The 144179-nt window shown below is 48.8% G+C and overlaps 1 protein-coding gene across 1 annotated transcript; it reads right to left on the reverse strand.

The window, feature by feature from the left end:
• Positions 1–37746: 37746 nt before the first annotated feature.
• On the reverse strand, positions 37747–113611 carry WNT7A (Wnt family member 7A). The gene is made up of 4 exons (XM_003409734.3): positions 113541–113611; positions 108485–108711; positions 86786–87057; positions 37747–38326 (listed from the first exon to the last, which is right to left on the reverse strand). The coding sequence occupies exons 1-4, from the start codon at positions 113609–113611 to the stop codon at positions 37847–37849; spliced, it is 1050 nt and encodes a 349-aa protein (XP_003409782.2). The 3' UTR covers positions 37747–37846.
• Positions 113612–144179: the final 30568 nt, after the last annotated feature.

A 144179-nucleotide genomic window follows, 5' to 3' on the forward strand; every position in this document is an offset into this window, starting at 1 on the left:
TGTGGCTCCAGCTGCCCTAATGATTTCCAAGAACGGTTCCCCCCTGCTGCCGGACCCCGTGCCTCACCTTCCCTGGCTGACTTCCCTTAACCCTGCCTGCACCCCTTTATTAATTACCCATCTGACTGGTTCACCAGGCATGGCACTTCCTGGCGCTGAGTCTTAAAAAAAAAAAATTTTTTTTTGAGTCTCAGTTTCTGTAAAATGGGAATAACACAGATTAAATGCGAGAATCCACTGAGCTCCATACCCTGCACCTGCTCAGTGCTGAGCAAATAGTTGTGACTTTAACCATGCCGTGGGGGGTCTTGGTTCAGAGCAGGGACTCTGGGGTCAGGCTGGATTCAAACGCCAGCTCTGCCATATAACAGCTGTGTGCTGTGAGACAAGTTATTCAGCCTCCCTGTGCCTCAGCCTCCCTCCCTGTAAAATGAGGTGGTAGTTATTATAATACCTACCACACGGGGTTGTTATGAGCGTTAAACACGTTAACAATTGCCAAAGCTGGCACATAGCAAATGTTTGTTAAATAAGCTATCAGTTTTCAGCAATGCTCAGTCACTGCCGTTACCTGTCTGGTTGTTGCAGAGTCCATTCTGACTCATGGTGACCCCATGTGTGTCAGGGTAGAACTGTGCTGCGTAGGGTTTTTAATGGCTGAGTTTTCAGAAGGAGATCGTCAGGCTTTCTAACATGGCACCTCTGGATGAACCTGAACTACCAACCTGTCAGTTAGCAGCCGAGTTTATTAACCATTTGCAACAACTGTCATTACCCAGAGGTGGCAAAACCCCCACGTGTCCTGTGGAAAGTTACATTTCAGTGGTGTACCACAGCACACTCCTACTGGCCTGTGACAGCTGATTGTTAAATATTCAGGAAGTCTGTAAACTCGTTGTTAAACCATTGGTAGCTTGAAATTAGCCAGGATAACAGCATTTACACGATGGAAATTGGCAGCATTACAAATTGGGCTTTTTTCTCTTCCCCTGAGCTTAACCACTAACTGAAAAGTTGGAGGTTCAGATTCACCCATAGGCACCTCTGAAGAAAGGCCTGGCAATCTGCTTTCAGAAGGCCCCCACCTTGAAAACCCTATGGCCATAGCACAGTTCTATTCTGACACACATGGGGTCACCATGAGTTGGAATCCACTCGACAGCAGCTGGTACGGGAGAGCTGGTTTACCTGCACATACCTGAAAGTTGCTGCATGCTCACCTCCATCCATCCTTCAAGAAAGGTTTAATTTCCCCACATTCTTCTAGACTTCCTCTTCCATGTGGTCAGGTGATGTAGTCTAGAAGTCCCTGGGAGCAGTTGTCCTGTCTTCTTGCCGAGTACGTGATCTCGCACCTGGGGGTTTTAAGGTGGCCTCTGGGACAGCTGGGTAAGGCCCCCAGGGGGTGCCCCTCCTGGCATCCTCAGGCCTCATGTTTCTCACCCTTCCACCCTGGGATAGGCCACCTTGCCTCACCTGCCACAGGCGGCTGGGGCCTTCGGGTGGGACAGCAGCTTCCCGGCTGCACGCCCGCCTCGCCTGCCTGGAGTGTAACTGGAGCTGCAGACGGTGCAGCCGAGTCCCGGTGGCCAGATCGCACAGGTATCAGCTGACCGCCTGTGTCCCGCTTTCCTTCACACAGGGCACAGTTAACAATGGCTGACAGTCCTCACTGGGGGCCTGGGCCCCCCCCAGGGAGAGGCCCAGCCCGATATCGAGCCACACGATCTTGCCCCTTAAAAGGCTTGCTCTCCCTGCTGACATCTCACACAAATGGGGCCTTCACTCGCTGCCAGTGACCGTCTGCCGTCTGGGGAGTGCGGGCCGGAACCCGGCCCCTTTGCCAACCAGGCTCGCACAGCTCGCTCCTTCCTTCCATGTGAACCTGCTTCCCGATACACCTGACCATTCTTCTCCCCTCGGCCTGGATTACGCACCCGTGAAAGCCCTTTGTTCCTCAGCCCTGGGAGAAACTGGGCCTGGCACTGCCGGGGCTGCCTTGCCACTGCCAAGTAGCCATCTGTCTGTGGGATGCCACTCCAGGCCCAAGAACCAGTTTTGGGGGGGTGGGTGAGTTCTGAGGGCTGCTAGTGCCCCGGGTAGACCTGGCTTTGTCTCCTTCCTACCCCAAGATTCTGGGCTCCTTTGCTCTGGAAAAGTCTCTGCGATGGCCCACGGGGGGACTGAGTTTGCCCCTGCTCTCCTGGATGAACTGGCGAAGGTCCTGTCCCTTGATAAGCCTCTGTCTTCCTCCTCTGTCAGTTGTGGATCATGGCACCTCCCTCCCAGGGCTGTTGAGGGTAAATGTGCCACACTCAGCATGCCGGGGGCCCTCTATTAGTACTGGCAAAGGTGGTGGCAGGCCTGACAGGCTGCCTGAGTGTGGCACTGTTGGGGAGGAGGGTTTCAGTGACCGGCCTCTCTTTTCCCACCCACTAATTTACATGGGACTGGGGAAAGGGCTGATGTCAGCTCCTAAAATTGGGATTGAGACATTTCTAAACATACCTACCAGATAAGAGGGAGGGGAGGCTGAAAAGAGACCCAATTTCAGGTGGAGATTTGGGGCCCTTGAGAGAGAATTCAGCCTAACCTAAGGCTGGACCCCAAAACAGGATCTGAGTCTGTAGGAGAGCCCAGGTCCTGGGTGGGATTTATCACTGCTCTGTCCCATATGGTAGTTTAAATTTAAATAAAATTTAGTCCCTCCGTTGCACTGGGCATATGTCAGGTTCTCTGTAGGCACACGCGGCTGGTGGCTTCCATGTTGGGCAGCACAGCTACAGACCATCTCCGTCATCACAGAACTTCCCCCCACTCAGCGCTGTTCCAGAGCCCGGTGGGTGGACTAGTGTCAGTCCAGGGACAGATTACCCAATAAGCAAGGTACACACGGGCTTACTTGTGCTTACTAATCTGTAGCGTGCAATTTTACCTGTTTTTCACCATATCAAAGGTGTGGTGAAGCCCATGAATACCTTGCTTGTTGGTTAATCCGCCTGAGATTCACACAGCCTTGCTGAGCACCTATGATGTGCTAGGCCTAGAGGGGTCAACCCATGACTCTTTCAGCTATCGGTACCCTCTGAGTTTCCGATGCTCATTCGTCCCACAAACATTTATTAAGCACCTGCTGTGAGATGGTGCTAGAGGGAGGGGCACAAGAGCGCCACCCTCAGCAAGCTCGCACTCCAGCAGTGGGGTTTAGTCAAGGACACAACACACAATGAAGCAAACCTCAGTGTGCTAAGTCCCCTGCAAGGGGTGCAGGCCAAGTGCTGTGGCTTGGTGGGGAAGAGGGACCCTGGTTGGAGCCAGAGGTGCCTCCATTCCTCCATTTGGAAATGCATGGATTAGGCTAAGAGTTTGTCCACGTCCTAGTCCCTGGAGCTTGTACCTCATATGGTAAAAGGGTCTTTGCAAATGTGATTAAGTTAAGGACCTTGAGATGGAGAGATGATCCTGGATTATCCAGGTGGGCTTCTTGTAACCACAAGAGTCTTTATAAGAGAGACAGGAGGGTCAGGGTCAGAGAAGAAGATGATGTGATGATGAAGGAAGCTGAGATTGGAGTGATGCATTTCGAAGATACAGGAAGGGGCCACAAGCCAAGGAAGACAGGCGGCCTCCAGGAGCTGAAAAGGGCAAGGAAACAGATTCCTCCTCAAAGCCTCCAGAAGGAACATGGTCCTGCCCACACCTTGACTTCAAGCCCAGCAAAACCGATTTGGATTTGTGACCTCCAGAATGGTAAAAGAATAAATTCATGTTGTTTCAAGCCACTGAAATTGTGAGAATTTTTTGTAGCAGCTAGAAGAAACTAATACGCTAGCTCAGTGGCTGTCATGAATTGAATTGTGTCCTCAAAAAATATGTGTCAACTTGACTAGGCCATGATTCCCAGTATTGTGTGATTGTCCATTTTGTCATCTGATGTGATTTTCCTATGTATGGTAAATCCTACCTCTATGATGTCAATGACGCGGGATTACATAATGGGGCAGGACTCAATCTACAAGATTAGGTTGTGTCTTAAGTCAATCTCCTTTGAGATATAACAGAGAGAAGTGAGCAGAGAAACAGAGGGACCTCATACCACCAGGAAAGTAGAGCCAGGAGTGGAGCGTGTCCTTTGGACCCGGGGTCCCTGTGCTGAGAAGCTCCTAGACCAGGGGAAGAATGATGGCAAGGACCTTCTCCCAGAGGCAACAGAGAGAGAAAGCCTTCCCCTGGAGCTGGCACCCTGAATTAGGACTTATAGCCTCCTAGACTGTGAGAGAATAAATTTCTCTTTGTTAATACCATCCACTTGTATTTCTGTTTATAGCAGCACTAGATAACTCAGATAGTGGTTAAAGTCACGGGCTTTGGCCCAACTAGGTGTGAATCCCAGATAATCCGTTTTCTAACTGGATAATCTCAGGCAAGTGGTTTCATTTCTCTGTGCCTCAGTTTATCTTATCTAAAAGATGGAGCTCATAATAATACCCACCTCATAGGGTAGTTATGGGACTTGAAAGGAATAATGCAAGCAAATTGCTTAGAAAATGTTCCCTGCTGGCATCATTATTATCCCTTGAAAGGCAGTATGTGGTTTCTTAATAGTGTAGTGCCTGGAGGTAGGCCATCTGGCCTCGAATCCTGCCTGTAAAATTACTCAGTCTCTCTGCCTCAGTTTCTTTATCTGGAAAACGAGGATAATGACAGAGGGTGTTATGAGAATTAAATGAAATAATCTGCATACGGCACTAAGAATAGTGCCTGGCACCGGGTAAGCATTTAGTAAACACTAATTATTGCTGCTGTTATTGTTATTTTAGTCCCAGCCTCGGCACCCCATCCCAGGGCCCCATGTAGACTGGTCTCCCCAGACAGCAGGCCCTGGGTTAGAGCTGGGCACGTGGCCAGGATGGCTGCGTACTCATGCCCCACAGAGGACGTGGTCAGGATGGAGGTGTGGCCTGGGCTGTGCTGGCCTGGCTGGGCCTGGCTCTCTGCCCCCGCGCCCCTCAAGCTGTCCAAACACAGGCCGGGTGCCCGAGGAGGACTCCCAAGGAATAACCCTGGGAAACGCTAGCTGTCCACAGCGTGTGGCTAGAGGAAGTGGCCCTTGTTTGCTTTCCCGAAGCCCTGGGAGCTTCCTTCCCTCCAAGTGTTTGCTTTGCTTTCTAGCAGCTGCCTGCTGTGGAGGGCTGGCCACCCGTAAACTGGGCCCCGGAGCCCCGCATGCTTTCAGGCCCAGAGGTGCTTCTTAGAACAGCAGCTCAGTACCGGCCCTTGCTCTCAGAATTGACAGACTCATCACATTGAAACTATAAGGAAAACAAGGAAAGCTATTATTTGTTGTCACCTCTTGTGTGCCAGGCAATGTTCTCAGTGACCTGTGATATTTGTTCATTGAACTGTCCCAAAGACACTATGAGCCCATAAAATTTTCTCCCCATTTCACAGCCCAGGAAACTGAGGCATGGCACCGTCAGGTAATGTGCTCAAGGTCTCACAGCTAGTAAGAGTTGGATTTGGTTTGCAGCAGCCTGACTCCAGAGCCTCCTGCTCTGTCTGGCCTCCCCAGAGCTTTAGCAGTGAGCCAGAGGCTCAGAATCATGAGATCAGAACATTTCAAAACAAAATCATAGAATCCAGAATCTGATTGTAGAAATTCTCAACAGTGTACAGGATCTTGAGGTAAAATTATAGACTCTTAGATTCTTAGGCTCATTGTACCCCGTTGCCAGAAGAGACCCTAAATGCTTGATGGTCCCTCCCCCTGATCAATCCCTTCCACCAATGCATTTCCTTGCTTACCTCCAATACCAGGGCCCTCACTACCTCCCTGGCCTCTCCATCTACCAGCACCAGTGGTTAGAGGTGTTGTTCTATGGTCAGACCCAGCTGGGCAGCTTCCCTCTCATCCTTCCGTCCCGCCCTGCTCCACTCATCTCTGTCCTTCCCACTTGCCTGCATAAATTAGCACCCCTGCCTCTCAACATCGGGAACAAAGAGTGACACTGGTTCTAAAATGCTGTGTGTTTCTTGTGTGGGTTTCACAGGGCCATCCCAGGGGGAGGAAGGGGAAGTTGCATCCTCAGGCTGGTTGTTCAGCTCGAGGTTGAGCCAGTTTTCCCCCAGCAGGCTCCTGGGAGAGGGGGCTGCAGATTATTGCTATGAAGAAACCTCAAGCAGTTCTTAGCTAAGGTCAGCCCCCAAAAGATTCGTACAAAAATAAAATCTGCTAGTGGGAACACATGACAGGTTACCCAGACCAATGCAGTGCTAGACGGAGGAAGCCGCTCTGCAGCACCCTGATGGGTGGTTGTTCAAAGCCCTTGCATTCTCCCAGCAAAGGAAGCCCCACTGCCTCCCAAGGCTCTGTGTGGCTCATCCAGGTCCAACCTGCTGTGTGAGCAGAGCGTTAACGGGGGCAGCTCTTTGATGGCACCTTTGACATGTCTATCAAAAATTTAAAAGTCACCACTCTTTGAGCCAGGAACTCCACTTCCAGGAGACAGTCTTACAGCAATGCTCACGCTGTGCAGAGAGAGAAATGTTCAAGGATCTCGCTGCAGTGTTGTTTGGGATGGTGGGAAAACAAATAGGACCCTCTTCAGTGTCTATCCATAGGGAATTGGTAAAATAAATTTGGGTACCTTCATGCAATGGAGTACACCCTGGCTATTAAAAAGAATGAGGCCCATCTGCCACTGCCACTGCCGTCGAGTCGATTCCGACTCATAGCGACCATATAACTTATATGCATATTGCAAAGGTCGGAAAATAACTTGCAAAACAAGACACATAGTGGGAATTTATGCATACACATCTATATCCATATATATGTAAGAATTAAAAAAAAATTGCGTCCGACTCATGACTACCCATGGGTATCAGTGTAGACCTGTGGTCCATAGGGTTTGCAGTGGCCAATTTATCAAAAGTATATCACCAGGCCTTCCTTTCAAGACACCTCTGGGTGGATTCAAACCTCTAATCTTTCAGTTAGCAGCTGAGCACGTTAACCATTTGCACCACTCATAAACAAGGTATGGGTATAATGGTTACCTCTGGGGACTAAGACTTTGGAGGAGATGTATTTTCACCTTTTACTTTATATATATGTACATATATGTATTTAACTAGGGGGCATGTATTACTTTTGTTATTAAAAAATATAAAGAACCAAACAAATGTAAGATGTTAATAACAGGAGAAATTGTGTGGCAGGGAGAAGGAGACACATGAGAACTCCGTACTTTCTGCACATTTTTTCTGTAAACCTGAAACTGCTCTAAAAAAGTAAAATTTTATTTTAAAAAAAGTTGATGAGAAAACAAGTAAAGACAAATAATGCCCTTTCTTACAGAGTCCATCTGGCATATGACAGCACGGAACAAGGAAGGGTTGGCCCTATTAGTCCCGTGTATTGACTCCCACGTGTCTGTCAGTTTGTCATACTGTGGGGGCTTGTATGTTGCTGTGATGCTAGAAGCTATGCCACCGGTGTTCAGATACCAGCAGGATCACCCTTGGAGGACAGATTTCAGCTGAGCTTCCAGACTAAGACAGACTAGGAAGAAGGACCCGACAGTCTACTTCTGAAAAGCATTAGCCAGTGAAAACCTTATGAATAGCAGCGGAACATTGTCTGATATAGTGCTGGAAGATGAGCCCCCCAGGTTGGAAGGCACTCAAAAGATGACTGGGGAAGAGCTGCCTCCTCAAAGTAGAGTTGATCTTAATGACATGGATGGAGTAAAGCTTTCGGGACCTTCATTTGCTGATGTGGCATGACTCAAAATGAGAAGAAACAGTTGCAAACATCCATTAATAATCAGAACCTGGAATGTACAAAGTATGAATCTAGGAAAACTGGAAATCATCAAAAATGAAATGGAACGCATAAACATTGATATCCTAGGCATTAGTGAGCTGAAATGGACTGGTATTGGCCATTTTGAATTGGACAATCATATAGTTTACTATGCTGAGAATGACAACTCGAAGAGGAATGGTGTTGCATTCATCGTCAAAAAGAACGTTTCAAGATCTATCCTGAAGTACAACGTGGTCAGTGATAGGATAATATCCATACGCGTACAAGGAAGACCAGTTAATACAACTATTATTCAAATTTATGCACCAACCACTAGGGCCAAAGATGAAGAAATAAAAGATTGTTATCAGCTGCTGCAGTCTGAAATTGATCGAACATGCAATCAAGATGCATTGATAATTATTGGCGATTGGAATGCAAAAGTTGGAAACAAAGAAGAAGGATCAGTAGTTGGAAAATATGGCCTTGGTGATAGAAACAATGCCGGAGATCGAATGATAGGATTTTGCAAGACCAATGACTTCTTCATTGCAAATACCTTCTTTCACCAACATAAACAGCGACTGTACATATGGACCTCACCAGATGGAACACACAGAAATCAAATTGACTACATCTGTGGAAAGAGATGATGGACAAGCTCAATATCATCAGTCAGAACAAGGCCAGAGGCTGACTGTGGAACAGAGCATCACTTGCTCATATGCAAGTTCAAGCTGAAACTGAAGAAAATCAGAGCAAGTCCACCAGAGCCAAAATATGAGCTTGAGTATATCCCACCTGAATCTAGAGACCATCTCAAGAATAGATTTGACACATTGGACAGTAGTGACCGAAGACCAGACGAGTTGTGGAATGACATCAAGGACATCATCCATGAAGAAAGCAAGAGGTCACTGAAAAGACAGGAAAGAAAGAAAAGACCAAGATGGATGTCAGAGGAGACTCTGAAACTTGCTCTTGAGCGTCGAGCAGCTAAAGCAAAAAGAAGAATTGTTAGAGTAAAAGAACTGAAGATTTCAAAGGGCCTCTTGAGAAGAAAAAATAAAGTATTATAATAACATGTGCAAAGAGCTGGAAATGGAAAACAAAAAGGGAAGAACACGCTCGGCATTTCTCAAGCCGAAAGAACTGGAGAAAAAATTCAAGCATCGAGTTGCAATAGTGAAGGATTCCATGGGGAAAATATTAAACGACGCAGGAAGCATCAAAAGAAGATGGAAGGAATACACAGAGTCATTATACCAAAAAGCATTAGCCAACATTCAACCATTTCAAGAGGTGGCATATGATCAGGAACCGATGGTACTGAAGGAAGAAGTCCAAGCTGCTCTGAAGGCATTGGCGAAAAACAAGGCTCCAGGAACTGATGGAATATCAATTGAGATGTTTCAACAAACAGATGCAGCGCTGGAGGTGCTTACTCATCTATGCCTAGAAATATGGAAGACAGCTTCCTGGCCAACTGACTGGAAGAGATCCATATTTATGCCTATTCCCCAGAAAGGTGATCCAACCGAATGTGGAAATTATAGAACAATATCATTAATATCACACGCAAGCAAAATTTTGCTGAAGATCATTCAAAAACAGCTGCAGCAGTATATCGACAGGGAATTGCCAGAAATTCAGGCCGGTTTCAGAAGAGGACATGGAACCAGGGATATCATTGCTGATGTCAGATGGATCCTGGCTGAAAGCAGAGAATACCAGAAGGCTGTTTACCTGTGTTTTACTGACTATGCAAAGGCATTCGACTGCGTGGATCATAACAAACTATGGATAACACTGCGAAGAATGGGAATTCCAGAACACTTAATTGTGCTCATGAGGAATCTTTACATAGATCTAGAGGCAGTTGTTCGGACAGAACAAGGGGATACTGATTAGATTAAAGTCAGGAAAGGTGTGCGTCAGGGTTGTATTCTTTCACCATACCTGTTTAATCTGTATGCTGAACAAATAATCCGAGAAGCTGGACTATATGAAGAAGAACAGGGCATGAGGATTGGAGGAAGACTCATTAACAACCTGCGTTATGCAGATGACACAACCTTGCTTGCTGAAAGTGAGAGGACTTGAAGCACTTACTAATGAAGATCAAAGACCACAGCCTTCAGTATGGATTGCACCTCAACATAAAGAAAACAAAAATCCTCACAACTGGACCAATGAGCAACGTCATGATAAACGGAGAAAAGATTGAAGTTGTCAAGGATTTCATTTTATTTGGATCCACGATCAACAGCCATGGAAGCAGCAGTCAAGAAATCAAAAGATGCATTGCATTGGGCAAATCTGCTGCAAAGGACTGCTTCGAAGTGTTGAAGAGCAAAGATGTCACCCTGAAGAATAAGGTGCGCCTCACCCAACCCATGGTATTTTCAATCACATCGTATGCATGTGAAAGCTGGACAATGAATAAGGAAGACCGAAGAAAAGTTGACACCTTTGAATTGTGGTGTTGGCGAAGAATATTGAATATACCACGGGCTGCCAAAAGAACGAACAAATCTGTCTTGGAAGAAGCGCACTCAGAATGCTCCTTAGAGGCAAGGATGATGAGTCTGCATCTTATATACTTTGGACATGTTGTCAGGAGGGATGAGTCCCTGGAGAAGGACATAACTGAGACTTTGGGTCAAACATTCTCCTTTGATGCCCACCTCTGGCCAAATGATGTGGACCTGGCCCCAATCCTGCTGTTTTAGTTAGTAATTCTGATGTTGTTTTTTGTCACCTGCTGAGTTGGCCCCTGACTCATAGCTAACCTAGACATCTCAGTGGCTTAATGCAACAGAGGTTGGTTTCTTGAGTGCTCAGCAGTCTGGACTGGGTGTTCGCTAGGATGTCTTCCTCAGGGTGATCAGGGGCCCAGGCTCCTGCCGCCTGTGGCTCCTCTATTTCCACTGGTGGCTTTAGGGTGTCTGTGGAGGAAAAGAGAGATGAGAAAGGCCCACCTGCTTCTTCCCTGCATAGGTTTCTGGGTGTGACGCGTACCTCCTCCTGCTCATGCTTCATGGGTGAGAACCAGCCCTGCAGCCTCGCCTAGATGCAGGGGGTGCGGAACTTACAGTGAACGGCCAGACAGCTGAGTCTAGGAACAGCTCATCTTTAAGGAACTGAGCCCAGGTGCTGTGGACACTCTGGGATGTTCAGCCTCACATCAGCACCTTTTCTTGTGCTAAATCACTGTCATGGATTGAATTGTGTCCCCCCAAAATATCTGTCAACTTGGCTAGGTCATGATTCCCTTATATGACTGTCTACCATTTTATCTTCTGATGTGATTTCCCTATATGTGGTAAATCCTATCACTATAATATAATAAGATGGATTCATGGCAGTTATATTGATGAGGCCTACAAGATTAGGTAATGTCTTAAGCCAGTCTCTTTTGAGATATAAAAGAGAGAAGCGAGCAGACAGACATGGGGACCTCATACCACCAAGAAAGCAGCGATGGGAGCAGAGCACATCCTTTGGACCTGAGGTTGCTGAGCTGAGTTGCCCCCAGACCAAGGGAAGCCTGATGCGTCACAAGGACCTTCCTGCAGAGCCAACACAGAGAGAGAAAGCCTTCCCCTGGCGCCGGCGCCCTGAATTCGGATGTCTAACTGATTGGACTGTGAGAGAGTAAACTTCTCTTTGTTAGAGCCATCCACTTGTGATATTTCTATTATAGCAGCACTAGATGACAAAGACAGTCATCATGACTTAGAACCAGCCAGTGGGACTCATGGAGTCTCATACATATTGGGATGGGCCTGAGTTAAAGCTGCTGTAGGAAATACTTCAGGGGGCAGTGGAGGTTCAGTGGTAGAATTCTCACGCATGCAGGAGACTCGGGTTCAATTCCTGGCCAATGCATTCACGTGTAGCCACCACCCATCTGTCAGTGGAGGCTCGCGTGTTGCTGTGATGCTGAACAGGTTCGCCAGAGCTTCTAGACGAAGACAGACTAGGAAGAAAGGCCTGGTGATCTGCTTCTGATAATCAGCCAGTGAAAACCCTATTGGTCTCAAGGGCCCAATCTCCAACTGATCATGGGGATGGTGCAGGACTGATCGCATTTTGTCCGGTTATGCATGGGGTTGCCATGAGTTGGGGGGCTGATCAATGGCACCTAACAACGACAACAAAGATACACTTCAGTGTGGTGATGGGGAGGCCCTCGAAATATGCACTGGGCCCTAGTCCAGAGGCTGTTCCATGCTTGCTATCCACTTGGCTTCCTCAGTTTTTTCATTTCTGCAAATCACCAAACAAAAACCTGTATAACCTGACCAAGAGTACTGTAAGTGCCAGGAAGAAACATAAAGTTGGTGAGGGGTAGCATGCGGGCAGATAGCAGTGGTGGTATTTTAGGCAGGGAGGTCAGGGAAGGCCTCTGTGAGGAGGTGACTTCTGAACAAAGATCTGAAGGAAGGAGGGAGCCATGGGAAGTGGCAAGGGCACAGAAGGCAAGAGTCCACTAGAGGGACAGCCCATGACGCTTCCTTCCACCAGTAAGCGAGGATACAGAGAGCAGTGGAGGTCGGCAGGACCAGGTCGTGGGGCCTTCAGGCTATAGTCAGGGGTTTGCATTTTGTTCCTGTTGTGACAGGAAACCAGCAAAGAACGGTGTTATGGATTGAATTATGTCCCCCTCCCCCTGCAAAATATGTGTTGTACATCCTAACATCTATGCCTGTGGTTATAATCTCATTTGGGAATGGGTTGTCTTTGTTATGTTAATAAGGCAGGATTACCATATTTTTACCCAAATACCACTTGTGTTATACTTTTTTTTTTTGGGGAGCCTCCCTCCCCCCGCTATTTTTGGAAGCGTGCTGTGTCATGTGTTTTATTGGTGGGTACATATATTTATGTGGGCACATTAATTGTACAAAATATGGTAGTGTACGTTAGGTATATCTTGAGTCAATCTCTTTTGAGATATAAAAGAGATTAAACAAGCAGTGAGCAGAAGCAGAGGTGGGGTAAGAGAGATGCCAAGACACATGGAGATCTCCAAGGAACCAGGAAGCAGAAGCTGAAGAGACAAGGACCTTCCCCCAGAGCGGACAGAGAGAATGCCTTCCCCTCGAGCTGACACCCTGAATTTGGACTTCTAGCCTCCTGAACTGTGAGAAAATAAATTTCTGTTTGTTAAAGCCACCTACCTGTGGTACTTCTGTTATAGCAGCACTAGATAACTCAGACAAATGGATAAGGCAGAAACTCAGCAGATATCAAGGCAATGTGGCCTGGGCAGTGTGGCCGAGGGAGTGAAGAGCAAGGCATTGGGCATCCAGGGAGCTCTGGGGATGTGTGACCAGGTAGAGTCTAGAAGAGCTTTTTCAGGTAGTGTCCCAGTGAGAAAATGGGCCAAAGATGTGACCAGGCAGTTTACAGAGTGGGAGAGTGAAAAGGCCAAGAAGCACATGAAGAGATGGACAAACTCATTAGTAACCATAGAAACATAAAATGACAACGAGGTATCACTTTACGTTGGCTAGACTGGCAAGAATCAGAAAGCTGGGTGTCTGCGTTTCTCAGTGCTGCCGTCACAGAAATACCACAAGTGAATGGCTTTAAAGAACAGAAATTTGTGTTCTCACAGTTCTGGAGATTAAAAGTCCAAATCGGGGTCTTGGCCGTGTTGATTCCTTCTGTGAGCCTTTCTCCTTGTTTCTGCCGGTGATCCTTGGCATTCCTTGGTGTTCCTGTGTGTGTCTCTGTGTCTATTCTGCTTGTTTTCTAACTCAGAAGTACTAAGGTTTAGGACCCATTCTACATCGCTATGGGCTCATTAACCTAACAAAAGAAAATCCTACTTCTAAACAGGATCACATCCGCAGGGTAGGGGTTAGGATTTCAACATGTATTTTGGGGAACGCACAATTCAGTTCGTAACTCTGGGCAATGCTAAGTGATGGTCAGGACATGGGCCCGTGGGCCCTGGTGAAAGCAGAGACTGGTAGAGCCAATCCAGAAAACCACCTCCCGTTCTTGTCCAAATTAATTTATACCTGCCCTGTGCCTCAGCAGGAAGCACTGGTGGCATAGCGGTTAACTGCTAGGGCTGCTAACCAAAGGGTCAGCAGTTCAAATCTGCCAGGCGCTCCTTGGAAGCTCTATGAGGCAGTTCTACTCTGTCCTATAGGGTCGCTAGGAGTCGGAATCGACTCAATGGCACTGGGTTTGGTTTTGGGTTTTGGTGCCTCACCAATGCTGCTTTTGCATGTTTACCCCCAGGCTATCTCACCCAGGTCCCTTTAGGCAATCTGCAAAGGTAAGGATGTGCCCTGCAGCCTTATTTGGGCAGTGGGTGTGGCAGGCAGCCTGGGTGCCCATTCTCAGGGCGTAGATGGACGTGTGCTGAGCACCGACTGCTTGCAAAGCTGAGGGCAATGTGCTTGACCTGCTTGTTTTATCTGAGAAGTGCATCCATTATTATCTTCATTTTACTGCTGGGGAGACTAAGGCTCAGCAGGTGGGAGCCCTGGCTCAAGTCACACAAAGAGGCAGTGGCAAAGGTCTATGGGACTCTGCCTCCCTCAAAGCCAGCTGAGGTCCCGGAGGAGAGCCTGTCCTTGCCAGTTCTACTTGGTGACATACTAAAGGGACAGCCCTGCTGCAACAATGGCCGCGAGTCTGGGAGGATTGTGTTGGACATTCCCTGGCTCTCCTCAGGGGACCAGGTGTGAATCCTAGCCCTGCCCCTGAGCAGCCCCTGACTTCAGGCATGTTCCCTGTTGCTATTCCACATCCTCTGGGTTCCTGCCTGTGGAATGGTTACAATGAGAGAGACCTGCCCCAAGGCTTTATGGAGCTTCTTATGCCAACCTCCTGGCACAACAAATAATTTTCCCTTCTCCTTTCTACCCACCCTCCAGGTTCAGCGGAAATCACCCATCCCCGCCCAAAATTTCACTAAAGAAGGCTTCTCAGAGGGGGTGTGTCTCATTATGGAAACTGGTTTTGCAAAAGCTAAATCCAGGCCAACTGCCTGAGCTCTCATCCCAGCTAAGCACCTGGCTAAGCACCAGCCCTTCTGGGCCTCCGTTTTCCCAATTTTTTAATGCAGTGGCTGGAAGCGCTGGTCCAGGTGAGCGTTTTCTGACCTGACCAGGGACCAGGAAATCTGGGTGCTCATTATGAAAGAGCCCAAGGGTGGAGGGAGGCAGGAGGGGGTCAAAGCAGTGCTGAGGGGTTCTAGGAGCCCAGCGCTGTGTCCTGGTGACCTTCAGACCTCCGTGCCCTCCAGCTCCCCAGGCCCTCCAGACCCCCAGGTCTTGCCAACCTGAGCAGACCCTCTCCCACCTAATGACCTGAGCAAAGACGGCGGGAACCTGGCATTCCTGTCCCCAGTGTGGACCCAAAAGAACAATTAGGAAAGCATGGCCTTGAGCTGCCAGTCCCCTCATGCAGCAAGCCAGCACCTGGGATGTGGGTGGTGGGATCTGACTGGTGGTGAGAGACAGAGACACAGAGCTGCCAGCAGTGCAGCTCACTTGTTCAGAGTGCCGCTTTGGCGCTAGGCTGCCTGACTTCCAGGCCTGCCTCTGCTCCTCACAGTTGTTCCCCTGGGCAGGGGATCTCACCCTTCTATCTCTCAAACGGAACCAGAGCAGCATCTAGATAGACACTGGACTGTTGTAAGGATGAAACGGGGGTGGTGGATGAGATACATGCCAAACCGTGGTCGACGGCCAGGGACGCAGTGAGTACACAACGCTGACAAGCCATCGTTGGCATTATTCTTGCAGGCCTACTCTCTCCTAGGGCCAAGGGAAAGAGCCTGGGGTGTGCCCTCAGGGTCACACACAGACAAGGGCTGTAGATTTGTAGATTTGTCAGGACCAAAGAGCTCATCCCACTGGCATCAGTCAAGAGAGGCTCAGTTATGCTGCATTAACAAAAGACCCAAATCCCAGAATACAACGACGTTTATTCTCACTCATACTGCACTTCCCAAATGGGTCAGCAGTGGCTTTGCTCTGTGTCATCATCACTCTGGGAGTCAGACTGATGGAGTAGCCACCATCAGGAACGCTGCTGTCCCTGAGGCCAAGGGGAAATGAGAGTGGTGAGTTGTACACTGGCGTTTAAAGTGTCCTCCAGGAAGTGAGATGCATCACTTTCTCTCCATTGAATTGGCCAATGCAAGTCCATAGCTAACCCCAAGGGAGCAAGAAGCACAATCCTACGATGTGCCTGGAAGATGGCAAGACAGAATGATTGTGAGCAGTGATCATGACTACCATACCACCAGCTCAATACACAAGTGTGGATGTGATGACATTAATGGAAACCAGTTGATTTAAAGATAATCATTTATTATTATTATTTTAAAGATGGGCGTGCTGGAGATCAAGGAGTCAGTCCCAGACCACAGAGTAGTCGGGGCAGAGCAAGGGCCATTCCTTCATCCAGTAAGTGTTCATTGTACAGCTGCTATGTGCCAGGCATAACAAAATCACACAAAACAAAGCAGTCAAAAAGCTCTGCCTTCAAAGAACTTTCATCCTACTGGTGGTGGTGAGACAGACAATAAATAATAAACACGATAAATGTTGTTGTTGTTGTTGTTAGGTGTTGTCTAGTCGGTTCCAACTAATAGCGACTGTATGTACAACAGAACAAAAACGCTGCATGGTCCTGAGCCATGCTCACGATGGTTGTTACGCTTGAATGTATTGTTGCAATCACTGTGTCAGTCCATCTTGTTGAGGATCTTCGTCTTTTCCGCTGACCCTGTACTTTACCAAGCATGACGTCCTTCTCCAGGGACTGATCCCTCCTGAAAACACATCCAAAGTATTTAAGATGCAGTCTTGCCATCCTTGCTTCTAAGGAGCATTCCAGCTGCACTTCTTCCAAGACAGATTTGTTCATTCTTTTGGCAGTCCATGGTATATTCAATATTCTTCGCCAACACCACAATTCAAAGGCATCAATTCTTCTTTGGTCTTCCTTATTCATTGTCCAGCTTTCACATGCTTATGATGCGATTGAAAATATCATTACTTGGGTCAGGCGCACCTTAGTCTTCAAGGTGACATCTTTGTTCTTCAACACTTTAAAGAGGTCTTTTGCAGCAGATTTGCCCAATGCAATGTGTTGTTTGATTTCTTGACTGCTGCTTCCATGGGTGTTGATTGTGGATCCAAGTAAAATGAAATTCTTGACAACTTCAAAATATTTTCTCCGTTTATCATGATATTGCTTATTGGTCCAGTTGTGAGGATTTTTGTTTTCTTTATGTTGAGGTGTAATCCATACTGAAGGCTGTGGTCTTTGATCTTTATTAGTAAGTGTTTGAAGTCCTCTTCACTTCCAGCAAGCTGGGTTGTGCCATCTGCATCTTGCAGGCTGTTAATGAGTCTTCCTCCAATCCTGATGCTCCGTTCTTCATACAGTCCAGCTTCTCGGATTATTTGCTTAGCATACAGATTGAATAGGTATAGTGAAAGGATACAACCCCATGTGTCTGTCAGTTTGTCATGCTGTGTGGGCTTGTGTGTTGCTGTGACGCTGGAAGCTATGCCACTGGTGTTCAGATATCAGCAGGGCCACCCATGGTGGACAGGTTTCAGCTGAGCTTCCAGACTAAGACAGACTAGGAAGAAGGACCAGGCAGTCTACTTCTGAAGAGAATTACCCAGTGAAAACTTTATGAATAGCAGCGGAACATTGTCTGATACAGTGCTGGAAGTTGAGCCCCCCAGGTTGGAAGGCACTCAAAAGGCTGGGGAAGAGCTGTCTCCTCAAAGTAGAGTCGACCTTAATGAAGTGGATGGAGCCAAACTTTCAGAACCTTCTTTTGCTGATATGGCACTACTCAAAATGAAAAGAAACAGCTGCAAACACCCATTAAATATTTGGAACCTGGAATGTACAAAATACGAATCTAGGAAAATTGGAAGTCATCAAAAATGAAATGGAACGCATAAACATCGACATCCTAGGCACTAGTGAGCTAAAAGGAACTGGTACTGGCCATTTTGCATTGGATAAATACATGGTCTACCATGCTGGGCATGACAACTTGAAGAGGAATGGTGTTGCATTCATCATCAAAAAGAACATTTCAAGATCTATCCTGAAGTACAATGCTGTCATGCGCCTACAAGGAAGATCAGTTAATACAACTATTATTCAAATTTATACATCAACCTCTAAGGCCAAAGATGAAGAAACTGAATATTTTTACCAGCCTCTGCAGTTTGAAATTGATCGAACATACTGGTGATTGTAATGTGAAAGTTGGAAACAAAGAAGAAGGATGGGTAGTTGGAAAGTATGGCCTTGGTGATAGAAACGATGCTGGAGATAGCATGACAGAATTTTGCAAGAGCAATGACTTCCTCATTGCAAATACCTTTTTTCACCAACATAAACAGCAACTATACACATGGATCTTGCCAGATGGAATACACAGGAATCAAATCAATTATATCTGTGGTAAGAGATGATGGAAAAGCTCAGAATCATCAGTCAGAACAAGGCCAGGGGCCGACTGGAGATGAGACCATCAATTGCTCATATGCAAGTTCAAGTTGAAACTGCAGAACATTAGTTCAAGTCCAGGAGAGCTGAAGTACGACCTCGAGGATATCCCACTTGCGTTTAGAGACCATCTCAAGAATAGATTTGATGCGTTGAACACTAACGACTGAAGACCAGAAGAGTAGTGGAATGACATCAAGGACATCATACTTGAAGAACCCAAGAGGTCACTAAAAAGACAGGAAAGGAAGAAAAGACAAAAATAGTTGTCAGAAGAGACTCTGAAACTTGCTCTTGAATGTCGAGCCGCTAAAGCAAAAGGAAGAAATGATGAAGTAAAAGAGTTGAATGGAAGATTTCAAAGGGCCTCTCGAGAAGGCAAAGTAAAGTATTATGATGACACATGCAAAGAGCTGGAGATAGAAAACCAAAAGGGAAGAACACACTCGGCATTTCTCAAGCTGAAAGTACTGAAGAAAAAAAATTCAAGCCTCGAGTTGCAATAGTGAAGGATTCTATGGGAAAATATTAAATGACGCAGGAAGCATCAAAAGGAGATGAAAGGAATACACAGAGTCATTATACCAAAAAGAATTGGTCAACATTCAACCATTTCAAGAGGTAGCGTATGATCAGGAACCCAATGGTACTGAAGGAAGAAGTCCAAGCTGCTCTGAAGGCATTGGTGAAAAATAAGTCTCCAGGAATTGACGGAATATCAATTGAGATGTTTCAACAAACAGATACAGCACTGGAGGTGCTCACTCATCTATGCCAAGAAATTTGGAAGACAGCTACCTGGTCAACCGACTGAAAGAGACTTGTATTTATGCCTATTCCCAAGAAAGGTGATCCAACTGAATGCAGACATTGTCAAACAGTATCATTAATATCACATACAAGTAAAATTTTGCTGAAAATCATTCAAAAGTAGCTGCAGCGGTATATCCACAGGGAAGTGCCAGAAATTCAGGCCAGATTCCAAAGAGGATGTGGAACCAGGGGTATCATTGCTGATGTCTGATGGCTCCTGGCTGAAAGCAGAGAACACCAGAAGGCTGTTTACCTGTGTTTTATTGACTATGCAAAGGCATTAGACTGCGTGGATCATAACAAATTATGGATAACATTGGGAAGAATGGGAATTCCAGAACACTTAATTGTGCTCATGAGGAACCTGTACATAGATCAAGAGGCAGTTGTTAGGACAGAACAAGGGGATACTTACTGCATGGTTTAAAGTCAGGAAAGGTGTGCATCAAGGTTGGTTTAAACATGATAAATAAGTTCATTATATTGTAAGTGAGAAGGTGGAAAAACAGAACAGGTAAGGGAGGGGGCGAGTCCATGAGGGAAGCAGACATTTTCAGTTTTAAATAGGGTGGTCAAGCCTCCTTGAGAAGGTGACAGCTGAACAAAGACTTGAAGGAAGTGAGCGGAGCCATGGGGATATCTGAAGGCAGAGCCTTCCAGACGGAGGGAACAGCATGTGCAAAATCCCATTCAATTATTCAATCTACAGACATTTATTAGGGCCAGTGTTCCTGGTGCAAATAGTCAATGCACTCGGCTGCTAATTTAAAGGTTAGAAGTTCAGGTCCACCCAGAGTTGCCTCGGAAGAAAAGCCTGGTGATCTGCTTCTGAGAAATCAGCCATTGAAAACCCTGTGGAGCACAGTTCCACTCTGACACACGTAGGGTTGCCATCACTTGGAGTTGGTTGGACTGCAATTAGTTTAGACTCAGGGTGGGGCGGGTGCTGAGACCTTGGGATACACAGCAGAATAAAACAGTCCCTAACTTTGAAGATCTCAGAGCCCAGTGGGGAAGAAAGAAAAGGCTTGGCCGTAAATGAATTAATCATTCATTCCCTAAGCATTTATTAGTGCCCACAGGTGCCCTGCCCCATGTGGGATTGCTAGGGCCTTGGTGCAGAGCCAGACTTTGGACCCTGTTGTTGATAATGTCCTGGTCTGGTGGGGGAGGCAGGCAAGAACAGGCAGGTACCCTCTGATGTTACAATCGCTGTGACAGCGAGATGCACAGTGATCAGGGTGCCCAGAGAGGGCCGTGTCTTGAGGAGCTAGGATACCAGGGCCACCGTCCTGGGGAGACAGTGAGGCCAGACTAGGTGACAGTGGCGCTGAAGGGGAGGAATTCAGGAAGTGGGATTGGCAGGACCTGGTGGCCAATTTGGTGGAGGGGGGGTAGGAGGGAAAGGGGGCCCCCCTTGGGCCATTCTCTGAGATCGAGAACATGGAATGCAGAACAATTTTGGCCAAAAATAACGAGTCTAGATGTGACCCTGGAGTCTCTGGATGGTGTAAACTGTTGAGTGCTTGGCTGCTAACCAAAAGGCTGGGAGTTCGAGAGAGTGGAGGGAGGGAGTGGGCTGTCTCATAAGGGGGAGAGCAATTGGGAGTATGTAGCAGGATGTATGTAAGTTTTTGTGTGAGAGACTGACTTCATTTGTAAACTTTCACTTAAAGCACAATAAAAACTAAAAAAAAAAAAAAAGGTTGGGAGTTCAAGTTCACCCAGAGGTGTCTTGGAAGAAAGGCCTGATAATCTGCTTATGGAAAATCAGCCATTGCAAACCCTGTAGAGCAGTTGAAAACCAACACACATGGGGAAACCGTGAGTCGGTGTCAACTCAACAGCAAATTTTTTTTTTTTTAGACTTGGCCATGTGTGTTGCTTAATAGCAGGGTACAAGGGTTCAAATGCTAGGTCTGCCCTTTCCTGCAGAAGTGAGTCCATCTCTGAACCTTATTTTTCACTTGTAACCTTGCAAAGTTCTGGAGGGAGGGTGGTTGATGGGTCATGTAAGTGCTGACTTGCTATTCCTCAACCTTGGCTGCTTATAGGAATACCATGGAGCTTTTAAAAATCCCCATTCCCAGCCGCACCCGCCCAATTAAACCCCAGTTCCTGGGGAGGGGGGTGTCCAGGCATGTGTGTTTCCAAAGCTCTGCAGGTGATTACGATGTGCAGGCAAGGTGGGGAGCCCCATGCCGTGCTCTGCCTGGCACACTGGAGGAACCTGCTAAGTGGGAGCTGGTTTTTAGTTTTCGTTTGTTGTTGTTGTCGTTAGGTGCCACTGAGTCAGTTTAGACTCTTAGCAACCTTATGTACAACAGAACGAAACACTGCCTGGTCCTATGCCATCCTCACAATCGTTGTTATGCTTGAGTCCATTGTTGCAGCCACTATGTCAATCCATTTCATTGAGGGTCTTCCTCTCTTTCAATGACCCTCTACTTTACCAAACATGATGTCCTTCTCCAGAGACTTGTCCCTCCTGATAACATGTGCAAAGTACGTGAGACAAATTTCACCATCCTCGCTTCTAAGGAGCAGTCTGGCTGTACTTCTTCCAAGACAGATTCGTTCGTTCTTCTGGCAGTCCACGGTATATTCAATATTCTTCACCAACACCATGATTCAAAGGTATCAATTCTTCTTCGGTCTTATTCATTGCCCAGCTTTCAAATGCACATGAGGTGATTGAAAATACCATGGCTTGGACCAGGTACACCTTAGTCCTCAAAGTGACGTCTTTGCTTCTTAACACTGTAAAGAGGTCTTTTGCAGCAGATTTGCCCAGTGCAACGCATCTTTTGATTTCTTGACTGCTGCTTCCATGGGCATTGATTCTGGATCCAAGTAAAATGAAATTCTTGACAACTTGAATATTTTCTCCATTTATCATGATGTTGCTTATTGATCCAGTTGTGAGGATTTTTGTTTTCTTTATATTGAGGTTCAATCCATACTGAAGGCTATAGTCTTTGATTTTCATCAGTAGGTGCTTCAAGTTCTCTTCACTTTCAGCAAGCAAGGTTATGTCATCTGCATATTGCAGGTTGTTAATGAGTCTTCCTCCAATCCTGATACTGCATTCTTCTTCATATAGTTCAGCTTCTCTGATTATTTGCTCAGCATACAAACTGAATAAGTGCGTGAAAGGATAAAACCCTGACGCACACCTTTCCTGATTTTAAAACACGCAGTATCCCCTTGTTCTATTCAAAGGACTACCTCTTGGTCTATGTACAGGTTCCCCATGAGTACAATGAAGTGTTCTGGAATTCCCATTCTTCACAATGTTATCCATAAAATGTTATGATCCACACAGTCGAATGCCTTTGCATAGTCAATAAAACACAGGTAAACATCTTTGTGGTAGTCTCTGCTTTCAGCCAAGGTCCAGCTGACATCAGCAATGACATCCCTCATTTAGATATAATTACTTTTTGTACCATTATTTGGATGGCAGCATCCAAGTGGCAACTAGAGAGCTAACTCTGGAGGTAAGTCCTGTTGCTACAGACCCCAGGTTCCCGGTGGGAGTCATGCTGCCTCCACACCTTCTTGAGAATATGGCCCAATGGGGACCCACTTCAATGAGTGTTAGGGATTGAATGGTGTTTTCTTTTGTTGTGCTAACAAGGTCATAGGGGAGTAGGGCATAAAAAAAGCAGAATCGGCACCGAATCAACACACAGGAAGGAAGATAATTACCATGTAAGAATTGTCTACAAGCCATAGAATGCCAAAGATTGCCAGCAAACACCAGCAACTGGGAGAGAGGGCCACAGAAGGAATCGACACCGCCAAGGCCCTGAGTTGGACTTCCAGCCTCCAGAATTGTGAAACAATAAATGCCTGTTCTTTAAAGCCAGCCACTTGGGATATTTTTTTGTTACGGCAGCCCTAAGAGACTAACGCAAACGAATAAGAAAGAAAATGGATTATGAAAACAGTCTCCACACCCCAATAAAACGAGGGGTTTTATTCTTCTTAAAGTAACTTAAAGTTTCTACACCAAATCAGTATATATTCAATACAATAAAATGACCAAATACAGATAAGCAAAAAAGAAAACAAAATTGATACCTGGTGAAAACCACTGTGTACTCTTCTGAGCAAATTCCATGTAAATATATTCATTATATAGGTATTTATTCATGCATATATATCTATGCCTATATACACATGCTTTTTTTTAAGTACTTATAACGATTATATCTTATTTCCTCCAAAATTAAAACCAAACTCTGAAACCTCCAGCAGACCTGAGCACTGTGTTCTTGTAAGGCCTATCTATGTAGGGTCAAATTGACAACAGCAACTGGAAAGATTAGATAGGAGCCTTAGGGGGCAATGAGTTTCCGTTAACGGGGGTGGGGGGGTGGGGGTGGGGGGGAACAACTCAGAAAAGGAGGGTGAGAATGGTTGTACAACTAGAAGAATGTAATCAATGTCACTGAATTGTATATATAAGAACGGTTGAATTGGTGTGTGTTCTGCTGGGTATACTCTCAACAACAACAAAAATAAAATAAATTACAAAAGCAAAATAAAAAAAAAATTTCAAGCAGAACTCACCAGACCTGGATTCAGACCTCACGCTTCACCACTGTGTGGCCAGATGTGTTAAACTTTTTGGGCCTCTTTCTCGTCATCTAAATGACAAGCCCTGCAATAGGCTGTTATTACTTTTACTTAAACAGCCAGTATCTTTTTAAAATATTCAAATAATGAAAACAATCTTTTAAATTTCCCGATGTTAATGCTCTTTGTTCTTTGGTATAGATCCAAGTTTCCATCTGGTTCCTTTTCCTCCTGTCCTTTACTGCGTCTTTCGGTGGATATACTGATGATGAATTCTTTCAGCTTTTGTACGTCTGAAAAAGTAGCATGTCTCCCCCTCCACCCCGCCCCCCTTCCCAGCGCCTTGTAAGATTTTCTCTTTATCACTGGTTTTGGGCAATTTTATTATAATGTGCCTTGGTGTGATTTTCTTCATGTTTCTTGTGCTCGAGTTTCTTGGGTTTGTGAGTTTACAGTTTTCATTACGTTTGGAAAGTTTTTGACCATTATTTTTTCAAACATTTTTGTCCCCCTCCCCCCTCCTTCTATGGACCCCTTCCTTGTGTATCTAAAAAAAAAAAAAAAAAAAAAACTAGTGCCTTGTGTATCTAGGGACTTGAAATTGTCCCCCACCTTACTGATGTGTTTATTTTTTAAGGAAGCGTTTTTTTCTCTGTATTTCGTGTTGGTTAGTGTCTATTGCTGTGTCTTCAAGTTAAAAAAAAAAAGAAAACCCAGTGACATCGAGTCGATTCCAACTCATAGAGACCCTAAAGGACTTCAAGTTACTTACCTTTTATTCTGTGAAGTTTAATCTGCTGTTAATCATACCCAGTATATTTCTTCATTTCAGACACTGTAGTTTGCATCTCTAGAAGGTCTTTTTTTACATCTACCACGTCTCCACCTAACTTTTTGGACATATGACATAGTTATAATAACTGTTTTAATGTCCTTCTCTGCTAATTTTAACATCTGTGTCATTTCTGGGTTTTGACCAATTTTTCTCTTCATTATGGGGGATGTTTCCCTGCCACTTTAAATGTCTGGTAATCTTTGATTGGATGCCAGACATCGTGTATTTTCCCTTGTTGAGTTCTGTGTATTTTTGTATTACTGTGAAACTTCTTGAGCTTTATTTGGCGATGCAGTTAAAGTGCTCGGACACAGTTTGATTCATCTGGGTCTTTTATGATTTGGTAAGTGGCTTGGGCAGTGCTCGGTCTAAGGCTAACTATTCCCCACTACTAAGCAAGACCTTCCTAAGACCTCTACTCCCCACCCTATGAATTGTGACTTTTTCATTCTGGCTGGTAGGCACAAGTACTTTTCCCAGCCCTGTGTGACGCCAGGCCCTCTTCCCTCTAATTCTTTTGGAGGGTTCTTTCCTGGCCTAGGAACTTCCGCACTCACCTGCACTGATCGGTAGTCTCCTGAATACTCAAGGTGCCCTTCTGGCTCTCCCGGGCTGTCTCTCTGTGTAGCTCTTTCTTCTCTGGTGCTCTGCCCTGTGAACCACAGTTTCCCTGCTCTCCCTGGACTCTCAGCTCCACCCCCTTGACTCATTATTTCTCTGGGCTCTACTGCACTTCCCTCTCCTGTACCACAGTCTAAACACCCCCTAAGGCAGTAAGCTGGGCATCCTAGGGATCCCTCATTTGTTTCCTGTGTCTCTGCCTTTATTGGCTGAAATCCAGTGTCTCAAAAATTGCTGTGTCATGTAATTTGTCCTTGTTCGTTTGATTCAGGTAGGAGGGTGAGTCCATCCCCTGTCGTTGCATCTTGGCCAAAAGCAGATATCCCCAGGATCCTCCATGATTCTGATGTCCTCTCCATTGGAATTAAACTCCACTCTTCTCGTTCTCCCCCTTTTCTTCCCCCTGCCAACACAGGCTGATATGTCCCATGGTCAGGCCTTCCACTATACCCTGGGAGAGGCCCTCATGAAGGTCGGGATCATAAGGTCTGCAGAGTGTCAGCCTTAGGGGAGGGGGATTCGCAACTGGGAGGAGGAAGGGGTTTGTGTATGCAGGCACTGTCCGGATGCCTGATGGCATGTGCTAGAAGGACATCTCGGAGCCTATTTGAACCTTTTTGCAGATGTCTGGGAAACAATTATTACCCACCCCACATTTCGCAAATGAGAAAACAAGCCCAGAGAGGTGAGGCCCTCCCCAGATCACACAGCATAAGAGGTCAAGGCAGCATTTGAATTCAGGCCTGGAAGACAGACATATGAATAGTTAATATTTGTTCAGCACGTCTTCTGTGCCCGGCACTGTTCTAGACACTATATAAGCAAACCATTTAATGCTCTGTACAGCCTTATTATGAAGTAGGAAAGATTGCCTTGAGTTTGAACAGGCAATTTACTGCCAAGCAGTTGGGATTGGCCTGGAGGCTCTGGAACCTAAGGGCCTAGGTTTGAATCCTGTTCCACCTTCTAAAGCTTATGTGACCTTGGACCAGTCACTTTAACTTCTTTGCCTCAGTTTCCTCATCTGTAACTGGGGCTGATTTCAGTATCTACTTAATAGAGTTATTCTGAGGATGACATGAGAAAACATGTGTTAAGGTCTTAGAATGGGGTCTGGCACACACTAAAAAAAAAAAAAAAAATTTTAAACACACTAGCACTCAATAATTGATGGGGAAACTGAGGCCCAGAGAGGTTAAGCAATTTGCCTAGAATCGCAGAGCTCACTTGTCAAACTCCAAACCCTACACTCCGAATGACTCTCCCCTAACTGAACTCCAAGTTTTCTTCCTGAATGCACTTTGCTGGTGTTTCCTGCCACCCAGTACCTTCCTTGCCCGTAGTCAGTGCTTAACCACATTCATTGATCATCCTTTCAGAGGTCAAGGGAAAAAAGGCTAAAAAAGCAGAGAAGGGGGCCAGGCTGCCGGAGAAAGTATTTTACTGAAGGAAGTAATTACATATTAAGTGAAAAAGTCCCCTGAAGTGCTCCTGATTCCCGTCGCGGCTTCCTTGACGGATGTGTGGCTGGAACTCCGGCCGTGGCTGCCTTCCAGCGGCAATGGCATGCCAGGGTGTCTGCCATAAGTCACCTCCCTGCCACTGTCCAGGTGTGCTGGCTGGAAGGTGGGGGCCAAGTGGTGGGCTGGAGGTTGCTCTGGGCAGATGAAGACGTTCCCGTGGAAAGGGGCACCTGGTGGGCGTTTCAGGATGGAGCGCCTGGACTGGTATCTAATTAAGTGCTAAATGGCAGGTTCTGGGGGATTGACCTGCTCTTCAAAGTGGAACAGGAAACGAGGGGCAGTTTTGGGTAAGGGTGTGAGGGGGTGGGGAGAACTTGAGCCTGAGTCTGACCACCTCCTTCTCAAAGGTGAAGCTGGGAAAGCTACTTCAGCTCCCGGAACCTCAGTTTCCCTGTCTGTAAAATGGGCATCACTGTGATGCGGGAGCACTGTGATCTATGGGTGTTCACAAGCCTGTTGTTGAAAGGAAACTCCCAAGCCCTACGCTGCCGAGGACCCACGCCCCCAGAGAAGGTCAGCACAAGGCAGCAGAGAACACAGTCCTCATGGTCACCCTGAGCTGCTCAAGGGCTGAGGAAAGGGGCAGGTGCTTAGGAAGATAGAAAGGTGAAAAGAAGGAAGAAAGAAAGAGATTGCCTTCGGGGATGGTGGAGTGGTGGGGCAGGGGCAGGTTAACCAGTAAGCAAGGTATGCACAGGCTTACAGGCAACAAGGTACACATGGCTCCCGTGTGTACCTTGTTTATTGGGTAATCCAGGCCTGGGTGGGAGTGAGCAGACTCTGGCATCTCTGGTGACAAGCTCTCAAAGTAGGCCTTAGTGACCATTGGGGTTTGGGAAAACTCCCCCGAACTCTGAATTTGAGAGGAAATGTTACCAGAAAGAAAAGTGCCCATGATTACCACAGCCACGTAGTTCCCCTCCTCTGCACTCTCAGAGAGGTGAAGGCGCTGCCCCTGGAGAGGGACAGATGTCTAGGCGAGCAGGGGCTTATCATGGGCCCTCAGCACCCAGTGCAGCCTGGCACAGTTAGGGCTGCCAGATCTAGCAAACAGAAATACAGAGCATCCAGCTAGATTTGAATTTCAGATAAACGCTCAATACTTTTTAAGTATGGCCTATGCGATATTTGCATTTTTGCTCTGAGTTGGAACCAACTGTAAGGCACCTAATGGCAAAAACTTACACTAAAAATTTTGTTGTTGCTTATCTGAAATTCAGATTTAGCTGGGTGTCCTGTATTTTATCTGGTAGCTCTAGGGACAGTGAGAGCCTCAAAAACACACCAAAAAGCGGTGGTTTGGAGGAGGAAGTCTCTCAAGCCAGGCTGCCTAGGTTTGAGTCCTGACTCCACTACTTCCAGGTCCCACAACCTCATCAAGTTACTGTAAGCTTGGCTGTGGTTTCCTCGTTTGTCTTAATAGTGCCTCCCTCAGAGGGCTGGCATGAGGGTTCCATGAGATAACTCTTGGAAAGCCCTAGAACAGGGCCCAATCCACGGTTCAAACCTATTTTTGTTGTTTATCGAATTTGGATGAGCAGAGGAATTGCAATCAATTGCTAGCAATTTATCTAAGGCAGCAGCTCTCAAGCTTCTGGGTCACGATAACACTTAAAAATATTATTGCAAACCCCAAGTTATTGTTATTTTTAAGTGCTGTCAACCCAGATCTGACTCATAGTGACCCTACGTACAACCGAACGAAGTGCTGTCTGATTCTGCTCCATCCTCACAATCGTTGCTCTATTTGAGCCCATTGTTGCAGCCACTGTGTCAGTCCATCTAATTGAGGTCTTGCTTTTTTTCGCCGGTCTCTACTTTACCAAGCATGATATTTTTCTCCAGGGACTGGTCTCTCCTGATAACATGTCCAAAGTAAGTGAGACCAAGTCTTGCCATCCTTGCTTCTAAGGAGCATTCTGGCTATACTTCTTCCAAGACAGATTTTTTCATTCTTCTGGCAGTCCATGGTATATTCAATATTCTTCACCAACACCACAATTCAAAGGCATCAATTCTTCAGTCTTCCTTATCTGTTGTTCAGCTTTTGCATGCATACGAGGCAATTGAAAATACCATGGCTTGGGTCAGGTGCACCTTTGTCCTCAAAGTGCCATCTTGGCTTTTTAACACTTCAGAGAGGTCTTTTGCAGCAGATTTGCCCAATGCAATATGTCATTTGATTTCTTGACTGCTGCTTCTGTGGGCATTGACTGTGGATCCAAGTAAAATGAAATCCTTGACAGCTTCAATATTTTGTCTGTTTATCATGATATTGCTTATTGTTCCAGTAGTGAGGATTTTTGTTTCCTTTATTTATTATTATTATTTTTTTATGTTGAAGTGTAATCCACACTGAAGGCTGGAGTCTTTGATTTTCATCAGTAAGTGCTTCAAGTCCTCTTCACTTTCAGCAAACCCCAAGAGCTGTTGCTTATATGGGCTTTAAAAAGAGCCCATTGCCATAGAGTTGTTTCCGACTCATAGTGACCCTATAGGACAGAGTAGAACTGCCCCATGGGGTTTCTAAGGAGCAACTGGTGGATTTGAACTGCCAACCTTTTGGTTAGCAGCTGCGCTCTTAACCACTGTACCACCAGGGCTCCTATATGGGCTATAGCTATCTATAATCACAGTAATAGAAATTAAAACTGAGAAAATGTTCAAATATGTATTAATTCATTTAAAATGTTTATAATGAACTCATCAAGTTTGCATAAACAACACGTTTTTTAAAAATTTTATTTATTTTGTTGTTTTCGTTGAGAATATACACAGCAAAACACACACCAATTCAATAGCTTCTACATTTACAATTCAGTGACATTGATTGCATTCTCTGAGTTGTGCAGCCATTCTCACCCTCCTTTTCTGACTTGTTCCTCCTCCATCAACATGAACTCACTGGCCCCTAAGTTTCCTATCTAATATTTCAAGTTGCTGTTTTCAGCTTGATCTCATATAGATAGATCTTGAAAGAACACAATGGTCAAGGCAGACATTCTTTACTAGTTAAGCTAAACACATTTTTAACGGAAGATAGCTCTATGTTCTAAAACCAATAAAATAAAATGTAGTGAGAAGTGTGGTGCTGCTTTACGTTTCTGCAAATCTCTTTAGCGTGTGGCTCAATAGAAGTCAACCGATTCCCACATCTGCCACTGAATTCCATCTGTTACGATGGTCACACGTCACGTCACCTCTGGAAAACTCCCCCGTGCACTCGTCAGGAAAGGGCAAATCTCAGAATTATAATGAAAACGGTTTTGACCTTTGGCCTCCTGGACCCCTGACAGAGGTCCCAGACCACACTTGGGAATCTCTGTAGAAGGAATATTTTAGACAGAGGCATGTCTAGGCCCCAGTGGGATTTTACTCTTTGACTCAGTGCAGACGTGGGTACAGTCCACAGTGGGGACTCCCAGCAGCTCTCCGCACCCCAGGTAGCATGCTGGGAAGATGGTGTCCACTTTACAGTGAGGCCACTGAGGCTCAGAGGGTGGGAGGGCTTTTTGCAGTCTCTCCAAGAAGAAGTGACAGAGCTGTGACTGGAAGCCAGCTCTTTGGGCTGAGAGCAGGGCTTTGTAGAGGCCAGAGCCTCAGGAAGTTGCTTTCCCAGGCTCAGAGGTTGTCTCTCTTCCACACGAGTATCTCATGTCTAGATATTGCCCCCTCTGGAAGGCGACTCTGGGTGTCCCTCTAGCCTTCATGCAACCACTTCTTCCCCTTCTGCCCCCCAGCATACACACACATCTGGGGTCTGCTCCTGAACAGGTGCTGGAGCCCACAGGCAAATGGTGAAGGGCAAGCCAGGGCCTCCCAGGTAAGACAGGCTGCCCAGGCTTGCCCCTGGCCTGTGGTCTGCGTCCGATGGGAATGCATCCTGTGAGTGTGACCCTGTGCCTCTTAGGGCAGCCATGAGTTGGGGTCTCTCAGGGCTCTGGCCATGGCTGGGGTGTGTCTGCTCTGCCGTCTGTGAGTGGCTAGCTTCTCCCACATGTGGCTGTGGGTCTTTATGTGGTATGACACAGTCTCTGAGTCACAGAAGGCTTGCCATTGTGGGGGCAAAGCTGAGGGGTGGGCACAGAGCTCTCCCGTTGTCTCCAGCGCGTTCTTCTGGGGTCGGGAGCGTGGTCGTGGCAACCAAAGGCTGTGCCATCAATGGGGCAGATGTGCCTATGACCTCACTAAGGGGGTTCACTCACAGCCGGCCCTTAACAGGCAGGTAGTCCTCAGGACAAGCCCGCCTAGGTCCTCCAGTTCCTCCACTCCAGATGCCTGCAGTGGGCCTAGTGAGTCTAGAATAAGCTCCAGTTCTTCATTCATTCTTAGTCAACAAATATTTACAACTGCATGCAGGCCACTGGGGCCCAGGGGCACCAAAGACAGCTCATAGGCAGAGCTCATGCTTGCACGACACTCACGGTGTGCCAGGTGCTGTGCTTTGCAATTTACGTGCATCAACTCGTTTAAGCACTGTGAAAGGCCTGTTACCATCCCCGTTTCATGAACAGGGGGATGCAGGCACAGAGAGGTTAAGTTACTTGCCCTAAACCCTACAGTCAGTAAGTAAGTAGTACAGCCAGGTTTGAACCCAGGGCATCTGCCTCCAGGGTCTGTGCTCTGAACCATTATACTGTACAGTCTCTAACCAATGACAAATACTTCAGATAGTGGTGTCACCAAGAAAAACAAAGTGGTTGAGGGGTGCTTGAGCCAGAGTGGTTGGGAGTATATTCTGAAGTACTGGCCTTCAGACTGAGTCCCATTAACAAGAGAGGACCAGCCATGCAAAGATCAGCAGAAACAACATGTGCAAAGGCCCTGTGGCAGGACAGGACTTGGCAGGTTGGAAGAAGAAAGGGAAGGCCACTGTGTCTAGCGACCAGGGAGGAAAGGGCTCTGGGCTGTACCAGGTGCACTCAGAATCCCAGTGGCTTCCCACAGCAGACATTGATGTTCTGTTCAGCAGGCAGCTTTTCTCCAGGTGCCCATGCAGGGACCCAGGGCCCTTCCTCCGACTGCTCCCCTGCCCCTGGGCAGCCATGCCAAGCCAGCTAAAGGGAAAGAGCACCGGAACTTTTGACAAGAAGGGAATCACCTACTCCAGAGTCCAGGGCTCAGGCTCACTGCCATGCCCAGCTGCAGGAGAGATGCCACCCGAGGTCTAGCAGTGCCCAGAAGGAGAGGACTTGGTTGTCATGAGAACCAGCCAGATGCAGCCCCACGGCCAGTGGTGGGTGTGCGGCACAGAGAACGGTCAGGCTTGGGGATATTCCAAGGCGGGATCAATGGACTTGCTGATGGAGGGGGGTAGAGGAACAGAAGACCCAGGATTGACCCTGGGCCTACGCTGTTTGCTGAGGTGGGGTGGCTAAAGCTCTGACGGGTTCACATAGTGTGCCGTGTCCCTGCCACAGCGTCAGGGCTATGACTCGTTCCTGCTCAGGACAGCAGACCAGAGGCATTCACACTAGTCCTGTACTGGGGCTTTGCAATATCTCCCCTCCCTTTCCCCACACCATCTGCAGTATGACTGTGTACGCCTCCCTTCAAGAGCTGGGGTATCTCTCCCCACCCTTTGACTATGAGGCCTGTGACTTGCTTTGACCAGTAGAACAGGGTGGATATGATACAGTGCTCATTCTGAGCCTGGGCCTCAGGCTGCTTGTAGCTTCTGCTCTCTCTGTTGGGGTCGCTCTCCCTCTTGTGGGAACACACCTGGGCCAGCCTGCTGGAGGAAGAGAGCCCCGTCATCTTAGCCAAAGCCATCCTAGACCATTCTCCAGCTGACCCCAACCATGTGAGGGAGCTCAGCCAAGATCAGCAGAGCCACCACCTGACCTCCAGTGAGCACAAATGCATGAGAGAAGCCAGCCAAGACCAGGACAGTTGCCCGGACTCACCCATGGGCTCAAAAACAACAATAAATGCTATTGTTTGAAGGTGCTGAGCTCTGAGATGGTTAGATCCACTTGTGAAAAATCAACCACCGAAAACCCTAAGGAGCAAAGTTCTACTCTGACACACTTGGAGTTGCCAAGAGTCAACTCGATGGCAACTGATGGTGATGGTGGTGGTTGTTACTCAGTGACAGCTGGCTGATATGGCTCCGCAGGCAGGAAGTAAGCCCTGGCCATGGAACCCAGGCCAAGGTTGCCAGTCCTGTGCTGTCAGTAACATATGTGGCTCTAGGCAAGTTCTGTCACCTCCTGCCTTCCGCTAGAAGGGTGATCTGGCATGCTCAAAGGAAGTATGTGAACTGGTTCCAGCAGCTCAGGACCAGAATGAGAGCAAGGGGCTACATGTGGGTAGCTCCAGATCCCATCATTCCCCTCCAAGGGAGGCTATAAGAACTGAGATGTGAGGCTTGACCAGGACTTTGTTGGGCGGGGGGAGGAAGACGAAGGTGCCAGGCACAGGGAAGAGCAAAGGTACCGGGTGCACAGGAAAGTGTGGGAGACCACATGTAATTCTATGCCAGAGGCAATAGGGTGTGATCATGAGAGAAAGACCACGGAAATTGCTAGAACCTGGTCTGGCACATAGTGATTACTTCATAAATGGCAGCATTGTTATTGCTGTGCAGAAGGACAGGGACAAGGCTGCTGTCATGGCAGGTGCCAGGTTGTGAAGAGCTAAGAACCTTGGACTTTATCTGCAGGGCAGTGGGGAGCCACGGCTTGTCGTAGGCAGGGTGTGGATTGGTCTGGCTACAGCTTGGAGGCTGGCTTCAAAGGGTAGGAGTGGAGGCAGGGAAACATAAGAGGGGGCTGTGGCCTTCTTCCAGGTGAGAGAAAGTGGTGGCCAGACTTAGGACAGTGATGATGGTGGGGTGGGTGGGGTTGAGGAGTTCACAGGGTGCTCTGGGGCAGCAGTGCCGGAGCTCAGTGACCAGTTGGATATGTGCAGTAAGGCAGAGGGAGACCATCTTGGGCAGCCTGTGTGGTCCACACCAGATCCCTTCTGTCTATCTAAAGCCTCTCTTTGAGGAGGCGGAAGGCTTAGGACCAAGTGCCAAGCGCAGGTGTGGGGGAGCTCAGACTGCAGCGTCAATCCTCTCAGTTCCTGGTTGTGAGGCCCCGAAGACGTCATCTCCTCTCTGAGACTTGTCATCATCTGAAAGAGGGAACGAGAGACTTCTCGGGGCTCAGGAGACATCTTGGCCTTGCCTTGAAGGTCACCGCAGGGGGTCACCCAGGGAGAGAAAGGATCATTCCAGGACTCTTCTCATGCTGGCTAGAGGAGGGGCTCCTTTGATTGGTGGGGAGGTGGGGAGGATTCAGGGTAACCCTGGCTAGCTGAGAGTGGTTCAGGGCATCGGCGCATCCCTCAGGGGTCTCGGGAGGACCCAGATCCCACCCTGTGCAGCCTGGAGTCCAGACAGTATGTATGCACATGTATACACATACATATACAAACACACATATACACATCTGAGCAACAAATACTTTATCCCTCCCAACCCCCCCCCCAAATTATTGTCCTGCCTCAGTGGTGCACTGTGTTGGTGAAAGGCCTCCTTCAGAGGCAAAAATCCTGGGGCCTGGCCTTCCCTCTGCTGGACTTGTTGTGTGGCCTCCAGCAAAGCCTTGCCCTTCTCTGGGCCTGCTTCTCCATCTCTAAAACTAAAGATCTGGTCCAATTAGAGGCTGCACATAGGTCGGTGGCATGACGGCCAAGCTCAGCCTGAGGTCATATCTGCTCCATCCTCACGGGGTATGTGGACAAACTTAAAAAGTATGAGATTTCATTAGAAAACCCAGATGTTCAGCTTCTCTTGAAAAAATCAGAGGATCTGGCCCCAACAAGGCCCATGTTCCCATGTAGCAACGCCTTGTGCCGAGCAGATGGTTGTTTCCCAGGGACCCACCTAGCTTACTTCTCATGGTTGTGTTACCTGCCTGTGTTTTCAACACTCTACTGCTGGGCTTTCTGATCCTTTCATTCAGCCTGTTAAGATTTTGGCCTTTCTAACATTAGTTTTGTTGAAAAGCCACTTTCGGAATAAACCAAAGAGAGGGGAATACCTTTGACAAACACAGAGTCAAATGTTTATTACCATAAGCTGCAGTTGGAGAATCCTATCATGGTGGAGATGATGATGATTGAGAATCCCATCATGGTGGAGGAAACCCTGGTGGCATAGTGGTTAAGTGCTACGGCTCCTAACCAAAAGGTTGGCAGTTTGAATCCACCAGGCGCTCCTTGGAAGCTCTATGGGGGCAGTTCTCCTCTGTCCTATAGGGTCGCTATAAATCGGAATCGACTCGACGGCAATGGATTTGGGTTTTTTTGGTTTATCATGGTGGAGATAGTAATGATCATATTGATAATAATTGATTAGTAATAATAATATTTAGATTGAGCCATTGCTTTGCAACTCAAATGTGCCATATAACCATTACTGGGAAGCTTCTCGTAACAGTTCTATGAGATAGGTATTATTATCCCCATCTTACAGTTGGAGAAACTGAAGCCCAGAGCATGGCAGAGCTGAAGCAGGGTGTAGAGCCATGACTGGGCTGGGCATCTCCGGGAGAAGGCCAGCCCCAGGCTGAGAGCCAGCATAGTGCAGAGGGACCACGCGGTTGACTGGCAGCCAGCCCGGCCATTCTCCTCGAAGGATTGGCTGCCCCCTCCTCAGCTGAACAGCTAGAGAGGACGTGGCGGTGATTTTCCTGATACCGTGTTTGTGTGACAGTAAGTGGTCACCTGGGGAGCTTGATGAGAACCTCCTCCATTCCCAAGGGCCAACCAAGCCGGGAGGAGAAGGGCTGGAGACCTGAGAAGTGTTCCCTATTCACAGATGACACTGTGGGTTTTCCAAGGCAAAGATGAAATGTGATGTGGGGGCTTCAGGAAACTCCTTTATGTTTTCTTCTCACGTATCCACCCACTCATCCATTCTCCCACCCACCCACCCACGAAACCACTCATCCATCCACTCACCTATCCACCCACTCATTCATCATCCATCCACCCATCCACCCACCCAGCCGCCCACCCAGCCGCCCGCCCCCCACCCCCCCACCCACCCATCCATCCACCCATCCATCCATCCATCCATCCATCCATCCATCCATCCATCCATCCATCCATCCATCCATCCATCCATCCAATCTATTGTTCTTTTCCATACCCACACATCCAGACAGTAAAGGAAACACACAAAAGACAAGAGAACAAAGTAAGAAATCAACCAACCATTCAGCCACTTTTATTTCTCCATGCTGTGACCCAGGCCAGTGCTGACAATGGGGGGTCAGACATGGTCTTGAATCTGAGGGGCTCCCAGCTTATGGGGGGCCATGAGGCTGTAGTTTCAAGGTTCTGAATTTCTCCAGTGGCTGTGAGAACAGGGTTCAGAGGTTCCATCTCTTGGGTGGCTCAATACAATCACAAAGGCTTCCTGCTGTCTGCCTCATACCACAAGCTCTCACCTGCACGCAGATACCCCAGAGGTACTCTGGGAACAGTAGATGCAGAGGCACATACGCAGCCACCCCTAAGCTATCAGGCACACGGAGAGACACACAGATGCCCTCAAACACACAGGAGCACACGGAAACACATACAGATAGGCACGCACATAAGCATGCCAGAGGTGCGTGGAGGCACAAAGTCACATGACTACTCCAAGAATCCCTAAAGTCTCACACACACACACACACACAGAGAGAAATGCAAGCACATACATATTAGCACACTCACAGCCTCCCAGAGGAGAGCGTTCCAGGCTGAGAGGTACTGGCACAGCTGGACTCAAAGCAAAGAGACAGTGGTTTCCAGGCCTCCACAACTTTCCCTGCTGGTCTGCCCTGATGACTGGGACATTCAGGAAGCCCTGCTGGGGCTTATGGCTGAGTCTCCACAGGTCCCTCCCCACTTACTTTTCTGCCCTTGTCCCAGCACTGTGCCTCACCTCCTGAGACACACAGGTGAGGAGCGGAACACCCTGGGCTGGCCTCTGCCCAGGGACGAGGGCCGAGTGATCAAAAATGCCCAGGACGTGGGCCTGCCCACCACGGCGGCTCCCACAAGGTCAGCAACCTGCTCTAAAGGCTGGAGCTTCACAGGCTGAGGGTGGGGATTTGATTTTTTTCCCAGATAACACTGATGACGCCCTGGCCCCCGGCCCCCAATGGTTGCTTTCACTCACTTGGCAAATCACAACACCAGAGCCCAGCTGTGTGAGACTCACAGAGGGACCCCCGAGGGCCTGACCCCACACCCAGCCTCACCCCAAAACAAGGATCAGAATGAAGGAGCACAGCCATGGAATGATACAGGCAGACTCGATATAAATAAAATATTCATATAAAAATAGTCTCTTACAAAATATTCTCTCCGATCCAGTGGCTCACTTCCAAAAGATGGAAACTATTGGGAGTTTTATTATTATCTTTCCTCTCTTTGTATATTCCAAACCAGACTTTTCTGATGGTGAATTTGAACTGGGGAGGGTGAAAGGACGGGAAATGGATTCTGGGTAAGGTCTCCAAATCAGGACCAGCTTAGCTTTCTGGATACGTAGCAGCAAACAGCGAAAACATATAAACGTGTGTGTGTATATATATGTATAAAGGATGTCTGCGTTTGTACTTAAACATCTAGGGGATACTTGCGAAATCAACTAGTAGAAACATCTGCGTAAAGAGTAATTAGGTACAGTTCCACTTGGCTCCTTGTCCTAGCGACAAACGGACAAACGGTATCCCGCAAGGAAAACAAGCAGTTCACTTTGATTGCAGAAAACGGATCCTGACGAGGTGGAAGAATTCTTTTTAATTAAATAAATTAATATTATTTTTTCTCAGAATAAATTGTTAAATATTGCTAAGGTGAGGCCCAAGGGTCCAGAGTGCCTGCTGCAAAGGGCAGCGTCTGGGGCGGGGTGGAGCAGCACTGGGTACGGAATGGAAGAGTCGAGCGCCCTGGAGAGGGTTTCCCCGGGGGCCTAGGGGATGCCCAGGGGAGGCGCCCTCTACAGCAGAAAAGGCAAGCTCAGCGCTCCTGCGGGGCCCTGTGAAGGCCTTGGAAGTGACCTGCCAGGGCGACCCCAGCCTGGAGACTGTCCGGTCCTCCCTGCAGTCTAACCTGCAGCTGGAGGCTGCAGGCAGCACGAGCGTGCTTCGGGGCTCACTTGCACGTGTACACCTCGGTGCGCTCGCTGCACGTGTTGCACTTGACATAGCAACACCAGTGGAATTTGCAGTTGCACTGCCACACCCGGGCGTACTGGTGGGTGTTGTAGCCGCGGCCACAACACATGAGATCACAGCCGCTGGCCTGAGGGGCTGTCTTGTTGCAGGTGCGGCCCTGCGTGCCCACGCTGCCCGTTACCGGGTCCTCCTCGCAGTAGTTGGGTGACTTCTCGATGTACACCAGGTCCGTGTCCATGGGCTTGCGGTAGGAGAGAGGCTTCTTGATCTTCAGGAAGGTGGGCCGTTTGTTGCGGCTGGCGCGCACTGGCTCCACGTGCACAGCCTCGTTGTACTTGTCCTTGAGCACGTAACCCATCTCCCGGAAGTGCGGCAGCGTGGTCCAGCATGTCTTGGTGGTGCACGAGCCCGACACGCCATGGCACTTACACTCCAGCTTCATGTTCTCCTCCAGGATCTGCAGGGGTGGGCAGTGAAAAGCACAGCACACGTCACTGCAAGCCATGGCCAAGCAGCGGCCCCCAGCCCGGCCCTCTCCCAGCCCCGCTGAGCCAGGCTGTGCTCTAGTTTTTCATTTTGGTGCAGGAAACTCAGCCTTGGGTTCAAACCCCTCTCACCTCTGGGCTTTGTGCTGTGCCTTCAACCTGAAACTCGCTTGCTCTCTTTCCCTCCCCAACGCCTGCGTGCCCCTTAGATTTTGTAAGAGACTATTGTATGAGACCAATCCAGACCACAGATACGTTCTCTTTGGCCTGCACAGGTTTACAGTAATTTTGAACCAGCATTTAAGAACCAGGAGAGTTCACTTTAAAATATAGACTTCCAGGTTTTCTTGGCAAACAGAAGAGGTGCCTGTCAACACTAGTATGATATTCAAAGTATGTACTAACTGGGACAGCTGGGCACTGACCTATTGGAATAAAAAAAAAAGCCAGCCACAAAAGCCAGCTGGTTGTCCTGCTGTGCTCTGACTCACCGCAATCCCTGCTGGTATTTCCACATGGCCACAATACTTGGAGCTGCACCAGCAGTTACCTCCTTCACAGGTTGGCACCTTGCAATTTGTCACAGTCCCTACCACTCCCTACTGCCTCACCCACCTCAGTAATGGTTTCTCAGATCATCTGCTTTGATCAATTATGATTCCCACCAGGTCCCTGTGGTCATCTGAGTCTGGGACTCCTGGCTCTGACGGAACATTCCCTGACTCCCTTCTCTGAGCTCCTAACCCCCCTTGTGCTTCCATCTTCAGAGTAGGAGAGGCACCATTATTCAGTGGTTTAAAAGCATAGATGCTGGACCTTGGGTTTAAATCCTGAATCTACCACATACCTGCTACGTGCCCTGGGCAAGCAACTTCACCCCTTTACCCTGCATTTTCCCCATATGTGGAATGGGGATAATAATGGTAACTAATTATAAGCAGGAAACCCTGGTGGCATAGCAGTTAAGAGCTACGGCTGCTAACCAAAAGGTCGGCAGTTCGAATCTACCAGGCACTCCTTGGAAACTCTATCGGGCAGTTCTACTGAAGTTGAGTCGGAATCAACTTGACGGCAATGGGTTTAATTATAAGAACAGGTTCCCAGGTGGCGGAAGCGGTTTGCACTCGACTACTAACTGAAAGATTGGCATTTTAACCTGCCCAGCGGCACCGCAAGAAGATAGGCCTGGTGATCTGCTTCCAGTAAGATTACAGCTAAGAAACCCCTGTGGAGCAGTTCTAATCTACACGCATGAGGTCACCATGAGTCGGAATCGACTCAGACAACTAACGATTATAAGCATACAGTAAAATACTACACAGTAATAAAAAAGAATGAACCACTAATATACACAAAAAGAAGAATGAATCTCTAAGACAATGTTAAGTATAAGAAGTTAAACATAAAAGAGAACATTGTGTATGATTCTATTTATATGAAGTTCAAGAACAGGCCAAGCAAATATACTGAAGTCAAAAGAATGGTTACCCTTAGAGGGCTGGGTTCTAAGGGAGCCTACTGGGGAGCTGGAAATGTTGGATATTTTGATCCGGGTGGTAGTTATACAGGTATATACATATGTAAACTTTAGTCTTAAGCTAAACTAATAGTACTGAACTCATGGTGGCTTTTGGGTGATGAGTAAGCTACAGAAAGTGATCAGAACAGTGCCCAGCACACAGCGAGTGCTGTGTAACGGTTAGCTATTGTATGACAACATCTATCACTTGCTGCCCACCTCCATGAGAGCAGGACCCCTTGAACATGGAACACACCCATCTTGGGCTTCCCTGTGACCTCAGGGCTGAGGACGTGCCTAGTACCGAGCAAGTGCTCAGTAAACATCCAAGGAATGGGTGCAACCATGTGAGCACCCTGAGAAGGCATTTTGCTTCCAGAGCCTCACCTTGTCTTTCCTCCCCTGGAAGACAGCTGCTCCCACCTGCTTTGGAGAGAGGATTAGAGTGAATGTGTGCATGGGTACCTAGCAGAGCTCCTGGACCACAGTAGTAGGTGCTCAATAAATGGTAGTGATAGGTATTTATTAGCATTTAAGTTCTTTTTATTTCTTTTTTTATTGTGGTAAATACACACACGCAGATATGAAAACATTTGCCATTTCAACAATGTTTGCATGTACAATTCAGTGACGTTAATTACCTTTGCCGTGGTAACATAATTATCATGGTCCTGCTGGCCCATTCTGGCTCTGGGGGTTCACCAGGGAGGTTGCAAGCCTTGGAGGTTGCTCTGGGTTAGGGCAGTGGGCCCACAGGAAGGGGAGATTGACTTCCTGGACCCAGATGGGGCCCCTCATTTTCTTTTAGCACTGGGCTTATGTAGCCTGCCCTGTTGCCATTTACAGCTCAGTGACCTGTGGCAACTTCTTAACTTTTCTAGACTTCAGTTTCCCTACCGGTGAAAAGAGCTTGATAACAGTACTAAGCTCACAGAATAAGTAATAGTACTACGATAACAGTACTAAGCTCACCCAATAAATCGTAGCTATTCTTTATGGACCACCACCCATCTGTCAGTTTGTCATACTGCGATGGCTTGTGTGTTGTTATGATACTGGAAGCTCTGCCACCAATATTTCAGATACCAGCAGATTCACCCATGGTGGACAGGTTTAAACAGAGCTTCCAGGCTAAGGCAGAGTAGGAGAGAAGATCTGGTGATCTACTTCTGAAAATTAGCCAGTGAAAACTTTATGGAACACAACAGAATATTGCCTGACATGGTGGAAGATGAGCACCCCAAGTTGGAAGGCATTCAAAATACACAGTGGCCTCAACAGTGGACTCAAGTATGCCAGTGACTATAGCGATAGTGCAGGACCAGGCAACATTCTGGTGTACATGGAGTTGCCATGAGTTGGACTCAACTAGATGGCAACTAACAACAACAACAACAATATTCTCTATCAGAGTGCTCTAAGTCCTCACTGCTTCATCTTCCTTGTTGCTACTTTCATGGCTGCACAATATTCCTTTGAATCGAAATTGCCAGTACCGCATGATGACTTTCGTTGGCCCTGGGCATTTTGCCCTTCGTGAACCTCTTCCTCCATTAAAAAAAGGTCAAAAATTATATTTTATAACTGCTTAGATGAGTATAATCCAGGTTGTACTCATTGTTACTATATTCATTTTTCTTTTGATTTTAAGAGAAACAAAAATTAGAACATTTTTGTAGACCCTTGAAAGTATCGTGGGCCCCGGACCCTCTGACCACTGAACCAGGTAGAGAAGTCGGACCAGGTGGATCATTTACGTCAACAAACTTTTCTGGCGAGGCTTGTGGTATCAGACTCTGAATGGGAAGAACCATTGTGCCCTTATGGGACAGCAGCCTGGCTGAGTGGAAGAGATGGGTCAGAGCAGGGTTAATCCTACTGGAAGAAGGACAGAGTTTCATGCGAGGCTTCCCAGGGGAGGATTTATGTAGGCTAGGCTTTAAAGGATGAATAGAAGTTCACCAGACAGAGGAAGTCAGAGAGGATGAAGCATAGACGAAACGTGGAGGGGAGAGATGGCAGATCACAGTGGCCTTGGAGGCCAAATGAGCTGGGACTGCATTGTTTATTAAGAAATGTAGTCATGATTTCAGAAGTATTTTGAGAACACCTGGGAAAATGGATGGGAAGGGGTGATAGTAGGATTTAGAAGGCCAGGGGGGAGCTGGGAAAATTGTCCAGGCAAGAAAGTAGCGGTTACCAGAGAGGCCTGCAAGGGGAGCCATAACAAGAGGAAACATGGAAGAGCCCAGGGGTCTCTGATTGGATGAATGGGGGTAGACTGCCATTCCCAGGCTGAGGGCAAGGTCCACATGAGAATACTTTATACGCTTAGCTCTTTTAACACTCTAGAACAAGGGTTAGCAAACTTTCTCTGGAAGGGGCCAGACAGTAAGCAGGCCATATGGTCTCTGTCACAACTACTGAACCCTGCCACTGTAGTGTGAAAGCAACCACAATACAATATGTGGCTGTGTTGCATGAAAACTTTATTTACATATACAGATGGTGGGCCAAATTCGGCCCACGGGCTGCAGTTTGCTGATCCCTGCCCTAGGATATCCCAACAATGAAAGAAGACAACATTTTACCCAACCCTGCTATAGTTAAAGATATTTAGGCTGCTCTCATAAATAATATGGAAGGAAATATCTTTGAAACTAAAATGTCTCTTCCTTCCTCACCACTTGAGCCTGATCCCATCCTAACGAACATTTATTGAGCTCCTGCTGTTCTATAGGCACTGGGGCAGGGATATACCAGTGATCACAGTTCCTGGATCAAGGTGTGTCAACATTTTCAGTGTCCTTCATGCAAATTGCCCAGTTGCTTTTTTGCCTATTATATGGTGAAAGAATAAATGAATGAATGAGTAAATAAATGACTAAATATTTCTGAATCACCTATACACACACTGGGCCCATACTTTTACAGATGGCATCTTACTTAACTCTATGAGGTTAATAGGTTATGATTCCATTTTACAGGAAAGAAAACTGAGGCTCAGCCAACTTTCCAAGCTGGTCTATAAAACACTCTGAAGCAAGGCCTTAGAGCTAAGGGTGTGAGCTAGTGCTTAGTGCAGAGGAGACAGGGCCATGCTAGGGGATCAGAGAGCAGATTCCAGTCTAAGTGTAGTCACCCACTTGCTCTGTGGCCTGGGATTGTCACACTCCCTCTCTGGGCCTCAGTTGCTTTAAACACAAAGTGAAGACAAGTCCATCTTTTCTGAAGAAGTCAGGGTGTTGGACCAGAATCAGACAATTAAAATAACAGTTATTAGATTTGCCTCTAGTGGGCCTATGCTGGGTCTGGGGACACAGAGGTGACAAAATAAGGTACCTGTTTCCAAAGATGGGTTTGTGTTCAGGGTCCTCACAGCTCTAGAAGCTTGGCTTCCATGAGGAAGCGGCCAGTGCTTGGGTCAACACAACCTCCAGGAAGGAAGGGCCACCACATTTCAACCATAGTCTCTGTAATCAAACAAGCCGGCGACACTGCAAACATCCAGAGTGTTCCAGGATGGAGAGTTCTGGTTCAAACATACCCGGTGTGGAAGAGCACCTACTATGTATTAGCACCCTTGCATGGCCTCCACACATGTTCAGATGGTCCTGACAAGCTCCCCTTCAAATGGCATGTCCCAAAATACACAGATGTCCCTCTTGGTTGTCAGTGGGAAAATGTTTCCCCAAATGTCCTGCCCATCTTTCTGTCCTGGTCTGAGAAGTGAGAAGAAAAAGGAAAGGCTCAGAGGTGTGATGACGGCAGGGCAAGGCAGGGTTTCTGAGGCACTAGAGCCTGGCTGATGGAGACTGTACTGCAGTCAGAGTCTCTAACACAGAGATACCTGTGGGATGTTCACAGCTGATTCTGACAATATCAAGTGTTGATGAGGAAGTGGAGCAACTGAAACTCCCATACTCAGCTAGTGGGAGTACAGAAATGATACGGAGCCTGATTTTCAGTATCTAATAAAGTTGAAGATGTATATGCTCCTGTGCCTCAGAAATTTTGCTTCCAAGGTGCATACCCTAGAGACTGTATGTGTGTGTGCACAGAAGACAGGTTCAAGAATGTTCATCACAGCAGCACCCATAATAGATCCAAACTGGGAGCAATGCAGACGTTCATCCACAGTTGAATGAATAAGTAAACTGTGGAATGTGCACTCAGTGTTCCACTACAGGGCAGTGATGGTGCGTTGCTACAGCAAACCACGCTAAAGGGATCAATCTCACAAATGCAGTGTGGAAGAGGAGAAGTCATCAAAGATTTCCATAGAATGATTTTATTTATATCAAGTTCAAAGGCAGGCAAAAATTGGACTATATTGTTTAGGGACAGTTAGGGAAACTATAATAAAAAGTAAAGAAATGAGGATCACAAATATCAAGGCAAGGGTTGTCCCTGGAGTAGTGGGTAGAAAGCTGTGGTTGTAGGAGGTCACCAGGGGGCTTCTGATGAGCTGGTAATATTTTGTTCTTTGATAGGGGTGATGGTTACATGGATAAACCAAAAAGAAAAGAAAAAACCAAATCCATTGCCATCAAGTTGATTCCTACTCATAGCGATCCTACAGGACAGAGTAGAACTGCCCCATAGAGCTTCCAAGGAGCATCTGGTAGATTCGAACTGCCGACCTTTTGGTTAGCAGCCATAGCACTTAACCACTACACCACCAGGGTTTCCAGTTACATGGATAATGCTTTATAATTATTCTTTATATGAACATATTTGTTCTGTGTACTTTTTTTGCACGTAAGCTATACCTCAAAATTTATAACAAGGCAATGGGTACAGATGGCCAATAAACACCCAAAATATGCTCAACATCATTATCTATCAGGTAAATGCAAATAAAAACCATCACAATGAGACACCATCTCACACCCCCCAGGATGGCTATAATAAGTGTTGAGGATACGGAGAAATTGGAACTTTCGTACACTGCTGGTGTGGGATGAAAAACACTACAGAAAACAGTCTGGAAGTTCCTCAAACAGTTAAACATTGAGTTTAACCATATGACCCTAGGTATCTACTCAAGAGAAATGAAAACATAGTTCTACAAAAAAAAAAAAACTCGTACATCAATGTTCATAGCAGCACTATTCACAATAACCCAAAAGTGTAAACAACTCAAATATCCATCAACCAATGAATTATAAAATCTTGCATGCAATGGAATATTATTCAGCCATAAAGCGAAGTGAAGTACTGATACATGCTACAACATGGATGAACCCTGAAAACATTACGCTGAGTGAAATGAGTCAGACGCAGAAGGATGGAATATCCAGAATAGGCAAATCCATAGAGACAGAAAGTAGATTAGTGGGCAGGAGAAAGGGCTGGGGGGAAAATGGGGAATGGCTACTAAAGGGTATGGATTTTGAGGGGGAATGATAAAATTATTCTAAAATTGACTGTGGTGATGGTCCCATACTCTGCATATACTAAAAATCCCTGAATTGTACACTTTAAATGGGTGAATTGTATGGTATGTGAATTATATCTCAATAAAGCTGATTTTTTTGTTTGCTTGGTTTTTTAAAGGCAAGGAGGAAGCCCCTGGAAGTTTTAGTGAGAAAGCCACACGAATGCTGGTGTTTCTCTGCAAGTCTATGACAATGAATGCTATTGCTGTCGGTGGACAGTGGATGGTGGGCAAAGAGTCCCCACGCTAAGGCAAGGCTCTTGGCTCTCAGGTCAGGGTGCAGCCCCACTGCTGCGGCCACACGCTGCGTTTTTCTTCCTCTGTGGCCTTGGATGGCAGGAGGCTCTGGTGGTATTTGTGTGGGCCCCTAATCAGATGATGTCCACCCCGCTAGTCCTGCAAACTCTGCATTTCGAGAGCCTCAGTGATGGCATCATGTCCGCATAAAGCTGGGCAGAATCACAGCTGCCCTGGCCAGGGCTGGTCACACAGATGGGCAGCCAAGCAGGTATCCAACCCCCTCCCCAAGGCAGGGCCTTGAGTAAAGGGACAACTGCAGAGGGAATGCATAAGGGCCAAAGTGGGACTCTTTGCCCCAAGGCCAGGCTGGCTAGCAGCCTCTGAGCTGCTTGAGGGAATTCCATCTGACCCACTAGAAGAGTCTGGATTCTGTGAGTCAGAGTCAGGCGGTCTAAGGGTCTGCAGGTGCTAAGACGACCCAACCCTCTGCACCTCCCTGCATGCATAGCAGGTGCTTAAGAAACACCCAAAGGTAACTTCACCAACAGGGTGCATCCAAGCTATCGTGCGCAGGTAAGCGCCAGGCCTGACCAGCGGCCAGCGGTAATGTTCAGGGTCCTGCGGACCTTGCCGGGCCAGGTATCACCGGCACTGCTGCATGGAGGGGAAGTTGGGAGGGTCCACGGGAGGACCAGTGAGGGAAAGAAGGGGCGATTGTGGGAGAGCTGCATGGAGGGATGTTACTGTGTGAGCATCAGAGGCTGCATTGCTGGGTCCCAACTTGAAGCTCAGCCTTGTAAGAACGTTCAGAGCCTGCCATTTAACTACCCTGTGATGCCCACATTCCATATTTCAAAAGAAAATTAAACACGAACATAAATCTGTGAGACTGGTGTCTGGCTCCCAGAACATGTCAGGTGGTCTGGTGTCTGCAAAACCAGTGGAGCCTCTGGTACAATGACCAGGGGTAGCTGTATTCCTGGCAAGACTGCCTGCAGGTGCAGCCCAGGTAGCAGCTCTCTCCAGGCCCCTGTCTCTCCCGTGTGCTCCAGGCCAGCCAGCCTCCACCTGCCCTTGCCTACCTCTACCTGCTGCCCTGGTTGGTCAGGATGCAGTGCAGACCCCTACAGGAAGCCATGATGACTCACTGGACTCATGTTTATTGCTATGAGCCGGAATCGACTTGCTGGCAATGGGTTTGGTCTGGTCTGGTTTGGGTTTACTATGTGTTAATTGAGCGCCTACGGTGCTAACAGTGCAAGGATGTGGGAATACAGCAGAGGTCAAGGTGGACAGAGTGGCTGCACTTACCGAGGGTACTTCTAGGAGGCAAAGGGGCTACAGAGAACTGATTAAAATAATTCCAGACAGAGAAAGAAGAAAATAGAACAGAATTAAGGGCTAGAGCATCACCTGTCTGCCAGCGATGCTTGTGTGTTGCTAGGATGCTGACCAGATTTCAGCGGGACTTCCAGACTAGGAAGAAAGGCCTGGCAATCTACTTCTAAAAATAAGCCAGTGAAAACCCTATGTATCACGATGTCTGATCCTGTTGTGCTTGGATTACTGTGAGCCAGGGGTTGACTGGACAGCAGCTAACGACAACAACAAGGGCTGGGGAGTGAGGGAGGAGGTGGGGTAGGCTGTGCGAGACCGAACGGTCAGGGACGACCTGTCTGGAAGGTGTTCGAGCAGCGAGCTGAACCACAGGAGGAAGCCAGCACATGGTATCAGCACGGAGACTCAGCCTCTGGTTTAATTTCCACCTGAGCACACAGAGCTGGGGACAGCAGGGCAAAGGGCTTGAGGCATCTGCAGAACAGGACACAGGCCAAAGTGGCTGGGATGAGGAGACGAAGGTGCAGTTATAGGCACTGAGATGACAGGTGGGGGCAGTCAGATCCTCCTATAGGCCCACAGACCATGGCAAGGAGGGGGGACTTTTTTGTTCTGTTCTTTAAAACATAAATGCTGTTTCTTAGAGCAGTTTTAGATTTACAGAAAAATTGCAAAGATAGGACAGAGTCCCCACAGAGCCCACATCCAGTTGCCCTACGTTAGCATCATATGTCATATGGCAAATGTGTTATAATTAGTGAGTTAATAGTGATACGTTGTTACTAACTGAAGTCCATAGCATTCCGATTGTCTTAGTTTCCCCCTAATGTCGTTTTTCTGTCCCAGAACCTCATCCAGGACACCACATGACCTTAGTCTTCATGTCTCAGGTGATAGGCATGGAGAGGAAGCCACTGGCAGTTCAGGTGGGCCAATGGCAAGATCAGATTTATTTTTGGAAAAGATCTCAGAGGAGAAGCTGTGTGCAGACACTGTCTCTGGAGTGGAGATCTGGCTGTCTTGGCTGCTGATGGGCAGGGTTCCCTCTCTGGGTCTCAGTTTTCTTATTTTGAATGCAGAGTTTGAACTAGATGACATCTGAGGCTGCTTCCGACTCTCTCGTATCCATACTGCTCCTTAACCTATACAAAGTATATGTGGAGTGCTGGCAACATGCAATTTTCATGACATACCCTGAGAGGAGGCATTGTCATTCCATTTCCCAGGTGAGAAAACTGAGGCTCAGAGAAAGGAAGGGACTTATCCAAGACCACAGATGTGCTGAACCTCTTCTGTATGCCTCTACCAGACCACTCCTCACCCTTCCCTCTTCCCCTTGACACCTTGACAGGCTAAACTGCAGGACGGCACTTGCTTGCTCCAGGACCCTGAACATTGGCTTGGTGGTTGGTTGGGTGTGGGCTGTGCAGCTGTGGAAGAGTTTGGATGCACCCTTGTGGCTTCCAGGTAGGTTTGGCCAGAGGAAGGCGGGAGTGGGAGATTAGAGTGCAGGGGGAAGTCCAGATGGGTGGTTATCCTCTCTGCTCCCTCTCTGATCCCTCCTGCAGGATTGCTGCATTTCCCAATCAAAAGGCCAAAGCTGCCAGGAGGTCCTCTCTGGCAGGACCTCTCTGGATTCTAGCAGCCACAACCTCCCTGCGCTTCAAAGCCAAGGAGTAACAGCTCCCCACTTCTGTCAGCCCCAGGTGCTGCACCATCCCTTGTGCCTCCTTTAACCTTGCCCTCCACTTAATGAGCAACCACTCTTTTTTAACAGCTTTATTGCAATATAATCTACATGCCATACACATCACCCACGTCAAGTGTACAATTCAGTGGTTTCTGGTATGTTCACAGAATTGTGTGACCATCGCTACAATCTAATTCTAGAACATTTTCATCACTCCCAAAAGAAATCCCATACCCATTAGCAGTCACTCTCCATTTTCCTTTTCCCCAGTCATCTACTTTCTGTCTCTATAGATTTACCTGTTCTAGACATTTTAAGAAAACCCTGGTGGCATAGTGGTTAAGTGCTACGGCTGCTAACCAAAGTGTCGGCAGTTCGAATCCGCTGGGCACTCCTTGGAAACTCTACGGGGCAGTTCTACTCCGTCCTATAGGGTCGCTATGAGTCAGAATCGACTCGACGGCACTGGGTCCTGGTTCTGGGTTAGACATTTTAATAGAAATGGAACCATACAATATGCGGGTTTTTGCATCTGGCAGTCAGTATGTCTCCAAGGTTCATCCATGTCAGAGCATGGTCAGTGCTTCATTCCTTTTATGGCCAGGTAATATTCTATTGAATTATAGGCCACATTTTATTCATCCATTCATCAGTTGATGGATAGCAGTCTCCTTTTTAAACACTCCTTAACTTCCTGGTGTGAGTGTGTCAGTTGTATCTGGCCAAGACCCCTGTGGATGTCCATGTAAACAGACAGATGTTAGGGCCTCCTTTCCACTAGCAAGCACCTGTCAGCACCTCTTCTGTGCCAGGCTGCATGGCAGTGCCCAGGACCAAGCCCAGTCCTCTTGGATTCCAAGGCCAGTGCTCTTCCCCCCATCCTGTGCTCTCTTGAGCACGTTCATCCCTTCCCACACCTCTTAGCTCTGCCCTGCTGTTTCCTTATCTGGGAAACAGAAGCTTGACTCAGCAATTCCAGTACTGAACACTGACCCCACAGGGAGCTCACAGAGGCATTATCCGAAAGATGAAAAGGTTGAAAGAATCTGAAGATCCATCAAGGGGGACTGATTATATAAATTATGGAGCAATTCTAAGGTAAAATATCTCACAGCTGTTGAAAAGAGGGAAACAGGTCTGTACCTCATGAGGACAGATCTGCAAATCACATGGTTAAGAGAAAAAAGCAAAAGCACGCAGGGCACTGGAGAGAGACAGAGGGTCTGTGAGATGGTGGGAGGCTACAGCAGAGGCTGCTTGTACAGCAGCTCACTCGCCTCAACTCAGCGCAGCGTTCTGCACGCGACAAACTCAGGTTTTGTTTTTTGGAACTTTCTCTTTTTTTCTGAGTATGTTCCATCTGCAGTTGGTTGAATCCAAGGATGTGGAAATTTTGCATACGGAGGGCCGACTGTATGTTCACAAGAGCACAGAATATTTCTGGTAGAATACATGAGGAATTGGTGACAGGGGCTGCCTCAGGGTAGGGCACCCCCGTGCTAGAGGAGAGGAGGACAGGAGCCTTACTTTTCACGGGATTGCCTTCTGTGCCCTTCGAATATTACACCATGTCAGGAAAAAAGTCACCTCCAGGAAGCCTTCCCTGATTGCCAGGGGAACCAGCGACTCCCTCAGAGTGACTATAGCCATCCTGGGCTCTTAGAGGACTTGTCACCTTATCTCCATGTCAGCATCCTCCATCAGGCCAGCAGTTCTTTGTGGTGGACGTGGAGATACACCACCCAGGTCCCCTCGAGGAAGGACTAGCTTCACATCTATAGAGAGTGGGCTGATGGTAAGCCAACTCACCAAAAAAAAAAAAAAAGGCACTGTTTTGTAATGTTTGCCAATTTCTGTGGGATAAATGTTCCTACCGCGGCTGATTTTAAGCTATCAACAATTCAATAATCAGCTCGCAAACCTCCTGAATATTTAATACTCGGCTTTTATGAGCCAATGTGAGCTGGCCCCAGTACACCACTGGACCAGAGTGTGGTCAGCAGAAAGCCTCCAGGTGCTAGATCCTTCAGGGTCAGCCTCAGCTGCAGAGAGCTGCAACTTCTCACAGCAAACTGGGGGAGAACAGGGGAAGGGCGGTTTGGCCATCTTAGCCAGAGGCAGGGCCCTCTGATGGACAGTCCTTGATCCAGAGCTCCCTGCCAAGCTGGCTGTGGCTTTTCGAGCTGGCATTCCTGCATGGCCTCTCCCTCTGCCCTGTCCTAGAGGCTTCACTGAGGCCTGATCAACAGTATAGGCCTGAAATTCCATCTCAGGGTCTGCTTCTGGAGAATGCTCCAGGTGACACTGCCCAAGGGCAGGGCCACAACACTCACCTCCACCTCTCCAGCTTTCGGGAAAGAGCCTGGCACAGAGAGGGTGCCAACAGGTGTTAGCTCAAGGAAAGGAGAACCTATGTTGTCTGTTCACATGTGCACCCACCCATTTTGTACTGAGCACCTGTTGTGGTGGTTGTTAGCTGCTGAGCTGGCCCCAACTCATGGCGACCCCATGCCCAACGGAACTGCTGCCCCGTCCTGCACCATCCCCATGATCGATTGCAGATTGGACTGCTGTGATCCATAGGGTTTCCACCGGCTGATTTTTGGAACCAGATCGCCAGGCCTTTCTTTCTAGTCCATCTGAGTCTGGAAACTCTGCTTAAACCTGTTCAGTATCAGCACCACGCAAGCCTCCAGTGACAGATGGGTGGTGGCTGTGCATGAGACACGTTGTCTGGGAAGCGAACTTGGGTGTCCCCTGTGGAAGGTGAGAATTCTACCACTGAACCACCACTGAGCATCTACCAGGTACTATTTCCCATCACCCTGCTACAGAGGCTCCAGGAGTACTGTGGCTCAGGCAAATGCTACCCTGTCTCCTCGGAGTTTGTAGGCCCAAGCCAGAAGCAGCCGTGAAATCAAGAACCTCCCAAACCTAATTGTAAATTGGTGAGTGCTGCAAAGGAGGGGAGAAGGGAGCAAAGATAACTTTAGCCAGGAGGAGCTCCTCTTGGGTGCAGGCTCAAGGAAGTCTCCTCAAGAAGGCAAGGTCTGAGCTGGGAGCTGGGGGATGAGTTACAACAGGTCACACTACAGGGGATGGGGAGAAGAGCATGTCAGACGGCCGGGACAGCACATGCAAAGGCCCTGTGGCATGTGGGACTGGGGCCCATAGAGGAACAGGAAAGAGGCTAGTGTGGTTGATCGCAGCTTGGTGGGAAATGAAGCTGCAGAGCCGGGCAGGGGTGGACCACTCGGGGCCAGGGAGGCATCCGGATTGTCCAAGAGTAGGAGGGGCCGTGGGGCCTTGGCAGTGTAGTAGTTAAGAACTCGGCTGCAAACCAAAAGGTGGGCAGGTTGAATCCGCCAGCTGCTCCTTGAAAACGCTATGGGGCAGTTCTACCCTGTCCTACAGGGTCGCTGTAAGTCAGAATCAACTGAGTGGCAATGGGTTGGGGGCACTGCTAAGAGGCAGTTATGCAGGGGAGCCACGAGAGCTATTGACACTTTTGGAGATGATCTGGGATAGAGTGGAAACCAGGTCAAAGAGGGTCAGAGTGGCACTGTGGAGACCCAGGCCAGAGTCGGGGGCAGCTTTGTCCAACATGGCAGCAGTGGAGGGATGAGGAGGAGCCAAATATAATGACAGAGCTGAACTGGCAAGACTTCGTGGTGAATGACCCTGGCACAGCTGCGGGAGGCCGTTCACTGAGACAGGGACCTGGAAGAGGGATGCGGCTTGGGGAAGAGCCGGGTCGAGGGCACCAATGAGGACATTTCAACTGCAGTAAGCAGCCAGGAAGAAGGGCATCTAGGGAACAGATGTGGTGTCACTGAACTCTGGGCCCTGTCAGCTCAGGTGCCTGCAGGGAAGAATGTGACCAGAGTCCCAGTTAGATTCAGTCACTTCCACAAGCTTAAACACAGGGAAGCCAGTCGTAAGTGGGTAAGCACCTGTAATTTTTGTTATTAGAAAAAATTGATTGCAAAAATACAAGACGGGAAAGAGTGAGAAAGACTGAAAGCTTTAGGTGATCACAAGTTCAAAATGAACTTAAAAAAAACAAAACAAACCTGTTGCTGTCGAGTTGATTCCGACTCAGAGGCTGCTAAAAAGACAACAGTCTGAGGCCATGCTAACTGAGGTCTAGTGCCCACAATGGAAACCCTGGTGGTATAGTGGTTAGGAGCTACGGCAGCTAACCAAAAGGTCAGCAGTTCGAATCCACCAGGCACTCCTTAGAAACCCTGTGGGGCAGTTCTACTATGTCGCTATGAGTTGGAATCGACTCGACAACAACAGGTTTTAGTGCCCTCAATAAGGAAGGGGATGGTCTGGCTTTGTGATTCTCAGAGCTGGGCTAACTCCGGGCCATGCCTCAGGAGATGGGCAGAAGCAGGCAGAGCATGGCTATAGGAGAGGGTCAACATGGGGAGGGGGCTGGAGACTCCATACTGAAGGAGCTGGAGCTGCTCAGCCTAGAGAAGGGCAGCTTCTGAGATCCCTGGTCGCTGCCCGACAGGCTCTACAGGACTGTCCCCGTGTAGGGGGAGTGGGAGGGGCTGTAGGTCCAGAGGACAGATCTGGGACCCCAGTATGGGGGAGTCCCAGGGCAGCAGATCTCAACTCTGTGGGAGACCAGCTTTCGCCCACCCGGCAGACCAGGGCTGGGTAAGCTGCTGGGGAGGTGATGAGCTCCCTGGCCTGGGAGTGTGTGCGAGCAGCAGCTGGGGTCTATAACAGAGATTCCTGCACTGGGTGGGGCGGAGCTGCTCCTGGGATGCTTCTCTGTCCCCCGGCCCAGCCCCAAACCTGTCTGGAGCAGCAGGAAGTATTTTCTGCACTGCTGGAGGGAGAGAAATCAATCTCTTCTGACAGATCCCCCAGGAAGTGCCAACAATGTACCAGGTGCTGCCCAGAGCCCAGAATTACCCAGGGCGGGGTTCTCAGGTCTGGGTGGGGCCTTGGGAGAAACTTGGCTCCGAAGAATTTCTTGACTCATACCCCCCAATAGATACTATTGAAGTCGGCCTCCTGGACTGACCAGACCCTCAGGGCTGCCCAGAGGCTCCTGGGAGGAAAGAAGGGTTTGTGGTGAAGAGAGATCACACAGTGGCCTCTGCCCCCATGCAGACCAAGAGTGACCAGGAGTGGCTGTCACCCTCCACATCATTGTGGGGGGATCTGATTTTTAAAACCCAAAATCCGTTTTCCCACTATGACTTCTGCAGTCGTCCTGACACAGCAATCAATCCTTGTCAATTCCCACCTGCAGAGCCCTCCCCCAGGAATGCAGCTCTCAGTTGCCTCTGCATGGCTCTGGGTCCCACTGGTCATCGCTCCGGGTCCCACTGGTCATCACTCTGGGTCCCACTGGTCATTGCTCCAGGTCCCACTGGTCATCACTCTGAGTCCCACTGGTCATTGCTCCCCATTTCCACTGGCCATCACTCCAGGTCCCACTGGTCATCGCTCCGGGTCACACTGGTCATCGCTCCGGGCCCCACTGGTCATCGCTCTGGGTCCCACTGGTCATCGCTCCCCATTTCCACTGGTCATCACTCCAGTTCCCAGCAGTCATCAGCTCAGTTCTCACTGGTTATCACTCCGCATTCCCATTGGTCATCGCTTCGGCCCCCTGTTGTGGTTCTTTTGTGCACTTTTTCTACACGAAAGCATTTAGCTTCTGCTCTTATTGGCTTATTCAATGTCCCTTCCACTAGAATGTTCCTCCATGCGCAGGGGAGGTCTGTCTTGTTATCTCTGTATCCCAGCACCCAGAACAGTGCCTGGCACTCCGTGTATGCTCAGTAAGTGCTGACTGGATGCACAGTGAATGACAGGCACTTGGTGGCTGAAAGGACAGCATTTTGATTGCCAAGATGCCTTAGCTTTGTTTCTCCTAGGGTCTCGGGACCTGAAGCCCTGTTTCTACGTGCTCCCCTTCCCTCCCCAATCCAGATCCCCAATGCTTTCCTGGAAAGCCAACACTACCTGACATGGGGAAGGCAGAAGACACTGTGCAGCCCAGCACCCACGCCCCCTCTCCAGAGAATCATGCCTGAGTTTCTGAGACACCTGATGACTGCCCCTGCCCCCCCCCAGCCTTCCCTCTCAGGCCAAAAGAATTTAGGCCACATCAATTGAGGTCTAATAGTAAGAATGTGGGAGGCCAAGGGGTGGGGCATAATTTCAGCCATGGCCAGTCAGCACATTCCATCCTCCAGGTCACCCTGGAGGCTGATGGCTCAGGCCAGGGCAGTCAGGCCCAACCTGAGGAAGTGCTGGGGATTCTGTGTGAAGCGAAGGCAAGAGCTGCGGAGAGGCATCACTCACCTTGTGGGAATGAGAATGGAGCCCACTAAGGAAGCAGAGCTGAGAAATGGGGGTGGGGGAAGAGGGGTGTGTGCAACTGGGCCCTAGGAATATCACTGGCACCCCGGATCAAGCTGTGCCTGAAGCCAGTGCCCCAGGACCATTCAGTTCCATGAACTAATGGATTTCCTTTTTTTCTTAAGCCAGTTTGAACGGGGTCTCTGTTCCATACAGCTTAAAGTTCCCTAACTGGTACAGAACCCAGTTTATCTGTGCAGGGGAGGTGCCTCCGTAGAGCTGATAGCCAGTCCCTTGTTGATGGGTTTTAAGGCCAGATGGCGTGGATCAGATCTGTGGAGCCAGGACTGGTTTGCCTGCTAGTGCCTCGTGGAGGCCTGAAGACCCAGGCTCTGGGTTAGCTGACATCTGCTGCTTCCTCTTCCTTGATCTCCTCAACTGTTGGGCAGCCTGGCTCCCCTGCAGGGAGGGGTCAGTTCTGGGCTATCTGTGCCCCAGGTGATCAGCAGAGACCCCGGCAACCAGGCAGTGTCTACATGGTAGCACAGCATGATGAGAGGCAACCTGAAGCAGGGAAGAAGCTCAGGTGACAGGGCCAGATGGCCCAAGAGCCCTGGTTCTTATCCCACCTATGGCCGGCGCATGCTGGTGATGACAGATATGGCTGAAGAAAGCAGCTCTGTCTGGCTACTGCCTCATCACAGAAAACCTGCCTCCAACAACCAACACTAAAAATGTAAGACACTGCCCGATAAAAAGAGAAACCCAAGAAAGTGGCTTCTCCTGTCCTGCCCCCTTCTTTCCTATCTTTAAATGCTGTACAGTGAGAATGTGATTCCTGGAGCTTAGGCAGCTATCTTGTGACTAAGAGGCAAGAGAATTAGACACTGACAGGTGACAACGGCAGAGTGGAAGGATGGAAACAGCCTTGGGCCTAGGAGAGATGGCTGAGCCTCTGAAAGAAACTACATACAGCCTTTTATTTTGCAAGAAAAAAGCAAACTCCTATCATCAAAGCCACACCTAATAAGATATTCTGTTACTTGCAGCCAAATGCACTTCCGGCGATTCATTTCTCGTTGTAAAGTAGGGGCAAGTCTTTCCTCCGGGGGAACAGTGGGGATTAAATGAGAGAAGGATTGTTCAGGGACTGGTACAGTGGTTCTCACACAACAGACACCCTACCTGTGTGAGTTTTTCTCAAGTCCCTCCCTGAATGCTACTGCGAGCCTGCCACGTGGCAGCAGCTGAGACGCACCAGCCCAGTGCTGAGAGGGCAGGGCAGGGGAACCATGGGGAGTAACTGGGGGACCAGGGAGGAGCAACCTGTTGGAGGCCCTGGTTCTGCTCTACACTGTTGGGTGGCAGTGGGAAAGTCCCTTTCCCTCTCTGAGCCTCAGTTTCCCCCACTCATATAATGAGGGGCTAGAGGGGATCTCTGAGAGAGAAAACAGGTGCATGAAGGCAAAATGAGTGTAGGGGTAAGGAAAGGAGCTGGTTAGCTGAAGTGTGCCACATCTTCCCAGAAGTCCCTGGGGTAGGAGCCAATATCTGGGTGGTACAGAAGCCACAGGGACATGAGGAAGTGATCGTTAACCCTGATGAGGTCATTTTGAGTGCTAAATGGTCCCCGGTGAAGAAGCCCCGGCCCTTTGTCCTCCCTCCATCCTTCTCACAAACCCAGGCTGACTCCTCCCCAAACCTGTCCAGTAGCAAACACAGACACAGACACATACACATACAACTCTGAAGTGTGTCTGAGCCACCGCTTCCTGTCCTTGGAGTCAAGGGCATCTTTATGAACCCCCCCAAGGTCATCACCTTCCTCCTCCCTTCAGACCATCCGCCCTGGGTCTGTGGAATATACTTCTCCAACCAAGTTGCCATTAGTGCTTTATCCCACCCTCAGATCCCAACCCCAATCCGCAGAAGGACATTTGGTTCCTAAACCTTCACCAAAGAAAACCCAAGTCAGCCAGATCACCTGGAAAGCTGGGCTTTACTGAAGGAGACATACAGAAAGCAGGGGCGGATTGCCTGAGTCTCTTCCTCCTGGGGCTGATGGTTTGGTCTCAGAGAAGGCCCTGTCTAGGTTAGACTCTAGGGGACTTGAAGAGGCAGAAGGACAGTCCCCAAGTCCTATTGTTTTCCTCTCCCACGTGGCCCCAACTACCCAACTTTTCTCTAAGTACTACCCGACCCAAATGCCCCACACCATGAAGTCAAACACTTGTCCATCGTCCCTGTGCATGGTAAAAGGTGTCCCTTACTGTGCATGGGCCATGGGCAGCTCCCAGTACTGGGCACCTCCCAGGCATCGTCCTGGGACCTGCTGGAGTAAAGACACTGTGCTTACCTCCCTGAGGGCCTGGGGGTGTGGGTAGTCTCTGGTGGCCCTCCAGGTCCCCCTCTCCCACTCTGCCTTCCTGCTCTGTGCACTGCAAGGCCGGCCTGGGCACACTATACCCAGGGGCTCCTTGCCTTCCAGCTTCAGGTCAGTTCAGCTAATGGGAGATTCTGCAGGAGTCTGGAGGGCAGGAGAAGAGAGGCTGGGTGGTTTATCCCCAGGGCTCCCTTTCTGGCAGTGGTGGTTCAGTAGCAGAATTGTTGTCTTCCATGTAGGAGGCCTGGCTTTGATGCCTGGCCAGCGCATCTCAAGTACAGCCACCGCCCATCTGTCAGTGGAGACCTGCATGTTGCTATGATGCTGAACAGGTTTTAGCAGAGCTTCCAGGCTTAGATAGACTAGGAAGAAAGGCCTGGCAATCTACTTCCAAAAATCAGCCAATGAAAATTCTATGGACCACAATGATGTGATCTACAACCAATCATGGGGATGGCGCAGAACTAGGCAGCATTTTGTTACATTGTGTATGGGGTTACCATGAGTTGGGGGCCCACTCAATGGCAGCTAACAACCCTTTCTGTAGCTGCATTCCTCCACCTACAGCCAAGGCTCCTGCCAGGTGGCTCCTCTCCTACAGCTCCAGCTAAGAGTGTGACACTGCTACCCCGCTCATGCAGGCCTGCAGGTAAGCGCTCCCCTCTGTTGCCAACCCAGGTGCTGCACCAGCCCTTGCAGGATTCCCTTAGTTAAATTTTCACCTGTTACCCCTGGGTTTCCAGCTACCAGACCCTGGCTGGGATACTGGGTAAGTTACCCCACCTCCTTGAGCCTCAGTTTTGTCTCCTCAGTAAATGGACCCAGTGGAACACACCTAGTGGTGGTATAAAAATTAAAAAAAAAAAACCATTGCTGTTGAGTTGATTTTGACTCACACTGACCCTATAGGACAGAGTAGAACTGCCCCAGAGAGTTTCCAAGGACTGCCTGGTGGATTCGAACTGCCGACCTTTTGGTTAGCAGTCAAGGTCTTAACCACTACGCCACCAGGACTCTAGTGGTGGCATGTCAGAATTAAATAACCAAGTGCATAGTGCCTGGCCAAGGAGGCTCTCAGTAAATGTATCTGCCATTGTTATGGCTGTTAAATTACTGAAGGTGCTACATAAGATTTTGGTTATTGGTCTTGGGATCAGAGACAATTTCTCAGCACAGGGCTCAAAGCTGGTTTCGAGCCTTGGCTGCTCAGTGTCACACTTCCTATTTGCACATCCATCCCTCCCGCCAGACTGGGTGGGAGCTGTACAAGGACAGAAACCATGCCCAACTCCCAGAAAAGCTGAGTCCACTGCTATTCTAAGTGCTTAACACACGGCTACTCATTTAATCTCCACAGCAACCGCAGGAAGCAGATTGAGTATCATCATCCCCATTTTACAGATGAGGAAGCTGAGGCACTAAGAGGTCACAGTGCTGGCCCACGGTCACACAATTAGGAAGCATTGGAGCTGGTATTGGGACTCAGGCAGTCTGGCTCTAGAGCTCTGTGATGCAGCTAAACAAAAGAAGGAAGGCGTCGGGGCGGGGATGGCCTTGCTCCCTCAGGCCATGGTCAATAGTGCTGGTTTGTATAGTATATGCTGTTGTGCCCCCCCGTGTGTGTCAGTTTGTCGTACTGTGGGGGCCTGCATGTTGCTGTGATACTGGAGGCTATTCCACCGGTATTCAGATACCAGCAGGGTCACCCATGGAGGACAGGTTTCAGCTGAGCTTCCAGACTAAGACAGACTAGGAAGAAGGACCTGGCAGTCTACTTCTGAAAAGCATTAGCCAGTGAAAACCTTATGAAGAGCAGCAGAACATTGTCTGATATAGTGCTGGAAGATGAGCCCCCCAGGTTGGAAGGCACTCAAAAGATGACTGGGAAGAGCTGCCTCCTCAAAGTAGAGTTGACCTTAGTGACATGGATGGAGTAAAGCTTTCAGGACCTTCATTTGCTGATGTGGCACGACTAAAATGAGAAGAAACAGCTTCAAACATTCATTAATAATTGGAACCTGGAATGTACGAAGTATGAATCTAGGAAAATTGGAAATCGTCAAAAATGAAATAGAACGCATAAACATCGATATCCTAGGCATTAGTGAGCTGAAATGGACTGGTATTGGCCATTTTGAAGCAGACAATCATATAGTCTACTATGCTGGGAAGGACAACTTGAAGAGGAACAGTGTTGCATTCATCGTGAAAAAGAACATTTCAAGATCTATCCTGAAGTACAACGCTGTCAGTGATAGGATAATATCCATATACCTACAAGGAAGACCAGTTCATTCAATTATTATTCAAATTTACACACCAACCACTAGGGCCAAAGATGAAGAAATTGAAGATTTTTATCAGCTGCTGCAGTCTGAAATTGATCGAACATGCAATCACGATGCATTGATAGTTGCTGGTGACTGGAATGCGAAAGTTGGAAACAAAGAAGAAAGACTGGTAGTCAGAAAACATGGCCTTGGTGATAGAAACAATGCTGGAGATCAAATGATAGAATTTTGCAAGACCAACGACTTCTTCATTGCAAATACCTTTTCTCACTGACATAAACGGTGACTATACACATGGACCTCGCCAGATGACATACACAGGAATCAAATCAACTACATCTGTGGAAAGAGATGATAGAAAAGCTCAATATCATCAGTCAGTACAAAGCCAGAGGCCATCTGCGGAACAGACCATCGATTGCTCATATGCAAGTTCAGGATGAAATGGAAGAAAATCAGAGCAAGTCCACGAGAGCCAAAATATGACCTTGAGTATATCCCACCTGAATTTAGAGACCATCTCAAGAATAGATTTGACACATTGAACACTAGTGACTGAAGACCAGATGAGTTGTGGAATGACATCAAGGACATCATACATGAAGAAAGCAAGAGGTCAGTAAAAAGACGGGAAAGAAAGAAAAGACCAAGACGTGTGTCAGAGGAGACTCTGAAACTTGCTCTCAAACGTTGAGCAGCTAAAGCAAAAGGAAGAAATGAAGAAGTAAAAGAACTGAACGGAAGATTCCAAAGCACGGCTCAAGAATACAAAGTAAAGTATTATAAAGGCATGTGTAAAGAGCTGGAGATAGAAAACTAAAAGGGAAGAACACACTTGGCGTTTCTCAAGCCAAAAGAACCGAAGAAAAAAATTGAGCCTCGAGTTGCAATAGTGAAGGATTCTATGGGGAAAATATTAAACAACGCAGGAAGCAACAAAAGAAGATGGAGGGAATACACAGAGTCATTATACGAAAAAGAATTAGTCGATGTTCAAACATTTCAAGAGGTGGCATGTGATCAGGAACCGATGGTACTGAAGGAAGAAGTCCAAGCTGCTCTGAAGGCATTGGCGAAAAACAAGGTTCCAGGAATTGATGGAATATCAATTGAGATGTTTCAACTAACTGATGCAGCACTGGAGGTGCTCACTGATCTATGCCAAGAAATTTGGAAGACAGCTTCCTGGACAACTGACTGGAAGAGATCCATATTTATGCCTATTCCCAAGAAAGGTGATCCAACCGAATGTGGAAATTATAGAACAATATCATTAATATCACACGCAAGTAAAATTTTGTTAAAGACCATTCAAAAGTGGCTGCAGCAGTATTATCGACAGGGAACTGCCAGAAATTCAGGCTGGTTTCAGAAGAGGATGTGGAACCAGGGATATCGTTGCTGATGTCGGATGGATCCTGGCTGAAAGCAGAGAATACCAGAAGGATGTTTACTTGTGTTTTATTGACTACGCAAAGGCATTCGACTGTGTGGATCATAACAAATTATGGATAACATTGTGAAAAATGGGCATTCCAGAACACTTAATTGTGCTCATGAGGAATGTGTACATAGATCAAGAGGCAGTTGTTCGAACAGAACAAAGAGATACTGAGTGGTTTAAAGTCAGGAGCATGTCAGGGTTGTATCCTTTCACCACGCCTATTCAATCTGTATGCTGAGCAAATAATCCGAGATGCTGGACTATCTGAAGAACAGGGCATCAGGACTGGAGGAAGACTCATTAACAACTTGCATTATGCAGATGACACAACCTTGCTTGCTGAAAGTGAAGAGGACTTGAAGCACTTACTGATGAAGATCAAAGACCACAGCCTTCAGTATGGATTGCACCTCAACACAAAGAAAACTAAAATCCTCACAACTGGACCAATGAGCAACATCATGATAAACGAAGAAAAGATTGAAGTTGTCAAAGATTTCATTTTACTTGGATCCACAACCAACAACCATGGAAGCAGCAGTCAAGAAGTCAAAAGACACATTGCATTGGGTAAATCTGCTGCAAATAGTGCTGCAAAGGACCTTTTCAAAGTGTCGAAAAACAAAGATGTCACCTTGAAGACTAAGGTGAGCCTAACCCAAGCCATGGTATTTTCAATTGCATCATATTTTTTTTTATCGTATGCATGTGAAAGCTGGACAATGAATAAGGAAACTGAAGAATTGACGCCTTTGAATTGTGGTGCTGAAGAAGAATATTAAATATACCATGGACTGCCAAAAGAATGAACAAATTTGTCTTTGAGGAAGCACAACCAGAATGCTCCTTAGAAGCAAGGATGGTGAGACTGCATCTTACATACTTTGGACATGTTGTCAGGAGGGGTCGGTCTCTGGAGAAGGACATCATGGTTGGTAAAGCAGAGGGTCAGCGGAAAACGGGAATACCCTCAACAAGGTGGATTGACACAGTGGCTGCAACAATGGGCTCAAGCATAGCAACGATTGAAAGGATGGCGCAGGACCGGGCAGCGTTTTGTTCTGTTGTGCATAGGGTCGCTATGAGTCAGAACCGACTCGACGGCACCTAACAACAACGACAACGCTGTCGTGCGCCACCCAGATCCTTGCTTTCCAGCTACTGGGAATGTTGCTGCTGAGGGCTCTCAGCTGAGTTTCTGCCTAGGAAAATTGCCCTTGCATGGTGGGAATGGCCTCACTCAAGGCCATGTCCCCCTCGCCAGGGCAGGCCTCTACCAGTGATGGGGTACAAAGGCCTGGTCTCCCTGCCCCAAATGGGAACAACTTTGCAGGGCCACCCCAGCTCCAGAGCACCCCAGGGGTTAGCTGAGGCCTCTGTTGCCCAGCTTCTCCCTCTGCTGATCCTGCTTCCTCACTCCCTCACAAGCATGTCTCCTGAGAGTCTTTCCCAGGAAACCCCCTGCGAGCAAATCTCCACATTAGAGTCTGAGCCCAGGAGGCTCATCTAAGACAGTGGGGAGCTTGGTGGCCAGGCCACCCTGGGCCCCACCCCTGGGAGATTACAGGTGTAAGCAACGCCTGGAGGCTGCAGGCTTCCAGCCCAGAGCAGCCGGCTCCTCCTCCCTTCCCCCACCTCCTCCTGGGTGTCGATCCATCACCAGCAGAAAGCTGCATTTCAGCTACTGCAGCTGTCTTCCTCTGGGCAACTCAGATGAAAGAGGGGAAAAACATCTTTTTCTCCATAAACAGTCGGAGTATTTTCTTTTTGGTTGCATTCTTTAAGTCATATTTGATGCCCTGACTTCAAGCCAATATTCCTGTCTGACTTGGGGAGAGGATGGTAGGGGGAAGCTGCGTTCCATAGAGCAGGGCCACTGGAATGCAACAGGGTCAGCCCCGACTGCATAGGAGGGGTAGTGTCCCTCCCAGGCCTCAGGAAAAGGGATGTCAACCCAAACTGAAGAGAGAAGGTTCCTGGGCTCAATGGGGGGCCTTCTGGAATTCAACATTTGCAGGTTATTGCTCCTCAAACACCACCTATGTATGGCTCCCTGTTGCCCTGGGATAAAGCCAGATTCCACTGCCTGGCTCCCCCCGAGGCCCTCCGTGAACTGCCCTCTGCCCAGCTTCCGGCTCTTGTAGTAACCAGCACCTCAGGAACAAATGCCCCTCGCCCCCAGACTTGTCTCTCTCTAGGATCCCAGTCCCCTCCGATATACCCGTATAACCCTGCACACAGTCACACACCCCCCCACACACCCCACGTGCTTGTGTACACACATTGTTTCCACAAGCAAGCTGCCACACTCAACTAGTCGCATGCTCATGTGCCCTCACACAGCACCACACACTCATACATACACACTTCATTGCACGAGCATTCACATTCACCAACTCCCATGCTCACAGTGTGGACCACGACCCTACAGGCTCCTAAAAACTGTGATCATTAAGGGATGACAGTTTGGCTGGGCCACGATTCTCAGTGGCTTGGCAGTTATGATGTCCTTTGGCAGTTGTGTAAGGATGTAATTACCTCCATGATGAGATCTGATATAATGTGATCACCTCCATGATAGGATCTGCTGTAAGTAGCCAATCAGTTGAAAGGGAGTTTCCTTGGGGGAGTGGCCTGCATCCAATATAGGTGGACTTTCTGGCAAGGCTCACTGGCTTTTGCTTACACTGCATCCTGCTGTTGGCTCCTGTTCATCTGACCTCTGGTTCTTGGGACTTGAGCTAGCAGCTTATCTGCAGATCTTGGGAGTTGCCGGCCTCTGCATCTGTGAGCCAGTGGCCTGCCAGCTTACCTGCCAGTCTTGGGGTTTGTCAGCCTCTGCAGCCTGTGAGCCAGAGGCCTGTGGTCTGACCTGCTGATCTTGGGTTCTCTGGCCCCTGCAGCTATGTAAGCCAGAAGAAGCCTCCAGCTTGACCCACAGACTTGAGACTTGCTAGCCTCTACAACTACGTAAGCCATTTCCTTGCTATTAATCTCTGTGTATGGCATAGTCGCTAAGAGCTCGGCTGCTACCAAAGGTTGGCAGTTCAAATTCACCAGCCATTCCTTGGAAACCCTATGAGGGAGTTCTACTCCATCCTATCGGGTCGCTATGAGTTGGAATCAATTCGACAGCAACAGGTTGTTTTGGTTTATACGTTTATATATAGACGCTTCACTGGCTTTGGTTCTCTAGAGAACCCAGCCTAAGACAAAAACCAACACGCGTCTCCGCACACCCCTTCACACCCCCACATACGTATCTTCCTCACATGTCCCCTCACACTCCCACATGCTCACACATACGTGTCTCCTCCCTACACGTCCCCTGCACACTCCCACATGCTAACACATACCATCTCCTCCTCACACACACGCTATACACACATGCGTCTCCTCCCCACACACATGTCCATCTCCCAGATGGATCTTCCCCACAGGTCCTCACACACATTCATCCCCTACACAACACATGCTCACACAGTCCTTCACTCACCCAGTCACACCCCCATGCCCTCACCTGTTCACACATGTACATAACACTTCCAACCTCCCTCACACAAGCTCTCACACCCATGCTCACTCACAGCCATACACACGCCTTCAAACAGGAAAGGGGCCCAGGTGGGAGAGGCTGACAGATGGGCTCCGCAATGTGCTGGCAGGGGACCCTGTGCCAGGCCTCAGCTGTGCTCATCTGTAACCTAGGACTAATACCACCCCTCTCAAGGGGCCTGGTCGTTGTGGACAGTTAAACTAGAAAGCCCATTCTAGGGGCAGAACAATCAAGTTCTGAGGGGGCACAGCTTGCTCAAGGAGCAGCCTCTTGACTCAGCCAGGCATTTCCCAGGTACAGGTACCTTCCAGCTGCCCTCTCCTGAGCACAACTCACCTGAAGGGTGCTGGGTCCACTAAGGGGCTGCTTCTGACAGGGGTCTGCCCTAGAGTCTGGGCTGGGGTGGGGAACGTGGACTGTGGCCTAAAGTGAGGCAGCTGGTGACCAACGGTGGCATGAGGGGCAGGGGGCCAGCAGAGTTGTCAAGCCACATGCTCCTCCCAACTCCTGGAGTGGCAGTGAACCGACCTTGGCATTCATACATTCACTCACTCATCAACTCATCTTCCCACCAGATATTGACTGAAGTCCTGCCGTGGGCCAGGCCCTGAGTCTGGTCCCCAAATGGGCAGAAAGAGGCAGGGTTCCTCTCCCTTGAAGCTCACACTCTGGATGGGAGACATGGTGACTCCCACCAAGGGCGGCTCCAAAGAAACACAGATCCACCCACCCCTCCTGTGCTTACAGGCCCCAGTGGCTCCTCCCCAAACCGACCAGAAAAAGGCTTTTGAGACAATCAGAGAAATTTGTATCGGATGGGACATTAGAAGACATTGAAGAATTGTTCATTTTGCTCGGGGCGATAACAGTATGGTGGTTATGTTTTTATGGACTGGAGATACACGGTGAAGGATCTACGGAGGAAACAACACAACATCTGGAATACACTCTAAAGCATTCCAGTTTTGGAGCTCAGGATAAGGTTGATGCTGAGGTGGGTACATGGGGGTTCCCCCTACCACTGTCTCTCCATCGTCCACTCAGTCTCCCCACCACCTCTTTGACATCATATTCTTTCATGCTTCCCCTACTGCACTCCCCTCAGTCACAATGGGTTCGTTGCTGTTCCTCCAATGCGCCAGGCATTGCCTCAGCGCCTTTGTACTTGCTGTCTCTCTGCCTAGAACACTCTTCCCCACTCTCCACGTGGTTCTCTCCCTCATTTCCTAAGGTCTTTGCTCTGATCTCACCTTTTCAATGACATCTTCCCTGACCACCATTTACAATGATAGCCCTGCGCCCTCACCCTCCCCAGGCCCTGCCCTGCTTTGTCACACTCCTTCACACTTACCAGCATCTGACATAGCACTCAGTGTGTTTTGTTTGCTGTGCCTCCCACTTTAATGGCGATCGCACAAGGGCAGGGACCTGGCCTGTCCTGTCCACTGCTGTGTCTCCAGCACCTAGACCAGTGCCCAGATCTCAGCAGGTGCCCTGTGAGTGTTAGCTGAGTGAGTGGCTGAGAGCGGATGACAAAGGCCCCAGCTGCAGTGAGGAGGTGAGCAGGTGGCATTGGGCTGAACAGGGGATGTTGAGGGGGAACTGACTGGACAGAAACCGGGGAGAGGGCAAGCCAGGCTGAGAGAATGGCGTAGGCAAAGGCCTCAGGAGGGAGGGAGCGCAGAGTAGGCCAGAACAACAGGAATCCTGTGTTGGGCTGGATGGCTGGGCAGTCTTCCGTCTCACTTCTCACTGGAACAGAGGGACTTATGGGAGAGGGCACCTGAGAACCCCCCTCAGGAGACCACGTGGAGGACAGACTGGAGGTCCCAGAGTGTGCAAGAAGGCATAGATGGAGGCTCAGACCAAGTAGAGCCGAGGTGAGGTGCAAGGAAGTACGTAGAAGCTGGATGACCACTAAACCCTATTCCAAGGGAAGGCACCTTTGAACCCCTTTTGGTGAGTAAATTGGCCACATCTGTGAATTGCCCCACTGACCAGAGCTGACCCAGCATCCACAGACCTGTGGATCTGCATAGCCTCGGCCAGCCCGTGGTGACCCAAAGTCCGATTGCCCAGGGCAGAGTGGCCCATGCTGCCCAGTAGGTAGGTACCATTATCTGTCCAAAGTCTGCTCCCTCTTGGCCCCAGAGATGGTGGACTTGGAAGACTTGTGGTACTTAACCATAGGACAGCTCAACAGTCAGACCAGAAACACACATCCACACACAGACTTGTACATGCATGCTCACTGCAGCCCTATTCACAATAACTAAAAAGTGGAAACAATCTGAGTGCCCATCCCCAGATGAATGTGGTCCACCCACACAACGGAAGAGTATTCAGCCACAAAAGGAGTGAAGTACTGATACATGCTACCACGTGGATGAACCTTGAAAACACTGTGCTGAGTGAAAGCTGCCAGTCACAAAAACCACATATTGTATGATTCGTTTACATGAGATTCCAGAACGAGCCAATCCATAGGGACAGGAAGTAGTTTCGTGATTGTCAGGGGCTGGAAGGAGGGAAGGATGGGGAGTAACAATGGAGATGGAGTTTCTGTTTGTGGTGATGAAAATGTGAACATACCAAAAGCCATTCAGTGTACACTTTAAATGGGGGACTTGTATGGTATGTGAAATATCCCAATAGAGCTGTTATAAAAAAAACACTCAGACCAGACAGCCCCCTGGTCCAGTAGCCCTGGGAGCTTGGGGTCCGAGTACACCTGCTCCGGCGACGGCAGGGGTCCCCTGGTGTGGGTCTGCAGGAAGTGGGCTGACAGGCCTCCACCTCTGCCCTCCAGACCTTGCAGTCAGGGTTGCCGTTCTCCACTCAGGCTGAATCACCTGGACACCCTAGAGTCTGGGCTCTTTGAAATATGCTGATGCCAGGGCCCTACCCCTGAGATTCTGGTTTTGTAGATCTAGAGCATGGCCTGGGCATCTGTATTTTTAAAACCTCCCAGGTGACTCTAACATGTGGCCAGAGGTAGAGGACTCTGGCAATATCATCCACCCACTCAGTCTTTCTAGAACCATCCAATGGGACCTCCCTGCTCTCAGGGCCTGTGCTGGGTGCTGGTGAGATCAGGGTGGTCAGACAAGGTCCCTGTCCTCAAGAAATAGTCAGTGTAGCTGAGGAGACAGGTGGGCCAGTAAGAGACCTCATACAGACGGACTGGCTGAAATGGAGCCTGTAGAGCTGCCGTGGGGCCCGGAGGGGCAAGTGAACAGCTCCCCCTTAAGGCTTCCTGGAGGAGGTGGCCTGTGGGTCTGGAAGGATGCAGAGGAGTTCACCATAGGAAAAGCAAGGAAATACAGGTAGCAGAAGTGCTTAGGCAGGAGAGGCTTAATGTACCTGCAGGGACTGCCCCAGGGTAGGAAAGGACAGCAGGGTGTGACAGAAAGGGAACCCAGGTAGACTTGCCAGGAGACTGTGAATACATGAGGCCAGGGTCTGTCTCTTCTTTCCTGGCATGGAGCCTGGCACATGCAGGGCACTCAAGAGGGCACCCAGGAGGAGATGTGTGGACCAGGACCCAGGGGCTTTTAGAGGGCAAGTGGCAGCCTCAGATGAGAACAGTGACCTCTGTCTGTCCCTTGGGGCCTTGGGGCACCCATTGCCTCAGCCCTGTGGAAATCTCCCATGAGCACTTAATGTCAGGCCTTTCTAGACCACACCAAGCTGCTCCAGCCCCAGGGCCTCTGCAACTGCTGTTCCCTCTGCTGGCAACACCCTTCCCCTGCATCCTCCTGGTGCTGGCTCCTACTCATTTAGGGTCAGCTCCTCAAAGCAACCTCTATGGTGCCTCCCACCCCATCACCCCCCTTACACCTCCCTGTTTTACATTCTCCTATAAAAAAAAAAAATTTTTTTTAAGCACATGTCATCTTATCTTCTGGATGACTCGCTTAAGTCTCTCCCTTCCCACCTGAATGTCAGCTCCAGAAATGCAGGGCCTGGAAGAGGCCAGCCACAGAGGAGATCCTGGCAAACTTTTGCTGAATGTGTAAATGAATGAATGAGTTCATCCAGGCTCATGAACTAGATGGCCATTTCCTTTGTAAAGAGACCCTAACTTCATCCATGAAGACTAAGACTGAAGCCCCGAGGGCAGGGGACGTGAAGTAGATGCTTCAAGCTTGGAGGGAGGACTCAGGAGCTGGTCACACCTGCCTGAACATCCTCTGTGCCCCTCTTCACCCCAACTCCTGCAAGGCCCTGCCCTGGCCATTCACTACCAACCAAGCCCTTTGAATCCTCCCTTCCACCCATCTCAGAACAGGAGCATCCAGAGACTGGAAAAGCCACTTTGAACTCTCCTTTTGCCTTGGTATCTGGGACAAGGGAGCTGGGGTCCTGGGGGGTGGCTGGGAGATCCAGAGTCCCTGCTGACCGTAACCAGCCCCAGACGTGTGCTCCACCGAGAGAGCTTTTTCCTGCCCCTGGTGGAGTCGGTTTTTTCCAGCTAAGCAACTGGGAAAAACACCCTTGGTTATCGCTATCCCTTGGCAGTTTCCAGCTGCGGGTGGGGTGAAGCGGGGTGGGGCGGGATAGTCCCCCACTGCCCCCCCCCCGCAGTGGGTGTTAAGGAATAACTGATTCCTTTCCTTTTTTGGGGGTTCCTTGGGAAGCCAGTGGAGCTGCCCCAGGGGCTGACACCCAGGGCTCAGAGGGCCTGGGGTTGTTGTACCAGCCCTGCCGCTTGGAGCTGCATGGCTTTGATGCCTGCCTCTCCATCCCTGAGGCTCTGCTAACAACACCTGGGTTAGCCCCGCATGTCTGAAGGGGTGTCTACAGGAGCATGAGTGGCCCTGAAAGGCCCTCAGAAACCACGCCATACTAAAGGAATTGGAGCCTTGTTAATGCTGCAGCAGACGGATGGGAGGGCTCAAAGTCCTGACCGTGAATCCCACCTCTGCTTTCTCTGGCTGGGTGACCATGGGGACATCATTAACCTCTCTGAGCCTGGTTCTTCAACAATAGAAACTCTCACAGGGTGCTGTGAGGGTGAAACATGGCAGAGTGTGTAAGGAGCCTGCTGCCACAGGAGGGAGCAGTAGTGGACACAGGAGAAGGCTTCAAGCGGGCCAGCTCGGAGCCACCAAAGTGCTGCAGGGTCCTTCTTGGCAGATGTGCAAACCGGCTTGGGGACCCAGACAGCCAAGCTGGTCTTCCCAGTTAGTCCTAGAGGGCAACTGCTGGCTCAGAGCCTGCAGGGATGGAGTGTGCATCCCAGGAGGTAGTGAGCTCCACATCACCAGAGGCATTCAAGCTGGATTTAGATCTTTGCTGTCCAAACCAGGAGCCACCAGTCACACGAACACTGAAATGTGACTAGTCCGAACTGAGATGTGCTGTAATTATGAATAAATGCCAGATTTTGAAGACTTATTACAAAAAAAATAAAGACTGTAAACTATCCCTGTATTTTTTATATTGATTTCATATTGAAATAATAATATTTGGGGCATATTAGGTTAAATAAAATATGTTATTAAATTTGATGTCACCACGGTTTACCTTCTTAACGTGGTTACTAAAAAATTTTACTTTACACACGTGGCTCAGAGCGTATTTCCAAGCTGGGCAGCACTGGTCTAAATTCTCGCTCCCCACAGTGTGGTCCCTGGACCAGCAGCATCAGCATCACCTCCGAGCTTGTTAGAAACACAGAATCTTGGCCCTGCCCAGACCTGCTAGATCAGAAGTGGTATTTTCACAAACTCCTCAGATAGTTCCAGCGCACCGCAGACACCTTGGCTTGGAAGTGTTAGAGGGGATCCCAGCTTCAGGTTGGGAGTTGGAGCAAACGGCCTTGAAGTCCAGCCTGTGTGATGTGAAGTATCAAGTAATCGATGGCTTTGCCTCTGAGTCACACACTCAGCCTGCAGAGTCCTTTCAAACCAGCTCTCTCACCAGGAAGCAAAGAAAACAAGCAGCTTAGCTGGGGGCTGGGGACTCTTGTTTAGAAATGAGAAATCTCACGGAATGTACAATCAATTGGCACCCTGTAACTTTTGAAAGCCTGGGAAATAATCTCAGAAAACAACTGAAAAATAGATCTATGTGTTTCACACACAAAAAAACTTAAACAACTCCCCCCAAATTCCCCCTTCTTCTCCCTTTGAAAACGTGGCCAACAGGCATTAAGTGGCACTAAATATAGAAATGGTGAACAAGTAAATCACTCAGAGGTGCCACATGTTGCCCAGGGCCTGTTTTACGGTTGAGTTGTAAACCATTGAGAGCTGGGAGCTGTAATTAAAATGCTGACAGCCTCAGCCTCGACTGTGAACGGGAGGGCGGAGCAGGGCTGGGAGCCCATCCAGAGAGGAGCAGGGGAGTGGGGGCTTTCCCAACACAGATCAACTCAGGTTCAACGTTCCCCATTGGCTTTCTAAGATACCACCAAACCCAAACTCCTCACAAGACCTCCAGGTGATCTGCCTCCACCCCCCAACACACCCATCCATGGCCTTATCTCCTGCTTCTCTCCCTTTCATGCACTCCAGGCTGGCCTCTTTGCCTCAGAGTTCTTGTGCTTGCTGTTTCCTCTGTCTCAAATGCTATTCCCCAGGTGGCTCACTTCCTCACTTCCTTTAGGCCTGTGTTCAGAACACCGTCTCAGAGAGGCCTCTCCTAACCACCCCCAAAAAAATGCTCCCCCTCGTTCATCTCTGTCCTCTCAACAGCTTTATTTTTTCATCATAGCCATCTGTCACTCTCTGACAACAGATTCTACATATTTGATTATTTGCTTGTTGTCTTCCTTCTCCATGGATGTCAGCTCCATAAGGGCAAGGGCCATTTTTAATCTCAGGCCTAAAACAATATTAGACACATAGATAAACCAAAGATACCAAACCCGTTGTCGTCGAGTTGATTCCGACTCTTAGCGGCCCTATAGGACAGAGTAGAACTGCCCCATAGAGTTTCCAAGGAGCGCCTGGTGGATTCAAACTGCCGACCTTTTGGTGAGCAGCCATAGCACTTAACCACTATGGCACCAACACATAAATAGGGTGCTTAAAAAATTATTTGTTGAATTAACGAATGCATGGATTTAAAACCCTTTCTTTCAGGTGGTCTCGTGATCTCTCTGGAAAAATGTCCAACTTGCTGATAATGAGCTCAACTTTTCACCCATTCATTCATCCATCTAACCAACCATCCTTCCAAGTACCTATCATCCATCCATCCAAACAACTACCCACACATCCACCTAACCATCTTCCAATATTTATCCACCTAACCATCCATCCATCCATCCATCCATCCATCCATCCATCCATCCATCCATCCATCCATCCAACCATTCATTCAAATAACTATTTTCCAAATAACTATCTCTTCATCCAACCAACTCTTCATCCATTTGTCTAACCACCCATCTATGACCCTATCCATCCAAACAGCTACCCAAACATCCATCTAACCATCTTCCAATATTTATCCGCCTAACCGTCCATTCACCCAACCATCCACTCATCCAAATAACTATCCATCCAACCCACTCTTCATTTGTCTAACCACCCATCTATATGATCCCATCCATCCATCCATCCATCCATCCATCCATCCATCCACCCACCCACCCACCCATCCATCCATCCATCCATCCATCCATCTATCCATCCATCCATCCATCCATCCAGGCAGCTAGCCAGGCAGCAGCCTGCCTGCCATTCTATCAACTCTTCATCCATCCTACCACTTAGCCATCTACCCAAACATCCATCCAAACACCCACCTATCCAAACCAACCTTGAAATGGTTAGACCTCCTATTCTGGGGTCCCAGAGTCCTCTACACTCCCTTCTAGCAAATCCAGTTTATGCTTTCATGTTTACAGGCAGTAATTCACGTTTCTCCCTCTGTAATTAGAATGTAAGCCTCTCAAAAGCAGGAACTGTGCCTTATTTATTCTTGATTTCCAGTGCCTAAGGCAGGGATGACACATAGTAGGTGTCAGCAAATGTCTGCTGAATGAATATATTATTCCCTTTCCCCTTATTTACTTGTTCTCCATTTCCTACTAGCCTGGGAGGTTCCTGATGGCAGGGACCATTTCTTAGTCATCTGTGCGTCTCTAAAGCCTTGTACACTACTTGCACAAAGAAAGCATGATATAAATATTTAATGAGGGAATGAGTACTCAAAAGAGGAAGTATAGCAAGAATATATCCTGGCTCTTATTAGCTATGCGACCTTGACCAAGTCACTGAATCTCTCTGTGCCTCTTTTCTCATTTTTAAACAAGAAATAATATTGGTCTTACCTCATTTGGTTCTCATGAGAATTTTATGAGTTAGTATATACAAAGAACTTAGAACAGTGCCTGTAGTTGGACGAGGGCTGTATACATGTTTAAAAAGTAAAATCTCCATTTACCGCTGGTCCGCTGGAACAAATATTGAGGATGCAGACTCTTAAGTACAGAGGGTGGAAAGGAAAGGAAACTTCTGTCTGAGCCGGTGCTGTTCCCACAGGAGACCTCCCACAGCAACACTCTAACTTGTCCCAGGCCCACTGGAATCATTTGGCAAACTACCAATATTATGTCAGATGGTCATAAGTTCCATGTAGAAAAATAAAATATAAAGGGGAGACAGGAAATGACAGGGCAGACAGGAGGCAATTTCTAAATAGAATGGTCAGAAAGGCCTCACTGAGAAGGTGATATTTGAGCAAAGACTTGAGGAGTGAAGAGTGAATGGTTGGAGGGAGGAGCATTCCAGGCAGAGGGAATAGCACATGCAAAGGTCCTGAGGTAGGAACATCCTCGGTGTGTTTGAGAAACAGCAAGAACAGTGTAGCTGGAGCAGAGTGAGCGAGAAGGAGAGTAGGAGATAAGGTCAGAGGGGCCACAAGGCCCAGACCGTGCAGGGCTTTGCTGGCCATTGTGAAGACTTTGGCTTTTACTCTGAGTGAGTTGGGAACTATGGCAAGGTTGTGAGTGAAAAGGGGACAGGATTCATCTTAGCTTTGAAAAGATTGCAGGGGCCAAGGTGGAAGCAGGGAGACAAGTTAAGAGGTTAATCCAGGTCACAGCTGACGGCAGCTTGGACCATGGTGCCAGGGGTGCCAGGCGGGGAGATTCTGAGTAAATTTTGTAGGTGGAACCGACATATTGGATGTGGGGTGTGAAAGAAAGTGAAGACTCAAGGCCAATGCCGAAGTTTTTGGCCTGGATGACTGGAATGACGGAGCTGCTACTTGCTGAGCTGGGGAAGAAAAAGGGAGCATGTTTGTGGGAGAAACATCAGCAGTTTTGTTTGGGACAAGTTTTCATGGGCCAGTAGACATGGATGTGTGTGGCGGTGGATGTGCAAGGTTCAAGTTCAGGAGAGAGGGTGGTCTGGGCTGGACACCAGACATTACAGACACTCTTCCATGTCCTGGAACCGAGTGGTGTATGTATGCTGGGTACATCTGAGTGGTGCTGAGAGAAAACGAGGTCAGACAGAACTGAGAGACCCAGCCGGAACTCACCTGCCTCGGAGAGGGAAAGCCCAGCACGATATTGCAATGATTACGCCCGCTCTTATGACCCTCCCTGCTCAGTAAAGGGACAAATGTCAATGAGCTCCTGGACATCTCCTTTTTCCCAGCTCCTTCTAACATGCGATGTGGCTGGCTGTAGTTTCAGGGCTAGAACAATCCTTAGGAATAGAATGTAGGGATTAAAACCTAACTGTGGCTTTAAAATTACTCTTACTACTAATAACAATATTTAAGAGTAGCTACTGTTTTTTTGAACAACCATTGTGCAAGAGAGCATCGTACTAAGCACCTCATGAGCTGCACAAGAGCTCTGAGAAGTACAAGTTATCACTGCCTTTTTGCAGACGAGAAAACTGAGGCTCGGAAAAGGGAGACCAACTGCCTCTGGTCACATAGCAAACAAGATTCAAAGTCAAGGTTTTACTGCACTTCTTTAGGACTCTGCAGCCATGTCACCCTACCTCCCAGCACACAACAAAAGCCCAAGTTCCCCTCATAGGCAAAGATCAAGGTGTGGCTAAGAGCCTCCTCAGCCTGTCTCACATCTGGGACTCTCAAAGGCCAGAGGGGAGCAACTCCCTAGAGAGCTGCCCTACTAGAAGACTGAGCAGCTCCCTGCCAGAGCCTCAGCTGCCTCGTCTGCAAAATGGGCACAATTACACCACTTACTTGGAGGGCAGAGTTGTGAGGCTCAGCTGGTAAAAAGTTAAAAAAAAAAAAAAAGAGCCTATGAAAACTTTCAAATACTATCCATCCTTCCATATATATAAACACATACACACAAGTATGTATAGGGAGACAGGCTGGGGAGGGGAGAGACAGAGAGACAGGCAGGCAGGCAGGCAGATGCAGAGGCAAGATGATCTTGGCTTGGATGCTTTCTCTGTGGGCAACCTTAAGCATGCTACTTAACCCCTCTGTGCCTCAGTTTTCCTCATCTGTTAAATGGTTACAACAACAACAAGCCCTTCCCCACGAGGTCATGAATGGAGAGCACTTGGAATGGTGCCGGGCACATGGTCAGCACCATAAAGGTCCTCAATAAAGATCAAGGGTCAGGTTTCAGAGGGGCACACAGTGCCACACAGCCAGCTACTGAGAGTGCTGGTCTCTGGGGCCAGGGACTGGGATGGTCTGGAAACCTCCACCTGTGGAGGCCCATTCCAGCTCCCCTACCCAGGGGCCACTGTCTGGGTCTGAGATGCCCATCAGGGAAATGGAGTTAACAAGGATGCCCAAGGTGGTCGGGAAAATGAATCCTGGAGAGCTGAGAACCTGCCTGGGACAGAGTGAGTGCTCACCACTGTGAGCTATCTTTTCTGTTTGTGTCTCAAATGGACACTGGAAGGTGATAATTTAAGGAAGTCCCTTTGTAAGGCAGAGAGTCATTTTTAGGGATATAATTGTACCTGGATTTCTCCTCAAAGGACACGCAAGTGCTTAGGAATAGCAAAAGCGACGGTTGCTGGCTCCTGGTGCCAGTTCCTCCAGATCACCTGGGCCCCGCTCCCCCCACGCCCTCCCTTTAGTACCATTCCTGCCCCCCTCCCCGTCTCCTCCCATCACCACTTAGCTGCCCCCACCCCTGCAGATTTGATAACACCCAGGATTCCTGGTCCCCCTCCCGAGGACAAAGGCAGTGATTGTCCCAGTGGACGCCTTTTGACTTGGTCTCACTGCGGTGTAACTGAGCCCCCCGACTTCACGTCAATTGGGGGCCTCTCAGGGGTGCCCCCTCCCTACCCAGGGCGGTTTCAAATGAGCCCCAGGCTGAGGGGCAGCAGTGACACCGGGAAATCAGATGGCCAGTATTTGAGAACCCTTGGCTGGCCAGGGGCCAGGAGGTGAAAGGATCGGCTCCCACCACTACAGGTGAGATGGCCCCAGCCCCTTTCATAAAAATAGTGAGTGCCTGACCCCCGAGCCCTGACTGTGCCACCCTCTCCCCCTCCTGCTCTAAGCCGGCGCTGTCCAACAGAACTTTCTGCCACGACGGAATTCATACGGTAGCCATGAGCCATGTGTGGCTACCGAACAACTGCAATGTAGACTAAGGAACTGAATTTTTCCTCTTATTTCTTCTATACTAACTTAAATGGCCACACGAGACTTGTGGCTACTGTACTGGACAGCACAGCTATAAACTCTTTAAATTCATTAAATCATTTAATCCTTATAATACACTAAAAAAAAAAAAAAACACTATGGTACCATTATTAGCCTTGTTTTACAGATGGAGGAACTGAGGCACAGGAAGGCAAAGTCACATGCCCAAGGTCACACAGCTAGGACTCAGAAAAGCCATGAGTTGGCCCCAGAGCCCAGGGCCCACCTCCTACATCCCAACACCCCTCTCCCAGCTCTGTTCATACCTGTGTAAATTGAAGGCAGAGGACAAGGTACTTACAACCCCACTGCTCACCAGTTCTCTAGTGGGCATTTCTGATGTCAGCCATGGGTCAGTGGTACCTGTACACTGGAGACCCTGCTGTGAAAGGGCCTGGGCTGGGCTCTGGGAGACACCAGGGTGTACTTTCTGGCTGCCTGCCAGGATGAGCAGTACAGACTTCCCCAGGCCATGTATGCCCAGAAGCTTCTTTAACACAAGAGGTGTCCAGGCCTCTGCACCAGGTGTGGGCACCCCCCCCAATCTGGGTATCTCCCACTATCACCCCGAGTGCTCCATGATGCCCAAGTTCCCTTGCCCACTAAGGAGAGAAAATTCTCCTCTCCACCACCACAGTTTCCTCCTGGCCCTGAAGTGTCCTCCCCCAGGAAGACGACGGTGGCCCCAGAGCTGTCCGGGACCACGGTGACCAGAGTGGGAGAGGATGCACAGTGCCTAAAAAGTCCCCAATCCCCGCAGGACCAACTGTCTGGGCTTTATGGGGCCCGAGGACCACAGAGTCTCCAAGTTCCCCAAGTCAGGGGATCCTAGACTCTTAGGATCGCATCTTACAATCACAGGATGCCGTGACTGAGAGGGTAGTTGTCGGTAAAAGTATCCGAGTCCAAAAACCTATGGAGCTGGCAGGACAGTTCAGTGGTTGAGAACTGGGTCTGGAGCCAGACTGCCTGGGTTCAGATCACAGGGCTGCCACCCGCCAGCTGTGCTGCCTTGGGCAAATTTCTTAACCTCTCTATGCCTCCATTTTCCCTTGTATAAAAGGGAGAGAACAACAGAGAATGCTAACCTCACTGGGCTGTGTTGGGATTAAATCAGTACATGTATTTCAAGTGCTAATATGAGATTCCTGTCTCTACCCTCCCCGTAAAGCAGTACCTGCCCTCTACCTGGCTCTCCTCCTCTGGTAGCAAGTTCTTTCTCACCTGAGATGAATCCTACCTATTCTCCACGTTCCTCCATCCTGTGAGTCCTGGTCCTGTCTGGTATCTTCCCACCCCCGCCTCCTGACAGCCCTTCGAGTTGTACCCACTGAGGTTGCCTTATTCCAAGCTAAGCTGCCCAGCTGCTCCCAAGCCAGGGTCTCCAACCACCTCCTTGGATCTGCCCCGGGCTGCCAAATCCACCTCTGGCTTGGGGGAGGCTAGTCTTAATGGTCCAGAGCAAAGTGGGATGGCAGGGTCCCGACCCCACGGAGCTGGGGTCCCACAGACATTTCCTTTCTCTGTAGACAAACGCTGCTCCTGCCCCACCCTGCTCCTCCACCCCATGGCCTCCCTTATCTCGTCCCCTCCCTTCCTGGGCACCGCGATGGCCACTGCTATCGCTGTGGCATCACTGACAGGACCTGGCTGGGCCCTGCCCTTGCTGTGTCATCGGAGAGAACTGGAAAAACCTCTAGCCTTGGGGGCGTTGTCCAGCCCAGCCAGGAACAGTCTCCCTCTGGCCCCTCCTCAGCGGCTTCTGCTCCAGTTGGTCCTGGTCTGGCTCCTTCCTCTGGGCCCAATCACCCGGGCCTGGTCCTCCCAGTGCGCTGTCCCCCAGTGCACCTCACAGCCCCCCTCAGCTCCTCACCCAGCCCAGCTCTACCCGCCTTGGTCAGCCACGCAAAACCGTGGGAGGTCTGAGCTGGGAGCCAGCCCTGGGTGCGAAGCCTGGCCCCTCTATTACCTGAGGGTGAGAGGCTTTGGGTAGGGACCCTCTGGGTCTGGGTTTCGACCTCCCACTGATTAATGAGGCCGAGGAAAGGAGAGTTGTCATCTCTAAGATGGTTCTCCACTTCTCCTCTGCACTGTTTGGAGGGCACACTGCTGGACAGGCCGGCAGGGGCTGCAGAGGGCTGCCAGATTTGAACCTCGGTCTGAACCTCACTCCTGAGCCAAAAGTAATTCAAAATGGATCATAGACTTAAACGTAAACGTAAAACTATAAAACTTTTAGAAAAAGACACAGGAGAAAATCTTCAGGATCCAGGGCTAAGCAAAGGATTCTTAGACTGCAGCAAAAGCACAATCCATAAAAGGAAGAATTGATAACTGAACCTTACTAATTGAACCTTACTAAAGTTAAAAGTATTTGTTCTGTGAAAGACCCCGTGAAGAGGAAGAAAAGATAAGCTACCGACTGGAAAAAATATTTGCAAACCATGTGTCCGACAAAAGGCGAGTATCTAGAACATATAAAGAAATTTCCAAAACTCGACAGCTAAACAACAACAAGCAATCCAATTAGAAAATGGATAAAAGACATGAAGAGACATATCACCAAAGAGGATATACAGATGGCAAAAAAGCACATGAAAGGTGTTCAACATCATTAGCCATGAGGGAAATGCTAATTAAAACCACAATGAGGTATCGCTTTGAGATATACACAGTGAGATACACACAGATCAGAATGGCCGAAATAAAAAACAGTGATAACACCAAACGCTGGCAAGCAGGCAGAGAAACCGGGTGTCTCATACATTGCTGGTGGGTATGCAAAATGGTCCAGCCGTTCTGAAAAATACAGCGTGACAGTTTCTTACGAAAGTAAACATGCAGCTATAACCTAGCTATTGAACTTCTACGAATTTATCCCAATAAATGAAAATATATGTTCACCCAAAAACCTGTACACAACTATTTACAGCAGCTTTATCCATGATAGCCCCAAACTGGAAGCAACCCACACGTTCTTCAGCAGGCAATGGTTAAACAAGCGGGGGGTACGTCCATACCACGGAATATCACTCAGCAATAAAAAGGAACCAACTCTTGATACATGCAACGACTTGGATGAATCTCGAGGGAATTATCTGAGTAAAAAAGCTAAACCCAAAGGTTACATTTTCTGTGATGCCTTTACCTAACATCCTTAAAATGATAAGACTGGAGAAGTAGAAAACAGATCAGCGGTTGCCAGGGGTGAAGGATAGGGGTGGGGTGGGAAGGAAGTAGGTGTGTCTATAAAAGGGTAACAGGAGGGATCCTTGCGGGGATGGAAATGTTCTGTCTTGACTGTATCAAGGTCAGTATCTTGGTTGTGATATTGTATATAGTTTTGCAAGATGTCTCCACTGGGGGCGAACTGAGTAAAGGGTATGCGGACTCTCTCTGTATTATTTCTCACAACTGCTTGTGAATCTCACTCCTGTGGAATTATCTCAAAATAAAAAGTTTAATTCAAAAATATAGAATGCCCAGTTACATTTTAATTTGAGATAAACAATGAATATTTTTGAATGAATATCTCCCAGGCAATATTTGGGACATACTTAGAATAAAATCATGCCTTGTTTAATTTTAAACTCAAATTGAAGTAAGCATCCTGCATTTTCTCTTGCAACCCTATTCCTGGGAAATTCCCCCAGGAAAGGGCAGACTCTTGTCATTTCATTCATTCTCTCGACAAATATTTCTTGCTACTCACTGTATGCCAGGCACTATTCTAGGCATAGGGGGCTACAGCTGTGAACAGACACTGTCCCTACCCTCGTGGTGTTGATCTTCTAGTGGGAGGCAACACTGAATAAACATGTAAAGAGCTATGTAAAGAGGATCGCTTCGCATGATGTGTGTTATGTAGAAAATTAAATAGCATGGTGTGACAGAGACAGGTGAGGTGGACATTGGGTAGGGTAGGCAGGGAAGGCCTCCCTGACAAGATGGTATCAGAGTGGAGACCTAAAGGAACAGAAGAAGCTACTTATCCAAAGATTTGAGGGAAGAGCATTCTGGACAGAGGAACGGTATGTGCAAAGGCCCTGAGGCAGGAGCAAGCTTGGCAGACTTCAGGAACAGATAGTACAGCTAGAGGTTGGAGAGCAAAGGAGGGTAGCTGCAGACAAGGTAGGCATTCAGTGCTCCTAAGAACCTTATAGCCTCTCGTGCCCTACATGTCAGACCTGCAAAATCCCTCTGAAACCATAAAGTCCCCTCTGGAGGAAACTGAGGTCCTGGAGGGACAAGATCTGCCCGGGGCCATCCCTGGTCCAAGCCCTGTGAGTCCCAGCTACAGGCCTCTCCATCTGGAGCAGGAATGGGGGCACCACAGCCCAAGGAGGCCTCCTCTCAGCCTGTCCTGGTCAGGTGACTTCAAGCCAGGCGGGGCCTGGCTCCTCGGGCCCTTGACATGCCACTGCTGGCCACTCTATCTGGTCAAATATTCAAGTGGCCCTCAGGACAGCAGAGAGGAGCATAGCTGAGCAAGTCTTATCTCGGCCCCACCCCAGCTGCCAGGGGCTGGTCCCTGGTGTCCCCCAACTCACGGGCCTGCCTGTGGCCAGCACAAGAGTGGAAATCCAGCTCCCAGGAGCACCCAGACCAGATGGGGCAGGGCAGGAAAGGACAAGACCGACATCCCTCCGTGAGCAATAGGCTGGGGCTGGGCAGGGAGGTGACTTCTCACTCCGGTGGAATTCCATCCCCCTGAGCTCACCTCCCTCGGAGCAAGCGGTACATTCCAGCAGGGGCCAGCCCCGTCCCACCTGTGCCCCCATCCCCAGGGCTGCCTCCCTCTTAGGCCCAGTCACCAGGCTCCCAGGAGGGGCTGCAGAGGGCCTCATTCCCTGCTCCAAGGCCCTTCCTAGCTAGTTGGTGCACTTCACTCTCAGCATCCAGTGAGGCCCAGACAGCCTGTTCGGGGGCAGTATTACCTAGAAGCTGCCCTGTCCCTTGGCCCGGGCTCCAGAGCGATGAAACAGCAGAGGCTGGTTCAAGGTGCAGCCCGGTCTTCCCCTCCTCCACAAGGGATGCTTCACACATGCTTACCACTGTGTCCTGAACATGCCCCCTCCCGGTCTCATCCTGCGGCCCACAGCCCTCTGCCTCAGCTGACTCCCCCAGGGCAGTGTCCCTGGCTCTCTTTCCCTCTTCCATTGCTCCTCTCACTGCGCAACCCCACCAAATGATGCCAGGGTTTCCGTTACCACCTTCTGCTGCCACCGCCAGAAGCATCCCAGCCAAGACCTCGCTCCAGAATTAAGACCCAGGCACCAGCAGCCTCCCTAGGCATCCTCGCCTGCTGCCCATAGGACCTCCTATTCCCCTAAAACTGACCTCCCCCATTCTGGTTCCCAAACCCAGCAAGGGCAGCATCCATCTATCTACCCCGAATGCAGCCTGAAGCCATCTTGCAATTACGCTTCCTAAGCAGCTGTCCCTCCTGCCCACCTACAGCCTCTGCTTGGTTTGGCATCAGCCACCAACCTGGCCCTTTCACTTCATTTTCCTCTCTGTCCCAGAAAGGGCCAGAATCCTGACCACGTCACTCCCCAGTCAAAGCCTCTTCTAGGCACCCACAACACAATGAGGAAGTCCCACCCCTGGGCCCGGCATTCAAGGCCTGCATTGGGCCCCAGCCCCGTCTGCAGCCTCATCGCCCATCACTCCCCACTCTCCCTACTCCCCCCACCACACAGGCCCCTGAGCTTCACCACCATGGTGCCTTTGTATGTGCCATGACTTTTGTCTGAACTGCCTTCTTCCTTGCCCTGCTTGTCCCCCTGGAGGTCTACTACTCATCCTTCAGAGCCCCGCTAGGGGTCCCTTCTTCTTCCCTCCAAGCGCTTCAGCCTTCTTGGGGAACAATCCACCCCTCCTCTGCCCTCTTCTCTTCACCTTCAGAATTGTATCTCTCCTGTGCTGGTGCAGTGGTGAAGTGCTCGGCTGCTAACCCAAAGGTCGTCTGTTCAAATCCACCAGCCACTCCTTAGAAACCCTATGGGGCAGTCCTACTCTGTCCTGAAGGATCGCTATGAGTTGGAATTGACTCCACGGTGACAGGTTTTATAGTATGCAGCCCGGAGCCGTAATCTCGCTCCTCTGATCTGACGCTCCTGCTAGGCTATAAGCATCTTGAGGACAAGAGCCTGCTTTAATTCCTCTCCCCACTGCCCACGGGAAGTTCCCCCCAAAGGCTGACAAGAAATGATCCAAAGCAATGGAAAAGTCTGTCACCCAAAGATTTCATCCCAGAGATTCTGACTCCCCTCCCCCTCCCAGCCAAAGTCCTGTGATTCCAAACCCCACAGGCTAGGAGTTGAACCTAGTATCCCACATCCTAACCTGAAAAGTCTGTGACTTCCACCCCAGCATATTAGGGCCCTAAAATTCCAGAATGCAGAGAGTATAACTCTAATATCACCTTCCCAAAAGAGTCATTTACACCCCCCATGGCAACTTCCCAGGAATGGGGTCATCAGGCTGTCCTTCCAGCCTTACCACTCCATGATTGGACCCTGAGCCCTCACAGCTACAAGAGACAATGGGAGGAAGAGCGGAAGCCTCAACCCATGTGGGGGTGCCTCCTTCAAAGCCCCCACAGCCACATCCTTGGCTGACAAGGGCCTGACTCTGCCTGGACCCAGACCCAAGTTAGAGACCTGCACGGCAGGATACCACATGGCGCGTCCTCCTGGACTTGCCAGGCAAGGCAGTGGGCTCCCCTAGCCCAGGACAGCTGTGGAGGACAGCCCCTGGGTCACCCCTCACTGGGGCCTACACAGAGCGCTGCAGGAGAGAGGGTTCCTGCCACCACCTCTGCCCCAGGATGCACCCCTCCCCGGCTCCCCCTCCTCCCCCATTCTCTCGCTCCAGCTGCCAATAAGCCCCAGAGCGGGTGGTCAGGTTGAGTCTTGTCTCCCACAGCAGAAGCCAGCAGCCGGTGATAAACACATCTGTGAGCCTTTCCAAGACGTTCAACCTGAGCGGCTGCCGGCTGGCCCCTTTCCTCTGTTGGTCCCCCAACTCTGTGGTGCATGGGGCCCACTGCAGCCTGATGGGGGAGTCCTAGGGGTGGGGTCCCGTGTCTTAAATTCAATGGCACACCACAGGGTCCTGGAGGACTGCCCATGAGCACCCTCTCTGGCCCTGGCCAGCACAGGGGTTCTGCAATAAGACAGGGGTCATAATCCCATTTGACAGATGGGGAAACTGAGGCCCCCAGAGGGGTTGGAACTCACAGCCAGCTGGTGGCTGTCTTTGCTCCTGCCCACTTGGGTATGTGTCTGGGCCCTTGGGGTGCTCTCCAGCAGGGAGTAAGGACATCTGGCCATCCTGGGGGCTAGGTGGGGCAATCACCTTCCTGCTTGCTCGGGCTAAGCATGTGGTCATCGCTCCAGATGCTCGAGGGCCAGTTGGAATCTTCTCTGGGCCTCCATTTCCACCTCCATAACCAACGGGGCCTGTGATAAATGAGGCCTTTCCCCTGTGCACATGTGTGTAGTCCCGAATTCTACCCCTTGGCTCGGGAAAATGCACAGTCCCTGTCTGAACTGCTTTTCCAGGACGTCACCCCCATGGGCCCTTCCTAACCAGAGCGGAGCTGGGCGATGGGGAAGCACCTCTTCAGCTGGGCTTCCCTCAGTGGGGGAGCTGTGCCACCCAGAAACATCAGATCAGGCCCAGTCTACATTATTCCCGAAAGCTCTGCCCCAGACCCCGTTCCTGTCCCCTCCTACTCTGCCTCACGGGAGACCTCTACTCCCACCCTGCTCCAAAACCATCAGTGGCTCCCAGTGACTGAAGATCCTTATCCATTCGCTCCGTACGTATTTGGAGAGCACCTACTGTATACCAGGCGCTGTGAATGAACGTTCAGGGCCGCTGCCCTCATCAGCCTACAGTCTGGGGAGGACAGGAGGCCAGGGAACAAGGCAACATCAGGGGCAAATCCAGGAAGGAAAGGAAAGAGGGCTCTTCCGAGGAAAGAACACTGAGCTGATAGGGAGAAGGCTGCCCCAAGAAGATCTCAGGGGGAATTTAAGGCTCCCTCAAGCCACCTTGCCTACTCTTACCTGATCAGGGACCCACAGACCAGCCAGTCTGGCCTCCTGAACCGGCCCCATGGGCCCCCCTCCTGGCCTTTGTTCACAACCTCCCCATGGCAGACCTCTCTGCTCTGCCTAGTCAAACCTCACTCATCTTTTGAGGCCCATCTCCTCCAGACAGTCCACCTCAGTTGCTTGTATGGCCTCTGCCAGCTCCCAGTGTCTGATGGCCCAAGGCTGTCTATCAACACAACTAAATAGTCACCAAGAGCCCCCACTCCGGCTAGAGCTATGTGGTCATAAACCGCTCTCCCTGATGTAAACTGAGCCTTCCTCACCCCAGGCCAGGCATGTGCGCCTTGAATTCTCACAGTGGCCCCACAAGGTAGCTGCAGATGAGGAAACTGAGGCTGGGAGAGGGGAGGAGGGCAGGAGGGAGCCTGTAACCTGTGATGTCAGCCCCAAGGGGTGATCTGACCACAGAAACCCAGAGGAGTGAACAGCTGAAGACCCCAAGAGAGGTGTGGGCCCCAGGCAGAGGTCCCAGCGAGTGCTGGAAAGGGCAGGGCCAGGCAAGGCCTCCCTCCCAACTCCCCCAGGACAGCCATCTGTACAGGCCAGGTGAGCGGTTCTGCTCTGGCCTGCGTGACTCAGCATGGCCCGGGATGGTTCTGACACACAGGAAGTGGCTGGAGGCTGGAGAGGTGGGAGGGAGGAAGGGGCAGCGCCAGTGGAGCCCCACCCATCCTCTGCACTCCACAGGCCTTGCTCCCCTTCCAAGGTGGGCTGGCTACTCCCTGACACCCACACTCAGAGACAGACTCCCTCCTGCATGGCAATGTTTACACAATCGCAACCACACCTACACCAGCTGTGTGCCAGGCCCCAGGGTAAGTGCTTCCCAGCCTCTCTCCTCCCTCCTCACCTCTGCCTGTGAGAACACTACTGCCGTCTCTGCTTCCTGGGCTTGAAGGCACCAGGCAGCTGACTTCCCAGCCCATGCCTCCACCACCACACCACAAACCCTGGTGCTACCGGTGGGTTCTGGCTTTGCCGTGGAGACCTTCAGCAAGTTGCCTAGCTGGTCTATGCCTCAGTCTCTTCACCTGTACAGTGGGGATAATGATGGTGCCCACCTCGTAGGGACACAGTGAGGATGAAGTGAGCTGGTGCGTCCAGTGCTTAGAAGACTGCCTTGCCCTGGAAGTGACATATCAGAATAAGAGGTGTCCCCCATCTATCACCCAAGCCTATACTGGCAGCTCGGGAGGCCATCCTTAGTCAGGAGATGTACTAGGTCTGAGCTCCTCTGGTAATCTTCTCTCTTTTTTCTTTTTTAAACAATTATTGGGAGTTGGCAACATTTTAAAATGAGGTGACCACACATAAACATCAGAGGCTAAGATCTAAAAGGGTCTGGCCACCCTGGACCCATATGCCCGCTCAGCCACAGTGGGCTGGAGCTGAGCCAGACACTCAGATGGGCCTGTGTTCCTCAATTCACCACAGCCCTGCCCAGTCCAATGGGCAATTGTGTTTGTGGCCACTGGTGGTGGGCCCCACACAGCCTTCCTGTCACTGCAGTGGCACCCCCCACCAGGTGGCACCCAGCCCTCCCTACTATCTGTTCTGGCTTACAACACTTCTCTATGGAGTTCAACTCAACACCAGAGCCCTCGCCACACCTCCTGGGCCAAAGGGCTCTAGGGTGGGCTCTGAGCACTTCCTCCTTTGCCGGCATTTCCAGAGCCCACTCCCAGCCTCAGGCTTCAGCCTGGGACATGGCCCAAGATAGGCAGCCCTGACTTGGGCTATCTGAGATGCATTGTCAAGCTGCCTCTGCTCCCATACTTCCCAGGGTGGGGAGCTCACTCCTTTACAAGCTGGTCCTCACCCTGGCAGGGCCTGCCTCCCTGGGACACCCCATGGCCCTTGTACTCTGAGCCTGCAGACCCATCTGCTCCTCTTGCCTCAGACACCAACTCTTCACAGGATGGAGTCCCCAGTCTCCATCCTATCCTAGCCACCTCCTCTAGAAACATCTGGAACATCTCTGACTCTTCTAAGCAGAGCCCAGAATCCAGGAGGGTCTAAAGAGAGAGTAAAGAGGGAACAGTCTCCTCCTTGATTTGGAGCTCCAGATTTTGGTTAAGTTGACCGGAGAACATGCTGGTTGTTCTGGCAGCTGGTGCACACCCATGACTCTACTGACTTCACCCCAAACCCTTCCCCAATCAGATTTTTCAGCAGCTGATTCTGTGGACCCAAGTATGAGTTCACATCTGCCCCTCTTTCCATCTTGCTGAGTTACATCCAATTTGTGGCAACTGAGATTCTGTTATTCCGCCTCTCATGCCCTACACAAATCCTGACCAGAAACAAACTGGTGACCAGTGACCTAGTCAAGTGGAGCGGGGCTGAAGGCAGAGCCCTGTGGCACGCCACCAGACATCCCACACCAGCCCTTATCGACGAGCTGTTCGCAGCATCTCCGCTGAGCTGCTGGCGCCCCGCCCTGGCTTCCTACCTTCCGGCCTGCCTCGTTATTGTGCAAGTTCATGAGAGTCCGGGCGTTCTGCTTGATCTCTCGTGCATCCACAAAGACCTTGGCGAAGCTGATGCCGTAGCGGATGTCAGCAGAGCAGCCACCCCACTTCCAGCCCTCATCCCGGTGGTACTGGCCTTGCTTCTCCTTGTCACAGCCACAGTCGCTCAAGTTGCCCTGGGTACAGGCAGCTGTGATGGCATGGGCCACACCAGCAGCAATGATGGCATACGTGAAGGCAGCCTCCCGGCTTCCTGTGAGGAGGAGAGAAAAGCAGAAAGGCTAGGATCAGGAACTGGGCGTCCTGGGACAAGGCTGGGGCCTGGAAGAGGAGGAGGCTGGGCTCACTCTAATGGCTTCACAAGACTGTTGCTTGTTCCTTCTCCTGAAAATGTTCCTGCTTGAGAGGATCACAGTGCCTGAGCGTCCCCCATCACCTACACATTCATTCAGCTCCCAGTCACTGAACGCCCAGGGAGGAAGAAGGTGTGCGGGCTGACCGCCAGGCTGACCACCATCCACCCCCACTCCCAAACGCACTGGACATGGCGGTGCAGCCCATTGGTCACATAATCTGGACACTTGCCCTAAGGCAGCATTTCATAAACACCCATTAGGCCCACAGCTCTGCACCAGAAGGCTTGGGTTAAATTCCAGTAACATCGCTCCCTGGCTCTGTGACTTCCAGCCAATGACCACCCTCTCTGTGCCTCAGCCTACTCTGCTATAAAATGGAGACATAGCAGCAGGGCCTTCCTCATGGCGATGGAGGGAGGATGATAGGAGTTTGTCCAGGTGAAGCTCTTGGCTCCATGCCTGGCACACAAAGCCTGCTTCTATTACTGCCGTGTGTCCTCCACTATTGGAGATGACTGTCCCCACCACTTCCCCGTGGTCCCTCACTAGACAGGGAGCATTTCCTGAGAGGGCAGAGACCTGGCCATCTTCATCCCTGTGTCTCCAAGCCCAATACAGAAGACAAAGCCTGGGGGAGAGGAGTCCACCACAGCTGAGGAAATGGGGCAGGTGAGCACCCAAAGAGGATCTAGCTACAAGCCAGGTTCCACAGGGAATCAGGGCAGCCTCTAGGAGTTGCTGTTTGGAGATGGCCCTGCCGGGAGTCTGGGAACTATATGTGAAGATTTCCGAGGCTCCACATGGCTGGCACTGGGCTTTGTATGTGTGTTGGGTGGGTGCGTGGGGCCTGAGCTTGGAGAGCTGCTGGAGTGCAGGAGACAGAACCCTGGGTGGGATGTCATGCAGGCCTGGTGCAAACCAGGCCCTCCCACTAAGTGTTTCAGGGCCTCAGTTTCCCCATTGCAGAATGGGCTCGAGAGCAGTATCTACTTCGCAGGTGAAGATTAAGTAAAGCAATGTATGGACAGAGCCTTGTGTAGTCCAAGCTCTGCTGAGCATTTGCCACGGTGGCTCTCAAAGTGGGGGTGGCATGGTATCAGGGAAAGCTTCCTGGAGGGAGGAGCCTCTGAGCCCAAACCAGGCGGATGAAGTTGAGCTGGGAAGAAGTGTTTCAGGATGTCAGGACAGAGATGACGTAAGCAGTGGGTGAGGAAAGTGGGTGAGGCAGCCCCAAGTTGCTCTGTGCCTGAGGTGGCTCCGACTCACACGCAGGAAGACCCTTTTTCCATCCACCCCACATCCACCTACTGGCCCCCCTCACCCATGCTGCTAAGACACAGAGCGCCTGCCTAGCTCCTCCATCACTGCCCTCACATCCTCTGGACGTGGAGGTCTGTCCATCCATCTGCTGGACTGGACAACGTCATGGCTGTTTTGGGCTGGCCATCCACAGCCTCCCACAGAGGCGGGAGACTACCATTATTAACAGGGAGCTCTGAAGCCAGAACGTGCCTACATTCAAATCTCAATTCCCTACTAACGAATGGTGCCTTGGGCGAGTTCCTTCTCTCTGAGCCTCAGTCTCCTTGCCTGTAAAATGTGGGTAGGACAAGCACTCACCTGGGCAAGTGTGAAATGCTTAGCACTGTGCCTGGCTCAACGAACGTTCCCAAACTGGGGATTCACCAGAGCGGGGGGACAGAGCCTCTTCCCTCTCCCTCTAACCATACCTCAACCTTTGGGGCTTACAAAGAGCCTTTCTTGAGCATTTGCAGGCTTCCTGACTCCCACCTACATTATCTCATTGGCTTTAGGAACCATGTGTAGCATGTGCCCGACAAGGTCTGGCACAAAGCATGGTGGCCACAGGGCAGGCAGGAGCATGAACTTGACCTCCAGTCTGGCGAAAAGGCAGGCTGGACACCTGACATTACTTTTCTTAGAGGACACCAAGAAATGCTCCACAGAACCTACCACTGCTTGGCTGGGCTCAAAGGGTAAAGGTCTTGATTTATCTTCATTTACAGTTGAAGAAACTGAGGCCAAGAGAGAGCTCTGGCTTGCCCAGGCTGCCCAACTGATGGGCAAGAGAACCCATAGGGGCCACATATTGAAGAGGGAAGTGTCCACCAGAAGGGTAGATGCAAACAGAATATGGCTATCCTCACATTGCTGGGCTCTACAAACGAGGGAGCTCAGAATTCAGGCCTTGAGCTCCATGGAACCAGGGATGGTAAGAGAGATAGCGCTCGATGGACTCCCTGGGCAAGGGTAGACTGGAGAAATCTGCCCCCCAGTAAAGCTAGACAATAGTAAACTGGCCTGAGTCAGAACAGAGCAGATGATGGCGGGGTGGGTGAACACTGCAGGTGGGGCTAAAAGTAGGATACCAGTAGCTGCATTCCTACCTTTGCAGGTTTAGGGCTCAGATTTATTTTCCCTGTGTGCTCCAGGTGGTCCCAAAGAGAGGTCTCATCCCAGGCCAGTGAGTCCCCAGAACCACACCAAGCTCACACTCACAGACTATCAAATTCATGTGAAAACACACCAGAGGATACAGCAAACAGTGAGATTAGGCCCTCACACACAATCAGATGAAGACTATAAAGAGAACAGGGTGGGGAAGGGTAGAAATCCCTGTTCCACCACTTTCTGGCTGTGCGACCTTGGACAGGTCCTCTAACCTCTCTGTTCTCCAGTTCCCCCACTGTAAAATGGGATGATGACTGGGCCCACTTTATTAGGATGGTTGAAAGGACTAGGAGAAAAAAAAAACTAGAAAAAAATTTCCAGAGTTGAAGAAAGTCACCCCAAATACAAGATTTATTATGACTTTTATTGATGGCAGTACTAACAGTGCCTTACCAGAAGGCGGTGAGGGAAGGGGTAGAGGTCTTCATTTATCTTCATTTACAGTCGAAGAAACTGAGGCCAAGAGAGCGCTCTGGCTTGCCCAGGCTGCCCAACCAGTGGGCAGCAGAACTGAGCCACAGACCCTGCCACCAGAAACCTCACACAGACCAAGAACCATCCCCAGTGATTAAATGACCAGGGGTACAGGAGGTACAAGAGGTTTGGCACAGGCTTGAGGAGCTGAAAGGAGACCCTGTCCACTCTATCAGGCCAAGAATGGGGAATGCAAATAGAGTTGGCGGAGCCTGGCTTGTCACCTGAGACTCATCTCCTATGCTTATCCCTGTAGGCCAGGATGGGGGCTTCCAGCCCAACTTCCTTGTGGTAACTTCGTGTGCCCTTGCTCTGCCACCAGCAGGTCACTGTCCTGGGTCTCTCTAGCCCTCTGGGCAGCACATGACAATGCAGATGGCAAGTGACAGACACCTAAAGACAATGGCAGTGTGGATAGCTTCTGATCCCACACTCTGACCACCATCATATCCCAGGAGGTGGAGGCAGGGTAGCTGCACCTGGAAACATTGAACTCCCCCTAGTTCAAGGTGGACCCCAAACCAGAGCGAAGCCTCATCATGTGCCCAGGACCTTCCCCCTCTTCACAACACACACTGTCCCCAGAAGTGAAGGCTGCACGGAGGACCAGGAAACAATGAAGCCTGCCATTCCAGCTGTAGAGTTCCCAGGGGCCAGGTACCCTCTGCTGCTGTTGTTAGGTACCACTGAGCCACTTTCAACTCACAGCAACCCTATGTACAACAGAACGCAACACTGCTGGGTCCTGCGCCATCCTCACAATCGTTGCTATGTTTGAGCCCATTATTGCAGCCGCTGTGTCAATACATCTCATTGAGGGTCTTCCTCGCTTCCGATGAACCTCATTTTACCTAGCATGGTGTTCTTCTCCAGGGACTGGTCCCTCCTGATAACATGTCCATAGTGAGACAAAGTCTCACTATCCTTGCTTCTCAGGAGGTACTTCTTCCAAGACAGATTTGTTCATTCTTCTGGAAGTCCATGGTACATTGAATATTCTTCACCAACACCACAATTCAAAGGCATCAATTCTTCGGTCTTCCATATTCATTGTCAGCTTTCACATGCATCTGGGCTGTTGAAAATACCACAGCTTGGGTCAGGTGCACCTTAGTTCTCCAAGTGACATCTTTGCTTTTTAACACTTTAAAAGAGGTCTTTTGTAGCAGATTTGCCCACCACGATAGGCCGTTTGATTTCTTAACTGCTGCATCAATGGGCATTGATTGTGGATTCAAGTAAAATGAAATCCTTGACAATTTCAGTATTTTTTCTGCTTGTCGTGATATTGCTTATTGGTCCAGTTGTGAGGAATTTTGTTTTCTTTCTGTTGAGGTGTAATCCATACTGAAGTCTGTGGTCTTTGATCTTTATCAGTAAGTGCTTCAAGTCCTCTTCACTTTCAGCAAACAAGGTCGTGTCATCTACATATCATAGATCATTTATCAGTCTTCTTCCAATCCTGATGCCCCATTCTTCATATAGTCTAGCTTGTTGGATTATCAGTTCAGGATACAGACTGAATAAGTATGGTGAAAGGATACAAAATTGACGCACACCTTTCCTGATTTTAAACCATACAGTATTCCCTTGTTCTGTCTGAATGACTACCTCTTAGTCTACGCACAGGTCCCAAATCGGCACGATTATGTGTTATGAAATTCCCATTCTTTGCCCTGTTATCCATAATTTGTTATGATCCACACAGTCAAATGCCTTTGCATAGTCAATAAAACACAGGTAAACATCTTTCTGGTATTCTCTCTCTGCTTTCAGCCAAGATCCATCTGACATCAGCAGTGATATCCCTCATTTCATGTCCTCTTCTAAACCTGGCTTAAATTTCTGGTAGTCCCTGTCAATGTACTGCTACAACTGGTTTTGAATTATCTTCAGCAAAATTTTACTTGAGTGTGACACTAATGATATTGTTCAATAATTTCCACATTCTGTTGGATTACCTTTCTTTATAATGGGTACAAATAAAGATCTCTTCCATTTGGTTAGCCAGGTAGCTGTCTGCCAAATTTCTTGGCAGAGATGAGTGAGCACCTCCAGCTTTGCATCCATCTGTTGAGACATCTCACTTGGTATTCTGTCAATTCCTGGAGCCTTGTTTTTTGCCAATGCGTTCGTTGCAGCTTGGACTTCTTCCTGCAATACCATCGGTTCTTGATCATATGCTACTTCCTAAAATGGTTGAATATCGACCAAATCTTTTTCCATCTTCTTTTGATGCTTCCATCTTCTTTTAATGCTTCCTGTGTCATTTAATATTTTGCCCATAGAATCCTTCTGTATTGCAACTTGATGCTTGAATTTTTCTTCAGTTCTTTCAGCTTAAGAAAAGCTGAACATCTTCTTCCCTTTTGGTTTTCTAACTCCAGGCCTTTGCACATGTCATTATAATACTTTGCTTTGTCTTCTTGAGCCACCCTTTGAAATCTTCTGTTCAGCTCTTTCACTTCACCATTCTTCCATTTGCTTTAGCTACTCTATGTTCAAGAGCAAGTTTTGGGGTCTCTTCCGACATCGATTTTGGTCTTTTCTTTCTTTCCTGTCTTTATTAATGGCCTTTTGGAAACTCTGGTGGCATAGTAGTAGCTGCTAACCAAAGGGTCAGCAGTTTGAATCCGCCAGGCGCTCCTTGGAAACTCTATGGGGCAGTTCTACTCTGTCCTATAGGGTCGCTATGAGTTGGAATCGACTTGATGGCGCTGGGTTTTTTTTTTTTTTTTCCTAATGTATGATGTCCTTGATGTCATCCCACAACTCGTCTGGTCTGCAATCATTAGTGTGCAATGCATCAAATCTATTCTCAAGCCAAAGTACCACCTTGAGTACATTCCACCTGAATTTAGAAACCATCTCAAGAATAGATTTGAATACTGGCCCCTAAGGTCCACTTATTGGATGCCCAAGGGTTGCTGTTGACCCTAGTGATGTCAGCCTTGTGGCCAACATTACGCTGAGACTCCCCAGTGCCATTGTCTCCACTGACCACCGTAAACACTGCCCTGGGCATTGGGCTGCTGGGTAACTAATGTCTGGCTTTTGAACCTCTTTATACCTTCTTTGCCTGCTCTGTAAAATGGGACTTATAATAACATCCATAAACCATGGGCCGCCACATGGACAGACTCACAGAGTCTGTGAAGGGAAGCTGCTGAACATAATGTCTTCCATGCTGTATATGTTCAGTCAATGCCAGCTGTTGTTGATTGTTGTTGTTAGTAGTATTACCCTTAGCTCCAATCGTTATTGTTGTTATTATTACCCTTAACTCCAGCCATTATTGTTATTATTATTACCTTTAACTCCAACCATTATTGTTATTGCTGTTGTTATCCTTAATGCCAACTGTTATTATTGTTGTTGTTGTTACCACTGAGTCCCGTTTGTCTCTCAGCTTCATTGTGTTCAATGACATCCAGAGGGACAAGACAGCCTCACTCAGAGGAAGCGTGTGGAGCTGACATGGAGTCTGTCTGCCCAGCCATGCTGTGAGTTTGTGAGCGGACAGAGACCACGTCTGTCTTCAACCCCCACGATAATGTGTAAGGGATTCCTGAAGGAGACAGGCCTGAGCTTCAATCTCACTGGTGGCACAATGGCTAAGAGCTTGGCTGCTAACCAAAAGGTGGGCAATTCAAATCCACCAATCACTCCTTGGAAACCCTACAGGGTAGTTCTACTCTGTCCTACTGGGTTGCTATGAGTCAGAATTAACTAGCCAGCAACTGGTTTGGTTGTTTTTGGGTTTAGTAGATGGGTGACCTGGGGCAAGTCACTTAATCTCTCTGAGCCTCCGTTTCCTCACCTGTTAATAAGCACCTGCCCTATAGGAAGAAACGGCTAACAACTAGCACACAGCAGTGCTTAAATCAACAGTAGTGAGTATTATGATTACTATAATTGGTGAGACCACAGGCACCACGGGGAGGTACAGAGAAGCTTCCCCCTGCTTTATTTCTCTCTATGGCATTTCTTGTTACCTGCTCTTTTAGATTTGTTTGTCTATTGTCTGTTCTCCACACCTCCCCCACCACCCCATGGGCCCTCTAGAATAGAATTTCCTTGAAGGCAAGTACTTTGTCTTGTTCCCTGCTGTGTCCTCGGAGCCTGGCACACAGCAGGTACTCAGTATATATCTGCTGAATAAATGAATGAAGGAATGAAAGCTCCCCAAAGGCCAACCAAAGAGTGGCCAATGACCACCTGGCCTTTACTTAGTGCTTATTCTTTGTCAAGCTTCATGCTAAGCCCTTTAGAAGAGTATGCTCATCTATTCCTTAAGAAAACAACCCCTCGGGGAGGTGATACTAGCAAGCCCATTTTACAGAGGAGAAAACTGAGGTTCAAAGAGGATCTGACCGAGCAGGCATGGAGCCCCTGAAGGCACAGGGTAAAAGACGCTTCCTGAAGTCTCCCGATGGCCCACCTCCTCTGCCCATTCAGAAAGACGCCCCAGGGTAGTCAGAGGCCTCCTATCAGGCTTGAGGTATTTTTTTCAGGGGGAGATGGACAGAAAGTAACATTTGTTGAGAACCTACTATGTGCCTGACCCACGCTTGGCTATCTATGGTAATTTACACCAGCTCATTGGGTAGACACCATTCTTTATAATCTACAGGTGAGAAACCTGAGGCTCTGAGAAGTTAAGTGATCTGCAGCTTGAGCAATGGCCCTGAGATGGCATGGCTGGGGGCAACAGCAGGTAAGGGAGAGGAATATGGGAGGAGGGGAGGCTGCAATGGCAGGCAGAGGCTGGGTCCAGTCCTGCTGGGCCCACACCATCCTGACCCTGAATCAGAGAGAATCAGAGAACAGACCCCCAGAGCCACAGACAAAGTGCCCGTGAGTTCCTCAGCAATCCCTGAATCTACCACCCAGAAAGCCAGGTGGGCGGAGACCTGGAGACTTACCTGAAGTCACTAGCAAGCACAGGGCAATCCTGGCTCCCCTTGCCCTCAATCCTACCATAGCCTCCTTAACTCTAGATCCCACATCTCTCTCAGGTAAGTTTTCCACCCAGAGGTGCAGGGTCTCGCCTGTTGGGACTCTCCAGGCAGACTTCAGCTCAGAACTCTGGTAAGACAAGATGGAGCCTGTCAATCCCTCCCCTCTCCCCTCATTCAGCTGGGCCATGTGAGCAAGGACGGTGTCTCCCGAGTCTTAGCTTCCCCACCTGTAAAATGGGAACCATCAGGTGTAAAGAGCCCAGGCACCTGGAAGGTGCTCATGACAAGGAAGCAGAGCAAGCGTTAACTGCTGAGATGGAAATGGGGGGCCGGGGCTGATGGCCTGGATGCCCTCACACATTCCAGCCACACACCAGTCCCAGCGGTTACAGGAAATCAACTGGTATCCCAGCCTGCCCGAAAGGTTCCATTCCACCGCCCTGCAGCCGCTATAAATGGTTTGCACCAGAATATTATCTGGGTGTATTTACGGTATCTTACTGGAAACCACAAAATGCATTGTACTTTTTTTTTCTTTTGCTATTTAAAGCCAACAGGTCAGAGAGTGAGCAATCTGCAGTGACACAGGCTGAAATATATGATGATTTGGAAAATATACAGACGGAAAAAGGTTGTTTTTGCCAGCCCTGTGGCGGGGCATTTTACAGCCCCTCTGGGCTCCAAATGCCACATTGGGCTGTCCCCTAGTAAAGAACTCAGGAGGCTCTCTATGAAGGACGGGAGATTTTGGGGATGCGAGGGGCATGGGCCTGGACCTGGGCCAAGATTGGCTAAGGTAAGAGGCACACAGAGAAGGAAAAGGGAAGGGGCGTGTGCAGGCCTAGGCCTCCCTGCTCTTCTTCTGCCTCGGCTCCATCCAAGGGCCTCTACTGCCATCAAGCAAGGCCTCCCCGCACTGTCAGCATCTTCTGCCCCTTCCTGTCTCCACGCCTCCTCTGGATTCCAGGTACTTCAGGTTGGGTCACGCAGGATGTTCCCCACCTGGAAATGCTCTTCCTCTCCCCATCTGCTGAATGAGAGGCAAAGTAGCCCTGTGGTTCCTAAACAGGGCTCTGCAGGCTGATGAACCTGGGTTTGCATCCTGGCTCCTCCAGTGGTGGGAGCTGAGGTAAGTCTATTGATCTCTCAAGGCCTCAGTTTCCTCATTTCTCAAATGGGAGGAATAAAATCCCTGACTCCCAGCATTGTTGAGCAGGTTAAATTGATCACTACACATGAAAGGCTTGGCCCACAGCAGGTAAGCGATCAATAAATAGTGGATCTTATGGAACGCATATAACCACCGGTATGGTTAATACAGAGCCCTAGTTAACGCAGTGGTTAAGTGTCCGGCTGCTAACCAAAGGGTCGGCAGTTCGAGTCCACCAGCTGCTCCTTGAAAACCTATGGGACAATTCTACTCTGTCCTACAGGGTTGCTATAAGTTGGAATCGACTCGACAGCAACGGGTTTGGTTTTTTTATGGTTAACACCATACCCATCAAGATGTGGTTCAAATGTCCCCTCCTCTGAGAAGCCCTCCAGACTTCCCCTCCCTCTGCTGTGGCCCAGCACCGTATCCATCCTTATTTAGCCTTATCGTGTTGAGTTTAATTATCAGTGTCTCCCTACCGGGTTGTGGGGACCTGGATTATTCAGCTGTGAAGCCTCAACAGTTGAATGAATGAATGACCATGTGTGTGTGTGTGTCTGTCTGTCTACCATAAGAAAGCTGGAAAAGTAACATTGTACCAAAGATTCATCTCAAAGAATAGTGTCAGGAGCGCTAAAACCCAGGATGAACTGAGGCTTGCAAAAAAGAAAAAACGCGAACGAGACAAAAAGTCCTTTGTTAGCTGCGTCCTAATCAAGAATAGGGGAAGAATAGGTCTTTTGCTGGGGCAAGATGGCATATTGTTAAGAAATGACAGAGAGAAAGTGGAGCTGCCTGCCCCTTGCTTCTGTCTCCCTCACTGGAAAGGTCTTCAAATCCATCCTTCCAAGCCTTCTATAGACGTGTTCACACGGTCCAAGAGGGGTGAAAAAGACGGAGCTGTTTTTCTGAGGCATGTGGATTCCCAGATGCAAGACTCCAGGACCAGACAGCCACCCCACGAGATGGGAGAAGCTGCTAAGTGATCGCCCAAGAGCAGAAGTGGTCACCCAAATGCTATGGGAGTGAAAGCCCAGAAATGCATCCCGGTTCTCGGTTTGTAGACAGAGGAGGTGGAATCCAGGAGCTCAATCCTAGGTCGTTTGTACTCATCCCTGGGAAAATTCCAGCAGGGTGTCCCAAACAGGAGGGCATGAGCGTTTGGAGAAGAATGCAGCCCTCCCTAGGAGCACACATCTAAAAGTTCCCACTACTTTTTCCATCATGAAACACAGCAAATTTCTATGTGTGCAAAGGATTTGGTTATTCTCCTAAATCCTATCTCTCCCCTGATTAAATCCCTCCAACAACTCCCCTCCCAGGCCAATCCCCTGAATCTGGAACACAAAACCCTGAGAGTTGGACCTCACTTCTTTCTGTACCTGTTTCTGCCCTCCCTACCTCACACCCTATAGTCTAGCTTGCCCAAACTCCTCTGGATTCCAGGCACTCTTGGCTGGGTCACACTGGGTCACATAGCTTTAGTCCTGCTGCCCTTCCCTCTGCCACACTTTTCTCTCCTGGCTTATTGATCAGCCCCTACTTAACCTCAAAACTCATTTCAAGTGACTCCCGCAGGCCCACAGGCCACCTGCCCGTTACCAGTGGCAGATTAGCCAGTAAGCACAGGTATGCACCGGCCTGCATTTGAGCAAGTTACACATGGGCTTAATTGTATTTACTTGTTAATCTGTGGTGAGCAATCTCACATGGGTTTCACCACGTCTTTGCCATGGTGGGAACAGGTGAAATTGTGCACTGCAGATTGGTGGGAAGGCACAATTAGGCCTGTGCGTGCCTTGCTTATTGGGTAATCCAGCCCTGTGCTCATCCTCCAGGTGCCCCTCCTTCTTCTACCAGAGCCCCAGACACATTTCAGTGCTGATTCCCCAGTCCCTGCCAGACTGAGTGCCTGAGGGCAGGGCCTGTGGCTGAGTCATTTGGGTTCTCCAGCATTTACCACACAGAAGATGCTAGTAAATGTCTGTGGGACAGATGGATAAACAGGCAAATGGTGGGCATGGGGGGGTGTCACCTCATGAGCATTTAACTTACACAAATGGAGCCAGTGCACCTAGGGAAAAATAATCTAAACTATTGTATACTTCTATTTGGGGATACGTACTTTTTATTATATCCAGTGCATTATTGTATGTTATACATCTCCATGAACATTTTACTGTACTTGTTGTATAGAAAACCAGGTATTTTATGGATGATTTAAGCGATTTTTTAGGGTAATGTTGACTAGAATAGATTTTCACCATACAAATTGATGTCAAAAGCTAAGATGTGACCCTATTGTATGCCTGGGGAAAGATGTTGAAACTGGAATAGATGAATACATTTTTGGCAGATTCCCAGTTGGTCCAAAAACCATGTTAACAGTACAGTCAATCTCTGAGGTGTCTCCAGATCAGGGCTTTGAGCCGGTTCAAACCAGTACAAACCAGTTCAGTCATGGCTGACGGACTGAAACTGGAACAGACAGGAATTTTTACAATCTGGGTGATTTGGAATGATTACTGGACCAGGAAAAATTATGGATTGAAGCTCAGAATGGGAGACTTGGAAGAGGGGAAGTGAGCCCTTTCAGGAGCCTGATGCATGAGATTAGGTTACTGGCAGGACTGTGGAGAGCAACACTTATTCAAAGTGGCATGCTTGACCACCATCTTTGAGTAGGGCACCACTGTTTCCGACTCTGCTCAGAATCCGACAGGCAAGAGATTTGATTGCTATGCAACGCGTTCACTGTCCTTGTTTTCTAAGAGGGAGATGAGGTTCCTAGAAGGGCTTCAATCTGTAATTTTTCCCATTCTGGTTATCATTCCAGTTCACCTCAATTTTTTAAAAAATTGGAGTCTGTTCCAGTTTCACTTCTTCAGCCACGACTGAACCAGGAAGAACTGTTTCAAAGCTCTGCTCCAGACTGACATTTCCCAGTGGAATGCCTCTGAAGGTCAGCTCTGCAGGGTGGCCAGTGGTTCCAAGGTCAGAGAAGAGTGGGACACTTTAGATGAAGCCTGGTCAAGCTACTTTTTTTATGAAGGACTTTTCAGAGCCTTATAGGCTAGTGTGTGCTCTGAGTCTCTAGGAGCAGGGGGTACAACATGCTAAGCTAAATGTATCATCCATGGAATCCAGCTTTTTCCCCAGAGAAGCCGGTGGTAGTAGGGGGTGAGGTGGAGACTAGTGTTCTGCTGAACAGACTCTGGGATAAGCTCCTCTTGGGTCACATCATGCAGGTCTTTCCCAGGCCTTGACCTAATCAACCTTTGTATCCCATCTGAAACTAATGCAAAGGCAGGTGGGAGAGCTAACAGAATAGTTGAATGAACCAATCTTTTTAAAAGATTTTTATGAGTGGGAATGCCAGGCTAAGATGGATCAAAATGAAAATATGCAATGATGAATATTTAGTCTTGTATTTTTTTGGAGTGAGAAAAGAAGAGAATTCACCACACAACAGAGAAAACAGTGCTTATTCGTATAAGGTGCCACCCAGACCCCGGTTCATGAAGACAAGCAAAACACAGATCTTGTCCTCAGGGGCCTGGAGCAACTGTTGACAGCTGAGTAGGGGAGTGCTGGCCTGCTGGGGTTCGTTTACCTCTGCATGTGTTCACTGAGTGTACCGTGTGCCCGGCCCTGTGCTAGGTGCTGGCGGCCCAGTGAAGGAGACAGTCGACAGGGCTTCATGAAACCTCACAAGTGGAAAGGACCAACTTCAGTCACATTAATCCATAGGAAGCAAAGTCATTTCCGGAAGTGGTGAGTACTGTAAGGAGAACAGTGCAGGGCTGTCTGTGGGGAGGCTGTCTTAGATAGGTGGTCCAGGAAAGCCTCATGGAAGAGGTGGCATTTGAGTGAAGAGCTTCTAATGCTGGAGCCAGTAGGTTACCCATCATCACTCAGCTGCCTCTCCCTTGTGCCCTTCTGCTCCACCCCTATGCACGCGATACATCGGGGCAGGGTCTACACCAGTCCCGGAGAGTGTCCCTACATGCACAAAGTCCGCCTGAGGTGACTGCGTGCCCTCCATGTGCCAATGCTGTTCCAGAGGCCTCTGCCCCCCCACAAAGAGCTTCCATCTGGCCAAGAGGCAGGTGATCGTGACAATGTAACTGTCATTTGTGGAGCACTCTGTTAGCAGTCCCATCTGGCCAAGGGCCCACAGCTGGTAAATGGAGAAGCTGGGAAAGACCCAAGCGGAGCATCAGTGAACACAAAGATGGACACTGTGTCCTTGAGCAGTAAAGTGCTATGAAGAAAAATAAGGCCAGGTGATGGCTGCAGAGGGGTGGGTGGGCAGTCTATACTAGGTAGGAGGGTAATGAAGGCTTCCCTGAGCAGAGAATGGAAGGACAGGGGAGTCAAGCCAACATCTGGGAGAAGTGATCCAGGCAGGGAGAACATCAAGAGCAAAGGCCCTGAGGTGGGAGGACTTTGGCATGCTTGAGGGCAGGAAGAAGGCCAGTGGTGCTGGAAGCAGGAGACGGGTCAGAGAGGTGGGGTTGGGATACAGATCACAGAGGTGGAGGAACCAGGGGACGAGTCTGCATGATATTCTCAGAGAAAGGTGAAGCCATGGTAGGGTTTTAAACAAGAAGACTGCGATCAGAATGACAGTGGAAGATGCTATGCTGGGTGACTGTGTGGACTAGGGGATCCAAAGCGGGGCGGGGGGGTTGGGGGGATGCCTCAGGATGCTAATGTAGCTGTCTAGAAGACTACTCTCTGAAGACAGAGGTTTGAGCCAGGGAGTGATGGTGAAAATGGTGAGAAGTGTACAGATTTGGGACATATTTTGAAGGCAGAGTCAAAATGGTGAACTTAGATGACTTCATTAGACCAACGGCTACTGCACCAAGAATAAAACCCAGAGCATGTACCCCCAGCTCACTGAGCTATTCTTGATCTGAGACTGACATGTAGGCCCCCTGGAAAGGAGGGAGCTATATCCTCTGATGGACTTCACTCATTGTTACGCTGGGCCCACCTGCCAAGGTAGAATGTGTGACTCACCCGTTCTGTAGATAGACTGAGGCTGGAAGGGTGAAATGACTTGCTCAGTCATCAGCAAGGTAGTGGTGGGCCAGGATGGATCCTGGCCATGTGACCCTGATTCCAATGCTCGCTTGTCTGCCCCACAGCCCAGCCACATGACCAGACATTCCCAAATACATGGCAGACATGAGAATCTCTCAAACAGAAGAATCTCGCCGACAACAGGGGACTCACTACTGATCTCAGCCCTGTCACAAAATAGCCTGACTCCAAGCCTGTCCCCAGGAGTGAGATGAAGGTGCAAGTCCCTCCTTTCAGGGGCATGTCTGGGAAAGGGCTGCCTCAACTTCTGGCCCATATTAGCCCTTAATGAGAAGACAAATGACAATGATGGGAGAAGCTGAAGCCCCCACAACACACTCTCCCTAAAATCCCCCTAATACAACTCTCTGTGCCCTGCACCATGACTACAAAAAAACCATGGATGGCCAAGCTTCACAGGAGGACACAAACCCAACAGAAACATGGGCAAAAACTGAGAATAGGCAACTTACTGAAGAGTAAACATGTGCGGCCAGTGAAGAGAGGAAGAGATTGCAACCTGGTCACTTCTCAGGGAAGTGCAAACAAGACCACAGTGAGAAAGCATATCACACCCACCCACTAGGAAAAAATGAAGAAGCCTGGACAGTGACAAGTATTGGAGAAGCAGTGGATCAACACTGCTGGTTCGCACGAGTGGGATTTGACACAACCACTTTGGAATCAGGGCGGCATTCATACCTTGTTGTTACTGCCAGGTGTTCCCCAGTCAGCTCCGACTCATGGTGACCTATGTATAACAAAATGAAACATTGCCCAGACCTATGCCATCTTCATGATCATTGGTATGCTTGAGTTCTCTGTTGCCTCTCTTGTGTCAATCCATCTCACTAAGGGTTCCTCTTGTTTTCACTGACCTTCTACTTCATCAACCATGATGTTCTTTTCTAGCGGTTGGTCTTTCCTGATGACGTGTTCGAAGTAAGCAAGTCAGAATCTCTCCATTCTCACTTCTAAGGAGCATTCTGGTTGTATTTTTTCTAAGATCGATTTTTTTGTTCTTTTGGCATTCCACGGTATACTCAATATTCTTCGGCAACACCTCAGCTAGAATGCGTTAATTCATCTTCCGTCTTTCTTTTTCACTACCCAACTTTCACACGCATATGAGGCAACTGAAAAGACCATGGCTCGAGTCAGGCACAGCTTAGTTATCGAAGTGACATCTGTCCTTTTTAAAACTTTAAAGAGGTCTTTTACAGCGGATTTCCCCAATGCAATACCTGGTTTGATTTTTGACTACTGCCTCCATGGACATTGATTGTCAATCCAAGTAGAAAGAAATCATTGACAACTGCAACTTCGGTTTCTTCTCCTTATATAATTCATACCTTATGATGGGTAATTCCATTCCTATGTGTATACTCAGGAGAAAAGCACCTACATGTGTGCCAGGTGAATGCACGAGACGGTTCGTAGCAGAATCGCTAATGAGAGCAAATGCTCGGAAACTACCCAGATGTTCCACAACCGAAAGAGGAGATACGTACACTGTCTATTCACCACTGTTAAAATGACTCAACAACAGCTCCAAGAAAAAATATAGATGGATTTGGTTAATATTGAGTGAAAAAAGTAAACTATGAATGATTGCGTATAATGTGATGCCTTTTCTTTACAAAATTAAATACAACTCAAACTAAGTAATGTACTTGTGGGGAATATGTCCATAGAATAAATTAAACATAAAAAAGTGAATGGATGGGAAATGTAAGACTCAAGAAAGACAGAACTTGGCTTTGGAGGAGAGAGGCAGGGAACCCAGCAAAGGCTCACTGAGTTCAAGTTGTTGTGTAGGGTGGTGAATTCAAGAGGTGAATTCACTGTATTGTTTAAGAAAAGGAAAATGACCTAGCAATTCCACTCCTAGTGCGTACCCAAGAGACTTGAAAGAATTGACTCAAACAGACACATGTGTACCAATGTTATCTGCACCGCTAGTCATGTAGTCAAAAGATGGAAACCACTGAAATGCCTATTAAATAAACTGTGGTGCACACATACCATGGAATATTACTCAGACATAAAAAGAAATGAAATCCTGATACATGCTACAGCATGGATGAACCTGGAAAACATGATGCTGAGTGAAGTAAAAAAAAAAAAAAAAGTAAATCAACCATAAAAGGATAAATATTGGATGATCTCAATTATATAAGATATCTAGAATAGGTAAATGCATAGAGGCCAGGGTTTATTAGTGGTTACCAGGAGCAGGAGTGAGGGAGGGGAGGAGTTATTGTTTTTCATCTATTAATGATGATGAAAAATTTGGCCATGGACACTGGTGACGGTTGCACAACACGATTAATGTAATCAATGCCACTGAATTATACATGTGAAAAAAATGTTAAATTGGCAAAAAAAAAAAAGCAAAAGCCCGGAGAAGGATGAATGCCTTCCTAGCCTCCCTCCAAGGGCCACAGTGGGATGGGCTGTAGTTGACAAAGCTAATAATAATGCCACACCCTACACCTGACACCCAAACACGCCCTGGCATCAAGACCCCTGATAAAGCATCATCTCACATGCTGCTCCCCACCCCTCTGCCTCCCCAGGCTACACAAGGCTATTCACCATCCCAGGGTTCACATTGCCATGTCTTTGTCTCTGCTGTTCCCTTTTTCCCCTTCAAGACCCAGATCAAGGGCCATTTCCACTGGCCAGCCCACTCCTCTGCCTTGGCGTCTCCCCCTCAGCACCCACCACAAGCCAGACCTGTCTCCATAAAGCACTGGCCACACAGCTCTCTGCTTGGTTGTTAGAAGCCCCTGTCCCCTGAGATGGTCTAGGTGTGGCTCCCAGGCCTGGCTTATGAAAGTGTTGTTACTCTTGGCCTCTGTGATTGTTTTGGGACAGAGAGATAACCTACGAGTTGATCCCCATTAAACCAAAAAACCAAACCCACCGCTGTCGAGTCGATTCCGACTCATAGTGGCCCTATAGGACGGAGTAGAACTGCCCCATAGAGTTTCCAAGGAGCACCTGGAGGATTTAAACCGCTGACCTCTTGGTTAGCAGCTGTAGCACTTAACCACTATGCCACCAGGGTTTCCTGATCCCCATTAGCAGGACCAATTGGAGTGAACCTTAGGACTTTGCATGTGCTGCCAGAGACATGCTAAGTCTCCTTCCTGCTGCGGGAGACTTAGAAGGGGAAACAGAGCCATGAAGTACAGGCAGAGGGTAAGAAGTGGGTGAAGGGCAAACCTTCAGGGCTGCGTGTAGGATGGAGGACCTCTGCCAGGGGCTAGCTGCCCACCCTGACTTCCTTTTTCCCAATCCTCCTCGGACACAGATTCCTAGCTGGACACATGGCCACCCGGAATAAAAAACTGTACTCCCAGCTTCCCTTGCAGCTAGGGGTAGCCATGTGACTAAGTTCTGGCGCCCCTGATACATATGCAGAGGGGTTGGGAGGGTTTCTGGGAAGTCTCTTTAAAGGCAGTATATATGCCCACTCCTTTCACCTGCCTGCTGTCCAGAGTACGGACTTGATGGCCAGAGTTCTGAAAGTCAGAGACCACACCCCTGATTCCTCACCCCTATGAATCAGCCCATGTGAGCTGGTCTTTCCCAGCAAGTTGGCACGCCTGTGGGGGCAAGAGCTCTGATGGGGAGCCCCATAAGCCTAAACTTAAGGCTTGCTTCCTGATGACCCTGAGTAGGATGCCTGTTTACATGTGAAGAAACCAAGGTGCAGCGGGAAGGGGACTTCCCTGGCTCTTGGAGCTCTCTTTGATCTTTCCATTGACCTCATCTTCTCTTTTCCACTCCACCACCCTAGAAGCCCCAGACCAGGATAACTCTTTCTTAACTGGCCTTAAAGTCATCAGCCTCCCTTCATTCCAGAAGCTCACCTCCAAACCAGACCTCCACTGCCATCAATCAGGTCCCAGCCACCATTACCACTTGCCTGGGAGACCATACCAGACTCCTAACTCCCAGCCTTACCCCTCTGCAGTGGATTCTCTGCCCAGCAGCCAGAGCAATGCTCTCACCCCCCGATGGCTCCCCATTCACAGGGACTAACATCCAAACCTCTCACCTTGGCCTGACAAACGCCACCCTGCCCAGGTCCTGGCTCCCTCTCTGACCTCTAATCCTTCCTCTTCTCCTTCTCTGTCCCTGCACTACAGCCACACTGGCCTCCACGCTGTCCTCAAACCCACAAGCACTTTCCCACCGCAGGGCCATTGCACTTGCTGTTCCCTTTCCCTGGTATGCTCTTCCCCCAGACATGCCCAAGGTTCACCTCGCTCAGGTCTCCAGATGCCACCCCCCCCCGACCACACATGCTGAAGCAGCGTCTCCAGTCACAATAAACCAAAAACCAAACCCACCCACTGCCACTGAGTTATTTCCAATTCATGGTGATGCATGTGTTATAGAGTAGAACTGCTCCATAGGGTTTCCTTGGCTGAATCTTTATGGAAGCAGATTGCCAGGCCTTTCTGCGGTAAGTTGCTGAGTGGGTTTGAGCAGCCAAGCTTTAGGTTAGTAGTTGAGCACAAGCCATTTGCGCCATCCCATCACCTTCCAGCTACAATGGGCGCTCAGTAAGTATTTGGCGAGTGCATGGATGAATCAGTGAATGACTAAATCAATGAATAATGAATTAATGAGTTTTGTATCCCACCCACCTTTAGTCAATCTTCCAGAAATTTTATCAAGTTGAATCATATGATGTTGCTGTTTTTGTGGGTCAAAAGTCTTTGAACATTGGAAATTTCACCCAGTTCAACCCATATGTTGATGGAGCCATTTCCATGCTCAAAACCTTTCAACAGCCCCCTTCCCCTCTAGAAACCCAAAGTCCTCAGACTGGCTTCATGTGCACCTTCCTGCTCTGACCACCCTCCCTCCCAGCCCTGCAGAACTCAGTATCTCTGTGCCAGGGTTTTCTCTGGCTACTCTTTGCTTGAATTCTGGCTGCCCCCTGCGCCCACCCAAGGTGCTAGAATGCCCTCTGCCCAAGACTCTAGTCCTCCTCGCTGTATCCTGATGGTACCTGGCCTCCTCAGCCTGCAGTGGTCTCTTATGGCCTACGGCGGGGCTGGTCCTCCCCGCAACCCCAGGCCCTCAGGACTGGCTTATCGAGGCTGTGAGTGGTGCTGGAACGCGCCCAGTGCTGTGAGGCCCTGAGCTCATTTTGTAGTCCTTGGGCAAGTCCCTTCCAAGCCTCAGGTTCCATCTGTAACATCCTCTATGGCAACAACATTTAAAATAATGCCAGAGGCCAGGCATGGGTCCTGGAAGTGGGGATCTGGGCAGCACAAGACAAAAAAAAAACCACGAATGGGGCCAGGGGAGGCTCATAAGCCTGAGACTTCAGTGACCAAAACTGGAGTCCCTGTGTTGATGGCACCTTGTTGTGTGAGCTGGGGCAGGCCCACCTTTCCTCTGTGTCCTGGTTTCCACCTGAAAAGTGGGTCCTGAGGTTGGGAAGAGGGAGAGGAAGGGCGGGTGGGGCAAGGCAAACTTCTGTGCAGCAATGATCCTGGGAAGGGAGTGTGGGAAGGGGCTCTGCCGAAGCCAGGCCACCATGGCCCTGTTGACTTGGATCTGGATGCAGGAGTGAGAAGCCACTGACAGAACATGGGGACAAAGCACGACCTGCCACAGCTCTGAGATGACTCTGCTTTTCCCTCCAAGAAGAAGGGGAAGAGCACCTTCAGTGGTGAGCATGGTGGGAAGCCCCACCCCCATGGAGCTGATACTCCAAGTGGGCTAGGAATGGATTCGGGCGGTGCTAGGTGCTTGGCTGATGGCATGGAGATTCCGGGTGAGGGGGGACTTTAGATGGGTGAACAGGGAAGGCCTCGCTGAGGCCGGAATGCTGGGAGGGAGCAATCAGTGCAAAGAACGGGGCGAGAGGGCGCAGGCAGTAAAAAGGATGTACGGCAGAGGAACACGTGGCACTGAGACCCCAGCGCAGGACTGAGCACAGAGTGTTTGCAGAGCAGGACGAGGCCAAGCAAGCAAGGGCAAGGGAAGGATGGAGCAGGCAGGGCGGAGGTCAGCAGCAACCAGGTGAGCAGTTGGGATTTTGTTCTGATAAGATGGGTAGCTGCCAACACAGACGGGGTAATGATACGATCTGATTTCCATCTAAAGAGGATTATCCTGCCTCAGGAGGGTCTGCAGGAGAGCCAGAGGGCCAGGGGCAGATAGGGCAGTCAGCTAAGACCAATGACTTCAGCAGAGGGGGAGGCAGCGAAGATGTGGAGAAGTGGCTGGATTTGGGGTAGGCCTTTTTGAGATAGCACCAGCTGGGTTTGCAGACATTGGGGGTTGAAGGACACCCAGAACTCCAGGATGCCCTCTGATCAGCTGAGCAGACAGGGCGAATCGCTCATGTCAGCCCCGAGACCCCAGGCTGACCGGACTTTCAGGGAAGTTTGTGCCTTAGAAGCAAGCATGGCTGCAGCGTTCTGTCCCCATCCCCCAGGCCAGTGTACACAAGTGAGAAGACACACAACCTGGCCTTCCCACCACTGGAGCCTCCATGCTGACCAAAGTCACTCTCTACACCCCCTTTTCCACTCAAGCTTTTCTCACAGTTGCTTCAGAAGTCAAACTCACGGCCCAAGACTCTGTATACGTGTGCATGTGTGCATGTGTGTGTGTATGTCCACACACCATTCCCATAAAACAGAGCTGTGAAACCAAAAGCCCCCAGAGGCCATGCAAGCATGGAAATGAAGTGAGCAAGCTGGACGTAAGAGCAGCAGGGAATGGTGGGGCTTGTGGCAAAGGGCTGCACGGGCTCCATCTAAATAAAGCCTCATCCTCAGCGCCAGGCTATGGGGTACACCAGTAAGCTACTGTCAGATCCTCCGATTTTTCAAAAGAAGCCGGAAAAATATATTCTTAGGTACAAAAGCAAATTTTAAAATTTCGGCTTAAATTTTAAAAAACAACATCAGCGCTGAATCAGCCAGTTAGCATTTGGGCCGCTAGCGGCTGATCTGCCACTTTACCGACAAACCAAAGACCTGACTCTAGTCAGGAGACCTGAATTCAGGCTGTGGCACCTGCAGGACCCCACATCAAGGGGCATGTCTAGCACGGGGCAGGTGAGGGGCCCCAGAGGGTGTGCTGGCCTCACACAGCCTGGCAGGCCCACTGGGCTGTCTGGGGAGCACATACCCACTTTGAGCTCCTTGCCGAAGACGGTGCGCTCGCCCAGCGCCGAGCAGTTCCAGCGGCCGTTGCGGAACTGAAACTGACATTCGTCCAGGCCCATTTGCGAGCCTTCTCCTATGACGATAATGGCGTCGGGCCGGCTCTGGCAGATCGCCCGCTGTCTGGGAGCCAGGCCAGGGATCTTGTTACAGATGATGCTCGCGCCCAGAGCTACCACTGAGGAGAAGCCACTGCAGCAGGGGACACAGAGAGATGGGGCGTCAGGTGAGCAGGTGGGGGGCGCGATCTGGAGCCCCTCCTTGGGTGCCCAGCCCTCCCCTCAGCCCCCCTCCTCCCCGGGCCAAGAATCCTCTAGCCCCCAACAGGGGTCTCTCAGCATTTTGGATCCTTCACCTCCAACCCAGGTATATTCATTCATAATTTCCACACAGGTGCCGTGTCAATGTGTATATCCAATATTCGTGAAGCTTGATTTCCATTTGAGAGACAAAAAAGATGACGTATGTCACAAACATCATGTTAAGCAACGAAAGCCCGTCCCCTTTGGATTTATGGTAGGATTCACTTTAGATGAAGTTTAAAAACATGCCAGACGATACCCTGTATTGTTTAGGAGTCAGCCATATGTAGCCAAACTATAAAGAAAAGGAAAGGGATAAGAGCTACAAAGTTTCATGTAGCAGTTGCTTCTGAAGGGGTAGAGGGTGCACAGAGTTTGTTGTTTTTTTAACTGTTCATGCACGTTACATCTGCTCTTTTGTGTGTATGGTATGTTTTATTACCAAAAAAAAAAAAAAAAAAAAAGCCCTTTAAAAGTAATTGTGAATAGAAGTGCTAGTATTTCCCCCCTCACGACAAGAGATAGTGGCACTCTGCCCTGGAGTTCTAGGCACAGCTGGCCTGGAGGGTGAGGATGACTGTTAAGACCAGCATTTCCATCTTCATCTCAGTCATTGAGATCTACTGGACCCTCTCATGTGCCGGGCAGGGGGCTAGGAGCAGCTGTGCTCCCCACAGGCAAGGTCCTGCCTTCAAGTGGCTTATCACGGCTACAAAGGGAGATGATGCATAAGTCACAGATGAATAAAAGGGCCCGTTTTGGACCATGAAGCCTGCTGTGAAGGTGCTGTGCTGGCAGCTAGTGGTGGTGAGGCGGGAAGGGAGAGGGGCCACTTTAGCTGGGTGATCAGGGAGGGCTTCCCGGAGGAGCTGACTAGAGTGGAGACCTCGAGAGCCAGGAGCCCACGACAGGAAGACTTGGGGGAAGGGTATTCTGGGCAGAGGGACAGGAAGGACAAAGTCCTGAGAAGGGCATAAGCTTGGGATCCCTGAGGAACAGAAAGAACCCAGTGGGGCCGGTGCAAGACTGGGGCTGGGCTGGGGGAAGCTGGGGAGAGGGAACTGGAGAGGCTGGCAGGCTGGCTCAGAGCTGGCATTTTCTCAGGTACATCAGGAAGCATGGGAGGGTTGTAAGCAGAGTCATGGCAGGACCTGAGCTCTCCAGCCCCCACACGGGAAAAGGACGGGAAGGCCAGAGCAAGAGCAGGGAGCCTGGCCAGGCAAGAGGTGGTGGCTTGGCTGTGGTGGCAGTGGTGCGGGTGGTGGAGGGCTGGCCAAGCTTGCTGATGGATGGGGTAGAGCTGGGAAAAGAATGGGCAGGGTATAAAAGAAAGACAGGCATCCAGCAGGATCCCTGGGTATCCGGCCTAAGGATGGTGCCATTTACGAATATCAGGATAACACCAAACACGCTCTAACAGAATCCTGATGATGCAGGCAGCCCACTTGTCTGGGGTGTCCTTTCTGTATTACCCTTTGAATGCCATAAAGAGTACTTACAAGGAGAAGACTTCACCCCTCACACCCCACTTTGGTTATAAGAACTGCCATTTAGTGAGGACCCACGTTCTGTCAGCCACCGGGCTAAGCTATGGGAAGTTGTGTTGGAATTGCAGCAACACCAAGAGACGTGGTACAGGACGCCAGCCTCTCTCCTCCCCAGGGCATGCCCACTGCTCCTTCTGCCCCTCATTCCAATCCTGCAGCCCACATCAGCGTGCTTCCTGCCTTGGGCCCTTTGTCCCTGCTGTTCCCTCTCCTACTCTCTGGCTCCTTGATCCTTAGGTGTGTGGCTTCTTGTCATTATTCATGTGACCTCAGGGTCACCCCCACCACCACCAGCACCACCACCCCATAATTTTCCATCTTGAATTTTTTAAAGGTATGTGTTTGTTTTTAAGATGTGTATTCACCTGTTTATCGCCTGTCTTCCTCATTAGAATATAAGCTCTTTGAGGGCAGGAAGGCTGTCTGCTGGCTCACTCACTGGCAACTGAATGAATGGAGGTGGAACTGTAGGCAGGTTGCTCAGGATTACCCAGCAGGTGCCCCCAAACGTGCAGCAAATGAATCAAGGACCTTCTGTGGCATTCCTATATATGTGCGGAGGCAGGACAGTGGGTGCTTTCACACAAGCATGAGTTCATGCAACTTTTCTAAACAGCCCCGTTGGGTAGGAATCACCGTGTTCATTTCACGTTTCTGAAAACTGAGGCTCCAGAGCTTGGGACCTGGCAGAAAGCCCTCAGCTAGCAGATGATGGGTCTGAAACAAGGGCCTGCCTCTACCAAATTCTTCTCAGCTATTAAAACAGAGCCTAACACAGGGCTAGAATGTTTGAAATGCTGGAGGCAGGGGCCCTGCATGGAAAGATGATGTCATGGTGGAAATGTTTTGGCACAAGTCAGGAGGACCCTCAGCACCTAGCAGACCACCAGGAGGTTCCTGTGCCAGCAGAAATGTGATGATATATCGGGGTCCAAAATTCATTGGAACAGTAGTCCAGCAGCTAAGTGGTTAGGAGGGCAGACTCCAATGGCCTAGGTTGGCCTCCAAGGTTCCTCTACTTATTAGCTGTGTGACCTTGGACAAATTACATCTCCTCTCTGTACTGGAGTTTTTCAATGCTAGAATGAGGATACTGCTAATTAGCCACACCTCATAGGGTTCCTGTGAAAATTAAGTTATTTAAAATATGAAAAGCACTTAGAAGGTACCAGGCACAAAGTAAGCACTTAATTAATTTGTTGTTGTTGTAGTTATTATTATTGGACCCATTTGTGACAAGGAGCTAGTCCTGGAGTCACCTGAATCATCCAAATAAAATACGAATGCCACAGATGCTCTGCCAAGAAGCTGGAGAGGGTAGGAACTGGTTGTATTTGAGGAACTGGGTGGCCTCTCCGGGATACCCATTTTACAGAGGGCTAACCCAGGGCCCAGAGGGAATCAGGGCCTGGCCCAAGGTCACCCTACAATTCCCACTTCCCAACCTGGCCCCTCCCTGTCCCAGAGAGGGTGGGCCAGTGGGGCCTGGGACAGGGAGCCCTGGGTGGTGGCTCCGTCCCTCACTCCAGGCAGGGGGCCCTTGTCGGGGCCAAAGAGGCTTCAGCGCCAGGGGAGGCAGGGGAGGCTGGGCAGCCAGGGGAAGTTATTTTCTACTGTTTTCCCTTTCTCTTTCCCCTCCCTGTCCCTCTGCCCGTTTCTAATTAAAAGGGAGATAAAGCCTCACGCGGTCAGCGCCAATCGGCCTGACCGGCTTCCTGGATGCTGGATGCGCGCGGGGCGGCAGGGCGCGGGCCAAGATGAAGATTAACGCAGGCAAAAGGAGAAAAACCACCCAGACACGGGCGAATCGATACCACTTAAAACACTCAGGCGGGCAGCGCTAGATCCCCGCAGCCGCTCTCCGCCCGCGGTCGCCCCCTCTGCCCGCGGTCGCGGTTGCGGCTGGCGGCCACCTCCTCTGCTTGGCGCGCACCTGCTGGCCACCTTGTGGTCGGCTAACTTGCGGAATCCCAGCTCCAGAGGCTCGTGGTGGGGATGTGGGGAGGGGTGACAACATACAAAGGACCTGCCACACATATCCCACGCCCCCTGGCACAGGCCTCATGATCCACCCGCTCCCAAGGAGGCGGCGAAGGGGTGTCCCCTGCTGGGGGCGGAGGGAGGGGGGAAGTAGGTTGTGTGAAACCAGCCAAGGTGGCCCCTCAGCGCCAAAACCCCTAACAACCCTGAAAACCTCTCTCCCAAACCTCTGTGCTTCTCATGCATTATCTCCCGAGTACAAAGGGTAACTAACAGTTGAAAATGCAGCTCCAAGATGCGTCCTGAGCCCGCTTCCACCTTCCATCCAGAGCACCGCCCCCAAGCTCCACCTCCCTAGAAATTCTGGGGCGAAGCCGTGCGGAGGGACGCCCAGCAGACGCACTGGGGGCCTTGGATGTCCAGTTCTAGGGAGCAGGGTGTCTCGCCTCTCTTTTGCTCTGGCTCCTAGAGACAGCTTGTCTCCCTGGGTGTCTCAGGCCACCTCTCACTTCTACCTTTGTGTGTGTTTGTCCATGGTGGGAAACGCTGTCCCTTTGGGGTGTCGCCCTGGGAAAGGGCTCTGGGAATCTGGGGTCCCTGGAAATCTGGTGGTGCAGGGCCCTGTGCAGCAGTGGGTGCCTCTACCAGCCAATGTTCCTCCCTCTAGGTACCTGTTCCATTTGAACTGAACGGCCCCGCCTGCCACCCCGGGACTGCTCTGTCTCTAAAAGGGGCTGAGACCGCTCCACCTTGTGCTGAGTTTCTCTTGGGGCCTTGGGGGCTCTGAGAGCCTTGGGGGAGGCTTTGGTCCTGGCTCAATGCCCCTGCTGCACCTGCTGTCCCTGTGCCCGGGTCTGGAGGGTCCCTGGGAGATGCTGACCCCTTGAGGCAGCTGGCCCTCTCCAGAGTCCCTCAGGCTGGAATGTCCCTGGAACCGGCTGTTTCTGGTTCTGGGGGCTTCCAGGCTCAGACGTCCTTGGGACAGCTAGTCCCCCTGCCTGTGTCTCCCGGGCTGTGCGGGCTCCGGGGGCGCCTGTCTGCGGGAGGCTTTGTGCGCTCACCGCTCCCGCGCCGCGCCCACTTAGGCCAGGGAATGTAGTGGCCCGGCGGCAGCCCGTGGATGGCGCACCCCGCTCGCCCGGCTGCTCCAACTTTTCCCGGACACGCGCGGAGGGGGCGAGAGCGGACTTACCCGATCCGGAGGTAGACCATGCCCAGGCTGAGAAAGAGGTGGCCCAGGCAGAGCCGCGCTTTCCGGTTCATAGTCCCCGCTGGCCGCCGGGGCCGCGGGCAGGGCTGTGCAGATCCCGCGGGCCGGCCCCGGCGGGGCAATCCACATAGCCCGCCCGGGAGGCGCGGACAGAGGCGTCCCCGAGACGTCTGTGGGTGCGCTTAGCGCCTGAGCCTCGCCGGGAGCACGAGAGCCACCGAGCGCGAGGAGGGAGGGAGGAGCGAGCTCCGCGCGGGGCGACGCCGGGCTGCGAGCGAGCGGCCGGTGCAAGTGTGCGAAGCGCGGGGAGTGCGGGGGTGCCGTTGTCGCCCGCCCCCGCCCGGCCCTCCCTCCTTCCCTGTCCCACCCCCAACCCCTGCGCAGCCCGCCTCCCTGGAGCGCCCGCCCCGCACCCCCGCGCCCCCGGGACAGGGCCGCCCGCCTCCGGCGCGGGCTCGCGCAGGGCCCCGCGCGCTCCCGCGGCACCCCCTCCCTGCTCTGGGCGGTAGGCGGGAGCGCGGGGGGCAGGAGGGCGTGGGAGCGCTCTCGCCCGCACCCGCAGCTAACTGGCAGGCTGCGGGGCGAGCGGCGCCCGGGGCTGCCCTCGGGTGGGAGGGATCCATGCCCGGCCGAGAACGCGTCGCACCCTGGCCCTCGGCGGCGTCCCCTCCCCGCCCGGCCGAACGCTCAGAGCCGGGGTCGGGGTAGGGAGCAGGGCGCACGTCCCCTCCACTCCAACTCGCCCGTTTCCACTTGTCCTCCGGGCTTCCGAGCCCAGCTTCCTGGGGAGGGGATTGGGGCGCCCCCTTTCCGGAGCGGAGGTAGCTGGATCAGCCTATACCCCTGCCTCCCGTCTTGTCGAGGGAAAGGGCGGCAGGTAGGCAGGTGGGTCCCCAGGTCTGGCAGCCTCTTCTGGAGCCCCGCCCCCAGAGGACAGTAGTGTCCGGCTGAGGCCTGGGCGCACTTCGCGGAGCGGAGACGCCGGGCGCCGGAACCGGTCGAAGGCGCGGGGCTCTGCTGGTCGCTCAGCGCGCTCTCGCGGCGACACCTGGCGGACGTGGCTGGTGGTGCAGCTAGGCCTGGCTCCCGATGCCAGGGTGCTGAGCATCCTTGCTGACCTGAGGGACTGGTGCCTTCCTTGGACATATACCCCAATCCAATGAGTTAGAAGCTGTTGGACTCAAGGTACAACCGAAGGAGTTGAGACCAGAGATAAAGGAGTTTTCTCAAAGTCAGCAGCTAGTGAACGGCAGAGCCAGATTGCAAACAAGGCGTGCCTGACTCTAGTTTGCCCCTGTCACCCAGGCCCACCAGTCCTTCAGAACTATCTTTCTAAATATTCCAGCGTGCACACACACACACACACACACACACGCACACACACAGGCACACACACATACACTCCTTCCCTCAAAGCCACTACTTGTGAATTCATTCACATTCCTCAGATTTCTGTGCCAGGCACTGTCCTAGGCACTGTGGGTACAACAAGGAACAGGGAAGACCAGGCTCCTTCTCTCTTGGAGCTAGCGAGGGAGACAGCCCCTAAGTCAATGGATGATTTCAGGTACAGGGCGGATCTGAAGAGAATAAGACGGGGGTGGGACAGAGAATATTGAGTGTTGGAGGGTTTTGTTTAGAACTGGGTCCTATCTGAGGCGATGGCATTCAAGCTGAGCCTGAAGGACAAAGGTATGGGGCTCAGCATTCCAGGAAAGGGGACCAGAAGTGCAGAGCCTCCTAGAGGGGCATGAGCCCCACCCCAGGCTTTCTAGCCCAGCTTCTCAGGAGAGGTCTGTGGGCGGTGCCTGACAGAGAGGAAGAAGGCCAGGAGGAAATGGGGGAGGGTAGAGCTGTGTGGGTGTCAAGGCATTTTCCTTTAAGTTCAATGGGAAGACATTGATTGGAGGGATGTGAAGAAGGGAAAGAGTCGTCTGATTTGTGTGTTCACAAACTCCCTTTGGCTGCCCCATGGAGAATCTCTGGAGTGGACAGGCAGGGCTAGGTAAAGTGGAGCTAGGGAGACCAGAGAGGAGACAATGGCATGGGTGCAGCTACCAGACATAGGTGGTTTCGATTAGGGTGGCAGTTTTAAAACATGGCCACAGAATTACTTGACACTCTTCCCATTGAGAAGTGGGTTCTCTGTACCCTTGGGCTTGAATCTGGGCAGGCAGAAGTGACCCTGCAAGACTTGCAAGGCTTGACCATAAAAGGCAATGTGGCTTCCACCTTGTTTGCTGGAACTCAGACTAGAGCCTTGAGGCTACCACGTTGTAAGGAAGCCCAAGCATACACAGAGACCATGTGGAGGGCTCTGGTCACCAGTCTCAGTTGAGTTTTGCGCTAGAGTCACCCCAGCCCAGGTGCCAGACTCATGAATGAAGGAACCACTAGATGATCCCAGTCCCCAGCCACCAAGTCATCCCAGCCTTTGAGTCTTGCTAGCTGTGGCATTGTGGACAGTGGCTTGTGTGGTCATCCCCAGTGTGCCCTGTTCACATTCCTGAGCCACATAGCTTGTGAGCATAATGAAATGGCTGTGTTAGGTCCCTGAGTTTTGGGGTTGCTTGTTACACTGTAGTTGTAACTGGAACGACTAGGGTGGAGGTGAGATACAGAGGAGAGCGCAGGATGCTGGACATAGGTCAGAGGCAGTCCTGATGGGACTTGCTGAGGGACTCCATGGAGAGGGGGAGGAGGGAATAGAGAAAGAGAAAGAGGAGTGAATAAATGACCTCTCCGTTGGCTGGAGTCATCGGGTGGATGGAGGTGTTAATGAATGACCTGGGGAAGGTTGGAGGGTTTGGGGAAAAAAATCACAAGGTCTCTTTTGGCCATATTCTTCCCTCCTGTATTCCTCCTCCTCCTGTCTCACCCCCAAATGTGATCAGCGTCAAACCCTGAGCAGTCTAACTTCTAAAACTCTTTAAAATGCATCCCTTCTTTTCTAAATCCATCACCACTATCTTGGGCCCAAAGATCTATTTATGCCATAAATGTTGGGCGGCACTTGTACCTGGATGTTGGGCAGGTGCTGGCCATATAGCGGTGGATCAAATAAATCCAGTCTGTCCTCCTGGAGCAACTAGTCTGAGGACTGATTTAATTATTAACTGTGTAGTGGTGGTTGTTAGTTGCCAGCCACTCAATTCTGACTCGTAGTGACTCATGTGTTACAGGGTAGAAACTGCTCGATAGTATTTTCTTGGCTGTAGTCTTTATGGAAGCAGATTGCAAGGCCTTTTCTTCCACAGTACCACTGCGTGGGTTTGAACCGCTAACCTTTTGGTTAGTAGTTGACATTAAAAACTTTAGCATATTAACTGCCTTACTCCTCTAGCAATGCTATAAGGTAGGTGCTATTCTTCTTATTAATGTTATTGATATCATCATAATTATTTTACAGTATGAGGAACGTGAGTCCTGGAGGGATTAAATAAAGTCACACACTCTCACAGCCAGTACATGGCAGAGGTGGGATATGAACCTGGAGTACAGGCTTCAGCATCAGCTCTTTACCCCTCAGTTATGGTGCCAACTAATAGAGAAGAGAGATTGGGGCCAGTGCGATAGAAAAGAAGGTGTTAGGTACCACGATGGGGATACACAAAGGACTGAGGGAACTCCTAATCCAGGCTGGTGAGTCAGGGAAGGTTTCCCGGAAGAGATGTTTCTGAAGTGAGATCCTGAAGGAATGAGCAGGTGTTAACCCGGTAGAGTTTGGGAAGCATGAGAAAGCAGGATCCATGGATGGTCCCAGAAGACTGGAGAATGGAGTGTTAGAGGGAGTGGGGGTGGGAGGCAGAGTTACAGGGAAAATGACCAGCAGGGATCTGAGGACAGCCTTACAGCATATTAATAAGTTTAGGCTTTACCAGAAAGGGAAGCAGGAGTGTTGCATGACCAGATCTAAGCTCAGAGGGCTCATGGCGGCTGTTGTGGTGAGTCAAGAGAAGGGAGCTGGAGCTGAGGGGCAAGGCAAGAGGTCCCCACAGTTATCCAGGGGAGAAGAGACCCAGCCTGAACAAGGGTAGTGGCAGAGGGCAAAGGGAGACATGGAGGAATTCGAGAGCTATCTTGAAGGCAGAATAGACAGAGTGCGGGAGGCCCTAAGGACAGGATTTTGTGAGACATGGTGCCTGGTGAGAACAACGTGAGGATGGGATCGGGGAGGAGCATGTCGAGGGAGATGGATACCGTGTTGTGTGTGCTGTTTGATGTGTCCGTAGGTCACTGAAGAAGACATATTCAGGAGGCAGAGGAATGTGTGTGCCTGGTACTCAGGAGCGACCGATTTGGGCTGTCAAGAGTGATGGGGACTCCACAACCAGAAGAGGACAGTCATTCAAACCCTGGTGTGAACAGGATGCTTTGGAGACTGAGAAGAACGAATGGGGAAGGCCCAGTGCAGAGTCCCAGAAACTCTGCATGAGGTAAAGAACCAGCTAGAGAAAAGAGAAAAGAAGGTACTAAGGGCGACTGAAGAGGACTAGCCAGAGAGGCAGGAGGAGAGAAGGAGAAAGGAGTCTGCAGGGTCAGACTTCACAGAGAAGGCAAGGGAGTTGAGGACTGGAAAAGGTCCAGACTCATCACCCTGGCTTCCAAAGATCTTTATAGTCTGGCTTCAAATTATCCTTCTACTCCATAGCTTTTCTAAACCGTTCTGCCCATAAACCCATTTTTTTTTTTTTTGTCGAGTCAGTTCCAACTCGTAGCAGCCCTATAGGACAGGGTGGGATAGGGTTTCCAAGAAGCACCTGGTGGATTCGAACTGCCGACCTCTTGGTTAGCAGCCAAACTCTTAACCACTATGCCACCAGGGTTTCCACTGTGCCCATATCACAACAAATTAGGGGGTTTCCACTAGCATTTACAAAAAGGAGATAGACCAGAAAATAACAAAGGGCATTTGCACATAATAAAGGTTTCAATTGTGTGTCTGTCTGTCTGTCTGTGTCTGTGTGTATCTGTTTTGGACCACCATGTGTGTATATTGTGGCTGGGGGTTAAAAAAAAAAAAAAGTTGAGAGACCACTATTATTCCACCCTGTCGTGTCTTCATTCCTTTGCATGTGCCCGGAATGCCTTTATCTCACTTTTCTATCTGGCAAACTCCTACTCATCCTTCAAGGCCCACCCAAATATCAGTTCATCAGCAAAGCCTTCCTTAATCAATGTTGCTTTTACCGTAGGCACTTGGACTCTTCCTCCTTTATTCATTCACCAAACATTTATTGAAGATTAAAGTGTGCCAGGCCCTGTCCCAAGTATGGGTGTACAGCAGTGAACACAGCAGACATGATCTCCTTTCTAGGCAGCATCTTTTCGTGCATTTCTTCCTTTGTGCCCATACAGTCCCTGGACTGACCCTGGCAGAGCCCTCTCCACCCTGGATGATAAAAAAAAAATCCGGGCTCAATTCCTCTCTCTTGCATTAGAACGTAAGCCCCTTGCTAGAAGAACCCTGTCTCTCCCATCTCTGTCTCCCCAGCACCCACAACAAGGCTTGCATTAACTGAGAACATTGGCTTGGTTTAAAAAAAAAAAAAAATTGACTCTGGAGTCAGATAAACTTGAGTTCAAATCCTGGCTCTGCCACTTACTAGCTGCATGACACAGGGCAGTTTTGGGAATGTTTTCAAAACCCATTGGGCTTCCGGTTTCTCATCTCTAAAATGGGGCTAATAATTCCCAGGTCATTTAATCCTTCATTCTCCTGGGAGCTCCCCCCAAGGGGAGAACTGTGTCTGATTCGTTCTAAGACCTGGAACCAGGTGTGAACAAACGTCTAGTGATTCAAGGGAATTGATTACAGAAAGTTCCTTTTTAGCAGACATTTTAACGTAGAATCTTTGACACTATTTGGCTCTCTCTGCCTGGATCAAGAGAAGAGAAGGGCATCTCTCTTCAGCAGGTTTTATTCCACTTTCAGCCAAACCAAGCATACCTGGGGCAGGTGCACAGTCAGCCCGAGGCTTTGGCGCCCCCTGCTGGAGACAGATGACACAGCTGCCTGGAGCCCAACAACCAAACCCAAACCCAAACCCCTTGCCAAATCAAGTTGATCCTCACTCATGGCTACACCGTGTGTTACAGAATAGAACTGCTCCATGGAGTTTCTTGATTGTAATCTTTACAGGAGCAGATTGCCATGCCTTTCTTCCGCAGTGCCACTGGGTGAGTTTGAACCGCCAACCTTTGGGTTAGTAGCTGAGAGCAAACTGTGCCTCCCAGGGACCTTCTTGGATCTCAGGGGCCATAATAATAATTAATAGTAACATGCATTGTGCCCTACTATATATCAGTTGTTGTGTTGTTGTTAGGTGGTATTGAGTCAGTTCTGAAAACAACAGAATGAAACACTGCACAGTCCTGCGCCATCCTCACAATCGTTGCTATGCTTGAGGCCATTGTTGCAACCACTGTGTCAATCCATCTCGTTGAGGGTCTTCCTCTTTTTCAATGACCCTCTACTTTACCAAGGATGATGTCCTTCTCCAGGAACTGATCCCTCCTGATAACATGTCCAAAGTAAGTACCCTTCTAAGGAGCATTCTGGTTGTACTTTTTCCAAGACAGATTTGTTGGTTCTTCTGGCAGTCCATGGTATATTCAATATTCTTCACCAATATCATAATTCAAAGGCATCAATTCTTCTTCAGTCTTCCTTATTCACTGTCCAGCTTTCGCATGCATATGAGGTGATTGAAAATACCATGGCTTGGGTCAGGTGCACCTTAGTCCTCAAAGTGACATCTTTACTTTTCAACGTGTTGAAGAGGTCTTTTGCAGCAGATTTGCCCAATGCAATACATCATTTGATTTCTTGACTGCTGCTTCCATGGGTGTTGATTGTGGATCCAAGTAAAATGAAATCCTTGACAACGTCAGTCTTTTCTCTGTTTATCATGATGTTGCTCATTGGTCCATTTGTGAGGGTTTTTTGCTTTGTGTTGAGGTATAATCCATACTGAAGGCTATAGTCTTTGATCTTCATCAGTAAGGGCTTCAAGTCTTCTTCACTTTCACCAAGCAAGGTTGTGTCATCTGCACATTGCAGGTTGTTAACGAGTCTTCCTCCAATCCTGATCCCATGTTCTTCTTCATATAGTTCAGCTTTTCAGACTATTTGGTCAGCATACAGATTGAATAAGTATGGTGAAAAGGTACAACCCCGACGCACACCTTTGCTGACTTTAAACCAATCAATATCCCCTTGTTCTGTTCTAACAACTACTCTTTGATCTATGTACAGGTTCCTCATGAGCACAATTAAGTATTCTGGAATTCCCATTCTTCACAAAGTTATTCATAGTTTGTTATGATCCACACAGTCAAGTGCCTTTGCGTAGTCAGTAAAACACAGGTAAACATCTTTCTGGTACTCTGCTTTTAGCCAGGATCCATCTGACATCAGCGATGATATACCTCCTTCCATGTCCTCTTCTGAATCTGGCTTGAATTTCTGGCTGTTCCCTGTCGATGTCCTGCTGTAACTGTTTTTGAATTACCTTCAGCAAAATTTTACTTGCATGTGATATTAATGATATTGTTTGATAATTTCTGCATTCGGTTGGATCACCTTTCTTTGGAATGGGCACAATTATAGATCTCTTCCAGCCGGTTGGCCAGACTACGTATCAGACACTGCCTTAAATGAGGGCTCTAGAGAAGATCAAATTATGGCTCCCATATTTATTATCTCTGTGATCTTTGAAAAGATATTTCAATTTTCTCTGTACCTCAGTTCTCTAATCTGCGAGCTGGGGATAGTATATTCTCTGCATCCTAGGGTGGCTGAGAGGTTTGAGATGCTACGTGTGTGGTGCTTATAACACTGCCTGGAACATAGGGAGCATCATGTATACATTAGTAGAATGAAGTTACGGGGAGGCCACAACTGTCATCGGGTGCCACCGCTGATCAGGAAAGGACACCTGTGTTTACAGCAGTCTTGTTGGAAGGTCCCCTAGAACTGTAGAGTCTGCCCACTTGTATTTACTCTTGTTTTCCTCATTGGTGACTGTCTTAGTCATCTAGTGCTGCTATAACAGAAATACCACAAGTAGATAGCTTTAACAAATAGAAGTTGCCTTTCTCACAGTCTAGGGGGCTAGAAGTCCGATTTCAGGGTGCCAGCTCCAGGGGAAGGCTTTCTGTCTCTGTTGGCTCTGGAGGAAGGTCCTTGTCATCAATCTTCCCCCGGACTAGGAGCTTCTCAGGGCAATGACCCCGGGTCCGAAGGATGCACTCTGCTCCCAGTGCTACTTTCTTGGTGGTATGAGGTCTCCCAGTCTCTGCTGGCTTCTCTCTTTTATATTGCAAAAGTATATCTCAAAAGACATTGGCTTAAATTGTAGATTAAGCTTGTAGATTGAGTCTATATAACTATCGCTAATCCCATCTCAGTAAGATCGTAGAGATAGGATTTACAATGCATAGGAAAATCACAACAGATGACAAAATGGTGGACAATGACACAATACCGGGAATCATGACTTAGCGAAGTTGACAGATAATTTGGGGGGACACAATTCAATCCATGACAGTAATTATAAAAATACTTCAGCAACACAAACCATAGGAGAAGCTTTTATGACTAAAATATTTGGAAATGCTGAGAGCAGCTGGGAGGCAAGGCAAGTTCAGGGAGCCAAGATCCCAGTGGTCATTCTATCTGGAGAGGCTTGCTGGCAAAGGGTTGGCTCTTTCAACACAGGGTCCTTGACTGGTGGAAACAAGTTAAGGATCTCAACTGCTAACCAAAAGGTTGAAGGTTTGAGTCCAGCCAGGGGAGCCTTAGAAGAAAGGTCTGGCAATCTACTTCTGAAAAGTCAGCCATTGAAAACCCGATGGAGCACAGTTCTACTCTGTCACCCGTGGGGTCACCATGAGTCAGAGTCTACTTGATGGCAACTGGATTTTTGTTTCAACATGAAGGAATACAGAGACTATGGGGTGGGGGGTGGATCCTCCATGGAAGCCAAGAGAATGAGGTTAGAATGGAGCGTTAAGCTCATGATATGTGCTAGGGACTCTGGTACGTTGATGGGAAATCATCTCAGCTTTGTCATTACTCTTTGAGAACATCACTGAAATGTCACATCCTCAGAGAGGCCCGGCCACCTTCTGTCACCTCACCCCATTTAGTGCCCTTCACAACATGAGCCGCTCTGAGAAATTGCTGCCTTTATTTCAGTGCTTGTTGCACGTGTCTCTCCCTCCCTGGGAAGGGGCGCTCCACGAGGCTAGGGGCCAGCTGGCCCACCTCGCTCACGGGCAAGCCTCCTGCGCTGGCTCTGTGCTGGGCACACGGGTTTTGCTGAATGAATGAGTTGAGGAGATAGAAATTTTTTTTTTTATGGGGATCAGTGCTTGAAGGAAACAAAACGAGGAGGTGTGACAGAGGGTAGTTTAGTGGGGAACTTGAACTAGAGAGGTCAGAATCTGAAGAGGAGATATTTGCACTGAGAACTAGACAGTGAAAGCATGCTCCGAGGCTTAGTTCGCCTCCCCCAGAAGCCATCCTGGACCAACTCCTTTTCCTCCTGGGACACTGGCCTCCCACAGCCCGCCCTGGCCTAGTTCGGCAGCCACCACCTGGCTTCACCTCCCTGTGAGTTTATCGGCCTCCGTCCCCTGCCTGAGCACCTCCAGAGGAGGCACTCACCTGGGGCGATGCTCACAGGATGCTGGGTGACCCGCCTTGGAAAGTGGACAGGTCATAAAGAGGAGGGGTTGAAAGCAGGTTGCAGAAGTCACTCAGGAGTCAGTTGTAAAGGTGTGCTGACTTCACCCTGTAGCCGAGGGAAGCCGCCCAGGGTGTGTGAGCAAGGGCATGACCAGTTCTATGTAGGTGTTCCCAGGCAAGGAGAGCCTCCATTATTTTGTGACTTTTCAGCATTCAGCCCCCTCTGACTGGCACCGCGTCTACACTGGGGGAGTTTACACTGGGCTCAAGGTGCTGGGAGGTTGTGCAGCCTCTCCACTGGAGGCTCCTCCTCCTGCAGTCTCAGGACCATCGGTCCTCAAGTCCCTCTGCCAGGACAGGAGCAAGGAGAACAAGAAGCTGGGGCCTGCAGATCCCATTCCCACACAGGGTAGCAGCAGCAAGTCAGAGTTCTTGCAGCTGGTAAAATAAGGACGTGAGCCCTCCCTCTGAGCTATAACAGCTATAACATTTATTGAGCACCTATTAGGTGCCCAAGGGCAGTGGTAGAATTCTCGCCTTCTGTGCAAAAGACCCTGGTTCGATTCCCGGCCCATTACCTCATGTCCAGTCACCACCCATCTGTCAGTGGAGGCTTGTGAGTTGCTATGATGCTGGACAGGTTTCAGCAGAGCTTCCAGATTAAGACGGACTAGGAACAAAGGCCTGGCAATCTACTTCTTAAAATCGGCCAGTAAGAACCCTATGGAGCACAATGGTCCAATGCCGTTGTGCACAGGGCTGACTCAATGGCATCTAACAACAACAAAAACACTATGTGGCAGGGTCCCTTGAGGATTCTTTTTATTTCTTCACTGCCTGGAGCACTTGTCTCCCAGATAGCTATATGGTTTGCCCCACCCTTCATTCAAGCAGAGTATCACCCCCCAGGAGGTGGTCCCCAGGCACCCAGCCCCTTTGTGGCACTCTCTAGACCCTCTCTCACCCCCACTTTGTCTATCTCTCTACCACTTATCCCCACCACCCCAACTCTATACTACATGTTTATTGTTGACTTGCTTTTGCCTATATTCCCCACTGTACCGCTAGCCCCGGGAGATAGGGAGACTTGTTACCATTCACTGATGCATTTCCTGAACAACGCCCAGCACACAGTCAGCCCTCAATGGATAAATGAATCTCATTTACTCCTCATAGTTGTTGTTAGGTGCCATCAACTCATGGTGATTTGGTGCACAACAGGATCCATAAGGTTTTCTTTGGCTGATTTTCAAAAGTAGATTGTCAGGCCTTTCTTTGTAGCCCGTCTTAGCCTGGAAGCTCCACTGAAACCTGTTTTGTATCATAGCAACACGCACGCCTCCACTGACAGATGGGCGATGGCTGCTCTTGAAGTGCATTGAACCGGGGTCTCCTGCATGGAAGGCGCGAATTCTGCCACTGAACCACCTAACAGTCCCATTTTCCAGAAGAGGAAACTGAGGTGTTGAGAGGTTAAGTTGCTTGTCCAGCATCCAGCATCCAGTTAGCTATCACTATTCCCTTTTGGTTTTTTCCCACATCTCCCCGCCCCTCCGGCAGCCTCCACACTGATTTCATCTTCGTGGGGCACCACTTCCGCCCTCCCATGGCTACGCATGAGGTCCGCCTCACCCAGGCTGGTGATTCAGTGATTAGCACAGCTGGGGCCAGGCCAGGCGACAGCATCCTGCATGGGAGGAGTTGGAACCTGGGCATCAGGGCTGGAAAAGCAGTGTCTGCCTCCTTCTGCCACCAGAGTCCTGTTGACTGCCCAGCCTGCCGACATTGTGGAGCAGGGGTGGTACAAAGAGCCTGTCCATTCCACACACAGGGAGACTGCACCCCGAAGCGGGTGCAAGAGGCTCCCAAGACACGTGGACAGTGAGGGGCAGAGTCAGATACCAAACCAGAGCCCCCAAGACCATACTGCTGAGGGCTTTGGAACCACAGACCCAGCCTTGACTCTGGCCTCAACCCCTGGCTGTATGATCCTAGGAAAATGATTCGCCTCCCTCAGTCTCGGTTTCCTCACCTGTAAAATGGGGATAATAGTAATGCTACCTCATGGGTAAGAGTTACATACAATCACATATGCAAAGCACTTAGCAGAGTGTTTGGCATACATCATGCTCTCAATACATGCTAGTGATGATGATGACGTCAATTGGAATCCAGCACTTTAGAATCAGAAGGAATTTGGAAGGTTATCTAGGCCAATGCTTCTCAAACTTTCATGTGCATCTGGTTATAAATACAGATGCCCAGGCCCCACCTCAGACCTCTCAGGCTGGACTGGAGGGGAGTGTCATTTCTCCACTTGCAACCAGCTCCCCAGGTGCTGGCCCAGTCTGACGCCATGGAAGCCTTTGGGGGTCCCTGCTGTGGTCCAGTCCTCACACAGTGCCTACGCCTCCTCCAGGATGGGCTCCCTGACTACAGCATCTCCGCACTGCAACTGCCTAAACATTTCTCAGGGAGGAAGCTCACTTCATTGCACTTGGGGACAACTGTGGCTGGGACCCAATCCTTCTCACTGATGGGAACTCAGCAGCTGGAAGTTAGAGGGACTGGAGAAGGGAAGAGCAGGTCCCACTCTTCTCTGGTCCTTGATTTTGCCAACAATGGAGCCAGGCATCCCAAGTCTATGTCTGTGTCTCTCCAAATGGGGCTTCCACAGAGGCATGCTTAAGGCTCTCAGAGGGAGAATTTTTAAATGTCTCGTTTCCACTTCAGGAGCCCTGGTGGCACAGTGGTTAAGAGCTATGGTTGCTAACCAAAAATCGATAGTTCAAATCCACCAGCCACTCCTTGGAACCCGTATGGGGCAGTTCTATTCTGTCCTATAGGGTTGCTACGAGTCGGAATCAACTTGACGGCAATGGATTTGGTTTTTGCTTCAACATTAATCTACATCTACTTATTTTAAACTATTAGTATGTCAGCTTTATAACTGCGGGGGGGGAACCCGCTTCTGTTGAGTCGATTCCAACTCATAGTGAACGTATAAGACAGATTAGAACTAGCCCATACCGTTTCCAAGGCTGAAATCTTTACAGAAGCAGACTGCCACTTCTTTCTCCCATGGAGCAGCTGGTGGGTTTGAACCGCTGACCTTTCGATTAGCAGCTGAATGCTTTAACCACTGCACTACCAGGGTTCCTGTTATAACAGAGACCAGCCCTCTAATTGATTTCACTGCTCGAGTTTGCATTTGTGCTTATAGCTGTGAGGCTGTCAGCTCAAACCATTTTCATGATTTGGAGCGAATGAGAAGGAAGCAGAGGTGGGCAATTAGCAAATAGCGCACTGAAGCTCCTGTGAAGTGTGAAGGATGGGTTAGGAGTTGGGATAGAGGAAAGGGGGGTGGAATTTGCTGGTTTTAGAATTGCATAGTTTTATGATAGTACATATTGAAAAAATAAATAATTTTAAAAAACCAAACCCATTGCTGTCAAGTGGATTCCAACCCATAGGGACCCTAGAGGACAGAGTAGTACTGCCCCACAGGGTTTCCAAGAAGAAGCTGGTGGAGGTGAACTGCTGACCTTTTGGTTAGCAGCTGTATCACTTAACCACTGTGCCACCAGGGCTCCATTTCAGAAATAGTATAATAGTGTAATAGTATAATAAAAATGAGCTAAAGCAATATTTTGTCCATGGGGAATGGCGTGTAAGAAGTTTTCCCCTTTAAAGGGACGTGCACATTCCTCAAGTTTGAGAAGCATGATCGCTGTTGATTTCTGAGGGTTCGAGACCATGGATGGCCATCAGGTGAATGGCATTTTCTACAAGATCATTGTAAGCCCATTTCACACTAAATAGCTACAGTATGAGTGTGTGTGTGTGTGTGTGTGTGTGTGTGTGTGCATGCACACAAGTGTGGACTTTGAGGTTTAGTTGCAACAACCTGGAGCCCTGATGGCACAATGGTTAAGTGCTCAGCTGTTAATCAAAAGGTTGGCAGTTCAAACTCACCAGCTACTCCAAGGTAGAAAGATGTGGCAGTCTGTTTCCATAAAGACTACAGCCTTGGAAACCCTATGGGGCAGTTCTACTCTGTCCTATAGGGTCACTATGAGTCAGAATCCACTGGACGGCAGTGGGTTTTTAATGGGGCATAACCTAGAGCAGTGACTGTCAGATGTCAGAGGGCATCGGAATCACCTGTGGGCTTGTTAATAGCCAGCGTACTGCCCCCCGCCCCCCCGCCATATAGTTCATTTGGGGTGGGGCATGAGAATTCACATGTCCAACAAGTTCTCAGGGGATGCTGATGATACTGGTCTAGGACCACACTCGGACAACCAAAAGATGTTCTGGGGCAGTACTTTTTAAAAAATACACATCACAAAAAAATTGCCATTCTAACCATTTTTAAATGTACAAATCAGTGACATTAAATGCATTCACCAAGTTGTACAACCATATCCAGTCTATATTTCCAGGAGATTTTCATCAACCCACACAGAAACTCAGCACACCTAAGGCAATAATTTCCCATACCCCCCTCTCTCCAGCCCCTGGCAACCGAAGATAATCTTGTGTCTCTACGCGTTTGCCTAATCTAGATGTTTTGAATAAGAGGGATCATACGATATTTGTCCTTTTGGGTCTCAGTTACTTCACTCCACATAATGTATGCAAGGCTCACCCGTGTTGTAGCATGGATCAGAACCACCATAATACTTTCGACTCCGAACCGTGGTGCAGCACACAGACCCGTGGGCTAGAAGGCAGGGGTTCCAACAAGTCAGCCTCTGCTTCTACTTACCCTAGAATCTTGGGTAAGCTCCTTGCCCTCGCTGGACTCCATGCCTCCCATTCATACAATGGAGAGTTTGGACAGATTTATCACTCATCTCAGAGGCAAGCATATACCTGAAGCCTGGCTTGCCATTAGAAGTCTAGCCTCAGATTGTTTGTAGAAGTTCATGTACATTCATGGCACCCCTGGGGCGGGGAGGCAGTAGCAGACTTCAATCACTGCTTCAAGGAGGCCAGCCAGCAGCCATAGAAAAGCAGACCCCCACTCACGGTCCATCTCTGCCCCTCACTGACTTTGTGGCCTTGACCAGGTGACTTATCTCCGAAGCTCCGTTCTTCAGTATGAAGGTATTCATCCCCACGTTGTGTGGTCACTGAGATATCACGTCAAGAAAACACCTGGAGCAGTGGGCCTTCTCAGCTACATCTGAGTGCTCCAGCCACGCTTTGCCTCGTTGATCACGGGCCGCTGACCGTGAGCTCCTGGTCACCTTGGGAGGAGGACGTTTATCGCAATTCACCCCCAAGGCCTTCCTCAGGATAATCTCTGTCCCGGGTGATTCATCTGGTGGGCCAGGCCCTTCCTCTCAAGCCTGAAATATCTCCCTCCCTTCACCATTCCTGGGTCAGGCCTGTGACCCCGGCCATGTGACTTCCTCCAGGGATTGGCCCTAGGCCCTTACTCGCCTGCCAGGGCTCCGGTCCCTGGCAAGTGACCCATTTGGGCCTGACATATCAAGCAGGGCTCAGCTGGAGAGGAGGAAGCCCTCAGTTTGTTGTGCTGGGGAAAAAGTGCATCCCACGTCCGCCCCGGCCGCACCTCTGCCTTTGGTGGGCTGGGCTTCCGCCACACATCCTGGCATGGCCAGGCCCAGTTATCACCCAGTTGCCACCTGGTGCCCTGCCCTTCATGCACACATTCCCGGGAAGGCTCCTGGGGCTGGCAGGGGCAGGGGGCTCGGCTAGAGTCTCCCCCAACTTTACGGAGACTGCCTTTTTCTGGAGCTAAGGATAGCTCTTTAGAGACAGCAGAGATATCTAGGCACACATCCTAGCCTCGCTGTGGACTAGCTGTATGACTTCGGGCAAGTGAGTCCATCTCTCTAGTCTGTCCCGTTGATTTTAAGTATGGAGGAAAATCCCTCCGTCTCCAGTTGCTGTGAGGATTAAATAAGAAAATACTGATGCCCAGGTTCTACCTCCAACCAATTAAATAAGAATCTTTGGGGGGGTAGGTGCCATCATTGGATTTTAAAATAGCTCTCTGGGTGGTCCTCGTGCAGCCAGGGTTGGGGGCCACTGTTTACAATTGTTAAATAATTGTAAACAGCCAAAGCTTTGGAGTGGAACCAACATGGGCTGGAATTCTGGCTCTGTTACACTGACCGTAGAGCCCTGAATAGATTATTATTCCCTCAGAGCCTCCATTTATTTGTCCATAGGATGGGAACAATAGCACTTACTTGTCAGCACTGCTGTGAGAATTAGATAAGGTAATGTGTGTTAGGAGTCCTGGTGGCACAGTGGTTAAGAGTTCGGCAGCTAACCAAAAAGTCGGCAGTTGAAATCCACCAGCTGCTCCTTGGAAAACCTACGGGGCAGCTCTACTCTGTCCTACAGAGAAGCAATCGTGGTTCAGTAGCAGAATTCTCACCTTCCATGGGGAAGACCCACTCTGGATTCCCAGCCAATGCGCCTCAAGCACAGATACTGCCCCTCTGTTGGTAGTGGCTTGCATGTTGCTATGATGCTGAACGGGTTTCAGAAGAGCTTCCAGACTAAGCCAGGCTAGGAAAAAGGACCCGGCGGTCTACTTTCGAAAATAAGCCAATGAAAACCCTATGGATTGAATGGCCCGATCCACAACCAATCATGGAGATGGTTGTAGGCCCAGGCTGCGTTTCATTGTTTTGTGCGTGGGGTTGCCATGAGTTCAGGTTGTCCCATGACAGACCTTGTCTACTCACCTCACCGTCTCAGACACAGCTGCCAACACCACGCCTGCCTTGGAGTTGGCCTACCAAATAAAGATCCGTAAATGAGTAAGTGCAGCTGTTACTATTGTACCTGAGAAGTTGTGAAGAGATGGCAGGTATGCTGAAGATAAATTTTTTTCCTATCTTTTCAGCCCTCTGGGATCACAGATAAAGCAGCAAGCCCGGATTGCAGAGTGTGCCAGAGATGGCTGCTTCCCCCTCAATACCCCTTCTCCGCTTCCTTGTTAACAGAATCCATGTTACTACAGGCAGCAAAATGCCCACATAAAAGTTGACCTTTCTCAGCCTCCTTTGTGTTTGGGATGGTCATGATTATGCTCTGGCCAGTGAGCTATAGGTGGAAACCATTAGGCTTTTAGCCCCTTGTTTTTCCCCCTTGCCCATCTCAAGAAGCATGGCCGGATGGAAAATACGAAGGAGCCCTGGCTGTGGGGACCATGGTCTTAGGGAACATAGAGCTCAATTGGCATAACATAGTTTATAAAGAAAATGTTCTACATTCTACTTTAGTGAGTAATGTCTGGGGTCTTACAGCTTGTGAGTGGACATCTAAGATATTCCACTGGTCTCACCCCATCTGGAGCAAGGAAGAATGAAGAAAACAAAAGACAGTGGAAAGATTAATCCAAAGGACTAATGGACCACGACTACCACAGCCTCCTCTGGACCGAGCCCAGTACAACTAGATGGTGCCCGGCTACCACCACTGACTGCTCTGATAGGAATCACAATAGAGGGTCCCTGTGAGAGCTGGAGAAAAATGTAGAACAAAATTCTAACTCACAAAAAAAGGCCAAACTTACTGTCCTGACAGAGTCTGGAGAAACCCCAAGAGTATGGCCGCAGACACCCTTTTAGCTCAGTAATGAAGTCATTTCTGAGGTTCACCCTTCAGGCAAAGATTAGACAAGCCCATAAAACAAAATGAGACTAAAGGGGCGCAGCAGCCCAGGGGTAAGGACTAGAAGGCAGGAGGGAACAGGAAAGCTGGTAATAGGGACCCCAAGTATGAGAAGGGGAGTGTTGTTAGCCAATGTCACAAGACAATATGTATACTGTTTAATAAGAAGCTAGTTCTGTAAACCTTCACCTAAAGTACAATAATAAATAAATAAAAAGGAGCCCTGGGACCTGCAGGCATGGTTGAACTGTCAGATTGCCCACGTACGGGCTTTTTTTTCCAAGTGAAAAGAAAATAAGCCTCACATTGTTAGACTCCTAGTGGTAGTAGGAAAACAGATACTCACTGTCTGCTTTCTGTCCACAGCCTTGGGTGCAGGACAAATTTAGGTCAAGAGGACCAGCAGCCTGTGCTACAGGCTCCTTTCTCAGATACCTGAGGCTGGGCTGGAGGCACCACGGGAGACCTGCCCAGTCTCTCATCTGTTACCTTGAGATAGAGTTGTCCCTGAGTTCTGTCCAGGCTCCTCTGGTCTTCCAAGAATGCCTGAGTGAGTAACTCCCTCCTTCCCCAGACACCAGTCTCCAAGTCCAAGTGCTCTAGGCTCCCTTGGCTCTCCTGGGCACTGTCTCTGGAGTCAGGTGGATATGGATCAGAATCTCGACTCCTGTGCTGATTTGCCATGCAACCCTGGGCAGGTGACTTAACCTCTTTGAGCAAGCTTTAATGTTTCCATCTGTATGGTGGGGCTAGGCCAACCGAGAGATAAATCATAAATCTAAACAAGAAACTCAGAAAGAGAAAAGCCAAAGTAATAAGACTTGTGATACTCAGTGCTTCCAGATTGACATAGAACTAGGAATAAATAATCAATGGAACTGAGATGAAAGAATAAATGTAAACATTATAGATCTTGGCATTGTGGGGAAAAAAATCCAATAGTAGAATGTTGGTGGTGGGGGGGCAGGGACATGGAAGAGAGTGTGAGGAACTTAGTTTTCTCATCTTTCATGACAGGAAAAAATAGACACTGCCCAAGATTAAAACACGTGATTTAAGAAAACAACGTAATCCCCAATCTGTTAATATTCTTCATCTTCTAGGAAAGAATATCTGTTATGGTAAAGAAACAGATACATAAAGTTAGCACTTGCTTCTATTTCACTTAAATTTCTTTTCCTTCTCTTAAATTCAAGTATAAAGAAAACCAGTATATTTTATTTTAAAAAGTAGTATATAGACTATGATCCCATTTTAGTAAAAATCTTTCTTTCTCCTCCTTCCTTCCATCTTCCCTCCCTCTCTTCCATATATGCTCTTCCTAGAGAGATGATCTAGAATGATGTTGCCTAAAATTAATTCTGGGGACTTGAGGGTACTAGGATTTGTAGCTATCCCTATCTTTGTAGAATTTTACTGTGTAGTTTGAATGCTTTAGAATAAGTGTTTAGCATTTCTCTAAAGACAATGAAATCATTTTCAAAAAAACCCAAAATACCTGTTTTGTCGGGCTTTGTGAGCATTCAATGAAATGATAACCAAGAAAGCACCTGGCATAGTGTGGCAAGCAGAGTTCTAAGATGGCTCCCAACATTCCCTCCCTGTGATGTGTGTGTTCTATATAATCCCCTCCCCTTGAGTATAGGTGGGACTGTGAATATGGTGGTCACTCCCTTGATTACATTTTGTTATATCATGAGTGAGATTCTCCTCCTGGCCTCAGAGAAGCAAATAACCACGTAGTAAATTCCCTATGGAGGGAGCCATGTGGCAAGGACCTGTGGGTGGCCTCTAAGAGTTGAGAGGTGCCCTTGGCTAACAGCCAACAAGAAAAGGAGGACTTTAATCCTACAACTGCAAGAGACCAAACTCTGACAACAACCAGTGAGTTTGGAAGAGGACCCCAAGCTTCAAATGAGATCACAGCCTGATGATATTCTGAGCAGAGGACCCAGCTAAACCACTCCCAGACTCCTGACCCCTGGAAACTGTGTGATTATGAACTGTGTGCTGTTTAAAGGTGTTACATTTGGTAACCTGTTTCACAGCAATGGAAAACTAATACACATAGGGAGTGGGGAAAATAAGAAATGTTGGCTCGGGTTAAGACTTGTTGAGCACCAGGAGCCCTGGTGGTACAGTGGTTAAAGCACTTGACTGCTAACCAAAAGGTCAGTGGTTCAAGCTCACCAGCTGCTCTGTGGGAGAAAGATGTCTGCTTCCATAAAGATTACAGACTTGGAAACCCTAGGGGGCAGCTCTACTCTGTCTTATAGGGTCACTATGAGTCATTATTGGCTTGATGGCGACAGGTTTGGTTTGGTTTGGTTTTGATTCTAACAGGCTACTTCTTTTCTTCGTTGCTTCCTCATCACAGCCACACCTTCACTGAGGCTGATGGGTTTCTACTTTATTCTGTAGGCACTGTGGAGCCACTACAGCTCCGAAGGACTGGTCTTCAGAGCTTACCTGCCCACTTGCCAGCTTCATCCCACTCCTCATCACAGATAGTCCCCTAACTCTTACCTCCCAAGAATACTGCAGACTAAAAGAAAAAAAAAATTTTTTTTTAAGCTTCTGCCATTCAGACCCTTCCAGGCCCTTTCACACCTCCATTCTACCTGGAATGTCCATTCCTTCCTCCTTTGGCAAATCTCTACTCATCCTTCAAGACCTAGTTCATTGTGAATACTTTCCTGATATCTACACAGCCTCTCTCTTGGGACATAGAATCCCAGCAAAGTGATAGCTGGACAGCGGTGAAGTTTAGAGTGCATTTATTAGACAGCAGCAGGGCCCAGGGGTGACTGGTCAGAGGTGTTTGGTACCAAGGCTATCTGGTACAGCCCAACTCCACTTTACTGCACCTTGTCTTCAGCCTTCCCTTATCCCATGATCTTCCCAGTATCCCTCCAACATACTGTTTTCATTTAAATTAACCAAGTCTGTTTTTGCAGCTTGCAATTCAAGTACCCAACTATTGGCCTGTCTCGCTACCGCTTAGTTTCTGGCTATTAAAGGTTTGTGGAATGAATTTTAGTTACACAGAGGGCCATTAAATGGTAAAGGTCTCTCCAAATGTTCGTGATTCACTACTAATTATACTAATGTAACAGCTGGAAAGAACTTAAGAAGCCATGCTCCTGTGACCCGGTCTTCTGAAGGATGGGGCATGAGACCTGTGTAGCTTTCTCAGTCTAAGATATCTGGGGTTGGAGGGCAGGGCAAGCACAGATAGTTGTTGTTTTGTTGTGGTGGTTGTTTTTTTACATAATTTATTGAGGTGAAATTTACATAACATAAAATTAAACCAGTTTAAAACAAACAGTTCAGTGGTATTTAATACATTCACGATGTAGTGCAATGATCACCTCTTTCTAGTTCCAAAACACTTCCATCTGTCCAAAGTAAAACCCCTTACCATTAAACAGTTTTTCCCTATTTCTCCCCCATCTTCACCCCCTGACAACCACCAATCTGCTTCTCTCTATGGATTCATCTACTCTGGATATTTCATATAGCCATGCAATATATAACCTTTCGTGTCTGGTTTCTTTCACTTAGCAGGTTTTTGAGGCTCACCCACACTGTACTCCATTCCTTTTTATGGCTGAATAACATTACATTGTACACATACACAATTTGTTTATCCAGCCATCCATTGATGAGTATTTGGGATGCTTGCACCTTTGACTATTATGAACAGTACTGCAGTGAACACTGGTGTGCAAGTATCTGTTTGCATTCCTGCTTTCAATTCTTTTTGGTATATACGTAGGAGTGGAATTGCTGCATCATATGCTAATTCTACGTTTAACTTTTTGAGGAACTGCCAAAATGTTTTCCAAAGTGGCTGCACTATTTTACAATTCCACCAGCAATGGAGGACAGTTTCAATTTCTCCACATCCTGATCAACACTTCTTATTTTCCATTTCTTTTCTAACTATAGCCATCCTAAACTAAAAACTAAAAATAGTTTTTTTTTTTTTTTTTATAGCCATCCTAGTGGGGGTGAAATGGTATCTCATTGTGGTTTTGATTTGCATTTCTCTAATAACTTTTCATTTGTTTCTTGGTCTTTTGTATATCTTCTTTAGAAAAATGTCTATTTAAGAGGCAGGGCCAGGATGGCATAATAGCCAGATGCTTCTGGTGATCCCTCTTACAAAAAAGACCTGAAAAAATAAGTGAAATGATTATATTTCTGACAAGCTAGGAGCCCTGAACATCAAAGGCAAAGTTAAAAAACAGACTGAGTGACAGGGGAGGGAGAGACAGTTCAGAAGCAGAGAGGAGCTACCAGACCTGAATTGCAAGGATCCTTCAGGCACCATTCATGGGAGTGACCATGGTGGGCTGGTAGTAGCGTTCAGCCACACTTTCCTTGAGGAGAAACAGTCAGCCGCACAGCCAACTCACACCTCTGGAACCAGAGAAGAAAGGAGCTCTCGGCAAAAGCTAAGTACTTGTGCATATTTTACTGCATGCCCCCCACCCCCAAGCCAGCTTCAGTGGCTGTTGATTTCTCTGGGCCTGAGATAGGTTCTGCTGAGTGCTCTGAGCTATCCTCCTGGCCTTGGAGAAGGAATAAATTCACAACTGGGGGAAAAGATAATTTACCAGCTCCACTAACCTGGGGAGCTCAGGACAGAAGCAGCTCCTGTCCAGGCATAAACAGTCCATGGACTTTGAATGCCTTTCCCCCTTGCATGGACCTGCGTGGGACTATTTCAGGAGAATAGGCCCTTGTTAGCAAACTGAAACTGTTCCAGCTGTGCAGTGGAGACACAGGTGTTTGATGTCTGACACAGCTTTGCCTATTAAACAGGGTTCTCAGTACCCACCTCAGGGACCTAAGGACTGGTGGCTCCACTCAGGTCACCCAGCCATCTGTGACAGGGGCCCAAGGATAACTGGTACCTCCCAGTCCTTACAGCCAAAAGCATTGGGTGCCCATGTCCATCTGCAGAACCCACCTGCCTATACGCTCTGGGGAAGAGCGGTGCACTTTCTTCACAGATACTTGGAGGATGGTTGCCAGCCCCCTACCTTGTTCAGAGTGTGACCCCTGCTGCAACCAGATACTGCTACCTACACCAATCACCTCTGCCCCTCTAAGACTGTAGGACAGAGCTTGTACTACACACTTGATGACCAGCTACCTGGACACCTGAGCTAATCCATACAAGAAAAGTGAATGGACTCCTAGGCTGATATACCTGTTAACAGCTCTAGCCATCTGGTGAGAGGACATCAGAGCTTCAAAGGCAAAAATAATCAAGCTAGCTCACTCAAGCAACCCATTTGGGCATATCAAAACAAAACAAAGGAAGAAGCTAGGATACAGTAAGCAAACATAAAATAAACAAATAGAATAACTCATAGATGGCTCGGAGAAAATAGTAAATATTAAATCACATAAAGAAGCAGACCATGATCACTTCAACAAGCTCTCAGAACAAAGAATCAAGGGATCTTCTGGATGAAGGCACATTCCTGGAATTACCGGATGCAGAATACAAAAGATTAATGTGCAGAACTCAAGATGTCAGGAAGGAGATCAGGCAATAAGCAGAACAAGCCAAGGAACACACAGATAAAGCAGTTGAAGAAATTAAAAAGGTTATTCAAGAGCAAAATGAAACATTTAGTAAGCTGCAAGAATCCATAGAGAGACAGCAATCAGAAATTCAGAAGATTAACAATAAAAATTACAGAATTAGACAACTCAATAGGAAGTCAGAGGAGAAGAATTGAGCAAGTGAAAGGCAGAACTGGTGAAATTGAAGATAAAGCACTTGGCACCAATATATTTGAAGAAAAGTCAGATAAAAGCATTTAAAAAAATAAAGAAATATTAAGAATCATGTGGGACTCTATCAAGAGAAATAACCTATGAGTGATTGGAGTACAAGAACAGGGAGGGACAGCAGAAAATACAGAGAGAATTGTCAAAGATTTGTTGGCAGAAAGCTTCCTTGATATCGTGAAAGATGAGAAGATATCTATCCAAGATGCTCATCGAACTCCACATAAGGTAGATCTTAATAGAAAGTCACCAAGAATATTATAATCAAACTTGCCGAAACCAAAGATAAAGAGAGAATTTTAAGAGCCACTAGGGATAAATGAAAAGTCACCTACAAAGGAGAGTCAATAAGAATAAGCTCAGACTACTCAGCAGAAACCACGCAGGCAAGAAGGCAATGGAATGACTTACATAAAGCATTGAAGGAAAAATTTGCCAGCCAAGAATCAAATATCCAGCAAAACTGTCTCTCAAATATGAAGGTAAAATTAGGATATTTCCAAATAAACAGAAGTTTAGGGAATTTGTAAAAACCAAACCAAAACTACAAGAAATATTAAAGGGAGTTCTTTGGTTAGAAAATCAATAATATCAGATATCAACCCAAGACTAGAACACTGAGTGCAGCAATCAGAAGTCAACCCAGATAGGGAGATCAGAAAAATAAATCAAGATTAAAAAAAAAAAAAGCTCAAAACAGGGTAACAGCGATATTATCCTGTAAAAGAAAACACCATTAAAACCACAAAGAGGGACTAAGAAATGTATCCATAGATCTTTCATATGGAGAGGAAGACAAGGTGATATAATGAAATAAAAGTTAGATTTGAACTTAGAAAAATAGGGGTAAATATTAAGGTAACCACAAAGGAGACTAAGAATCCTACTCATCAAAATAAAATACGAGAAAAAAATAGAGACTCGGCAGAAACAAAATAACAAAGAATAAGAGGAAAAGACAATATATAAACTACTCAGCACAAAAAATTAAGTGGGAAAAAGAAACTGCCAACAACACACAAAAAAAGACATCAAAATGTCAGTACATACCTATCCATAATTATGCTGAATGTAAATGGATTAATGCACCAATAAAGAGACAGAGAGTAGCTGAATGGATAAAAAAAAAAAAAAACACGATCCATCTATATGCTGCCTCCAAGAGACACACCTTAGACTTAGAGACATGAACAAACTAAAACTCAAAGGATGGAAAAAAATATATCAAGCAAACAACAATCAAAAAAGACCAGGAGTGGCAATATTAATTTCTGACAAAATAAACTTTAAAGTTAAATCCACTACAAAGGATAAGGAAGGACACTATATAATGATTAAAGGGACAATATGCCAGGAGAATATAGCCATATTAAATATTTATGCACCCAATGACAGGGCTGCAAGATACATAAAACAAACTCTAACAGCATTGAAAAGTGAGATAGACAGCTCCACAATAATAGTAGGAGACTTCAACACACCACTTTCAGTGAGGGCAGAACATCCAGAAAGAGGCTCAATAAAGACATGGAAGATCTAAATGCCACAATCAACCAACGTGACATCATAGGCATATACAGAACACTCCACCCAACAGCAGCCAAGTATACTTTCTTTTCTAGTGCACATGGGACATTTTCTAGAAGAGACCACATATTAGGTCATAAAGCAAGCCTTAGCAGAATCCAAAACATTGAACTATTACAAGCATCTTCTCTGACCATAAGGCAATAAAAGCAGAAATCAATAACAGAAAAAGCAGGGAAAAGAAATCAAACACTTGGAAACTGAGCAATAAATACCCTGCTCAAAAACAACTGGCTTGTAGAAGACATTAAGGATGGAATAAAGAAATTCATAGAATCCAATGAGGATGAAAATACTTCCTATCAGAACCTTTAGGACACAGTGAAAGCAGTGCTCAGAGGCCAGTTTATATCAATAAATGCACACATCCAAAAAGAAGAAAAGGCCAAAAGCAAAGAACTATCCCTACAACTTGAATAAATAGAAAGAGAGCAACAAAAGAAACCCGCAGGCACCAGAAGAAAGCAAATAATAAAAATTAGAACAGAATTAAATGAAATAGAAAACAGAAAAACAATTGAAAGAGTTAACAAGATCAAAAGCTGGTTCTTTGAAAAAATTAACAAAATTGATAAACCATTAGCCAAAGCGACAAAAGAAAAACAAGAGAGGAAGCAAATAACCTGAATAAGAAATAAGATGGGCGATATGACAACAGACCCAACTGAAATTAAAAAGAATCATATCAGATTACTACAAAAAACTGTACTCAAACAAATTTGAAAACCTAGAAGAAATGGATGAATTCCTAGAAACACACTACCTACCTAAACTAACACAAACAGAGGTAGAACAACTAAATAGACCCATAACAAAAGAAGAGATTGAAAAGGTAACCAAAAAACTCCCAACGAAAAAAAGCCCTGGCCCAGACGGCTTCACTGCAGGGTCCTACCAAACTTTCAGGGAAGAGTTAACACCAATACTACTAAAGGTATTTCAGGGCACAGAATAGGACGGAATACTCCCAAACTCATTCTATGAAGCCACCATATCCCTGATACCAAAACCAGGTTAAAAAAAAAGAAAATTACGGACCTATGTCTCTCATGAACTTAGATGCAAAAATCCTCAACAACATCCTAGCCAATAGAATTCAACAACATATCAAAAAAATAATTTACCATTTTTTTTTAAAGTGGGATTCATGCCAGGTATGCAGGGATGGTTCAACATTAGAAAAACTGTTAATGTAATCCATCATATAAATAAAACAAAAGACAAGAATCACATGATTTTATCAATTGATGCAGAAAAGGCATTTGACAAAGTCCAACACACATTCGTGATAAAAACTCTCAGCAAAATAGGAATAGAAGGAAAATTCCTCAACATAATAAAGGGAATTTTTTTTTTTTTGTACAAGGCCAACAGCCAACATCATCCTAAATGGAGAGAGCCTGAACGCATTCCCCTTCAGATTGGGAACCAGTCAAGGGTCCCCTTTATCACCACTCTTATTCAGCATTGTGCTGGAGGTCCTAGCCAGAGCAATTAGGCTAGATAAAGAAACAGAGGGCATCCAGATTAGTAAGGAAGAAGTAGAAGTATCTCTATTTGCAGATGACATGATCTTATACACAGAAAAATGTCTATTTAAGTCCTTTGTCCATTTGTTAATTGGGTTATTTTATTTTTTTGTTGTCAAGTTGTAGTTCTTTACATATTCTGGATACAAGAGCAGATACTAAACCAGATATATGATTTGTAAATATTTCCTCCCATTCTGCAGGTCATCTTTCACTTTCATGATAATGTCCTTTGATCCACAAAAGTTTTTAATTTTGATGAAATCTAATTTTTTTTTTTAATTGCTCATGCTTTTGGTGTCATAGCTAAAAATCCATTGCCAGCTATGGCCCCCAGACAACCCGTTAACTCAGAACTGAAGCCACTCCAAAGTCCACCTTTTAGCCAAAGATTAGAAAGGCCTAAAAAACAAATATCACGTGTGAAGAACATGCTTCTTAGTTCAATCAAGCATATGAGACCAAATGGGCAACACCCGCTCAAAAGTAAAAATGAGAAGGCAGGAAGAGACAGGAAAACTGGATGAATGGACACAGGGAACCCACGGTGGAAAGGGAAAGGAAGGAAGTGTTGACAGAATGCAGGGATTGTACCCAATGTCACAAAAAATATTTGTGTATAAATTTTTTAATGAGAAACTAATTTGTGCTATAAAGCACAATAAATAATAATAATAAAAAAGAATCCATTGCCAAATCCAAGGTCATGAAGATTTACCCCTATGTTTTCTTCTAAGAGTTTTATGATTTTAGTTCTTATATTTAGGATGTTTATCTCTCTTGAATTAATTTTCATATAAGGTGTGAGATTGAGGACCAGCTTTATTCTTTTGCATGTGGATGTCCATTTTCCCTGCACCATTTGTTGAAAGGGTTTTTCCCCCATTGAATGGTCTTAGCACCCTTGTCAAAATTCAGTTGGCCATAGGTGTATGGGTTTATTTCTGGACTCTCAATTCCATTCCATTGGTCTTTATGTCTATCCTCATACCAGTACCACACTGGTAAAGTCTGAAACTGGGAAGTCTGAGGCCTCCAACTTTGCTCTTCTTTTTCAAGATATTTTGGCTATCTGGGGTTCCTCGCAATTTCGTATGAATTTGAGGATCAACTTTTCCATTTCTGCAAAAAAGGCCACTGGAATTTTGATGGGGGTTGCATTGAATGTGTAGATCACCTTGGTGATATTGACATCTTAACAATATTAAGTCTTCTAATTCATGAACACATGATGTATTTCCATTTGTTTTTTGTTGTTGTTGTTAGGTGCTGTGGAGTCGGTTCCGACTCGTAGTGACCCTATGCACAACAGAACAAAACACTGCCCGGTCCTGCGCCATTCTTACAATTGTTGTTATGCTTGTTCTCATTGTTGCAGCCACTGTGTCAATCCACCTCACTGAGGGTCTTCCTCTTTTCTGCTGACCCTGTACTCTGCCAAGCATGATGTCCTTCTCCAGGAATTGATCCTTCCTGACAACATGTCCAAAGTATGTAAGATCTGTTTATTTAGGTCTTCCTTAATTTCTTTAAGCAATGTTTTGTAGTTTTCAGTGTAAAGCTCTTCACCTCCTTGGGGGTGCAGATAGTTTTTGCTTGCCAAGGAACTATGGCCACCTTACAGAGGGAAAACTGGGCTCAGAGAGGCTAAGCTAGATGCTCAGTCACACAGCTAGTGAAAAGCAGAAGGCCAGGGCTTTTGAAAACATTCTGTTTTATTCCTCCGTATGCTCCTTCGCATGCAGGGCCAGTGCTCTAGCTGCCTTGTTCACTGGGGTCTCCTCTGCCTGGTACACATATGGTGCACAAAACATGCTCACCAACTCACTAACCTTCACATAGCCTGGGGAGAACAGTATTAGCAGTAGCTTCAGTTTGCAGATGGAGAGACTAAGATTCAGAGAGGTGAACAGACTACCCCAAGATTGCCGTACTCCAATTTTACTGTTTGTCCCTCAACTTGCATTATCTCTCTGTGATAATATAAAACAAGGGAAGTCCCCTTGCAAGGTCATTTCGGAGGACAGAACTGAGTGACCTGGATCGGAGAGGAGGTTGGCACATGGACAGGTGGGCCCCACAAGTCACTAGAGGGGGGAACAAGGCAGGTCCAGTGGAGCCGAGCCTTGCGGGACACCGCCTGAGATAGGTCAAATTGAGCCAAGCTGGACTGAGCAAGTGAGTCTGAGGTTGTTCCACGAGCCCAAAGAATTCAAGTGCGTGAGTGGAATGAGTCAGATGGAGCCAAGAGGGGATGAGCAGGGCTGAGTAGAACCGAGCAGGTGACAGGGGGGAGGAGGAGTGGGTTGGGCCTTGTGGAGGTGTTGGGAGTGGGTACTGGAAATCCCATGGCACATCACCCTCCTAGAGGTGCCAGACCATCCCTATACTATTCAAATGGACAAAGCCCCATCAAGGCCACCCTGAGTGGCTCCCACCCATTCCCGGGGATCCTGTCTTCTCAAGCCCAAAAGGGAAGCAAGATGCTAGGCCCACAATGTAACCTTGCAGGAAGAACTTTCCTGTCAAGGCTCTCAGTTTCCCCATCTGTAAAATTGGAGCAATGGAGGGGGAGAGTGATTGTCTGACGTGCACAGCCTTTCAGCAATGTCACTATGTTCACAAGTTCTTAGTGAAAGACTGTTTGGAGCAGAGCACAGAGCAGACACTTCTAATGGCATTATCGACCGGTATTTATTACTTACAGAATAAACAGGACAGGGATGAGTAGAACAGCACACATTGTTAGCCTAGGCTCCCGACCACAGGGTTAGATTGCATTCAAGCACACCCCAGTTCACATCTTAGGTAAAGAAAATCTAAATTCCCCTCTCCCGGGATTAAAGTCTAATTGGACATCTGTACGACATGCCAAATAGCATGTACAGAGAATAGGTAGGGGAAGTGGCGATAAAAGGAAAAAACCCTTTGCCATCGAGTCAGTTCTGACTTGTAGCGACCTTATAGGACAGAGCAGAAATGCCCTCTACTGTTTCCAAGGAGCACCTGGTGGATTTGAACTGCTGACCTTTTTGTGAACAGCCATAGCTCTTAACCACTATGCTGCCAGGGTTTCCTAAAAGGTAAGAGGGGGCAGTAAAAGTGGAAAGTGCCCTGCAGGCAATGCACTCATTTACTGCCCCTGTTCAGAGTGGGCTAGATTTACTGGCATCAGAAAACAGCCCTTTCTCCTTTATCCCACTACTATAACTTCACAGAGTTTTGAGTTTCTTCAGAGAGTAATCATCCCCCCACAAGGCATATACTTTATGTTTATTAGCAGCTGTTATGTCCATAAGCAGCTAGGGAGATGGTGAGGGGCAACAGCAACAGAGCACACCTGTCCTTCCAGCACTTTCTTAACGGGCCCCTCACCGCCCCCACGGGATGCTGTGGGCTTTTCACATTTTGGGGTGGGGTTGGGAATTATCCTTCTGAGGTCCACGGAGACCAGTTGACTTGGAGGGGTCCTGGGGAATGTGGCTTGAAAGGCTTTGCTTTATTAGGACAACAATGATAGTTGTCCCCCACTCTTGTTCACAGAGCATTTTCCTGGCACCTCACGTGTGGATACTATAACCTGGAGGTCCAGAGAGGGTAAGCATGTCACACAGCTGATACACAGTTAAGCCTGGCCTGCATTCCCAAGGTTCAGCCTGTTTACATGCGACAGAAGGGGAATATCTCTGGCACCTGGTCCATGACAGATCCGTTCACTGGGAAGGGAGGACTTTTGCCCTTGCCAGAGGCAACCTCACCGAGCCTCATTTTTTTTCATCCTGTAAGATAAGGAAAATGATACCTGCCTTTCAGGCTGGTGTGAAGCCAAGAAATAACTTAGTAATTCTCAAAAAGGGGGCTTTGGGGATGGATAGGATCAGGGAATCTGTATTTTAACACCATTATCATGTAGTCTACATATGGAAGATTATACACATACATATCTATATCTGTATGCTGATATTATAGGTATCCTGCTTATGTATTAGAGTAGGGGGCGGCCATTCCAGTGGTCTGGCCCACTGATTCAGGCAGTAAGTGTAGGCATGAATGCATCTGATCCCATAGCATCCGGTCCTTTCATGTTCTGTGCCTATATGCCTAGAAACCCAAACCCAAACCCGATGCCGTCGAGTTAATTCCGACTCATAGCGACCCCATAGGACAGAGCAGAACTGCCCCCATGGGATTCCTAAGGCTGTGAATCTCTACGGAAGCAGACTGCCACATCTTTCTCCAATGGAGCTGCTGGTGGGTTTGAACCAGCAACCTTTCATTTAGCAGTCGAGCGTTTAACCACTGTGCATATAGGCCTGAATTATCCTAAACACACATCAA

Source organism: Loxodonta africana, chromosome 22, assembly GCF_030014295.1.
Source record: "Loxodonta africana isolate mLoxAfr1 chromosome 22, mLoxAfr1.hap2, whole genome shotgun sequence".
NCBI lineage: Eukaryota > Metazoa > Chordata > Mammalia > Proboscidea > Elephantidae > Loxodonta > Loxodonta africana.

Coding starts and splice junctions, on each gene's coding strand:
- WNT7A (XM_003409734.3), bottom strand. CDS start 113,611: ATGAACCGGAAAGCGCGGCTCTGCCTGGGCCACCTCTTTCTCAGCCTG. Junction 108,712..113,540: donor ATGGTCTACCTCCGGATCGG/GTAAGTCCGCTC, acceptor CCCCTGCTGCAG/TGGCTTCTCCTCAGTGGTAG. Junction 87,058..108,484: donor CGGCAAGGAGCTCAAAGTGG/GTATGTGCTCCC, acceptor TCCTCCTCACAG/GAAGCCGGGAGGCTGCCTTC.